We start from the raw sequence: 144179 nt of genomic DNA on the forward strand, positions 1-144179 counted from the left end.
TCTCTCCCCCTCCCTCTCCTCTCCCCCTCCCCCCCGCTCCTCTCCCCTACGCTGTGTCTCTCTTCTCTCTCTCAAATTAAAAAAAAAAAAAAAACACAACTAAATAAAAATTAAAAGGAAAAAATTGGATTGCCAGTTAGATGAATGTAAAAAGTTACATTAGATAAAAGTTTTATTCAGCTTGGGTTTGCATAAAGACCTCTAGAAATCAAGACTCAATTCTTGCTCTCCTTCACCGATCTGCTCCTCCTTCAGATTCATCTGAATCAGTAAATGTCACTACCCTTGGCCAAGTAGCTCTTGGCAAAAACCTGGACCCATCCTTGATATCTTTCCCCTGCACCTCTCATGTCCAATCCCTTCCCCAAATCCTACTGATTCTACTACTATAGTGTATCCAACTGAATCACTGCTTTCCATTTCCACTGTCCCTATTCTAGTATGAATTACTTTATTTCTCATCCAGAGAACTAAATGGTCTCCCAGGTGAACTACCCACTTCTCTTTCACACTCTGTCATTCCATTCTCTTCACAGCAACCAGAGTAAGGTCCTTAAAATACAATCTGATCATATCGCTTCCTTGCTTGTAAGCAAGCTTCAATAGCTTCTTGTCCCACGTAAGATAAAGTCTACAATCTTTAACGTGGTACCAGAAGCCCTGTCTGACATGCCCCTACCAACCTATACCCATTCTGTATTATTGTTTTTTGATTTCAGACAACAGGAACTGGCACTAATTAGTTTCAGGATAAAGATGCTGGAAACTATCGAGGAAACGTTGAGCAACCAAGACTTAGGGAGATAAACCAAGTCCTTCCCCAGGAAACTCCACAGCAGCAGAATTCTCTCTGGACTGCTGACATTAATATGATTAGTCTTGTCTCTGTGCTTCTCTCTTCAGTATTTCAAATTACCAGGGGAAAGAATTTGATTGGCTTGGCTTCTGTTAAATTTTTACCCCTGGATCTATCTATTATCCCCAATTTGATCTATCTCCACAAAGGCTACTCTGTCTTATTTATTACCATACACCTATGCCTGGCATCCAGTAGGTGTTCATTAAACATTGAATTAATGATTACATAATTGAATAAATAATTTGGTCATGGCCAGAAGACAAGGTCAGTTAATATAGACATGGCCAGTGGGAGCTTACTCCAGGTTTTGGAGTTCATTTCCATGGTTGTGAGTGAGGCATCCACTTTAAGAGATAACCTCCACCTGTGCTATTAATCCTCACCTTGTTTCACTCCCCCCCCCCCCCAACTAGGAACCTTTGGCCTCCTTCCATTCCTCCAAGCTGTCAAGCATTTTCCAAAGTCAGAGTCATTGCATGTGCTATTCACTGTGCCAGATATATTCTTCTCCACTGTGCTGGTTATAGATTTATTGCTCCTTAGCTCTAAATTTATGCTTTTTGCCATTTTTATGAAAAATATATGGGCCCTTTAAATGTTTTTTTTTTTTTTTTTGTAAACTGATACAATGTTAAATATTGTCAATAGAGGGAACTAGAGAGACATTGCAGAAAGCACAAGGTCTTCCTGCTTGTAAATTTAATTTAATTTATTTCTTCTCAGTTAATTGGATTTTATCCAATTATATATCAGTGATGAGGACAATGGTACAAATAGATCAATTATTTATTTTAGAAGATATTTTTTGGTAGATTCATGATGACTTACTAATTTCTCTGAAAAGTTTTTTAAATCTAGCATTATATTTTTATTATATTTATGTGAGTTTTTAAAGTAAAAATAACAAACTGTAAAATTGGAGAAAATTACTCACTTTTTTTTAAGGCAGGGTTTCTCTGGCTTTAAGCACTTTCTTCAGTGCCTTTCTTGGTGAGGGCTGGCTGTCTCTGTTTACCATGAGACAGTCTTCTTCAGGTGCTTACTTTGGTATAGTCTTGGACAAATCACAGAATCATGTACTCTAGGGTTTGGAGCAGTTCATAGACAAATTCTGTCCAGTTTCTTCATCTGGATATGAAGGGTTGTACTATGTGCTCTCAAATCCCTTCCAAATCTCTCTGAAGACATGCACACATGACTATCAGTTGAGCAAATAATTTCCAGTTTCAACTATGCTTCCTACTGAAAGTCCATTGTTGTTTAATGAATTACTGAAATTGTAAATTTTATTTAAAATATACACTGAGTAAGGTTTGGCTTTTTTGAGGTGTGAAATGCTTATTAGAGTTTCAATTTTTTTTTTCAAAGCTTATTTATTTTGAGAGAGAGAGAGAGAGAGTTCACATGTGTGTAAGCATGAGAGGTGCAGAGAGAGGAACAGAGAATCCCAAGCAGGCTCCACACTGTCAGCACAGAACCCAAAGTGGGGCTTGAACTCAGACTCATGACCCGTGAGATCATGACCTGAGCCAAAATCAAGAGTTGGACACTTAACCAACTGAGCCACCAAGGTGCCCTTAGAATTTTGATTCTTTAGCCCACATTGGTCATATGATGCAAACTTCCTGGCCTTTAGCTTCCTGATTAGAAAGTAATATAATGAGAAGATAACGTGGGATTTTTGTTTAACTAATAAGCACTTTCTGAATACTTATAATGTGCCAGGCACTATAGAAGGCACTGAGGAAACAAAATTAATACGTGATTCCTGTCTGTCCTCTATATTTAGGGTGACTTGGAGGAAGAAACTGTTGTTATAAAGGTCAGCTGGGAAGCCTTTGTGGTCCATCGCTTATAAATTACAACATACTATTTCCCTATTTTTAATGTTTCCTATTAGATATAAAACTATCTTTCATAAAAAGTAAGATAGGATGGAGATCATTCAAGATGTGCTGTGTCAAACTGAAAAAAACTTGAGTTAAGATTTGATAAGAGGCAAGAATATAGGGAATGCAAAGTAGAAATTAGACTTGTTGACGAAGTACTTTGAAACTCACATGAGAGGGTGAACTTCACACACTATGAGCACTTTGAGGGTGTTGAGGTGTATGGCAATAGAACTTCTTGTAAATGCAAAATTTTGGTACCACTGCACGCGAGATGGTTAAAGTACATTAATACGGGCTAGCCAAAGCAGATCAGAAAGAAATAAAACAAACTCAGGAGCTAAAATTAAGATTTGGAAAAGCGACACTCCAACACCTAGACTAGAAACACACACTAGCGCTGGGAGCCCCCCTCCCAGATGCACAATAACCTCTCCTCTCAAAGACTTAGATGTGCTACAAGGGGGCTGTCAGGCTTTACCATTTCTGACTAGGAGATTATAGTCATTTGATTTTAGGCAACGCTCTCGCTACAAAGGCCAAAATCGGACAGGGGCCAGAAACACAAGAGCAAGGCCAGTCAACCACCACCAGCCAGCAGCTGCCACGCTCTCCTCCCAGCGCCCCCTCAGAGAAAGCTGGCTTCCTATTGGACCAACCTGAGGGTGTGGGCCGCTCCCGATTGGTTTAGAGGAGGGGGCGGGAGAGAGGCGTGCCCTGATGTCATGCCAGCCCCTAAAGTATCCCTACCGCTCAGGATTGTGGGAAGGAGAGGAAGTAACCGGAGACGAAAAAAATATAAACCGCAGCAACCTTTACGGGCCTGGACCGGCCCTGTTGCCGAGCTGGGGTTCCCTCCCACCAACCGGGTGAGCTCCGCCCTTACGCCCCGCCCAAGCCGGGGAATCAGGTGACCGCGGCCCGGCAAAGTCACGTGGCTGGGGCGCGCCCGCCCGTCGTGGCCATGGCGGCCGCAGGTTCCAGTGTGGTAAGGCGAGTGGAAGAGCTCGGGGACCTGGCTCAGGCTCACATACAGCAGCTTAGCGAAGCCGCCGGCGAAGATGGTGAGGGAGCGGAGGAGAGTGGGGCGGGCGGGCTGGCCGTAGTTCATAGCTGGCACTCGACCGCGGTACGGGCTGGAGGCTGCGGCCTGTGCTCGGTGTAGATCCCAGGCCAGAGCTACCGAAGGTGTTGCACTTGTGACCCTCGCTGCACCGTCGATTGTCCACCTCCAGAAACTCACGTTGCCTTAAGCCAAAGCATTTGCGTCTACACTGCGTTTTTCATAACCCATGAAAACCGCTTACATGTCAGTCAAATCAGTGCTGCTCGTCTTTATGCCTATAGCGATTGGGAAAAGAGTAGAATCTGGATAAAAGTACAAAAGTTTAAATGAGTAGTTAAAGCTGACTGATAGTACGCTGATAAGTAATGATTGGGGTGCAGTAAAGATAGCTAGGCATGTGTAACAGTTAAACTTTTTAATTGCTGCCTTATAAATTTTCGTCTTCTGTTTTGGATTCTAAATCCAACTGTAAACAATACAGAAGAGCTTTGCATTCGTATAGTTTGGACGATTCTTTTCTATACATCGCCTCAGTTCTCACCACGGCTCTGTTAGTGTTAGAACACTTGTTTGGAAAGGTCCAAGTGTTTTCCTTAGGAAAGACTGGCTTAGAGAATTACTGCGACTTTTAAGTTTAATTGTCTTATTACATCTCAGCTCCCTATAGGTTCTACATTATTTTATTTTTGAGTTTTGAGCATTTAGTAATACAGATAGGCTTTTAAATTCTGGTGGTCTGACTCATTGTCATCAGACTTATAGGAAAATAGTAGTGGAACATTTTGCCAGATTATTGATTGTTGGTGAATTTATTGAATAGGGTCCACAATGAAATGGCTCAAGTTCAATAAAGATTATTTGCTTGATTATCTTTTTTTAGAGTATGTTTTTCAAAATCCACAGACCACCCTGAAGCTGACTTCTTTTTTGGTTTGTGGTAAGTGAATCCCAGGATTCACATGAATAGTTTATCCACCGTAGTGGCTATTACCTGGAAGTGTATCCAGATTACCTCTAAATAAGCTATGCAGTGATCTTCACCCCACACCAGCTCCACTTAAACCAGACTAAAGAGATCAAAGAGTGTTTTTTATTCACTTATCACTGAGCCCAAAAGTCATTCTCATTTTTCCATGGAAGAGTTCTTTACTCCAGACTAGAATAAGGGGTGGAAGTAAAAGTAAAGTGGTGGGGCACAGAAGTGGCTCAGCTGGTTAATCATCCTACTTTGGCTCAGGTCATGATCTCATGGTTGGTGGCTTCCAGACACCATTGGGCTCTCCACTCTCAGCAAGGGGCCCGCTTCAGATCCTTTGTCTCCCTTTCTCTCTCTGCTCCCTCCCCTGGTCACTCTCTCTCTCTCAAAAATAAATAAACATCAAAAAAATTTAAAAAGTAAAGTGATGTATGTCCTTGTTGAGAGACATTATTTGATTTTTTAATTTTTAAAGATTTTAGTTTTAGGTAATCTCTGCACCCAGCATGGGGCTCAAATTTACAGTCCCAAGATAAAGAGTCATATGCTCCACCCAATAACTAGCCAGGCACCCCTTTTTGGGAGACTTTAAAGTTGTGAAGGTTTACTAAAACTAAAATAATAGTGATCTTCGTTATGAGCTATTAATGAGTATTAATGGCAACATTTTCTTATTTTATGAAGTTAAATTAAAACATGGTTGCAGATGTTTGAACTGAACTTGGCATTCTTTTCCACACAACAAAAATAATATTCACTCAAAATGTGTCCTTTCCTGTAACAGCTACATATTTGTATTACATTATAGGAATTGATAGTTTTCTGTTTTCTACTTCAAATGAGATGAGATACAACTAGACATTATTCTAAGATTGCTCTCCTTTTTATTTCTGGTCAATTTTTGTTCTTTATTTCTCATTGTACAAGCACAATATGTTCAGTATATAGAAATATGCCATGAGAGGGACTTTTTCCAGAGGTTATGTAAGAGTCACTTGTCTTTGCCTTGCCAGTTGTCACTTTGAATGGTTCTAGTAAAAATGTTATATTTTATAAAAGTTTGCTAAAATGTGAGCCATTATCCCCTCTCCCCTGTACTCAGGAATTCATGTGAGATACTCCTTCAGCAATGGTTTAGTGAATTCAGTACAAGTCTTTACATTTAAAATAATCTTGCAAATTAAGAAGAAAATGTCAACTCAGTTTCTAAAGCACATATAGAGTGCCATGTTCCATTCACAGTGGAATTTTTTTTCCCCCCAGGTTGGGAGATGCTACTTCTGGGCTGAGAGATTGGAAAGCAGTGCTAAAGAAGTAGCTTTCAAAGCAAAAAAATAGTGGATCTTAAATCAATCAGAATCTGGTTTAGATACAGGCTAGTCCTCACTTGGAAAAACTTAAGGTCATCGTATGGTTGCCAACAGACATAATGAAGCTGGTGTTGCTTTCACTCCAATACTAAACAACTTACTATTTGTATAAGTGCTAAAGCTGGATCAGATGGGCCTGCACTAAGTTCCACATTTTCTGTCTGTTGGCTAGTGTTGGAAAGGATACATATTTCTGAAGGGAAGCACAGAAAGGGCAAATTCAGGGACTTTGAAGTCTTGATGGTAGGCATGTCTAAATTTGACTACATGAGATGGTGCAGAAGGGTAGATAAATAGCACCTTGGTATGGACACTTGGCAGGTTAGGGAGGAAAAATCTATAAGAAAAAAGTGAAACCATGAAAACAAAGGGAATATGATACTGGAGACAGGGAAGAAATTAGACAACATAGGGGCGCCTGGGTGGCTCAGTTGGTTAAGCATCCGACTCTTGGTTTCCGCTCGGGTCATAATCTCATGGTTTGAGTTCGAGCCCCTCATTGGGCTCCAAGCTGACAGTGTGGAGCCTGCTTGGGATTCTCTGTCTCCCTCTCTCTGCCTCTCCCCCACTTGCGCTATCCCTCTCTCTCAAAATAAATAAGGAAACTTAAAAAAAATTAAAAAAAAAAGAAATTAGATAATGTAGAGGGGAGAGAGGGTGAATTGTTTTTAGAGGGCATATTAGAATACTTTCTTTGAAAGAATTAGGTAATTTGTTCCACTTACAGGTTTTTAAAGGAATAAAATATGCAGATGGATTATGTAATTTTTTAGATTATGTAATTTTGATTATAACAGCTATTTACATACATAAATACATAAACAGGATAAAGTTAAAATTGCTCAGAGCTTACATTTTTGGTGCACTTGATTTAATCAGTCATGTTCTTTTAGGAAATACATTTATGAAATTATAAGTTTTTAGTGGAAGCCCTTTCTGTAGATTTATGTATATTGTTTGTACTATTCGAATACAAGTTTTCAATTATTTAAATATTTTGAGTATGTCAACATCATAAAAGCAGCACTATGAAAATGAACATACAAATTGCATTTAAGAAATGGCAACTGAACCTGGAGAAGTTCAGTCTAGCTATTGAGAATAAATTACTGTGATGAATTTAAGTAGGATTAGGCATTATGATGTACTTCATTGTTTACATAAGATATTACTACCATGCTGCGTCTTCATGCTGTAACATAATATGATTTCAGATACACCATTTTTTTTTGTTTAAAGAACACCTTGAAACTATATGAAATTCATGTTTTTGTCTCTTACAGATCACTTTTTAATTCGGGCTTCTGCAGCTCTAGAAAAATTGAAACTTCTGTGTGGAGAAGACAAAGAATGTTCAAACCCATCAAATCTTCTAGAACTTTACACACAGGTACTGAAACAGATATGGTTTCTGAGATGATATGGAGACAGATTGCCTATATAAGATGATTGACTCTGACCCCAAAGTTTAGGTGTAGTGAAACCAATTTATTCTCTATTTAAAGTGTTTGATTTTGGGGGCGCCTGGCTGGCTCAGTTGGTAGAGCATGCGACCCCTAATCTTGAAGTTGTAAGTTTGAGCCCCACATTGGGTGTACAGATTGCTTAAAAATAAAATCTTAGAAAAAAAAAAAAAAAAGTGTTAGGGCACCTGGGTGGCTTAGTTGGTTAAGGGTACAACTCTTGGTTTCAGCTCAGGTCACGATCTCACATTTTGTGGGATTGAGCCCCACATGGGGCTCTATGCTGACAGTGGGGAGCCTGCCTTGGATTCTCTCTCTGTCCCTCTTTATCTGCCCCACCCCCACTCGCATGCTTATGCTTGCTCGCCCTCACTCTGAAAATTAAATAAACCTAAAAGAAAAAATAAAGTGTTTAATTTTGGTCAGAAAAACCCCTTTATGTATAAAACATATAGACTTGAAACTTTGAAACTATAGAAAGAAGATTTATTATTTAATGTATTGTTAAGGAAAAAAATCTTGTAGATAGCAGAATTGCTTCCCTTTATATTTCATTGAGCAAAACACTAGTACATGCAATTTCCAAGCTTTTGAAAGTTATTCAGAGGGAATAAAGGTCTCTGTAAGGTCCCTGATTATTTTTTTTCCCTGAAATTCATCTTTTTTTGGGATCCTCCACATGACTCTCCTGCTATTGTCATGCAACTGTAAAAAATTTTTCTGCACCCCAGTCTCCCCCCTGCTGCTTTTTTTTTTTTTTTTTTTTACTTTCCTTTCAAATTCAGGTCTCTGTATGGGGAAGACCTAGTTTGGTTTTCTCAAACACTGCTGAGGCAAGTTGACATTAAGAAACATAATTTCATTATAGTAACTAACGTTCTTATAGCTCTTTATGGTTGACAGAGTGCCTTATATGCTTTACTTGATAATGAAGACGAAGTGGTTATGAAGAGTAGAGTAAACATAGTTAAGCTTTCAAAGTACACATGTATAGCATTTAGGGGCCTGGCACTCTACTTCTTATTGGGAGGTACATAAAGCTGGTTTCCGCCTTCAGATATCATGGTTGACTGAACCTATAACAACTACTCATAAAACGCAAAGGGCTGCTGTTACTTGGCAGAGCTCTGCCTGGCTTTCTTTCCCTTTGGAAGACTCCCTGCTTGTTTCATTTCTTTCAGTGAGAGAGTTGTAAACATTTTTTTTCTCTTCAGATTTTTATTTAAATTCTAGTTACTTCACATACAGTGTAATAACTGGTTTCAGGAGTAGAATTCAGTGATTCATCCCTTACAACACCCAGTACTCATCATAACAAGTGACCTCCTGAATACCCATCACCCATCTAGCCCATCCCCCACTCATCTCCCTCCATCAACCCTGTTTGTTCTCTTTCACAGCCTCTTGTGCGTTGTTACCCTTTCTGTTTTCGGTGTTTCCCCACCTCCCCTATGTTCATCTCCTTTGTTTCTTAATTCCACATATGAGTAAAATCATATGGTGTTATTCTTTCTCTGGCTGACCTATTTTGCTTAGCATAATATACTTTAGTTCCATCCATGTTGTTGCAAATAGCAAGATTTCATTCTTTTTGATCACCGAGTAATATTCCATGTACACACACGTGTACACACACACACACACAGACACACACCACATCTTCTTTATCCATTCTCAGTTGATGGACATTTGGGCTCTTTCCATACTTTGGGTATAGTTGATAATGCTGCTATAAATATTGGGGAGCATGTGCCTCTTTGATTCTATATTTTTGAATCCTTTGGGTAAATACCTAGTAGTGCAATTGCTGGATTGTGGGGTAGTTCTAGTTTTAATTTTTTGAGGGACCTCCGAACTGTTTTGCAGAGTGGCTACACCAGTTTGCATTCCTACCAACAGGGTAAGAGGGTTCCCCTTTCTCCGTATCCCTGCCAATACCTGTTGTTTCTTGTATTATTAATTTGGTATCTTATCATGATTTTGATTGATACTTCCCTAATGATGAGTGATGAAGAGCATCTTTTCATGTGTCTGTTAGCCATCTGTATGTCTTCTGTGAAAATATGTTCATGTCTTTTGCCCATTTCTTCACTGGATTATTTGTTTTTTGGGTGTTGAGTTTGATAAGTTCTTTATATATTGTGAGTACTAACCTGTTATCAGATATGCCATTTGCAAATATCTTCTCCTATTATATAGGCTGCCTTTTAGTTTTGTTGACTATTTCCTTTGCTGTGCAGAAGCTTTTTATCTTAATGAACTACTAATTTATTTTTTCTTGTTTTCGTTGCCCTCAGTGATGTGTCTGGTAAGAAATTGCTCCAGCCTAGGTCAGAGAGGTTGCTGCCTGTGTTCTCCTCTAGAATTTTGATGGTTTCCTCTCTCATATTTAGGTCTTTTATAAATTTGAATTTTTGCATATGGTGTCAGAAAGGAGTGCAAATTCAATTTTCTACATGTTGCTGTCCAGTTTTCCCAACATTTTTGTTGAAGAGTCTGCCTTTTTTCCATCAGGTATTCTTTCCTTCTTTGTTGAGGATTACTTGACCATGTAGTTATAGATCCATTTCTGGACTTTCTGTTCTGTTCCATTGATCTGTGTGTCTGTTTTTGTGCCAGTACCATACTGTCTTGATGACTACAGTTTTGTAATATAGCTTAAAGTCCGGAACTATGATGCTTCCAGCTTTGCTTTTCTTTTTTATGATTGCTTTGGCCATTTGGAGTCTTTTGTCGTTCCATACAAATTTTAGGATTGTTCTAGCTCTGTGAAAAATGCTAATGGTATTTTGATAGAGATTGCATTAAATGTGTACATTGCTTTGGGTAGTATGGACATTTTAACAGTGTTCTTCCAATCCATGAACATGGAATATTTTCCTTTTTGCAGTGGGGGGGGGGGGGGGTCCTCTTCAATTTCCTTCGTAAGTGTTACACGGTTTTACTGTTACACAGTTTTACTGGTTAGGTTTGTTCCTAGGTATCTTACGATTTTTGGTGCATTTGTAAATGGGATTGATTCCTTGACTTTTCTTTCTGCTGCTTCGTTATTGGTATATAGAAATGCAACAGATTTCTGTACATTGACTTTATATCCTGAGACTTTGCTGAATTCATGTATTCTAGCAATATTTTGGTGGAATCTTTGGGTTTTCTACATAGAGTAACATGCTGTCTGTAAATAGTGAAAGTTTGACTTCTTCCTTGCTGATTTGGATGCCTTTTATTTCTTTTTGTTGTCTGATTGCTGAGGCTAAGACTTCCAGTATTATGACAAATAGTAATGGTGACAGTGGGCATCTGTCTTGTTCCTGACCATACCGGAAAAGCTCTCAGTTTTCCCCCATTTGAGGATGATATTAGCTGTGAGTCTTTTGTATATGGCCTTTATGATGTTGAGGTATGTTCCATTTATTCCTACTTGTTGAGGGTTTTTATCAAGAATGGATGCTGTATTTTGTCAAATGCTTTTCTGCATCTATTAAGAGGGATCATACAGTTTTTATCCTTTCTTTTATTAATGTGGCGTATCATATTGAATGATTTGCGGATACCAAACAAGCTCTGTAGCCCAGGAATAAATCCCACTTTATTGTGGTGAATAATTCTTTTCATGTACTGTTGAATTCTATTTGCTAGTATCTTATTGAGAATTTTTGCATCCATGCTTATCAGGGATATTGACCTGTAATTTTCCTTTTTATTGGGTCTTTGTCTGGCTTTGGAGTCAAGGTAATGCTAGCTGCATAGAAGGAGTTTGGAACTTTTCCTTCCATTGCTAGTTGTTGGAACAGGTTAAGAAGAATAGGTAGTAACTCTTTAAATATCTGGTACAATTCCTCTGGGAAGCCATCTGGCCCTGTACTTTTATTGGGAGATCCTTCCTTCTTTCCTTCCTTCCTTCCTTCCTTCCTTCCTTCCTTCCTTCCTTCCTTTCGAGAGCATGGATGGTTGACACGGGCAGGGTCGGGGGGAGAGAGAGAGAGAGAGAGGGAGAATCTTAAGCAAGCTTGATGTTCATGATGTTCAGTGTGGAGTCCGACATGGGGCTCAATCCCACAACCCTGGGATCATGACCTGAGGTGAAATCAAGAGTTGGACGCTCAACAGACTGAGCCACCCAGCGCCCCTGTTGGGAGATTTTTTTTTTTTTTAAGTTTATTTATTTATTTTGAGAGAGAGAGCTAGCAGGGGATGGACAGACAGAATCTCACATAGGATCCGCTCTGTCAGCGTGGGGCTTGAACCCACAAACCATGAGATCATGACAGAGCTGAAATCAAGAGTCCGATGCTTAAACAACTGAGCAATCCATGCGCCCCAGGAGATTTTTGATTACTGATCAATTTCTTTGCTGGTTATGGGTTTGTTCAAATTTTCTATTTCTTCCTGTTTCAGTTTTGGTAGTTTTTATGTTTCTAGGAATGTGTCCATTTCTTCCAGATTACCGAGTTGATTGACATAATTTTTCCTAATACTCTCTTACGGTTATTTGTATTTCTGTGGTGTTGGTTATGATCTCTCCTCTTTCATTCCTGATTTTATTTATCTAGGTTCTTTCTCTTTTCTTTTTGATAAGTCTGGCTAGGGGGTTATCAATTTTATTAATACATTCAAAGAATCAGCTCTTAGTTTCGTTGATCTGTTCTGCTGGGTTTTGTTTGTTTGTTTCTACTTCATTTATTTCTGCTCTAGTCTTTATTATTTCTCTTCTTCTGCTGGCTTTAGGCTTTATTTTCTGTTCTTTTTTAGCTTCTTTACATGTAAGGTTAGGTTGTGTCTTTGAGACTTTTCTTGCTTCTTGAGATAGGCCTGTATTGAATATACTTCCCTCTTAGGACTGCCTTTGCTGCGTCCCAAAGGTTTTGGACTGTCATGTTTATATTTTCATTTGCTTCCATGTACTTCTTTATTTCTTCTTTAATTTTCTGATTTACCCATTCATTCTTCAGTAGGATGTTCTTTAACCTCCATGTATCTATGGTCTTTCCAAATATTTTCTTGTGGTTGACTTCAGGTTTCATAGCTTTGTGGTTTGAAAATATGCATGGAATGATCTAGATCTTTTTGTGTTTGTTGAGGGCTGATTTGTGACCCAGTATGTTTGTTGCACTGGTTCTCACTACTTGCCCATGTAGAGATGCATATGCAAGGTGCAGGGGGCAGGGCTTAGTGTAAGCACCCGGTCTCCACTTGGTGGTGCTCTTTAGCTCACTGAGGTTGCTCAGTACTGATGGGCGGCGGGGAGGGGAAGGGGAAGCAAAATGGCTTTGCCTGGCTCTCCCATCCCCAAGGCAGGGAGCTTGTGCCTGCCACTTTTCATGTAGTCCTCACAGAAAATCACTTCTCTTGTGTCCCTGGCTTTCATCAAATCCCTGTCTTCATGCTGTCTGTGTCTGAGCTGTTTTATCTCAGGTGTGTGGCTTGATTTCTAAACTCCGAATTTTAGGGACTTGTACAGTAGGGCCCTGTGCTGATCCTCTGGGGGAGGGTCTCGCCAAGCTGTTGCCCCTTGCCAACTGTCCCAGGAAAATGTTTGCAGGACCGCACAGTGGTTTTGAGTTCATGGCAAAGTGGAGCAGAAAACTGGCGTCAAGACTCGCTGTCCTCAGTCAGTGTCCCTGCTCCTATGCCTGGGAATCGTGTAGCACGTTAGCACCACCCTTTCTTCTGTCCCCTAGAAGGCCTTGCTTCCACTCCCAAGTGCACTCCAAGCAGGGGATCTATTTCTCCCCCAGCAACCAGAGAATCCTCAGACCACACTGTCTTCTGCAGGGTCTCCACCCTCCTTCCCCACGGGAATACTGCTAAGCCAGGCACGACCTTGGTAGTGGTGGACTTCTAAAACTTGTTGCACTCCACTCCTTATAATACTTTGCAGTAGTCTTTTTTTTAGCAGGGCTCCCTCTCCTCTGGAGCACCCTCAGTTCTTATCTCCCCCAAATCAACTCTCTGCAGATTCTACCCTCCACAATTTTACTTGTAGTGTTATTTTTTCAGTCAGTTGATTTCTTGGGTGTTCAGAATGACTGGATATTTATCTAGCTGTGTTCAAGGGAAGAAGGAAGCTTCCCCCATCCCTCCATCTTAATTAACTTCTACCCTCTAGGGGCGCCTGGGTGGCGCAGTCGGTTAAGCGTCCGACTTCAGCCAGGTCACGATCTCGCGGTCCGTGAGTTCGAGCCCCGCGTCGGGCTCTGGGCTGATGGCTCAGAGCCTGGAGCCTGTTTCCGATTCTGTGTCTCCCTCTCTCTCTGCCCCTCCCCCGTTCATGCTCTGTCTCTCTCTGTCCCAAAAATAAATAAACGTTGAAAAAAAAAAAATTTTTTTTTAAAAAAAACTTCTACCCTCTAAACATTTGAATTTATTTCTAAAGATAAGATGAAAGACCTAGAGATACAGATTTGAATTCCCCAGGCCCCCTTAGACCCTAATTATGGTTCTGAATCAAAGTTACTATCCATAGGATAATGATTTGCTCTTCCTGACTTAGGCCTTCAACACAAGAACACTTAGCACTTAAGTAGCCCTGTATAATTAATATTCTGTGTGTTGTACATATGTTAATTCATTCTATCCTCAAAGCAAGGAACTTTGAAAAGCAGTTTCTTTATTTTACCAATAAAATTGACTGTCCTTGGTTAGTTGGGTGATTAGTGGAAGAACTCAGTTTCCTTAGTCTTAGTCCAGTAGATTAAAAAAAAGAGAGAAAAGGTTGTGTAGTTTTAAGGTACTTGAACAGAGCATCTTATATTTAGGAATGCTAGGGATTTAGTGTTTAAATTGCATAATGTTGGCTATATACTGCCTTTATTGGGTGGCAGAATACATATTCCCCAAATGCTAGGTCTGCATTTGAAGAAACAAATAAACTATTTGAAGATTCAATATATAAAACTAGAGGTAGTGATCTTAAATTGATATAGCAGGCATTTAGAAAATGTTCAAGAAGTATGTATGTGTAAATTGCAAGGAACATAATATATTTTTCGTAATTAATGTCATATATGATTAGCTTAAAGTCTTCTTTATTTACTTTTTTTGAGAGAAGCAAGATTATCATTAATTCAATATTTTACTAAAATACCTATGAGGTTTCCTATGAAGCCCATCAGAGACTATGTGTACAGCTAGACATTTTTCCCACTTTTCAAATTTAATTGTCTAATAAAGCATCTGTATATGTAAGGTTAAAATGTAAGTTATTCACACTTCAATCATTAATGGATACTTTTGTTTGTTTTACTGCAGGCCATTTTGGACATGACATATTTTGAGGAGAACAAACTAGTAGATGAAGATTTTCCTGAGGACTCTTCACAGAAAGTAAAAGAGCTGATCAGTTTTCTTTCAGAACCAGAAATTTTAATTAAAGAAAATAATATGCATCCAAAAGTAAGTTTTGTACTCCTGTGAATTATGGTGGAATGCTGTTCCTTCCTCTTTTGCTCTTTAGAGTCTGTCATTTCTTCTTCTGGAATGTGTCTTTGTCTCTGTTTAAAATGAAGATTAAAGGAGGGATGTATGAGACTTTAACACCTCAGACCAACATCACAACTAAAGTATCACATATATGTTTCACAATATTTGCATGATGGAATTGTATTGGAATTACTGGTGCCTGATCATTTTCTAAAGACAGATATTTGCTATTTCTGCTCCCTTTACTTCTGCAGATTGAAGGTCCTGAGGGATCTAATTAACACATCTCTTGTCCTTTTTACAGTCTTTTTCCTCCTGGGCATTTGCTGCTTTTCTTCCTATTGATCACCCCATCCCTCTGAGGCCCTCAGAGCCTGGCTCTTGTTCTTCCCCAAACATCTGCCCTTTCTCCCATCCTGGAAAGATACACCCTCACCAAGGATATCTTAATCCTCTGATTTTCTCTATTCTGTCTGCTTGACAACCTGTTCACATGCTTTTTATTGTCATCTCTATTTAGATGATTCCAAGATTTTTGTCTAGCCCTGGCTATTCTTGCAAGCAAATAATTTATTATCTTTAACTGCCTGCTGGCTCTCTTTACCCAGATTTTTTTTTTTTTTTTCTCTATGTGTTTATCAGGGGATGTTAACTGTGGGAACAAATAATCCCAAGTTTTAAATGATACAACACAGTAAAAGTTTGATATATTAAAACCTTATATATATGTTTTTTCATTATTTTATTCTAACAGTACTACAAGTGTCATCTTGTTTCAAGTAACAGATTTCTAAAAAGTTACCCTTTTTTAACACTTATTTTTTATTGAACTGTTGTTGACATACAATGTTACATTAGTTTCAAGTGTATGGTATAGTGATTCAACAATTTCGTATGTTATGCTATGTTCATAAGTGTAGCTACATCTTCCAAGGCAATTACAATACCATTGTACCCATTTTCCCTGTGATTTACTCATTCCATAACTGGGAGCCTGTATATCCCGCTCTCTCTCCTTCACCTGTTTTGCCCATTCCTCTGGCAACCATCAGTTTGTTCTCTGTATTTATGAGTCTGATTCTGCTTTTTGTTTGTTTATCCATTTGTTTTGTTTTTAGATTTCACACGTAAGTGAAATCACGTGGTATTTGTCTTTCTCTGTCTGATTTATTTTTCCTAGCACGATACCATGTAGGTCTATCTATGTTATCACAAATGGCAAGATCTTTTCTTTTTTATGGCTGAATAATAACCCTTTGTATCTACCACATCTTTTTTATCCATTTATCTATTAATGGACATTTGGGTTATTTCCATATCTTGTCTATTATAAATAATGCTGCAATAAACGTAGGAGTGCATATATTTTTTTAAATTAGTCTTTTTGTTTTGGGTAAATACCCAGTAGCGGAATTACTTGATCATACAGTAATTCTATTTTTAATTGTTGAGGAACATTCATACTGTTTTCTCAGTGGCTGCACCAATTTACATTCCTACCAGTAGCATACAAGGGTTCCTTTTTCTCCACATCCTTACCAACACTTATTATTTCTTGTCCTTTTGATTCTAGCCATTCTGACAGGTGCAAGGTGATATCTCATTGTGATTTTGATTTGCATTTCCCTGATAATTAGTAATGTTGAGCATCTTTTCATGTGTCCGTTGGCCATCTCTATATATCTTCGTTTGAAAAATGTCTATTCACATCCTCTGTTTGCTTTTTGATTGTATTATTTGGGTTTTTTTGGTGTTAAGCTATATAGATTCTTTATATGTTTTGGATATTAACCCCTTATCAGGTATATCATTATGTTATTTGCAAACATCTTCCATTCAGTAGGTTGCATTTTCATTTGTTGATGGTTTCCTTTGCTGTGCAGAAGCTTTTTGTTTTGATGTAGTCTCAGTAGTTTATTTCTTTTGTTTCCTTTGCCTCAAGAAAAATACCTAAAAAAATATTGCTAAGGCCAATATCAAAGAAATTACTGCCTATGTTTTCTTCTAGGCGTTTTGTGGTTTCAAGTCTTACGTTTAGGTCTTTATTTTATTTTGAGTTTATTTTTGTGTATGGTGTAAGAAAGTAATCCAGTTTCATTCTTTTTCATGTAGCTGTCCAGTGTTCCCAGCATGATTTATTGAGTGAAAAGTTATCTTTTTAATCAGATTATGGAATACTTATATTTCAGATATATTAGAAATGGCTACTAAAATACTTAAATATTATTTTCTAAAAAATTGTAAATTGGAGTATTTTCACATAGCAGTAGATTTCTAAACTTATAATTGATTCAAACAAAGTAAGGCATTCGTGAATAATAAGTAGCCAAGTAAAGGGCAAATTTTGTGAAATGAAAGTGTTTTGAATTGCTCAATATTTTGGAATTTAATTTTTATTTTTACAGATGTGAGGTTTCTTTTTTTAGCTAAGTCTTTGTTGTATTTCAGCCCTGCGATTTGCTTGGGGATGAACTTCTGGAATGCCTCTCTTGGAGAAGAGGTGCTCTACTCTATATGTATTGTCATTCTCTGACCAAAAGGAGAGAGTGGCTCACAAGAAAATCCAGTTTGCTTAAAAAGGTAAAAAGGTGTTCCTTATATATTTTAGACTGTTGACTTTACAGGTTTCAAAAAGCTGTCATTGGTGTAGTACGAAGAGTAGTGGAATCAAAGGGTCTGGGTTTGCACTCCAGGTTTCAACTTACTAGCTATGTATTCTTTTTTAAATTTTTTTTTTTTTTAACGTTTATTTATTTTTGAGACAGAGAGAGACAGAGCATGAATGGGGGAGGGGCAGAGAGAGAGGGAGACACAGAATCGGAAGCAGGCTCCAGGCTCTGAGCCATCAGCCCAGAGCCCGACGCGGGGCTCGAACTCACAGACCGCGAGATCGTGACCTGGCTGAAGTCGGACGCTTAACCGACTGCGCCACCCAGGCGCCCCTATGTATTCTTAAGCATATGGGAATTATTGTGAAGATTAAATAAGATAACATGTGAAAGCCTTTGTAAACTGGGAAGTTTACGTGCTGTTTTTAAGTTTGGGATTTTTTTTTTTAAATAGAATATAGACTGTCTGTATTAATTTCTAAGCATATTTATGGCCTGAAGGAAACAAACTTGGCTGTGACCCTCTCTCTGTCAGCAGATAACTCATAAAGAACCTCGTGACCCTACTGTAGAACACTGTAGCCCTCTGATTCGTCTTGACTCTTCTGACCAAATCTGTAAATCCAAAGAACCTGTCTTACGTTGTTTTACTAAGAATTCAAACTTGAGTTGGTTGTATACATAGTTTATGCGGGCCTAGAAATGAGAGGTTACCCTTGATGTAAAATTTTGTTCATAGTATTTCTTAAATTATAACAAGCACATGTTTTAATAAATTGTTTTTGAACAATTAATTGTTTTATCTTTTTCTTCCTCTGTTAACATCTTTGACAAATATATTACTGAGTCATGTGTTCTTGGTTAGTTCTTTCTTTTTTTATCTCCCATACTCTTTTGCTAATTGGAGCATTTGGAAGGTTGTATTTATAAAAGTTTTGGGATGGGGTGGGTCCTTCTACCATTGTGATATAATAACCACAAGATACATTTACAAACTAGTCAATTTTCTCTTAAGTAAAGAATGGGGGGAAATTAACGTTTGAGGTTTCTACAGTTCTTCATATAATACTTATAATTCTTTGGCTTTGATTTTCATTTAGTATCTTATTGATGGAATCAGTTACTTGCTACAGATGCTAAATTACCGGTGTCCTATCCAGTTAAATGAAGGAGTTTCTTTCCAAGACTTAGACACAGCTAAATTACTGAGTGAAGGTAATGTGATCTCTTTTTGCAGTTTCCTGTTTTAAAGGTTTTTTTTTCTTAATTTTTACGTTTACTAGACTTTACTCTGATTTAAATGAATTTCAAGATACATTATATACCAAAAAATAATAAAAGGGCTTTTAAATATCTTCTCATGTAAAAAATAAAAAATACTGCTATTCCCTTTATAGTAACTTTGAAAGAATTATATATCATGCTGCTTTTATTTCATATCCCCAATTAGCCCAATTAGGCACTAGATTTGGCTACTTGAAACAGACTGGAAATAACTTTTTTTAAGTTTATTTATTTTGAGAGAGAGATAGAGAGAGCCATGCATGCAGCTGGGGAGGGGCAGAGAGAATGGGAGAGAGAGAATCCTAAGCAGACTCTGCACTGTCAGCCTAGAGCCCGACTTGGGCCTCGAACTCACAAACCTTGAAATCATGACCTGAGCCTAAATCAAGAGTTGGATCCTATCCGACTGAGCCACCCAGGTGCCCCGGAAGTAACTTCTAAACAAGTAGAAATTTACTGCTCTTTCACATAAAAATGGTCTTACGGGGCACATGGGTGGCTTAGTCAGTTGAACGTCCGACTTCTGCTCAGGTCATGATCTCGCGGTTCCTGGGTTCAAGCCCCATGTCAGGTTCTGTGCTGACAGCTCAACTTGGAGCCTGGAGCCTGCGTCAGATTCTGTGTGTCTCTCTCTCTGTCTCTGCCCTTCCCTCACTCGCACTCTCTCTCAAAAATAAATAAACACTGAGAAAAAAAAAAAACAACAACCAAAACCAGAGCTGATTATGGTGATTCCTATCAGGATCCTACCTTTTTCCTCCATCATCTTCAGAACTACAGCCTTACAGCTTCAGAGGGAGGCATTTATACAGAATACATGTAAATAGTACTTCCCAGAGTTGTGCAACATGCACCTCTGTTGAGGATATTGCATTCTCTGTCTCAACATGCTTCTGGAGGTCTTTTCGTCTCACCTGTGTTTCAGTCTATAGGAATGGCAAAAAGATGTTTCTTTCAGTCAACACTGCTCCTTTGGAATAACCTTCTTAAAAGTTCCTGACACTTAAAACTTCCACCTACATTTCACTGGCAATAATTTAATCACATGGCTTCAGACAGGTACAAGGGAACCTGGGATTACAGTATAGCCCTTCACCTGATACATTGCCATCCCAAGTAAAATTGTCTCTTAACTAAGAAAGAAGGGAAGAATAAATACTAGGTGGCAAATGTTAGTTCCTGTCATATCTATCCACCTGAAAATATTAGGAACTGGATATAGAGCATCATTTGGGTTTTAGACTGAGGTGTGGGAGGGAAGAACCACTTATTTTTGCCATCTCTTTATAAGTGGAGGAACTGATGTCATGATAAGCCAGAAGATGTGTTGAAGGTCACATAGCTGGCAAGTGACATTAGATTATATGTGTAAACTTTCTTTTTACTTCATCTGAAATTTTGGTGGGGAGAAATCAAATACGGAGAAGAAGAAAACTTAGGGAAAATTCTATATTTCAATTTTATAAGTATATTTTAATTATCCTTTTTCTTTGTTAGCTTTTGTAGGTTTTTCCATTTTATTTGAAAACACTGCTTAGAAAAAAGCAGCATGATTTAAACTACTGAAAGTTGTTATTTTCAGTTAATTCAGGCACGTAGCTGTCCTAAAAATTGCAAATACCAAATGCTCCTCCAGTGGGCCTGTTTTGACAAACATGGTGTTTTGGTTTATTTGTAGGAAGTATTTCTTGCGGATAACTAGTAAACTGATTAGCTGCATTGACAGTGGCCTTTCTAAAATCTCCTCACCCACCAATATGGATTGATGTAAAAGAAAAAGTAGGGATGGGCACGAAAGCCTATTTAGAACCAAAGAAAGTAGCAAGAGTCACCAATTTCTCTTATTCTCTCATTTCTAATCATAGGGTAGTATACTCTTACGGCTGGAATTTTCTCTTCAGGATGTTTGTGGTACTAGTGTCTTCTCTTAAATCATAATTTGATTGCATTAGCCCCTAGCTTCCACTACTTCTTCCACAGGAGAATCAAAAGGGACAGATAGGGTCTCTTTTTTCCAGGAAAAAAAAAAAGAAAACAACATCCACTCCATAGCACTTTTGCCACAGGGCTAGGTCCTCTTCTGGTGTTGGCTTCTTGTTCTCATCTAAAGCAGTTTGTTCCTCCCTACTTCATTTCTCTCAAGATGTAGGTTAGGAGCCAGGAAGCCTACCTGGCTGAATTACTCCTGATACCCCATCAGAGAGGTTCTAATTATTTTTTTTTCTTCACTTAAAACATTTATTCAAAAATGAAAACAATGTGTTTTGACATGATAGTTTTTGTATACTTAAATCTGTATATTTTTATACATAGTATGGTTTTGAAAATTAGTTCTTAGTATTCTGTAAGTGTGAAAATTTTATTTTAGATTTAGGAAGGATCTTAGAGAATTTTATTTTATTTATTTTATTTAATTAATTAATTAATTACTTTGTTTATTTTTTCAATATTTATTTATTTTTGGGACAGAGAGAGACAGAGCATGAACGGGGGAGGGGCAGAGAGCGAGGGAGACACAGAATCGGAAACAGGCTCCAGGCTCCGAGCCATCAGCCCAGAGCCTGACACAGGGCTCAAACTCACGGACCGCGAGATCGTGACCTGGCTGAAGTTGAACGCTTAACCGACTGCGCCACCCAGGCTCCCCTATTTATTTATTTTTTTAAATTTTTTAATGTTTGTTTATTTTTGAGACAGAGAGAGACAAAGCACGAGCAGGGTAGGGACAGAGAGAGAGGGAGACACAGAATCCAAAGTGGGCTCCAGGCTCTGAGCTGTTAGCACAGGGCCTGATGCAGGGCTCGAACTCATGGACTGGGAGATCATGATGTGAGCTGAAGTCAGATGCTTAACTGACTAGCCACCCAGGGGCTATTTATTTATTTATTTATTTTAAATAAAAAAAATTTGCATCCAAATTGGTTAGCATATGGTGCAACAGTGATTTCAGGAGTAGATTCCTTAGTGCCCCTTACCCATTTAGCTCATCCCCCCCCTCCCACAACCCCTCCAGTAACCCTCAGTTTGTTCTCCGTATTTATGAGTCTCTTCTGTTTTGTCCCCCTCCCTGTTTTTATATTATTTTTGTTTCCCTTCCCTTATGTTCATCTGTTTTGTCTCTTAAAGTCCTCATATGAGTGAAGTCATATGATTTTTCTTTCTCTGACTAATTTCGCTTAGCATAATACCCTTTAGTTCCATCCATGTAGTTACAATGGCAAGATTTCATTCTTTTTGATTGCTGAGTAATACTCCATTGTATATATATACCACATCTTCTTTATCCATTCATCCATTGATGGACATTTGGGCTCTTTCCATACTTTGGCTATTGTTGATAGTGCTGCTATAATCATGGGGGTGCATGTGTCCCTTCAAAACAGCATACCTGTATCCCTTGGATAAATGCCTAGTAGTGTAATTGCTGGGTCGTAGGGCAGTTCTATTTTTAGTTTTTTGAGGAACCTCCATACTGTTTTCCAGAATGGCTGCACCAGCTTGCATTCCCATCTAATTATTTTTTAATATTTTATTAGCCAATATTAAACATAATTCTGAATAATCCTTAATATTAATTTTAAAAGTTCTACATGAATTCAAAATATTTTTGTGGCCAGATCTTAGTGATAATTTACCCAACTTTAGAACTTAAGAACACAGTGACCTAAATGATTCTTTAAAAAAAAATCTCTGACAAACTGTTTTTTGGGGGGTTGGGAGTGATGGACCTCTTTTATAGGTAAAATAGAGATAGAAATGCCAATTAAATGAGGATTATATTAGTGATCATTTGGCTTTTCTAGTGTAACTGAAATGAGAAGGAAAAACACTTAATGACATAAAAGGAATTTATTAGAGTTTTAATAACCAAGGTTTCTTTTTAAATATTTAAATTCTAATCTCTCAACCTAAATGATTTTCCCAGGAATATTTAGTGACATTCATTTGCTGGCTATGATGTACAGTGGAGAAATGTGTTACTGGGGATTGAAGCATTGTGCAGATCAACAGCCAGAAAATCATGAAGTGGATAGTGGTGTTTCCGGAGCAAGCTACACGACACAGAAAGAACCCTTGGATTTCCGAGAAGTAGGAGAAAAAATTTTGAAAAAGTATGTATCTGTGTGCGAAGGACCCCTGAAAGAACAAGAATGGAATACAGCAAATGCAAAACAAATTTTAAACTTCTTTCAGCATCATACCAACCAGTAAGTTCAGCTATTCTTTTTGAAACAGAAGAACAAAACAACCCGTGAAATGGAAAAAGTTCCAGAAAAGAAGACATATTGACACTGAGCTTAAGAATGTTACACTATGTAAAGATAACCAGCAGGGTTACCTATTTTTAAATGCCATCGCCATCTTTCATTACATATTTTTAAATCTATGAAGGAACAATTCTTTAATTTCTAAGATGGCATGTAATTTTAATTCAGCCATCCTGTAACTAATACTAAGTAGTAATCCAGTTTAGCTTTTTAGAATTTTTTTATTACTTTAGGTTTCTTTTTTTAATATTGTGACATAAAATTGACCACTTTAAATATCTTCAGATTATTTTTAGGTCTATCTTGAAGCTACGCTTCAGCGATTAAAATCAAGTCACCTCATTGCTTTAGATGGATAAAAAATGGGCAAAGTAGAAGATTACAGTATTTAGACTCCCATTTCCAGAATAAGATAAATAATGCAATGCCACAAGAGAATTGTTTGATTTTTTTTCACCATGTATTACTAATAGAATTAAAAATTTTTATGCTATTGGGCATTATATAACCATTTTCAAATGATTTTCCTGTTTTGTTAAAAGAAAATGGATGGCTTATCAAATGAGTAATGAAGGTGAAACCAATTTAGGTTAGTCCATCATTAGCTCATATGTGTTTAGAGCACACCTTTTTGGATGTATTGAAATTTTAATATTTTTGTCTTTAATAATAGAGATGGCCAGAGAACCTAACTTTCTATCTTGCTTACGGTTTTTCTGTCTACCTCAACTCCTCTTGTCATCTTGGGATGATCTGTCTAATACCTTGCTGATATCCTTGACTTCTGTGCCAGTGACTTCATCACATTCCAGGAGCTTACTCCCATGGCTACACCTTGAATGAAAATCACCATCTTGTGTTCTCTTTCTGAAATCTTAAATTGCAGTAACCGATAACAATTCCTATCTTTCCAGCTTTTTCACTTCCTCATTTTTGTTGATTTTTCTTTCCCTGTGTTTCTATTCTTTTTTTTTTTAATTTTTTTTTTAACGTTTATTTATTTGAGAGACAGAGCATGAACGGGGGAGGGGCAGAGAGAGAGGGAGACACAGAATCGGAAGCAGGCTCCAGGCTCTGAGCCATCAGCCCAGAGCCAGACATGGGGCTCGAACCCACGGACCCCGAGATCGTGACCTGAGCTGAAGTCGGATGCTTAACCGACTGAGCCACCCAGGTGCCCCCCTGTATTTCTATTCTATCTCTAGCTTCTTTACAGCCTTCTCCTCTTGACTGTTCCTCTTTCTCCTAAACCATCAGCCTGTTTCAGATTTTCTTCCTTTCCTCCAGCTTCAGCTTTATAAGGGTCACAAGTTGAAGTGCTCTCCACAGCCCCTTCAAGTCCGTTGTCCTCTTGTCCTTCAGTGTAACCATTCTGCACATCTCACCATTGAATTTATCCTGTCACCCACCTTTTCTGGAATGCTGTGTCCCATGTGAAGTTCATGTAACCCTTCAAGGTGTAATCCCTATGAGTGTCTCACCTTCGACTTTAGGAGAGCCCTCAGTATAAGCCTCTTGTTTGTTCCTGCTGTGGCTCCTCTCCTTTTCTCTTGGTGGCTAATCTAAACCTCACTACTTTTTTCATGTCCTCTATCTCCTCCCTTAGCATATGGCGCTTGGTCCGCTCTTACAGAAAATTCAGACTATGAGGAGTTTAATTTCTATTTCCCGGCTTTGCCGTACTCATTTTCCCCATTTTTAGAAGAAAAGAGGTCACCTGCTTCCTGTCTAAAGCTGATCTCCACCTCTCCTCATTTCCCCTGGAGCTTCTTTTTTTTTTCTGCTTGCCCCTTAGATATTGCTCCTCCCTCAAGGTCTGTTTTCTTTTTCCCCTCCCCCCCCTTTCCTTCTCTCCCTCCCTCCCAATCTCACTCTCGCTCTTTTTTTTTTTTTTTTTAACTTTAAATACTCTTAGGTGATGTCATTCATAGCCCTGGCTGCTTGTGACAGCTATAATGTTAGGCTGACTTCTAGACTTGCAACTCAAATCCCAGCTTCTCCTGCTCTCTGAGCCTTCTTTCTAACTGCCTATTAAATATCTTCACTCACACAATTTTGGTAATTCAGTATGTCCAAACAACTAACCCTCATCTTTTGATCTTTTGTTTAAAATCCTTTTTGGTTCATGTTTTTTCTTTCTTTCTTTTTTCTTTTTTCTTTTTTTCTTTTTTTTGGTCTTTCACAGAGCAAGGCAACAAAGAATGCCACAATCTAGTTTCTGTCTACCTCCCCAGTTTTCTCTCTGCAGTGCATCCCATGTTATCATGTTCTAGTTCAGTGTTCCTCAGCATTTACAACCCAGGCTGCTTTTTGATAAACATTCTGATAGAACATCTTGGTATAAGGAAAATCTCTCCCTATCCCTGCCCCTGTCTCCTTGCTTATCCTTACGCAACAGAGATTTTTATTTAATATAGCTTTTTAACCAGTTTTACTACAAAAATACCTTTGTGCTTTCTAAGTATAAAAATTTAGATCATTTTTAGTATGGTTTTAGAACCACACGTCCCCTTACCCCCACCTTTTGGAGCATGATGATCAATTGCAAATACTTCAGTTCCTTTCCCATTGGGCTCCCCTCAGTACTCTGCAGATCTCATTACTTCTGCCGGGAATGCTTTGCCCTTCTTTGTGGCCAGGTGAATACTTGTGCTTTAGGACTCAGCTCCAGTGATACTGGATCCATAAGGTTTTTTCAGCCCTTTTCAGTCAAATGTTCCTTTGCTTCTGCTCCCTTAATGTTCCTTCCCATGTTATCAAACAGGTAACACTGCTTTATAGTTCTTTTCCTTATGTGCTGGTGAACTCCATATTTAAAAAATGTATCTTAATACATTGTGCTTAATGAATGGTAGGCCCTTAGTAATGTTTTTTGGTTTTGTTTTATGGGGTTTTTTGCCTCTTTTTTTTTTTTTAATTAATAAGAGACACGGTTCTTAAGTGCCGAACTCTGCACAAAAGGGTTGCTGCTATTGGATTCCAAACTGCCATGCCCTCTACACCAGTGGTTAATAAGGCAAATAAGAAATTAGTTCTCAGAGAAGTAAAGTATTATGTAGATTTGGAACCTGAGAATACCATAACTTTCTCTTCATAAATGGGAACTTCCATTTCGCCTTTACGACCCTTGGGAGCCACTTGGGTCTCTCACTGGCTGGTGTAGTTATGAGGGTGCTACTGGGTGCTTTTTGTACAACTTTTCCATCCCCCACATAATTGGAGAATGATCTGTAGACCATAACACTTACAGTGCTTTTTACTAGGGTGTATTACAAAACAATGAACAACAGATTTTTGTATGTATGTGTTAAACCTAAGTAAATTTTATTTCATTTAAGTGAAGTATCTTCAAGATAACAAACACTCTACATCAGCAAGGCACTATAATTCCCTCATCAACAATTATTATGTGCCTACTACATGCCAGGTTTCATCTTAGGCATTGATGATATAGCTTTGTAAAACATCATTTTTGGGGGTTTATATTCCAGTGGAGGAAGTTAACACATTTTAAGAAATAAATGTATCGTGTATTAAGTGGTTAGTGCTATGAAGAATAAAGCAGGGTAAAGGGCTTGTGTGACTCTGGAGAGGAGTGCTGTTTTATGTATGGTGGTTGGGAAGGCATGCCTATCTACTTTAGCATTAGCGTCTTCAAATTCTCTCCCTTTGGTTAAATGCCTTGCTGCACATTCAGTACATCCATAAAGTTTCTTTCTTATGGAAGTTCTGATACAGAATTAAGGAACGAGTCAGTCACTACATAAGACCTTTTTCCTTTGATTACATTTAAGACGTTTTCCAGTGTGGGCTTTACTAATGAGTGAGTGAGAACCTAAAGGCCTTGTTGTGTTATTACATGGGGGGTTTCTCTCCATTTTGAGTTCTCTGATTGTTACTAAAACTGTTAAAGGATTTTTTTTTTTTTTTTATAATCCTTAAATTTGTGTGTTTCTTTTGCAGTGTGAATTTTTTTATGTTAAGTAGTTAAGTTTCAAAGTAAGCTTTGAAACTTAAAGGCCTATCTGCTTTGTGGCATTTATTAGGTTCCTGGCTATTATGAATTGTTTGATGCTGATTAAGTTTCAAATCATGACAAGACTTTCCCTCATACCTTTGCATACAGTAGAGTGAAGTGAGTGAGGGTTGTGGCTAAAACTCCACAATAAAATTACATTCCTATCTTTACCCTCCCACTGTGGGTTCTGTGATGTTCTTTGAAGTGGGAACTGTATCTAAACGTATTCTCAGCTTCATTTTAATGGCATTCTTAAAAACACACAACTGGATAACATGCTAGTTTTGGATGGCTTGGCACTTTTCTCTTGCCACCTACGAGGGCTCCTTTTTTGGCTCTAATAAGGATACCTTATCTGCAACAGAATCCAGGATTCTGTAGTTCTCTAGTGTCACTTCCTTGTATTATTTTTAACACAGTATGAGATAACATGTTAGGAAGTATTGTATTAAAATGCATTTACTGTATCCATAAATAAGTATGTGATATGTATTCATGCTGAAGTTCTTTATTGTTTTTTGTTCTCTTACTTGTAGTGAAGATTTCCAAGTAAAATGTTTTGGAGCATATAATTTTTTTTTAATAAAACCATATTCCCATATTTGTATCTTGGTCTTTATTTTCTTTTATATCTGAGTGTTGTATCAGAATGAAAACTTTCATTGTCTCAGTTTACTTTGACATCTGAACATTATTTCTTATGGTTCTAATAAATTTCATACAGTATAGTATACTGGTTAGGAATATGGGCTCTGGAGCCAGAGATCTGAGGTTAAATATTAGCCCTGTTGTGTCCTAGCTTTGTGGCTTCACATAAATTACTTAAACTTTCTGTACCTTAATATCCTATTATTTAACAAAGGAGCACTATTAGTACCTACATCACAGGTTATTAGGGATTAAATGAATTAATGTTCGAAGTTGCTTAGTTTAATGCTTAGCACATCCTAAGAGCTCAAAAGACTAGTTTTTATTATTTTCTTTAGTTTTGTGTATCAGTTCATCATGCTGAAAATATACTTATCAGCCAGGATAATTGAGAGACAAACTCTTGTTCTGGCCAGTGAGCACTCACTCACTGCCTTGTCAGTTCAAGTGGTGCTGACCTTTCTAAATGGAAAGCAAGTTTCAGAGAAGAAATTACTGGCTAGATAGACAAATGTTTGTTTTAGATATGGCTAGAAGGAAACCTACAATTTTCAGAAATTTTTCAGCCCCAGTCTCACAATGTATATATATATCCCTGTATACCAACATCAACATTTACCTATCAGCTTGATTGACTTGGCTTCTAGTACCTTTAGGTCACACTGAACTGACAAGTCAGAGGCATTTAATGAAATACTAGTCATCTAATATCCTTAATATCCTGTTTAAAAAATAGATTAAGCTGGGAAATCCACATGATTGAATGGTATGTAGCTATAAGAAGCAAAAGCAAATATTTCTGTATAATGCTATGGAGTCATCTGAAGTGAAAAACAAGGTGGAAAAGAGTATATAGTACTATTTAAGAAAGGGAAAGTACTATTTAAGAAAGTACTATTTAAGAAATGTGTGTATAACCTTGTTTGCTTATATATATGTATATTATATATATAATATATATACATTATATGTATATATATACATTATATATATACATATATGTATATAATGTATATATACACACATATGTATACATACATATATGTATACATATATATATATACTTTTTTTTTTTAATTTAAAAATTAAAAAAAAAGTACTTCTGGTGGGAGGTATGGAGAGAGGTACCAGATGGAGGGGACCAGGATGGAAGCTAGACTTCTCTGAATATACCTTAAGTTTTGTACATTTGACTTTGGAGCATGTACTACATTTTTACAAAGCAAGATTACATCAAAATTAAAAGCAACTCCTAAAATTCCAAAGCAAAATACAACAAATGAGCTGTATTGTGCTTCAAGTTGGTGGCTTAACTACACAGGAATATTTCAATTATTTTTAAAGAACAATAATTTGCATTCCCCTAGTGGATATCCCCAAGGGCTGTGAAGAAATCAAACTTCCTCAGTAATTATAGTATTAATAACTCTGCTGATATCATTAGAAATGTGGATTTTCAGTGTAAGGGAAAAGAGACTAAATTGGAATCAAAGAAGGTAAGTAAAAATTCTGTAATTCTGAAGTTGAATAGAAATTAACAGCATGAACTCTTATTTTCTCTACATAAAGACCACCAAATAATGTCCAAATACCATTTCCCATTAAAATGAACCAGGGCTCTGGGGCACCTGGGTGGCCCTGTTGGTTAAGCATCTGACTTTTGCTTTCAGCTCAGGTAATGATCTCACAGTTTGTGAGTTTGAGCCCCTTGGGATTCAATCTCTCCCTCTCTCTCTCTCTGCCTCTCCCCCAACCCCATATATAACTAAACTTAAAAAAAAAAAAAAAAAAGAACCACAGCTCCCTGGAGATAAGGCTGAGTCTATATCATGGGCGGGACAATCAAATGGTTGATGAGGGACAACTTTTATTTAATCATCTAATCAAAGAGATCATAAAATTAGAATAGTAATACTTTAAAACTTGTAAACAATAATCATTGATAACTCCTAAATCCTTGAGATGAAAAGCTTATGATGAACTTGATAATAAATGGATCAGAATTTAGAAACCATTGATCAGTTTGAACATTAGAAAATGAGAATGACAATTTGAGTACACAATACCACTTAGAAATATTTTATAAAACCTATCTAAATTTGATCATGCCTTCCAAGAAAGTCCAGAATGTCCTGAAGTCCAGAAAGACCAGCCTAGTTTCTTTTAACAGTTGCCAGGAAAAATAAAGGAGAGGGAACCTATAGAATAAACAAGTTTTAGGAACATGTCTACCAAATGTAACATGTGGATCTTGTTTGGGTCATGATTTAAAAAAGCCAATTGCAAAATATAAATTAAATAAGTATATATATTTGAGGCAGGTGAGGAAGTTAAGCCCTGCCCAAGTATTTGGTGATTTTAAAGAAAGTTAGGTGATAATGGTACAGTGATAATGGTACAATGTTTCTTAAAAGTTACCTTAATTTTTAGAGACATATACTGAGATATTTAGGGATGAAATGATATATCTGGGATTTGCTTAAGAATAATCTCGATTTGGGGATGTGTGCGTTGGGTGGAGACGGTGATGGAGCAAGATAAACTGGTAACTTGAATCAGCTAGTGGACACATGGGATTACATTATTAACTCTAATAATTTTCACAATTAAAAAATTATAACCCATGGGGTGCCTGTGTGGCTCAGTCAGTTGAGCGTCTGGCTTCAGCTCAGGTTATGACCTCACCGTTAATGGGTTCAAGCCCAGGTTATGATCTCACTGTTAGTGGGTTCGAGCCCTGCGTCGGGCTCTGTGCTGACAGCTCAGAGCCTGGGACCTGCTTTGGATTCTGTCTCCCTCTCTCTCTGGTCCTCCCCCACTCGCGCTCTGTCCTAGAGTCTTAAAATTATGTATTTATTACTTTAGATTGAAATAATCCTTTAAGGAACCGAGATCTAGCTTTTGAGCAAAGTATTTTTTGGATTAGATTGAAGTAATCTATTTGAAAATGAATGACACAGTAGTTATTTGTGTCCTTATCAATAGAGACCATAGTCAGTTCAATATAATAGGTTACTCTTGTTGAAAAGAAAACCACAGGCCCCAGATGGAATCTCTTATTTTAAGGGCCCCACTTCAGCAAACCAAAACCATAATACCTAACCTACCTGCAGTTTCAGCCACCTGAGGAACGTAACCTTTAACCAGTCAACAAGGAATCCCTGGTCAGCACTAGGAAATTTACTGATAGACCTCTTCCATTCCCCTTAGGAGGGTGACCTTACAACAGTGTTGTGACTCTACAACAGTGTACTTTTTGCCAATAATTTCCTTTTTTTCCTTTTTTTTTTTTTTTTTGCCTTTAATGATTTTTGTTTATTCTCTACACCCAAGATCGAGGGTCTCATGCTCCACTGACTCAGCCAGCCGGGCACCACCACCGCCCCACTTCTGCCTTTTAAAAACCTTCCTTTTCCTGCAGCTCAAGAGAGCTCCTTTCTTTTTGCTAGATGGGATGCTTCCATATTCATGAATTGGGCAATAAAGACAATTTGATCTTTTAAATCACTCAGTTGAATTTTTGTTGTTTATTACCTTGTAATGTGGCCTATGGCATAGTTTCTTAAAGTCCTTTCAAAGTAAGGCTGGACAAGGTGAGTAAAATGGATAACTGTTTTACAGATAAAAAAAACAACAACACTAGCAGGATTTCAACAGTACTGTATCTGGCTTCTCTTATTCTGGCCCTATGTTGCTGCCCTTTTGTGAGATGCCTACCTTTGGCAATTTTTAAATGTACCTATATTTTTAAGTAGAGAATACAGACTCCTCACCTTGGCATAAGGTCTTTCATGATTAGGCCCCTGGCCACCTCTCTACTCTCATTTCTGCCAATCCCCAAGAACACAAACAGTAAATCGGAGACTGAAAAACAATTAGAAAAAACCTCCACGCCTGGCACGGCAGTGCTGAGAAGGAAGCAACTGGTTATTATGCCTAAAACAGCGGAGGAGGGCAATCTATTGAATAAATGGGGATCACCTAGGCCCAGATGAAGTGTAAACAGGTCCCAGACAGAACGTCTTTGGGTGAAGTAACCAAGTTACAAAGGGCCGAGAGATTTCATGGGACCGAGTGAGGTTAGCAAGGCTGAGATCTGAAGTGAATGGGGCAGTGAGAGGTGCTTCGGGCTCCACTCGAGACGGCACCTCACTGGGCCACATCTCGATTCCCTTCCGGGTGCGGAGGCTGCCCGCGGGGAGACTTGGCAGGGGCGAGACCGGAGGTGCGGGGCGGGTAGCGAGCAGCCCGGAGGAGGACGCGCAGCGCGTGACCCTGCGGCGCGTCACGTGCGGCGTCGGCGGCCATGGAGGGAAGCGAGCCCCGCAGCGGAGGCAGCGCCCCGCCGCCGCACCACAGCGACTGGAGCCGGCTGGAGGCCGCCATCCTCAGCGGCTGGAGGAACTTCTGGCAGTCGGTGGGCAAGGAGAGGGCAGCGCCGAGGGCCTCCCAAGAGGAGGCGGACGAGGAGGCCAGTACCCTGACGCGGCTGCCGGTGAGTGGCGGCCACCGGACGCGGAGGACCGCGGGGCCGGGCCGGGAGGGGCGCCCCGCTCGGGCGGCCTTGGGGGCCTCGCCATGCCCGGGCCTGGGTCTGTCCCGTCCTGCAGCCATTCCGGGCCGTGTCGTCACCAGGGAATAACGGTAGAGCAGAGACGCCGAGGCGTTGACCTTTGGTCCTCCGCCGCGGGACCGATGGTCGCGGCGGAACTCACCGCAGTGGGGGCGCCCCGCTAACCGGCCGGGTCATCCTCACGTCTTCAACCCCCCAAAGCGAGTTTTGGTACTGGAACGCCCTGACGTCATTCAGGAAAAGAGGAGACCACGCCAGACTTTGTGGGTAGCCTGGGGAAGCCTTCAGCGACTGTGTTCTCAGCGGCTCTCACCTCAGGTTCAGGGTCCAGAACCCCTGGGGGACCCCCCCTACCCCCGGAAACATTCGGCTATGACGCTGTGGCTCTTCTCCCACCGCGCGTTTCAAGCACCGACCCTCACACTTCATTGAGAAGAAGTTACAGGCGCCTCGAGGGGCGACAGGCCACAAGAATTATACACCTCATTTATTGTTAAACTCTTCAGGCAGATGGGAAAATGGAGAGACGAAAAATTTCTTCCAAATTATTAAACTCTGTATCTCGGCTGAACTCTTGACACCTGCCTGTGACATCTATCAGAAATTGAAAACTGCAGGCTTAGAATGCCTCCAAGGGTCTCCCTTTTGTAGAGGTTCTTGGAAATAATAGATTTTATGGAGGAACTCAGATGACAGATTTATTCTTTGATTTGCTCTAATGACAAGATCAGAAGTTTTTCAGCTTCATAAAGATTTTATGTTGAAGGCTAGATTATGTAGATTATGTTGAAGGCTAGATTATTGTTCAAGTGAACGGTGTGGCAAAATATCCGTGAGAAATTAAGAATCTGGTTATTTTGCTTGAAAAATGAATGTTTCGGTGTGTCAAAAATTAAGTGTTCAGTTACGTTTCTCTTTTGGTGGCAGGAAATTAACTTCCAAATAGTAGATTTCATTATTAAGAATACTGACACACCGATCTTTGGTTATCTAGTATAATTCTTTACAAGTTTTGTAATTTATCATGATATAATCATTAAAAAGACAAACTCTTTGGTTGACCTTTGGTTTCCTAGTATAATAAAATAAATTTTATAATTTATTATCAGAAAACAATTTTCCAAGATACATGTTTCATGCCTTTTACCTGTTTGCTGTTTCCATTTCAGATTGACGTACAGCTATATATTTTGTCATTTCTTTCACCTCATGATCTGTGTCAGTTGGGAAGTACCAGCCATTATTGGAATGAAACTGTACGAGATCCAATTCTGTGGAGATATTTTCTGCTGCGGGATCTTCCTTCTTGGTCTTCCGTTGACTGGAAGTCTCTTCCAGATCTAGAAATCTTAAAAAAGCCTATATCTGAGGTCACTGATGGTGCATTTTTTGACTACATGGCAGTGTGAGTATCTAGTTTTATGAATTAAAAAGAAGATACTATATTTGACTATATTACAAGTCAGTAGTGTAAATTAGTCTTGGCTCTGCCACTAAATTGAGGATTAAGTTAAATGACTTCCTTCATAGGACCCTTTCGTTTTTCACATGTTGTTATTTGCCTGTGGTCCCTGACTCTAGACTATTTGAATAATTGTAGATAGTTCATATGCCAAGAAGTAAAACACTTGTTAAAATTTTCATTATCTATAGAATACTTGTTATTTTGTTAAATGATAAATACTTTTCTGTGTCCAAAGAAAGAATGATCAGCAATTAGAGACCAGTTCTTTAGCAGGAAAGAACAACATTCTCAAGATTCCGGGAAGTAAGATTTTGTTATCATCCAAAAGCACTGACACTTTTAAATATCATGTAGCTGAGAGAACTAATGTTCTTGAACAATTGTAATGCATTGGATTCTATGAGGGGTGCCCTTTGTATGTTTACTTAACGTGATTTTCACGCAATAAAGAAGGTAGTATCCTTGTGTTACGGATGTGGAATTGAGGTTCAAAATGGTTATGGATTTGCCTAAGGTCATATAGCTTATAAGAGACTGTTCTGGTTGGAATCCTATCATGCTGCATTAAACATATAATGTCATTGGGTCTGGATATAACCTCCTTTATTGAGGGCCCCACATTTAAGGCATGGTAAATAAAATTAAAAGATATTTGTGTTTTAGGTAAAGATTTTACTAGCTATAGTATTTTTTTCATATTTAAGGTATTCATATCTTTCCTTATTCTAATGCAGATGCTAAGTCTTGTGAAGCTACTTGATTAAAATGTATGTGTTATGTTATATATAATTTCAGTAAGTGCTACTGTACTCTCACTAGCTAGTTGTTATTTCTACATTGTCCCACAACCAAGTATATCATGCTGTGGAACCAAATTTTCCCCAAGAATAGTCATAGTAACTACCATTCATGATCATATAAAGTGTTTTTTTTTTATTGAAGTATAATTAACATACAGTGTTATGTTAGTTTTAGGTGTATAATATAATGATTCAACAATTCTATGCACTTTTCAGGGCTCATCTTGATATGTGTACTCTTAACACCTTTTATATCACTCGTCTCCCTACCAACCTCTCATTTGTCAACTACCAGTTTGTTCTCCGTATTTAAGTCTGTTTTTGTTTTTTTTGGTCTCTTTTGTTTTGTTCATTTGTTTTGTTTCTTAAATCTATAAATTAATTTCTGATCCATACAACCCTGGGTTAATTGTTATTGCTTAAATAATGCAGATGAAAAAAACTTAAATTTAGACTATAAGTGGCTTATATAAATAAAGTGGTAATTTGGCTAGATCTGCCTAGCCTCAAAGTAGATTTTTTTTTTCCTTCTTGAATTACAAGGTTCCTAAATAAAGATCATTATCTTGTTAGGTTAGTGACTGTCTCAACCAGCTTGATTTAGTTAAAGGGATTTAGGTTTTATTTTTATTTGGGTACTATGTTTTAATTTTTGCTAACATGTAGAATTGCTAATTTAGAAATTTATAGCTATTGAAAGAAACAGTTGTTTTTTTCACATGATTCTTAGCTGGCTAGGTTATCCATAAGGAACATTTGAGCTTCTGTGTATATGTAACACTTTTTAAACTGTTCCATTAGAGGCTGTTCATAAGAGTACTTAAGAAATTTGGTTAGGGGCACCTGGGTGGCTCAGTTGGTTAAGTGTCTGACTTCGGCTCAAGTTACGATCTTAAGTTTCATGGGTTCAAGCCCCACGTTGGGCTCTGTGCTGACAGCTCAGACCCTGGAGCCTGCTTTGGATTCTGTGTATCCCTCTCTCTCTGCCCTGGGCCACTCATGCTCGCTCTCTCTCTCTCTCTCAAAAATAAGTAAGCATGAAAAAAAAATTAAAAAAAAAGAAATTTGGTTATATTGGTGGACTTAGTGATTTTTTTCTTTTTCTTTTTTCTTTTTTTTTTTTTTTTTTTTTTTTACATCTAGAGACACTTATGCTAACTATCCACGTAGTTCATCTTTAGTGTGCGGTTTTTTCAATCTTGGCACTACTGACATTTCAGACCAGGTGTTTAGACCAGTTGTCCTGTGCACTGTAGGATGTTTAGCAGCATCCTTTACCTCTGTCCACTAGATACCAGTAGCACCACCCGCTGACCCCCAGTTGTAATGACAAAAATGCCTGAGAGTCATAATGACAAAAAAAGGCTGAGAATCACTACTCTATGTAGTGAATTTTTTACAGCTGTAACAAGTGTTAGACCAAGTATTCCATGAGAAAAATCTAAATGAAAGATTAGAAAGTAAGTAACTACTTCCTGGGGAAAACTTTTTCAGCTTCTGGACCACTTCTACTACCAGAGCGCCTTTGTTTTTTCCTGTCTGGCATTCAGCATACATATTATAATGGTATCTGTCCTCCATGTCCCTCCATGAGGATTCTAACTACATAATTATTATATCTCTTGTGTCTAGCAGGTTCTCAATAAACTATATATTGTTGAATGAATAACTGCCTAGATTTTTTTCTGTCCTGATTTTCTAATTGTGACAATTTTATATAGCTATAAAATGTGCTGTCCATATACAAGAAGATCCTTGAAATCTAGCCGTCCTATGTATGGAGCTGTCACGTCATTTTTACACTCCTTGATCATTCAGAATGAACCACGATTTGCTATGTTTGGACCAGGTTTGGAAGAACTGAATACATCTTTGGTGTTGAGCTTGATGTCTTCTCAGGAGCTTTGCCCAACAGCTGGCTTGCCTCAGAGGCAGATTGATGGTAATTTTCATGTTAATCTATAGTATATAATAACTAAAGCACTTTGAACTTGATACTTATGTTGAATAATAAATTAATTTTTAATTAATTACATCTTTGATGTAATGAAATAATAGTAATTTGGTGAATAGGAGCCCCCTCCTTGGTCCCAGTGGGTTGAAAGAATTGATTTACTTTTTTATAAGAGGTGAGCTTTCCTTTATTTTCTCAAGTTTGTGTAATCCAGAATGTAAGATTATATGAAAGTAAGTTATATGTTACCAAGATGTTTGTACAGTATTTACCATATGTTAAAAGAATGTTAACAGCAAAAATCATTCAGCATCTACTGTGTGCAAAGTACTTTGCTATATATTGTAATTTTTAAAAAGACCTCAATTAATACTTTCCTCTTCTTTCTATGAAAACGATAAGTTAGTTGGCATGCAGGAGATATAATAAACATACCTAACAATATAATCTAGCTTATGCTTTCCTCATTCATTTATCGAGAGCACTTATTAGATACTAAAGGTGCAGAGATTTAAAACAAACATCAGCAATCTTTGTCCTGAAGATACTTAGTTTAGGTAAGGGCACAGGCAAGTATGAAGGTGATTCGTGTATGGTATAATTAGCCTCCTGGGTAGAAAGATAAGGGTCAAAGAAGGCTCCATGTTGAACATGATGCCTTATTTGAGTCATTAAGATGAATTAAAAGAGGCCATTAAAATAAGGGTAAAAGTATTATGAGCAGTGAGCACTACATTTCTAAAAGCACAAAATTCTGGATACTGTGACCTTTTGAAGTAGCTCTATGTGTCTACAGTGGGGCTAGGTGAGAAGACACCTGTATGTCATGCTTAAGCATTTGGGAGCTGTCGAAAGATTTTAAGCAGAAGAGCGAGATGATCAAGATTGTATTTAAGAAAGATCTGGCTTCTAAGTGGAAAATTGATTAGAAGAGGCTATAAAGATGTGGAGACTCATTAAGAAACCACTATAATATTGTGAAGAAAGTATGAAGGATACAGTGTTGACTGATTATGTATTGGCAGTATTTCTGATGTGGTTTTCATATTGGATGATGGTGCCATTCACTAGGATAAGGAAACACAGGAGGAGGAGGAGAAACTTTATAGAGATCTGTATAGGGAGAATGACAGCCACTCTTTGGAGTATGCTGACTTTGATAACTCTGGGAGATATAAGTAGAGATGCCCGCTATAAGCAATCCACTTGTGTGGAAGCTGCATTAGGGCAGGCTAGCTTTATTCTTGGCTGTCAGGCATGTAATAGACTGTCAACATGTATATTTGATGAATGAATGAACAAATGACTTTGTGGATTACTCTATGCATCCAGATCTTAAGAGTAAGATCTGGGTTAGAAATCAAGATTGGGAAATCATAGGGTGTCTGTGTAGACTTGAGAGTTTTTGAGTATAGAGAGGAATATTGTGAACCAGGTGCTGAAATCTTCAGTGAATGTTTAGAGGAAGGGGTTGTCAAATGTAATAAATAACATCCTAAATGTCATGGATATCATAAATGATGAGGCTGAGGAAGGGGAGATGGTCCTGCAGCTGAATGGTGTGTCCAAAAAGAGATGAAATTTCAAAGAGAGCTGGTGAGTAATAGGACATGGAAGTGAGGAGTAAAGAGAACATTGACTCCACCTCTTTGTCCTGAGATATGAGAGGATAAGCAATTTTGTTAATTGAGAGTCTTCTGCAAGAAAAGCAGCATTTAAGGGCAGGCCAGTTTCAGATAAGGCTGTGAGGTGGAACACTTTAAGAAGAGGTTGGGGATATGGGGAAATTTGCTGATGATGAAATGTTAATTTTATTCTTCAGACAACAGCAGAAGTGTTTGTTTTGAAAATGCCAATCCAATTATGCCTCAAATGCCACAAGATCAGGGAAGAATAGAGGGATGGGTCATTGGCAAGGTGGTACAGAACAGCATGGAGATCATACTGGGCTGAGGTTAGATGTATTGAGAGGGTAATCTCTGGAAATTAAACTGAGAAAAACAAAAATCAGAGATATAGTAGAATTTGTTTCTTTGATCTCTTTGGGGATCTCTTTGGGGATCTCTTTGGGGAATTTGTGTACCAGACCTGGTGGCCAGGGGACTAGGGTCATGCTTGCAGTCTCAGCCACCAGGGTCTCTACCTATGTGTTGCCTGGAATGGTGACATAGGATGGCATGGCGGGTTTATTTAAGTAACTAGATTGGCTGTAATTCATGGATTGATAATATGAAAGGTGGAGTTGTCCTAAAGAGGTAAGTAAACGTGAGATTATATTAAGTTGTTTTTGAAGAGCGATGGCTTTGAAGGAAAGAGAAATAATTAGATAGGCATTTTCAAGCCATCTCTCCAGTTGCTGTCAGAAGAGTGGACAGTAGGGGACAAAAGTGGATGTAGGAGACTGGTAAAAAGTGATTGCAAAAGTCCAGGTGATAGGTATGATAATTTAGACTAAAAGGAGGGGGTGAGGATGGAGAGAAATAGATCTAAAAGGACATTTACATAGCAAAAAGAAATAGAGCCATAGAAGAAAGAGGAATCTTTTCATAATGCAAGAGGAGAATCAGCTCCTGAGTGTTAACACATCCAAAGAAGGGAAGATGTTAAGAAAGAAGGACAAATGACAATGTTGAATGATTCAGGTAAAGGTAGTAAGAAGCTAGTGTTTAGCTAGGAGTTTTACATATACAGTCTCATTTAATGCTTACAGTATCTCTAGGAAGTATGTATTTCTCTATTTTGATGTCAAAACTTTGGCTTACAAAATATGACAATGTGTGGCAAATGCAGATTATAACCCAAGTCTAATTCCAAATTTCACTATCTGCATATTTCCTCAATTTTCTGAGGTGATACTGGTGAGTCCCCATCAATTTATATGTATATATATATATTTAAAAAAATTTTTTTTTCTTAATGTTTATTTATTTTTGAGAGAGACCGAGACAATGTGAGTGGGTTAGGGGCAGAGAGAGAGGGAGACACAAAATCTGAAGCAGGCTCCAGGCTCTGAGCTGTCAGCAGAGCCTGACGTGGGGCTCAAACTCAGGAGCTGTGAGATCATGACCTGAGCCGAAGTCAGACGCTCAACCAACTGAGCCACCCAGGTGCGCCGACTCCCCATCAATTTAAAAACATTTTCAGAAGGAGAAAAAAGCCATTTCACTGAATGTATACATGGAGTATATGACTAATGAGAAACATAAAAATTGGTAAATGAATCTTGAGGATAGATAGTAGCTGTTATGATGCAGCTGCTACTGATATGATACAGAAGGGAAAGCTCTAAGCCTAGCAGTTCTTTGTTCTTTATCCATAGTTTTATTGCCATATAAATGAAAATTGCATACGGCATCTTTTCTTCAACATAAACATTTCATTTTATTCCAAAGCTGTGTGTAACTTGTCACGGACTTTTTAGTTGCTCATTTTGCTTGCACTGGGTAATTTTTTTCAATCTGATGTTTTTCTATATTTATTAATGACTTGTTTTGATAACTGAAATTTTCTTCTTTAGGTATTGGATCAGGAGTCAGTTTTCAGTTGAGCAACCAACATAAATTCAACATCCTGATATTATATTCCACTACCAGGTAAGGCTGCCTACTTGGTGGCCTACCTGAGGCATCAGGACTTCAATACTTTAGGGGGATGGTGCTTGTTTAGTGTCTGTTTATGTTTTATATTTACATTTTTCTTATAGAAAGGAAAGAGATAGAGCAAGAGAAGAACATACAAGTGCTGTTAACAAGATGTTCAGTCTACAGAATGAAGGAGATGATCAGCAAGGAAGCCGGTATAGTGTAATTCCACAAATTCAGAAGGTGTGTGAAGTTGTTGATGGGTTCATCTATGTTGCAAACGCTGAAGCTCATAAAAGTAAGCATTATCTTATTTTCTTTTTAAGAGCACGTTTCTTTTTTTTCTTTTTTTGCAAAGCAAATAAGACATTTTTAGGCTTTACTGTGACTTTTTAAGAATATGATGGTTAATTTAATAAATGTGATTCTGTGACCATTACTGTTAATAGTGGGCTTTCAAACTTTGATGTGCATTACGATCACTTGGGGAGCTTGTTAAAAACATACCTGCCTGATTCCTACTCTGATGGATTTTAATTCATAGATTTGGGTTGGTTCTTGGGTATCTGTTTTTTTAATGAGCACTTACAGAATTCTGATGCATATCAAAGTTTGATACTATAATTACATAGTATTTCTTTGCTGTGTGCTTCTGCACTTGTTATTGATGTTTTGTCTGCTTCTGGTTCTGTTCAAATAATTTATGCAGATAACTGAAAAATTTTTACCTTTGTTTCAGTTGTCCAGATAGATGTGTGGGGTGGAGTATTTAATTAAGTAGATTAGTTAACACTCACTACATATTCAGAATAATTGCCCTTCACATTGTTATTTAGGCATAAAATCAGAGTATTACTGGGTCACAAGCGAGTATTATAATTTTTCTCCAAAATCTTTTGTGAATAAGTTAGGGCATGAATATATAATACATTGTCCTCACTCAGAACAAGGTAGCAGTAGCCACTCAACTGCCGAAAGAATTTAAAGTTTATGATGCACTGAAGTTAACCACAGCAGCAAAAGCTAAGTCCAGCTCAACTACTGACTGGTTGGACTCAACCACTGCATTAGTCACATAACAGAAGAAGCAGCATGCCCATGTCTGGGAATAGATTTTCTTTACCTCAGTCTCTACTGTTCTTTTACATAAAACATTTAACATTAAATTAAAAATTATAAGACACAAAAAAATAAAAAATGACCCATTGTCCAGAGACAAAGCAATCAGTGGAATCAGACCCAGAGATGACCCAGATGTTGCCACTCTCAGGGACATTGAAATAACTATGATTAATATGTTAAAGGATCTAGTGGAAAAAGTGGAAAATATGTGTGAACAGATAGGGATTTTCAGCAGAGGAGGAGGAAGTTATGAAAACATAAAATGGGAATGCTAAATGTGAATATATAACAGGTGAACGGGAAACAGGTGAACAGTTTCCTTAATAGATTTAAGGAAATAAACCTTTGGTGAACCTGAAGATAAATTAATTGAAATTATCCAAATTAAAACATAGAGAAAAGAGGAGTGGGGGAGCATCTAAGAACTGCAGAAACCCATCAAGGGAAACAACTGAGGGGTCAGCATACTTTTTCTTAAGAGGCCACATAGTAAATATTTTAGGTGTATAATAAGCCATATGATCTCTCACAGTTACTCGGCTCGGCTGTTAAAGTGCAAAAGTAGCCATAGGGAATTTATAGTGAATAGGTATGACTGTTTTAGAAAAAATTTATATTTATAAAAATAGATCCATAGAATGTAGTATTGCCAATCCCTGATCTAACTCATGTGTAACTGATCTTCCCAAAACATGAAGAAATAAAATAAGGAAAAAGAGATTTTTGAACAGATAATGGCCAAATGTATTTCAAAATAACAAAAAGACAACAGACCATAGATCCAAGATACTCAGAGAACTCCAAATAAATAAATAAATAAAATACATAAGTAAAAACTACATCTAGATACATTATAGCCAAACTGATGAAAACCAAAGACTAAGAGATTATCTTGAAGGCAGTGAAAGCAAAAGGAAGCATACATAGAGAGGGCCAAAGATAAAGACACAGAATTCCTGAAAGAATTGCTGAAGGCAGTGAAGGGAAGTCTTTACAGTATTGTAAAGCAGGAAAAATCTTACATCCAGCAAAGGTACCTTTCAAAAATGAAGACAGAATCAAGACTTTCAGACAAAACCTGAGAAAGTTCATTATCTGCAGATTTGCATTACAAGAAATATTAAAGCAAGCTCTTCAAGCAGAAGACTGTGATACCAGATAGAAAATTGGATCTTAAAAAAAAAAAAAGGAGCCCTGGGATGGCTACACTGTTTCTATATATATATATATACATATATCTCCATATGTATATATGTCCATATATATATATATATATATATATCCATATATATACTTTCCCTTAATTTAACTTTTTTATAATTATGTGAAGGAAAAATAATAACAATTATCGTGGGGGCACCTGGGTGGCTCAGTCAGTTGAACGTCCGAATTCGGCTCAGGTCATGATCTCATGACTCGTGAGTTCGAGCTCCACGTCGGGCTCTGTGCTGACAGCTCAGAGCCTGGAGCCTGCTTTGGATTCTGTGTCTCCCTTTCTCTCTGCCCCTCCTCTGCTTGCATGCTGTCTTTCTCTCTCTCAAAAATAAAAAAAAAAAAAAACATTAAAAAAAAAATAATGTATTGTGGCTATATGATATTTTTAAGATATATAATAATACAAACAGCATGGAAGAGAACAAATGGATATTCACCGGTACAAGGTTCTCCTATATGTAAAGTTGTATAATACTAAGTAGACTGTTACAAGTTAAAAATGTACATTGTAAATCCTTGAGCAACCACTAAAAAATGTGTGAGAGAGGTACAATTAAATAAGTCGGTAGTTAAGGTAAAATGGAATCATTACAAAACACAGTCCAAAGAAGGTAGGATAAAGGAACAAAGAACAGATGAGACAAGTAAAAAAATCTAAGAGATCTATGATAGATTTAAATGGACCCTGTTGATAATCACATTATAATGTTCATTCATTTTCTATTAATATATAACAAATTCTCTCCAACCTAGTGGCTTAAAACAACACCTGTTTATTAGCCTATAGTTCTCTATATCAGAAGTTTGCACAGCATGGTTGGGTTCTCAGCTTAGGGTTTTACAGGCTGAAATCAGGGTGAGATGGGTTACATCACTTTCTGGTGGCTCTGGGGAAAAATCTGCTTCCTAACTCACTGAAATTACTGGCTGAATTCCGTTCCTTACTGTTGTAGGACTGAGCTGTTTTCTTACTGACTGTCCGCTGAGGCTGAATCAGCTTTTAGAAGCTATCTTCATTTCTTGCCTTGTGACTCCCTCTTGTCTTCAGATCCAGCCAATACAGAATCTTTCTCACCAAGACAACTTCATCTCTTCTCTTAGGTCAGCTTCACTGAGGATAATCTCTCATTCTTGAAGTCATATTTGTCTTATCATGTAGTCTGCTCAGGGCAGTGATATCCCATCACTGATTCTAGATTCCTCCCACACTTAAAGGATAAGAGATTATACATGAATGTGTACAATGGTGTGAATCATTGGGAGACCTTTTAGAATTTTGACTACCTCACAATGTCAATGATTTATACACTCCAAAGAAAGGCAAAGATTGCTAGTTTTAATAAAGAGCTGGATTCAACTATATGTTTAAATTGTTTAAACTAAGGCCTTTGAAAGAAAGGGTAGTTTTAGCTACAAAATTTGTGAGAGGAAAATATCTATATCAAAGTATTTTTATTTTCAAACTGTAAAGACATCTGAATGGTATTGTGACTATTTTTGCCCTCTAATATTACCAAAATTCCTATCCTTGAAGACTACTTAATGTAATTTTATGATAGATCATAAATGAACAGCTGTAAATAGCAATATAGGCACTTTATTATGTTTGGATCCTGGTAATTTTTTTTTTATTTCCTTGTTTTGTTTATTTTAAAAATCACAAGTAATGCAAATTAAGGGTTTGACTACATTCTCTAGGACATGAATGGCAAGATGAATTTTCTCGTATTATGGCAATGACAGATCCAGCTTTTGGATCTTCAGGAAGACCTATGCTGGTTTTATCTTGTATTTCTCAAGCAGATGTAAAAAGAATGCCTTGTTTTTATTTGGCTCATGAGCTGCGTCTAAATCTTCTGAACCACCCATGGATGGTAAGGTCTTACTTTCTCTGGTGAGAAAAATCTTATTTTTATTTTTCACTATTCTCTATTTGATTTTATTCTTTCCTACTCATTCTCTTTAATGAAATCACATTCTAAAGTTAGTTTTAATAGCTTAATCAGTGGGAGATAGTCAGTTGGTATCACTGTTTCACCTGATCAATTTGTTCTCTACTTGCCTTTCCTACCATAGATACAGTAAATCAGTTGGCCATTTTTTTTTTTGACGTTGGTGTCATGTTTTTTTTAAACATGAATGTAATATGCTCTAACAGTCATCAAAAATACAAGTTCTATCTTACTATTTCTTGCTTTCCAAATTTTATTTTACTCATGGAACACTTTCTTCAATGAAACCTTACATGAAAGCTCCTAGGTAAAATAAAGAAAAATTAAAATTGGAAATACTTATGCTTAAAAAGTTACAGGATTTTCTTCCTTCCTCCCCCTACACCTTCCATGGAGCCCTGAAGACTCTTTGGAACACAGTTCGAAAACAACTGATAAAGGCGTCCCTTCCTGGGTGGTGGGAGTTTTAGTTTACCATTAAGAAGAGTGGCAGTCTTTTAAAAAAAATTTTTTTTAATGTTTATTTATTTTTGAGACATAGAGAGACAGAGCATGAACGGGGAGAGGGTCAGAGAGAGAGAGGGAGACACAGAATCTGAAACAGGCTCCAGGTTCTGAGCTGTCAGCACAGAGCACGACGCGGGGCTTGAACTCACGAACCGCGAGATCATGACCTGAGCCGAAGTCTGACGCCTAACCGACTGAGCCACCCAGGCGCCCCAAGAAGAGTGGCAGTCTCAAAGACACGTTTTTGCAGCTGGATATCACATTTATCATCTGAGTAGCTGGATTCTTTCAAAAATGTTTTAGTTTTCAAAGTGGATATGTTGGAGAATTTTTTTTTTTTTTCTGATACAAACAAGTCATTGAAATGATCGTTCTTCCCATTCCCAAAGCTGAGTTCTAAGATACGTAATAAGCCGTATATTGGTAATAAATTATAGACATAAGAGAAGATCATATTTTTTTTATCTAAGTTACATAGAAGACAAAATTTGAATGACTCACCCAAAGTTTATTGGGATTTTTTAAACTGTATTCTTTTGTTAGTATCTAGAAAAATGTTTCTTTTAATCATAAGATTTTGGACTCAGTTTCTTACAGTGATCTCTCTTATCTGCTCATAGGTCCAGGATACAGAGGCTGAAACTCTAACTGGTTTTTTGAATGGCATTCAGTGGATTCTTGAAGAAGTAGAGTCTAAGCATGCAAGATGATCCTTCTTTTAGACCTTGAGAACTGAAACCATTTGAAACCTGTTACTGAGGTCATGATGTGGATATTTGCTCAGTCAGCTTATTTTGTCCTGCCTTTTTGCAGGTGGGCTTTATGTTGGAACCGCTGTAGCTGCTATGTTTTTTACATAATTTTTACTTTTTACCTTAAATCAATTACAAGAAAAAACTTTCAGTGCTAGTATTTAGCCTTAAAATGAACCCTTTAAGATTTTTTTGATAACTTTTATATTTTTCTTTTTTAAAATATTAAATTCTAGAAAAAACAAGTTTGTACCTCTGTCATTCCTTGTGATTTCTCTTTTCAGTTCAGAGATTGCCCTGGTGGAAAATACCAAATTTGCCAAATTTTCTATAGGTTCTTTTCAAGGGTCCTTAACTGGTTATCAGAAGTTTTTATGTATTCTTAATAAATATATTGCTTATAGGCTGGAATATTCTTTGGAATTGCATTTAATATTATGGTCATACAACCTCTGGGTTTTCTCCTGAGACAGTAGAAATTAACTTGGTATCATATTTAATGCTAATTAAGTGAAAATAACTTTCCTGGAAGTTCTTGCTATTTCAGATAACTTTGAAGGCTCATAAGGTTCTAAAGTCAAATTGTATTCCATCCTCCTAGAGAAAACATTCCATTAAGACATGTTCATAAGACTTCCTCACAAATTGCACTTTGCAGAGGAAATGTTACAGCTTTCCTGTCACATTGGAAGGGAGGAATTTTAAGATTGTAATAAAAAGAGCATAGTATTTGGGTTAGCATTAGGGTTAGTGTTAAAAAAAAAAGTGTAGTAGTATTAGTGGCACTGGACCCAAGATATAGCCTACAACTTATGAGTGGGTGCTACTCCAAAAAAGGTAACTCCTGTGTCTTGGGTACACTCATCCAGAACTTGGTTTCAGCAGCATGGTAATCGGGGGCTGGATGGGAAATGCTAACATCCTGCTCCTGGGAAGATATTTCTCCAACTTAGGTAGTATGGTTTTGCTTCCTTGGCTGCCACAGTCTAGATTGGCGTTTCCATCTTGCTGAGTTAGAGGAGGGAAGGAGGCAGTGAGTCTTGGCTCAAATCCCAGACACTTGATGTTCTTATTGAGTTATAGTGGACTTTTAAAAAATGCTTCTTCATTTACTGTATGCTTTGGGGACCATTTACAGAGTCTTTAAATGGTGTTTGTTTAAAAATAATTTTCTCCAGTTTGTCTAGGGAGATATTCCATGGAATTCCTTATGTTATTATGCCAATATTTCCTTTTATTATTTGTAGTTTGTCACCTCATTGGTTTCTGATATTGGTAACTTATGTCATTTTTCTTCTTGAGCAGTCTGGCTAAAATTTTATTCTCAAACACCTTTTGGTTTTTATTGATTTATTCTGCATTTCATTGATTTATGCTCTAACTTCTCTTTTTATGCTTTACAATTTTTTTGAACTTTCATTTTCTCTTTTCTAGTTCCTTTTTTTCATTTCTATTATTTAAGATAGAAATTTAGGTCATTGATTCTCATTTTTTTTTAATCATTTAAAGCTATCTATTTTCTCCTAAGCCCTCTATAGCAGCATGAACACATTTTGAAATATTTTGTATTTATTATTATGCAGTTAAATGTATTCTAATGCCTTGAGATTACTTTTCAATCCATGGATTATTTAGTAGTATTGTTTTAGTGTTGTTTAATATCTATTACCTATATATTTGGTAATTTGTCAATATTTGCTATTGACATGTAATTAAATCTCTTTTTTCAGAGAGCACACTCTAAAATTTCAATCTTTTTAAATTTGTTGAGTCTTGCTTTGTGGCCCAGCTTTATGGTCTATTCTGGTGAATATGCTACATGAACTTGAAAAGAGTTTATATTCTGTAGTTGTTAGGTAGAATATTTTATAGCTATCTATTAGCTCAAAACCATTGATAATTTTCAGATTCTATATTGGCTACATTGATTTTTCGTAAAGATTTTATGTTTAATCTCTACATGCAACATGGGGCTCAAACCTGCTAAACTGAGATCAGGAGTCACATGCTCCACTGACTGAGCCAACTGGGTGCCCCATATTGATTTGTATATAGTTGTATCAGTTACCAATAGTCATTAAAATTCTTAAGTATGGGGTGGGAGGGAGGGGAGGGTGGGTGATGGGTATTGAGGAGGGCACCTTTTGGGATGAGCACTGGGTGTTGTATGGGAACCAATTTGACAATAAATTTCATATATTGGAAAAAAAATTCTCAAGTATGATTATAGAATTGCCTATTTTTCCTTTTAACTGTCAGCTTTTGCTTACTGAGTTTTGATGATGGTTTAAGGTGCACATACATATATGACTTTTATTTTCCTGATGATTTGATCCTTCTATCATTATTAATAATGGTCTTTTTGCCGATAACACTCATTGGGTTTGAAACCCATTCTCTAATATTAATATAACCCCTTCAGGATTTAAAAAACGAAACGCTGTTCTCATGGTATATCCTTCAACCTAAATCTGTCTTTAAATTTTAAGTGTGTCTCTTGCAGATAGAATATAGCAAATTTTGCTTTTTCTTTTTCCATTCTGGCAATACCTACATTTTAATTAGAATGTTTAGGTCATTTACATCTAATGTAATTATGGATAGGATTGGTTTCAGATCTATCATTTTATTATTTGTTTATCCCCTCTTTACTATTGTGTCTATTCTTTCTGTTTTGGATATTTCAGTATTTTTTAGAAATCAATTTAATTTTTCTGTTAGCTTTTTTTAGCATGTCTCTGAATTTTTTAGAGGTTGCTCTAGTGATTGCAGTGTATTTCCTTAGCTTTTGAAAGTTTTCTTATAGTTAACATTGTTCCAATTTGTATAATATGTAGAAATGGTGTAACTGTGTAAGTTTTATTCTTCTCACCACTCTTTGCTACAGCTGTTAAATGCATTATACCGGCACATGTTATAAATCCCAGAAGACAGTGTTAATAGATTTTGCTAAAACAGTCCATATATATTATAAGGAAATTAAAAGAAGAAACATTTCACAAAATAATGAAAGTGGTCTTATATTTTTTTAAGACATATAAAATACTTGGTTGACATTTTTATTCTTTCAGCCCTCTCAAGATGGTTTTTTGTTCTCTTCTAAGCTTTGTAATTTCTGATAAAAAGTTATTTAATAATTGCATCTTTATTCTCTTGCATGTAATTTACCCCTTTTTTTCTTCTTTCATGTTTACTTTTTATCTTGGCTTCCAGCAGTTTAACTACAGTGTGCCTAGATATGGCCTTGTTTATTATTATCCATCTTGGGAGTTACTAGGCATATTGAATATTGAAATTCATGTCATTCACCAAGTTTGTGAAATTTTTGGTCACTATTTCTTCAAATATATTTTCCTCCCCATTCATTTTTCCTCCTTGGGTCTATATTGTATAACACATGCGTTAACATAATTTGTTATTATTTTAACCTGTTTCTGAGGCTTTGCTCATTGTTTTCAGTGGTGTTTTTTTTCTCTGTTATTCAGTTTGGATAATTTCAATTGATTTATCTTCAGGTTTTCAAACTCTTATTTTTATCTATGTTTTGTTAAATCAATCTTGTGATTGATTATAATTTATTATTTTATTGGTTCTATAGTTTCCTTTTGGTTCTTTTTTTTTTTAATTCTATTTTTCTCAGATTTCCTTTTTTTTTTTTTTTTTTTCATTGAGGGCATATGTTCCTTTACATCAGTGAGAGTGGTTGTAATAGCTCCTTTAAAATCCTGTCTGGGGCACCTGGGTGGCTCAGTCATTAAGCGTCCAACTCTTGGTTTTGGCTCAGGTCATGATGTCATGGTTTGTGAGTTCAAGCCCCGTGTCTGGCTCTCTTTTGACAGCGTGGAGCCTGCTTGGGATTCTCTCTCTCCCTCTTTCCCTCCCCTACTCTCTCTCTCTCAAAATAAATAAATAAACTTAGAAAAATTAAAAAAAAATCTTGTCTGCCAATTCCATATCTGGAAGGGCTGGTTTTAAAGGTTGGTTTTCTTTTATTAAAGGAATGGGTGCCATTTTCATTTCTTTTGTATCTTGCAGAATTTGTATTAATATGAATGATAAGTTGTTGAGACTCTAGCTTCTGCTATTTTTTTCCGGTAAGTGTTATTTCTGTTGTTTAAACAATTAACATGGTTAAACGTAAATTGCAAACTCTGTTTCTTGGGCAACAGTTCCACATTCAGTTTATCTTTTTTCTCCAAATGAGCACCTTAAGTTGGTCTTTCACACAAAGTTTAGCCAAAGATATAGACAGAGAATTTAGTGATTTTTTTTCCCCTGGAGTTTTCTTTTCTGAGATGACTTCTTTCTTGGCCTGAACAAAATCAAGACATTTTTCTGCTTTTCAGATCTGCTCTCTTGTCTTTTCCCAGAATTCCTGTTGAGGGCTCAACAGTTTATTTTCACATTTGGAGTTCTTACATTTGCAATTTGGTATATCAAACATAGTGTCATGAAAAGTGTCAGTGTTGGGAGGTGCTTAGATGGCTCAGTCGGTTGAGCATCGGACTTCAGTTCAGGCCATGATCTGGCAGTTTACGGGTTTGAGCCCCACATTGGGCTTTGTGTTGACAGTGTGGAGCCTGCTTGGGATTCTCTGTCTCCCTCTCTCTCTCCCCCTCCCCCACTTGTGTTTTCTCTCTGTCAAAAATAAACATTTAAAAAAAGTGTCAGTGGTATTTTTCTTATCCAACAAAATTTTTGACAGACCTGCTGTTCCACCCACGCGTACCCAGAATAGGCAGTTGGTCCCATAAAAGCAACAGTTCTTTGAGCACTAAAGAGACCTGTTTTATCTTTGGAATTTATTTAGACTTTTTGTACTTAGTGCTCTTTGATGGCTTAAAGTATAATTTTCATTTTATTCTGTTTTCTTATTGCTGTAACGATCATTTGTGACCTACATTCTATCTGAAAGTAAGCAAAATTCTTAGTGGTTTTTATACTGTCTCTTAAACACCTTATAATTTCTAGATCAGTGTTTATTTGTCAAAAAGTTTCTAGCATTATGTATACACAGTAGCTGGACTATATTGATCATTATTATACATTGAGAAGAGTTCTCATGTCTTATTTCCCCTTGATTTTCTGTATTATTTCATTTTTACTAAAAAGTATGAGGACTTTTTTTTTTTTTCCTATCAAGCAAATTATATTTGCCTTCACATTCTTTGATCCTTGGAAGAAGTCCTCAGCAACTTTTCATAACATTTCAGATCTGACCCTTGCTACAGTCTCAACAAATTAAATATATTTAAATTTAAAATATTACAGTTGATTATTCTTTCTACACAGTTGTATAAGAATGTTAGAAGTAGCATAACTAAGTCATGAAGTGCATAGACCTTAAAACCAGATTGGTCTGAGTTCACACCCTAACTATATTACTGTGTGATCGTGGGCACATTTCTTCTATATGGCTGAGTTTCCCTAATTGTAAAATGAAGATAATACCTACTTCATAAAGTTCTTAAAAGACTTAAATAAATTAATATTTTGAAGCACTAAAGACTGTCAGTTGTACAAAAAAGTGCTCTAAAATAGTTTGTCCAATAAATAAGTTTCGATGTACAGCACAACACCATTATCAAAACGAGTTTTTATTTTTATTTATTTAAAAAATTTTTTAGTGTTTATTTTTGAGAGAGAGAGAGGTAGACACAGAATCTAAAGCAGACTCCAGGTTCTGAGCTGTCAGCACAAAGCCCAATGTGGGGCTCAAACTCAAGAACCGTGAGATCATGACCTGAGCTGAATTGGATGCTTAACCGACTGAGCCACCCAAGGGTCCTTGAGTTTTTATTTTTAGTCTCATAAGAAAAACCTGCTGTAAAAATCCCCATTTACTTAAGAAAGCTTATAAAATGTAACAGATAGATCTAGTAAAATAACTCCAGGAGAATGTAAGGCTCTTGATTTTTTTCCCCACAGAACTATAGAAATTTTAGTTAAAAAGTTGGCAAAGGAATACTTAATTTTTCTGTTTGCCATGATTAGCACTATCAGTTTTACACCAGAGTACATTGAAGGCTATTTTCTGTTTTCTACCTTGTAAAGCACAAAGTCTTAGCTTGTTTGTCAGATGTTGCTATAACAGAAGACTGTTAAATTCTGAAAAATGTGACAGTGCTATCTCTAGATTTCCAGAAGGTGGCACGATTGCCTCATACAGAAAGAATTTGTTCCCTCCCTCTCAAAAACAGCTATTTGAATTTAACTTGTACAATTTTGATTAGATTCGATTTTCAGTAGCATTTTCTAAAGTGTATTCTAAAAGCATAGTAGTTTTCTTGATAACTATACTTCCTTAGTGAGCATTTTGTAATGTACATAATTGTTGAATCACTGGTGTGCATCTGAAACTAATATGTCAACTATACTTCAGTTTAAAAAAAATCAGAAAAGAATCTAAAGATGTTTCTCCAAAAGAATAAACAAATGACCAATAAGCATATGAAAAAATACTCAACATCATTAGCCATCAAAGAAATACAGATCAAAATCACAATGAGATACCGTTTCACACCCACTTGGATGACTGTAATAAAAAAGACAGATACTAACAAGGTTAGGGAGGATGTGTAAAAATAGAAAAACATACCTTTTTGGTTAGCGTAATAACTTTGGAAAATGATTTGGCTGTTTCTCAGTATGTTAAAGATGGTGTTAGTTACTATATGAACCAGCAATTTTAGTCCTAGGTATATACCTAAGAGAAATGAAAATGTGCATACAAAAACTTGTATATAAATGTTCATAGCAACATTATTCATAGTAGTCAAAAAGTGAAAACAATCCAAATACCCATCATCTGATAAATGGATAAAATTCTGTTTATCCATACAATGGAATATTATTTAGCAATAAAAGAGTGCTAATATGGATGGATCTTGAAAACATGGTAAGTGAAAGAAGCCACTCACAAAGGACCACATATTATATGAGTTCATATATATGAAATATTCAGAATAGGCAAGTTTGTAGAGACACAAAATAGATCATTGGTTGCTAAGACTGGGAGAGAGGGTGATGGAACCGTGGGGTGGATGGCAATAAAATTTCAAACATCCATCTAGACTCTTGAATTTTTTTCTTGGATGGTTTCACTACATGTTGCTGAGTGTCGGTAGCCAATTCTGGGGTCATGTGTGCTTTTTTCTTTGATGTGAAAACAACCTGTAATTAAGTAAAAAATCTAGGCTAATTACTAAATGAAATAGAAAGTATAGGAACTACTAATAAATTGTTTGATTCATTATAACTGTATAGGCCAGTATTAATCAGCCTGATTTTTCTAGGTTATTATGAACATTATTTAAGAACCATTTGAGTATTTTTTCTGTGAGCTTTCTGATCATGTCTTTTGCCCATTTTTTATTGGACTTTTTTTCCCCTCAAAATTTTTTTTTCAATGTATGAAATTTATTGTCAGATTGGTTTCCATACAACACCCAGTGCTTTTAAAGGACTCTTCAGATATCAGGATGGTGAATCTTGGATGATACAAATGTTTTTACCCAGTTTATCATTTGTCTTCTGATCTTGTATTTTTCCCGTGCAAAACTTTTTAATGTCTAATTTATTAACACTTTTTTATTTGTATCTACATTTTGTTTCATAGTTAAAAAATGCCTTACCCACAAACAGGTTATGAAGAAATATACCCATATTTCTTCTTGTACTTGTGTTGTTTCACATTTTACATATAAATCTTCTATCTATTTGGAATTTATTCAAGTATATTGTGAAGTGTGAATCCAATTTTATCTTTTTCTAAATTGATATAATTGTTACATAATAATTTATTAAAGTGCCCATATTTTCCTCAGTATTTTGAGCTACCATATTCATTTAACACTAGATTTCTTTACGTTAATTGAGTATGGCCTGTTTTGTTTTTTCAGTCTGCTTCTCTATATGCTCTAATGCCATACTATTAAACTTATAAAGGACTTGTCATGTGTTCTAATATCTGATAGGGCATGGCTTCATCATTTCTCTTTTGAAAGGTTTTCCAAAATATTCTTAAATACTTACTGTTCACATAACCTTTAATATTATCTTTGTTAAACAAACCCCAAAAAACCTTGTATGTTGGGAATGGGATGTATACACACACACACACACACACACACACACACACACACACACACACACGTACATAAACATATGTAATACTTTGGAGAGAAACTACATAGGATGTTGTCTCCTTTCCAAGAAAATAAAATAGATGTGTTTCCATTTATTCAAAACAGGTGTGTTTTTAAATCTTCCCTAGGTACATTTTGCACATTTCTTGTTAAGTTTATTTTTAGTTTTATCTTTATTGTTGCTATTATAACATTATGTCTTCTACATGATTATTTGTATATATGAAAATTGTTGATTTTGTGTATTAAATTGATATCCTTATACTTTATTATTTGACTTAGTTTCTTATTAATAATTCCTTGGATTTTCCAGATTTACAATCATATGATCTGCAAACAGGAAGTTTTACTTTTTTTTACAATGCTTAATCTTCTATTTGCTTTTGCATTGCTAATACTGCCAGTAAATGTTAAATAATACTAAGACAATGGACGTTCTTCCTTACCTTGTTCCTCATCCTGGTGGGAATGCTTCTTGTCAGAAGTTTCCCATTATGTAAGATACTGGCTTTGGGAGTGATGTTTAATAATCATGTTAAGAACATATGCAAAAAATATTATTTTATTAAGTGCTTTTTAAAAATGACGGATAGGTGTCAAATTTTGTCAGAGGCCTTTTTAGTTTCTATGGTGATAATCATATGATTCTTCTTAAATTACTTACAGGGTGAAATGAATTAAATATTGAACCATCCTTACAATTTTGGGATAAATCTCTCTTGCCTCATACTGTGTTATTTCCATATTGTGTTAATATCTTTTGCTAATATTTGTTTAGGATTAGTTTTTTGCTTCAATATTTAGAAATGAATTCATAAGAATTTAAAAAATATATAATATCTTTATTAAATTGATGTATTAGTGTTATACTTGCTTCATAAAAATAATTATAAAATTTTTCTTTTTTCTATTCTCTGAGACAGTTTAGGTAGTATTGAGAGAACATGTGATTTTGATATTTTGGTAGAATTATTCTGTGAAAACATCTGGTTCTGATTCCTTTATTACAGTAAAGTTTTTTTGCTCATGTTCTCTACTTATTCTATGGAAATTGGTTTGTTCAATCTTTCTCTATAGGATTCAGTTTTTCCTAAGAAATTATTTATTTTATCTAGATTTTTTCCAGTTTATTTGCATAGGTATATATAAACTACTGTCTTATGATTTTAAAATAAATCCTGTTTCAAGATAAATTTTTCCTTATCATGCCTTATTTTGTATTTGTATGCTTTCTCCTACCCACCCCCCCCCCGCCTTGAAGAGTTAATACTTTGTATTATTGCTTATTTTTTCAAGAACTAGTATTTTGATATATGCAGCATTTTGTTATCCTTTTTTATACCTCATTAATATCTGCAGTTATTTTTGTTCTTATACTTCAGGTTTATTTTACTGTACTTATTCTAACTTTCTTTGTTGGGAATTTGATTATTTTTATTCTTTCATTCTTTCATTTGATTATTTTCGTTTATTGATTTAAGTGTTTAAGGCTATACATTTTCTTCTGTCACTGCTTTTATTGTATTCCATAGATTCTTTAATGTAGAGATTTTATTATGCTTCTTTAGAAATTTAGAAATTTAGATTTTTATTTCTGTATTTTTAAAGAATTATTTAATAGAAGGTTTAAACATTTTTATTGAAGGGTATTTCATTGAAAAGTCTTTGTTTTCTGTTTTTAATTAATTTCTAGTTATTTTATAATCAGAGAATGTGATATTAATTTCATTTTATGAAATGTACAACAGTTTTTGGTGAGCTTATAGGTGGTCAAATTTACTGAATGCTTTATGTGTATCGAGAAGAAAGTATGTTCTTTTTTTACATGTGTCAGTAAGATCCACTTTATCTTTAATGTTTATTTAAACATTATTAACTTTATTTAATGTTATCTATATTTTAATGTTTTTTATTCTTTTTTTGATCTTTTTTTTTCAGTGAGAGTGAAGTATTAAACCCATTATTATTATAGTTTTGTCTTGTGTTTTCTGTAATTTATACGTTGTTAAGGAAGTTATTGCATTATATGGTGAATATATATTGATAGCCATTGTTTCTTCACTGTGAATTAGATCCTTTAGCATTATGAAGTAAGCTTCTTGTCTTATTTAATATTTTTAAGCCTAAAGTATCCTGTGTGGAATGTCAAGATTTCTTATTCACTTGGATTTATCTGGTCTAGCTTTTCTTTTTTTTTTTTTAATTATTTTTTTTAACATTTATACATTTTTAAGAGGCAGAGAGAGACAGCATGAGCAAGGGAGGGGCAGAGGGAGAGGGAGACACAGAATCCAAAGCAGGCTCCAGGCTCTGAGCTGTCAGCACAGAGCCCGATGTAGGGCTCAAACCCACCAGCCGTGAGATCATGACCTGAGCTAAAGTTGGATGCTCAACTCACTGAGCCACCCAGGTGCCCCTGGTCTAGCTTTTCTGAATCTGTTTGTGTTAAGTGGGTCTGTTTATTTAACCCTTGGGTTTGTTTAGCGGTTGGGTTTTGCTACATAAGCCAATCTGAAAATGCTTTTTATTTAATAGATGAGTTAGTTCATTTTTATTTATTGATTTAATTATTATATATTTAAGTAATATTTACTGTGTGTTATATATTTATTGTATTTCTTTTCTATGTTGTCTATATATTTTTAATGTTCCTTATTTAATACTTTTAATATTATATGTTATATATTAAATATTATGTATTTTACATGTTCTGTGTTTATGTTTTTGTTTCTATGGTCATCTTGGTACTGTTATTTTCATTAATGATCTTTAGATTTCTTTCCCATCTTCTCTATCCTTTTGATCCTTTTTATCTATGTTATTTTGTTTATTTCATTTGTTTTAATTTTTGCTTATGTCCCTTATTACATCCTCAATCTAATCTATATTTCCTGTGATGTCTTCCAATTTGGTCTTTTACTTTATAGGTGATTTTTTCTTTATTTTCAATTTTGTTTCTGAGTTCAGTCAACTCTCATTTTACACCTTCCTGTTTTTATGTTGATTTTTATTTTGAACTTTTAAATAAATATGTTCTTTGAGGTTTTTTTTTTTTTAACAGAAAATGGTTGTTTAAGGGTATTTAATTTAGACTGGCATATTTTGGTTACACTTTTTCTGTTTTGTGGTTGTTTTGGGGAATTATTTTCATCTAAAATGTTTTATTTTCTTTTTTTTTTTTTTTTCTGTTACAATAACCTTTAGTATGGATGATGTCTTCTATTTTCTGTTAATTTTGGAATGTCTTACATTTTCCTAGGCCAGCAAGTTTTAAGTTTGGTGACTTTTTAGATTTGTTAGCACAAGAGTCCCCTCTTCTGTTGGTATGATGAAGTGCAGGTTCTTAAATTAATGTCTACTACATTCTTTTGTGGCCAAAGGAGAGAGGATAATGCTGCCTTCTGATGTTTCTATTTTGTTTTTGCAAAACCTTTACTTTCTACTACTTATTTCCTTCTTTCCCCTATTCCCCAAATCCATGAGAATACAAGGCCATTCCCACTTCCAAGTTGTTCCACTCTTCTTGAGAAGGGGTGCAACTCCCAAGCTGATTGCATCCACTTTCAAGGCCCTCCCTTTCAATTCTCCATAACCAGAACTCTGAACATCCAGATAGCAGATTTATTTTCAGCATTTCTGCCTTGAGGTGGGGCTTCATCTTTTGGAAGATGATTATGTCTGTATTCCACATGTCAAGTGCCTACTTGCTGCTCTACAGGGGACTCCAGAGGTGGTTCTTCTGGCTTCTGAATGTTTACCTTAGTTACATTGAAATTGAAGTATTATTCTGTTTTAGTCATGGTGTAAGCATGGGATATCAGAGGGTGTTGTTTTTTTTTTTTTTTTTGGTTTATTTATTTTGAGAGAGAGTACCTGAGTGCTAGTGGGGGAGGGGCAGAGAGAGGGAGACAGAGAATCCCAAGAAGGCCCTGTACTGACAGTGTGGAGCCCAAAATGGGGCTCAATCCCACGAACTGTGAGGTCATGACAAACTGAGCTGAAATCAAGAACCAGTTGCTTTCCGACTGAGCCACACAGGTGCACTGGGTGATCAGGGGTTTTATTCATTGTCTCTGATCTGTATGGTATTCAGAATACATGTGAATATTCTAGTGGTGGCCCCACTGCCCTGTGGAATTCCAAATCATGTTGTTTTTGAATAAATATAATTGTTGATCAGGTCTTCCTTTTTTGAACTAAAATTTCTTTTAATTTCTACATATCGGTCCTGGTTGTGTCTTTTGAGACAACATAGGGTAAATCAAACTTCTCTCTTATGTTCTAACAAAAGCTGTTCCCCGGCCCATAAAATCCTTCTTCTGAAGTAATAATCAATCAGCTCTTCAACCATTTTTCAGGTGGTGAGGCTTCAAGTCACCCTTCCTCATCTGATCACTTTCTTTATCACAGGTGCAAACTTCTCAGGTTTATAGTTTTCTATAATGTATTTACCAGCATAACCTGAGGATGTTATCCTCACTGGAAGAAGCTAACAATACCAGTTCAAAAGTTCACTCTTAGAATAATCACTTTTCTTTGTCTAATCTAAATACAATGACTTATGTAAGGAAATAAAGGAAAATTGAAAATGGGAACAGAATATGTTTTTGTATTTTGCTTTTGACAAAGGACAGTTATCAATTGGCTTATCCACAAATACAGGAAGTATTTGTTCTGACTGGAAGAACAGTTAATGTGTCTAAATGTTTCTAACCAAATATAGCAAATACAGTGTAGAATAGCCTGAATAAATATGAATACTTATGAAGCTCTTAATTAGGAGTCTAGTGCTGCAAAGTGAATGCTAATGAATTAAGACAGTACTGCTTTGCTTGCTGTCATTTATGTGGCACCAAAAGGTTATGCCTTTTTACGCAATGATGCAAGTAAATCCTGGGGTTGCTAAAAATTTTCAGTATGGAGCACAGCATTCTTACAGGTTTCAAATAGAAAGGTTATAGGAGAATGTGAGGGAAATGGAATGGAGGAGTGAAGTTGAGAAGATAGAGTGAGCACAGGTTTAGTAATTTTCATTGCAACTTTGGTGGTTACCAACCATTGATGAAAACCAGAAGTGGGACTTAATGAAGCAAAATGATACATTTCTTTATGTAATTTTACCACCTGCACTTCCATGTGTTTTCATATCTTTATTAAAGAGCAGAGAATTAAACCTGAAGATTTGGGTACAGAAAAATATAAATTTAAACCTAGAGAGTAGAGTATAAGAAAAAAAAAAAATCAAACCTACTAGTTTGGGACCATAGGAAAAAAATCACCACTAAATATCAATAAATATCAGTACTACTTACTTCACAAAGTCAGGGTAATACTATGGAAGAATCCCTTATATTTGTGCATGGTTTTCTAGTGTATCCACCATGTTCCTCATTTTATCTCATTAAGCCTTTAGAGATACTGTATATACACGGTGCAAGGTTCATCAAGATTAAGTGATTTGTCCGTAGACACCCAGATAGTAAGTGACAGAGCCAGTACTCACTCATGTATTCTATATTCATTGGAACACAGCACACTGAGAAAGTATAATGTAATTCATTGTTAGCCTCAATACCCAAATACTTCCTAGACTTGTCACTTTGTACTTGTCAAACTGGGTTAATAAAAATTTAAGTGTGTGCAACACACACGTGCTTGCATGTAAAAGTATTCACACATACACTTGTGTAAATGCATATGCAGATATCCATACCCGTGCACATGTGATGTAGTATTCCTTAAACATGCATCTTCACTAAAATGTAAGCTCTGAAAGGGTAAGAATTTTAGTTTTCTTTTAGTGATTGTCTTATCTCCAGCACCCAAAACAGTCATTAGTACATGATGGGTGATCAATTAACATTTTTATTTTTGTTTTTTTAAGTTTATTTATTTTGAGAGAGAGCAAGTGGGGGAGGGTCAGAGAGAGGGAGACAGAAAATCCCAGGCAGGCTCTGTACTAACAGTGGACATGGGGCTCGAACTCACAAACCATGAGATCACAACCTGACTGAAGTCAGATGCTTAACCGACTGAGCCACCCAGGTGCCCCTCAATATTTTTAAAATACAAGAATAATCCACTGGTGTGTTAATGATTATAGTTATTTTGATAATCGTGTTTATATTTACTGCACTGTTTAAGAATAGTCTTTCTTAAAACTAAAGCATGTAACTTGTGGGACATGTTAGGCATAAATAAATTAGTGTTTATGTGTACTGAACAAATATAGGGAGGGATGGAAGGAACAAATAGGCACTTGACATTCATGAGGTATGGAATATTCAAGACAGTTATGTCCTTAAATTGGCCATCCATTATTGACATCCAATTTGGCCACAAATATCCTTTGCTGGGGCTGCTACTGACCAGGAATATTTGCTTCTAGATGTCTAAATCAGCAAGTGAGTGCTGGCTCCAGGTACCTTCCATCTGCTGAGTCACTTTTCTCACCTTTAACTCTGGTCCTTATAACTGTATTGTAAGCAGAGAAGGCTGATATAACAAAGAATGAGAGGGGGGTAGCAAGCCAGCAAGTGAGAGGGGAGGGAGGGGAAGAAAGAGAGGTTGGGGGAGGGAGATAATGGCGGGTGGGGGGGGGAGGGGTGAGAAAGACAAAGAGAACATAGGAACATTGTGTAACACAGGATTCAGGTAGCATGGTACCTTTATCCTGCTTGAAGTCTCTTCTAAGTGTATTAACCAACCTCATTTCTTTCCTCTTCTTTTTTTTAATTTAAACATTTTAAATTTTAATTCCAGTGTAGTTAGCATACAGTGTTTTGTTGTTTCAGGTGTACAATATAGTGATTCAGCAGTTCCATATATTACTCAGTGCTCATCAAGATAAGTGTGCTCCTAATCCCCTTCACCTGTTTCACCCATCCTCTCACCCACCTCCCCTCTGGTAACCATCTGTAAGTTCTCTATAATTAAGAGATTGTTTTTGGTTTCTCTCTCTCTTTTTTCCCTTTGTTTGCTGTTTTGTTTCTTAAATTCCATATATGAGTGAAATTATATGGTATTTGTCTTTCTCTGTCTTATTTTGCTAGCATTTATACTCTCCAGTTCCATCCATGTTGTTGTAAATGGCAAGATTTCATTGTTTTTTTTTATGGCTTAATATTCCATTGTACATGTATATACATACACACACACACACACACATACACACCATATCTTCTTTATCCATTATCTATCGATGGATACTTGGGCTGCTTCTAGAGTTTGGCTATTATAAATAATGCTGCAGTAAACGTGGGGGTGCATATATCCCTTCAGATTAGTGTTTTTGTATTCTTTGGGTAAATACCCAGGAGTAGATCATAGGGTCATTTTATTTTTAATTTTTTGAGGAACCTCCATACTATTTTCCACAGTGACTGTTTTCCACCAGTTTGCATTTCCACAAACAATGCCTGAGGATTCCTTTTTCCTCACATCCTCACCAATACTTGTTATTTCTTGTGTTTTTGATTTTAGCCATTCTGAGAGGTGTGAGGTGATATCTCGTTGTTTTGGTTTGCATTTCCCCGATGATGAGTGATGTTGAGCATCTTTTCATGTGTCTGTTGGACATCTGTATGTCTTCTTTGGAGAAATGACTGGCTGTATTTTAATTGGATTATTTGTTTTCTTTGGTGTTGAGTTGTAGAAATTCTTTATATATTTTGGATACTAACACTTTTTGAGATGTGTCATTTGAAAATATCTTCTCTCAATTCAGTAGGTTGTCTTTAACTTTTGTTGATGGTTTCCTTTGCTGTAGAGAAGCTTTTTATTTTGATGTAGCCCCAGTAGTTTATTTTTGCTTTTATTTTTCTTGCCTCAAGTTACTGCCTGTCCTTCCTTTTATGGTTTTTATGGTTTCAGGTCTCACATATAGGTCCTCAATCCACTTCAAGTTTATTTTTTGTATGGTGTAAGAAAATAGTCCAGTTTTATTCTTTTGCATGTAACTGAACAGTTTCCAGAACACCATTTGTTGAAAAGACTTTTTCACATTCTTTATTCTTGCTTTCTATTCTATTCTATTCTATTCTATTCTATTCTATTCTATTCTATTCTATTCTATTCTATTCTATTCTATCCATTGATCTATATGTCTGTTTTTGTGCCAGTACCATACTGTTTTGATCACTACAGCTTTGTAATATAACTTGAAGTCTCGAATTGTGATAACTTCCATTTTGTTTTTCAAGATTGCTTTGGCTATTTGGGGTCCTTTGTGGTTCCACACAAATTCTGGGATTGTTTGTTTTCGTTCTGTGAAAAATGCTGTTGGTATTTTCATAGGGATTGAGTTAAATGTGTAGAGTGCTTTGGGTAGAATAGACATTTTAACAGTATTTGTTCTTCCAATCCATGAGCATAGAATGTCTTTCCATTTCTTTGTGTCGTCTTCAATTTCTTTCTTGTTTTAAGAAATTATAAAACAATTCTTCAGTGTTTTATAGTTTTCAGAGTACAGATCTTTTTCTCCTATTTGGTTAAGTTTATTACTAGATATTTTATTATTTTCTGTGTATTTGTCAATGGGATTGTTTTCTTAATTTCTCTTTCTACTGTTTCATTGTAGTCTATAGGAACACAACAGATTTCTGTACATTGATTTTGTATCCTGCAAACTCAGTGAATTCATTTATTGTTCTAGTCATTTTTTTGGTAGAATCTTTAGGGTTTTCTATATATAGTATCATGTCATCTGCAAATAGTGAAAGTTTTACTTCTTCCTTACCAATTTTGATGACTTTTATTTCATTTTCTTGTCTAATTGCTGTGGCTAGGAGTTCTAGTACTATGTTGAATAAAAGTGATGAGAATAGATATCCTTGTTGCTGATCTTGAGGGAAAAGCTCTCAGTTTTTCACCATTGAGCATGATGTTAGCTGCAGGTTTTTCATATAAGGCCTTTATTATGGTGAGGTGTGTTCCCTCTAAACCTACTTTTTCTTGAGAGTTTTTATCATGAATGGATGTTGTACTTTGTCAAATCATTTTTTTGTATCTATGGAAATGATCATGTAGTTTTTATCATTTCTTCTATTGATGTGATGTATCATGTTGATTGATTTGCAAGTCGAACCACCCTTGCATCCAAAGATTAAATTCCACTTGATCATGGTGAATGATTTTTTTTAATGTATTGTTGGATTCAGTTTGTGAGTATCTTGTTGAGGATTTTTGCATCTATGTTCATCAGAGATATTGTCCTGTAGTTCTCTTTTTTTTGTGGTATCTTTATCTGGTTTTGGTGTCAGGGTAATGCTGGCCTCATAGAATGAATTTGGAAGCTTTCCTTTCTCTTCTCTTTTTTGGGATAGCTTGAGAAGAATAGGTATCAACTCTTCTTTCAATGTTTGGTAGAATTCACCTGTAAAGCCATTTGGTCCTGCAATTTTGTTTGTTGGCAGTTTTTTGATTATTGATTTAATTTCATTGCAGATAATTGGTCTGTTCAAATTTTCTATTTCTTCCTATAATATTCCTGATTCAGATTTGGGAGGTTATATGTTTCCAGGAATTTATCCATTTCTTCTAGGTTGTTCAATTTGTTGGCATATAATTTTTGATAATATTCTCTTAAAATTCTTTTTATTTCTGTGGTTTTGGTTCTTATTTCTTCTCTTTCATTTTTAATTTTGTTTGAGTCCCCTCTCTCTTTTTCTCTCTCTCTTTTTTAAAATGAGTCTGGCTGGGGCGCCTGGGTGGTTAAGTTGGTTGGGTGACCGACTTTGGCTCAGTTCATATTCTTGCAGTTTGTGAGTTCGAGCCCCGTGTTGGGCTCTGTGCTGACAGCTCGGAGCCTGGAGCCTGCTTCAGATTCTACCTCTCTCTATCCCTCCCCTGCTTACATTCTGTGTCTCTCTGTCTCTCAATAATAAATAAACGTTAAAAGAATTAAAAATAAATAAAATTAGTCTGGCTAAAGGTTTATCTATTTGGTTGATCTTTTCAAAGATGTTTTCAAAGTTTCATTGATCTATTGTTTTTTAAAATTTCCATATCACTTATTTCTGCTCTAATCTTTAGTATTTCCTTCTTTCTGCTTGTTTTGGGTTTTGTTTGTTCTTCATTTTCTAGCTCCTTTTGGTGTAAAATTAGGTTTATTTGAGATTTTTCTTGCTTCTTGAGATAGGTCTGTATTGCTTTTAGAACTACTTTTGCTGCATCCCAAAGATTTTGGACCACTGTGTTTTCATATGCTTCCATGTAATTTTTCATTTATTCTTTGATTTATTGGCTGACTCATTCATTGTTTAATAGCATGTTATTTAACTTCCATGTATTTGTGATCTATCTAGATTTTTTTTCTTTTGGTTGTTTCTATTTTTAAAGCATTGTGTTCAGAAAAGAGGCATAGTATGATTTTGGTTTTTTTTCGTTTTTGTTGAGACTTGTTTTGTAGTCTCATATGTGATCTGTTCTGTCCAATGTTTGATGTACACTTGAAAGGAGTGTGTATTGTGCTGTTTTAGGATGGAATGTTTTGAATATATCTCTTAAATCCATCCAATCTAGTATGTCATTCAAATCCTCTGTTTCCTTATTGAATTTCTGTTTGGATGATCTGTTCATTGATGTAAGTGGGGTGTTAAAGTCCCCTACTATTATTGTATTATTATCGATTCGTTCTTTTATGTTTGTTATTAACTGTTTCTTGTATTCAGGCACTCCCATGTTTGGTACATAAATATTTACAATTGTTATATCTTTGTTAGATTGTCCCCTTTATTATTATATAGTGTCCTTCTTTGTCTCTTATTACAGCCTTTGTTTTAAAGTCTGTTTTGTCCCATATAATTATTGCTACCCCAGCTTTCTTTTGACATACATTGGTGTGATGAATGTTTCTTCATTCTCTCACTTTCAATCTGCATGTGTCTTTAGGTCTGAAATGAGTCTCTTATAGGCAGCATATAGATGGGTCTTTTTTTTTTAAATCCATTCTGTCACCTTGTGTCTTTTGATTGGAGTGTCTAGTTCACTTACATTCAGAGTAATAATTGGTAAATATGTATTTATTGCCATGTTTTTTACTTGTTTTGTGGTTGTTTTTGTAGTTCTTCTCTGATTACCTTTTTTCTTGCTAACTTACTCATGGTTTGCTGGCTTTTTTTACTGATATACTTAGATTCCTTTTGTTTAGAGTTGCAATTACTGGTTTTTGATTTGTGTTACCATTAGGTTTGTGTATGACATCTTCTGCATATAGCAGTCTGTATTAAGTTGATGGTCACTTAAGTGTGAACCCATTCTTTACTGCCCATCCCGAACGTTTTTGGTATATGGTGTCATACTTACATCCTTTCATTTTGTGAGTCTCTTGAATGATTTGTAAAGATACGCTTTTTTTAATGCTTTTGCGTTTCCTACTTTTCTTACTCTTACTAATGGTCTTTCCTTTCCACTCAAAGAATCTCCTTTAACATTTCTTATATGGCTGGTTTAGTGGTCTGAACTTCTTTAGCTGTTGTTTGTGTGAGAAACTCTTTATCTCTTCTTCTATTCTGAATGATAGCCTTGCTGGGCAGAGTATTCTTGGCTGCGTATTTTTTCCTTTCAGCAGTTTGAAAATATCCTGCCACTCCCTTCTTACCTTCAAAGTCTCTGTTGAAAAGTCAGCCAAGAGCCTTAGGATTTTTTCTTGTATATAACTGTCTCCTTTTCTCTTGATGCTTTTGAAATTGTCTCTTTATCACTACTTTTTCCATTTATATTACTATGTGTCTTGGTGTAGGGCTCCTTGGGTTGATTTTGTTTGGGGCTTTCTATGCTTCCTGGGTCTGGATATCTGTTTCCTTTTCCAAATTTTGGAAGATTTCAGCAATTATGTCTTCAAATTAATATTCTGCCCCCTTTTCTCTTTTTTTCTTCTTCTGGGATCCCTATAGAATGTTATTACTCTTGATGGTGTTGCTGAGTTTCCTAAACCTATTCTCATTTTGCATAATTTGTTTTTCTCTCACTTGCTTAGCTTACTTTCCATTACTCTGCCCTCCCAAGTTACTAATTTATTCCTCTGCTTCATCTAGCCTGCTATTTATTCATAACATCTAGTGTGTTTTTTAAGTTTTTATTTAAATTCCAGTTAACATACAGTGTAATGTTAATTTCAGGTATACAATATAGTGATTCAGCACTTCCATACAATACCCAATGCTCATCACAAATGCTCTCCTTAATCCCCATCTATATATGTAACCCATCCTCTTACCTACCTTCCCTCTGGCAACCATCAGTTTGTGCCCTGTAGTTAAGAGTTTGTTTCTTGGTTTGCCTCTCCATATCTTTTTTTCCCATTTGCTCCTTTGTTTTGTTTCTTAAATTCCACATATGAGTGAAATCATATGGTATGTATCTTTCTTTGGCTTATTTTGCTTAGCATAATACTCTCTAGCTCCATTCATGTCATTGCAAATGGCAAGATTTCATTCTTTTTATGGCTTAATGATATTCCATTGTTTGTACATTCTACATCTTCATTATCCATTCATCAGTCAGTAGTCCCTTGGGCTATTTTGATAATTTGACTATTGCAGATAATGTGCTATAAACATTGGGGTGCACGTATCCTTTTGAATTAGTACTTTTGTGTCCTTTGGGTAAATAACTAGTAGTGCAATTGCTGGGTTGTAGGGTAGTTCTATTTTTAAATTTTTGGGGAAACTCCATACTGTTTTCCAGAATGGCTGCACCAGTTTGCATTTCCACCAACAGTGCACGAGAGTTCCCCTTTCTTCACATCAGTACCAACATTTGTTGCTTATTGTGTTTTTATTATAGCCATTCTGAGAGGTGTTAGGTGATATCTCATTGTAGTTTTGATTTGTATTTCCCTGATACTGTTGAGCATCTGTTCATGTGTCTGTTGGACATCTGTATGTCTTCTTTGGATAAATGTCTATTCATGTTCTCTGCCCATTTTTTAATTGTATTATTGGGTTCTTTTTTTTTTTTTTTTTTTTTTTGGTGTTGAGTTGTATAAGTTCTTTATATATTTTGGATATTAACCTTTTAGAAGTTATGTCATTTGAAGCTATCTTCTCCCACTCTGTAGCTTGTCTTTTACTTTGTTGATTGTTTCCTTTGCAGTGCAGAAGGTTTTTATTTTGATGATATCCTGATAGCCTGTTTTTACTTTTGTTTCTCTTGTCTCAGGAGACGTATCTAGAAAAGTGTTTGTGGCTGATGTCAAGGACATTACTACCTGTGTTCTTTCTAGGATTTTTTTTGGTTTCAGGTCTCACATTTATGTCTTTAATTCATTTTGATTTTATTTTTGTGTTTGGTGTAAGAAAGTGATCTGGTTTCATTCCTTTGCTTGTTGTTGTCCAGTTTCCCCAGCACCATTTGTTGAAGAGACTGTCTTTTTTCATTGGATATTCTTTCCTACTTTGTCAAAGATTAATTGACCATATAGTTGTGGGTTCATTTCTGGGTTTTCTATTCTGTTACATTGATCTATGTGCCTATTTTCTGTGCTAGTACCATACTGTTTTGATCACTACAGCTTTGTATTATTACTTGAATTCTGGAATTATGATGCCTCCAGCTTTGCTTTTCATTTTCAAGATTGCTTTGGCTATGTGGGTCTTTTGTGGTTCCATGAAAATTGTGGGATTATTTGTTCTAGCTCTGTGAAAAATGCTGTTGGTAGTTTGATAGAAATTGCTTTAAATTTGTCCCATTTACAATTGCACCAAAAACAATAAGATGCTTAGAATAAACCTAACCAAAGAGGTGAAAGACTTAGTCTGAAAACTGATGAAACACTGATGAAACATATTGAAGGTCACACAAAGAATTGGAAAGATTGGAAAGACATTCCATGTTCATGGATTGGAAGAACAAATATTATTAAAATATCTACTACCCAAATCATCTGGTGTATTTTTAATTTCATTCATTATGTTCTACATTTCTGATTGGTTCTTTTTTATGTTTTTTCTTTGTTAAAGTTCTCACTGATATCTCCACTTTTTTTCTTAAGTTCAGTGAATATCTTCATAATCATTACCTTAAGTTCTCCATCAGGCATATTACTTATATCCATTTTGCTTAGGTCTTTTGCTGTGGTTTTGTCTTGTTCTTTCATTTGGGATACATTCCTATGTTTTCTCATTTTGTCTAATTCTCTGTGTCTGTTTCTCTGTGTTAGGGAGTTCAGCTACATTTCCTGGTCTTAAATGTAAAGGCCTTATGAAGAAGAGGTTCTGTAGTGCCCTGCAGTACAATGACCCCTCTTCAGTATAAACTGGCACTTTAGCTAAATCTATGCATGTTGTGTGCACTCAGCTGTTGTGTCCTGGCCACTTTTTATTTCAGTCCAGTTGTCTTCAGAGGCTCTCTTTGCCTGCTATAGTCCCCAGCCAGGGTGGGGTGCACAATTTTAACAAGGTGCACCTTGGGCTTCCACAGGGCCCACTACTACCACCCCTGCCACTGGGACTGAGGGTCTAGAAAATAGGGTGAGGAGAGGAGGTGTTGGCAAGGTTTGCACTGGTCTTCTGGGGGAGGATACCCACAGAGACTGGACTGAGGGAGGCAAGGGTTACTGGGATCTGCCAAAGTGCTGGGTGGGGGGCAGGGCTTGGCATAAGCCATTTAGGTAGTGAATGTGGGCATTGTGCTGATTCCTGCAGGTCCTCATGTGTTTATGCAAGGGGATGGAGAGGGAGATGTCACCTGACAGCTTCTTTGTTCCTGTAGAAGTCCCTCCATGAACTCTGCCCCTCTGGAACATTCTCTGAGATATGTAAATAACTTCCCCTCTTGTTTGCCCCCAGTGTTTTTCAACCTGTTGCTTCTGTGCTGTAATTCTACAGGCTGTTTGTTATGCTAAGGGCAGGACCTCAGCTTTCTATCACCCTCTGGACTCTCCAGAGCTGCACCCTCTGATATTTAAAATTTCAGGCCTTAAGTCTCACTGGTTGTTAGAACTCTAGAAATCTGGCATACATGGCATGTAGTTTTGTAAAACCAAATGTTATAGGGATTCCTCTTCGTCATGTGAGCTCCTTGGTTTGATAGTCTTTTTCTTGCTTGTCTGTACATCCACAACTGCCTCCTCCCACTGTGTGGATGACCACAGTTTCACTCCCCACCATGTATCTGCCCTTCTTACCATCTTTGATGTGGCTTCTTCTCTGCCTTTAGTTGTGGAGTTTGTTCTGCCAGTGTTCAGGGTGTTTTCTGGGTTATTACACTGAGGTGAGTGTTATCTAGTTGTATTTGTGGGATGAGGTGAGCTTAGGGTCCTCTTACTCTGCCAGTTTGCCCCCTCTCCTCTTGCTTCTTGCTGTGTGTTTTCAGTTGATTCATCTAACTGTATGATTCAGTTATCTTAATTTGGTCTGTGAGCCCTTCTATTCTGGTACCTCTGGGAGAGTCTGCCTAGTAGACTACTTGGAGACTACTATACATCAAGTTATTTGCTACTGTGGTGATGATTTACTTTAAAATAAATTTCATAAGATTCAAGTTTAATTCCATCATAAAGTCACTTTATTGCACTTGCCCTCCAGTATTAAGAGAAAGGTGAAGAGAAGAAAATGCCTTGTGTTATGCATGGGAACATCATCCTTCATGTGTCAAAGCTGAATGGAAGTTGAAAACTCTGAACTAGAAAACTAGCATTCCAGATCAAAGGCTCTGAAATCCTAATCTGACACTACCAGCAGGCCAGACTGTCCTCCCAAATGCAGAGGTCAAAGAGAGAATATGGTTAAAAAGTGAGTGATGTGAAGAATTTCAGAGGTACAACATTCAATCAATTTCTTTAATATAGAAGTCAAAGATTATTCAGTTTCTACAAGGGTTTTTTTTTTTTTTTTTTTTTTTTGTCTTCAAATGCTACAGAGGAAAGGATTGCCTGAATTTATCTAAATAATCTCATTTTGGAACTTGATTTTGCTTTAAAAGACCCAAACAGTTGACAGAGACGATATTATACTGTCTGACTTAAAAAAAAAAAAAAAAAAAAAAAAAAAACTATTTAAGGGGATATTTAAAATGTGCCATTCTTCTTCAAAAATGGTTAATGTAAAAATATTTTGAAGAGGGGTCTGCCCACAGCAAGTAAATGGAGGGGCCCAATGGTTTGGAGGCCACTCTGAAGGCAGATGAGGCAGAAGGTGAGGCCGAGGCAAAGAAGTGGCTTCTATGTGTGGACCTCTTTGTGTGGACTTATACGTGTGAACCTCTCTGTGTGGAGTTTGCCTCGGTCATGAGCTGTGACACCACCGTGGCTCAGTGCTATCTGGTGGAGAATGACTGGGAGATGGAGAGAGCGCTGAACTTGTACTTTGAGCTCCTGTGGAGGAGGGCGCTTTGGAAAGCCACACTCAGACCCCAGCCAAGTCAAAGTCCTGTGTTGACCTAATGAATAAAGAAACAACTGATTCCATTAGTTCTAAAACCAGCACATCTGAAGGTATTATGCATTTGATTTTTACAAATGTTTGAAATATTTGATTTTCAAATATTTATAATATTTGATATTTGTACAGGAGGTTATTCCCCCATATTGTAGCTACCTAAAGAAGAGAGCAAGTAGTGATGTGATTATTATGGGTCACGAAGAAGGATATTTCACAGCTATAATGTTGAAGAAATCGAGAGTGAAATTTAAAATCCAAGATATCCCTTTTCCAAATACAAAAATGATGAAAAACGTTTTGTGTGTGTATGCAACTGTGTTGGGAAATGAACTTTGCCTTATGACTTCTCATGTGGAAAGCACCAAAGAGCATGCCAAGGAACAAATGAATCAGTTAAAAATGATTTTAAAGAAAATTCAAGAAACTCCAGAGTCAGCTATAGTTATATTTGCAGTGGATACAAATTTAAGGATCACCAAGTTACCAAATGGGTGCTTTACCCAAAAATAATTTGTCTGGGAGTTTTTGACAAATCTAGGCATTGCCAGTATGCATGGGATACACAAATAAACTCTAATCTTGGAATGTCTGCTACTTGTAAGCTTCATTTTAATCAAATATGTTTCAGAATAGCAGCAGAAAGTGGTCCTATTGTTACCCAAAGTTTGGACTTCCTTGGGTTGGAAAAACTGGACTGTGGTAGATTTCCTAGTGATCACTGGGGTCTTCTGTGCAACTTAGATGTGATATTATGAAATATTTTTCAAATAAGAGTTTTACATTTTCTGGTAATTTCATTCTGGATTTTGCAAATGTAATTTCTACTTATCTGGAAAGGTAGGCTTAATATGGAGGAATTGATATACTGTGTCACTGTAACAGAAGAAAACACTACTGTGATTTTATTTTGTGAACTGTGTCCTCAAATTTCAGAACTAAATATTGATGTTTATTTAAATTAAAGAATACCTAGTGTTCAGTATATGAGACTTCTTCTTAAAAGGCCACCAAGACCGTTGGAGCTTTTAATAATGCTCAGAGCTGCCAGCTGGTTCTCAAGTAGGGCCACATTGTCTCTGGGCTAGCCTTTATATTTTGTTTATTTTTAAAATCAGGCACCAAATAGTTTATATTTTAAGTAAATACTTAAAAATAAGAGATTATTGAGGTTGGGGGATTGGATCTTTTCATTATATTTTAAAAATTCACATAATCTTAAATGAAAAAGCCATGATTATATACATTTAAATAGAGGACAACTATCCTATAGCAGACTTTGTCTTTGTCAGCTAATAGTACATAATTGGTCACCTGTAAGTGAAACCTCCTGATTTTAAATTCTTCAACTTTTCAAAATGCGTATTTGTCAACATGTCACCATTCATGTTGCCAACAGGGGCAAATAGGCTTGATAACGATTAAAGTCAGTTTTATACCTGTACTGGACTTTTTTCCTAAGAGAAAAATAAGTGTGTAAAGAGGAATAATCTTTTAGATTTACTTCTTCTAAAATTGAATTATTTTACAGAGGAGGGATAAAGAGCACTTTTTAATGTGCTTAAAGAAACATTTTAAGGGGTGCTGAGTGGCTCAGTTGGTTAAGTGGCTGACTTCAGCTCGAGTCATGATCTCTTACAGCTCAGAGCCTGCAGCCTGCTTTGGATTCTGTGTCTCCCTCTCTCTCTGCCCACCCCTGCCCCCCACCCCACCACCTGCTCACACTCTGTCTCTCTCTTTCTCTCAAAAATAAAATAAAAAGAAACATAAAAAACTCAATATTCAGTTAAAAAACATTTTTTAAGAGAAGTGTACTTTAAATAAATAATTTTACTTGTTTAAAAAAATTTTTTTGAAGAGTAAATACTTCATGAATGCTGTTAGTATATTTTTTATTATGTGAAATGGAAGCAATAGAAAAATATTTTATCAGAGATGTCATGAATTTTCCTTTTTATTTCATTGGCATGAAACATGTAATATGAGTTTTAAATTAAGATGTTTAGTCATTGGAGCTTTATAACCACTCTTCTCAAAGCAACAACCTCTGAACATAGCACTGAATCATATAATCATAATTCAACATTCACCTCTAGCCAATCCCTCTATTCTGAATTTTCAGTAAAACAATTTAGTTATTTGAACACCAGCTGGTGGCCTATTCTCTATACTGCAAATAATAGAAGGATTTATAAGCTACTCATGTTGCCTCTTTTCAGTGTAACTAGGAAGACAGAATGTTATTTTATATATTAATCACTTCATAATCATTGATTATGTCCAATCTGTTCATCTGAAGTGAAGGATGTCCAAAAGAGGGACATCAAAGATTAATTTCAGTTAATTAAATTCTTAAATTACATTTCCAGCTGAAGGCTAAAGTATAGACATTAATTTAGTATGAAATTGATAGATAATTATATGTGTTGCATATGTTTCTGTTTCTTCACTTGTAGAGAAATTTTAGAGAAAGTAGGCAAGGCTGCCTTACCTAGATGAAAGAAAGTTTGCAAATTTGATACATGTTTGGTATATAAAAGCGTTTTTAGACATCTCATGCTACTCTCCCTCATCAGAGTAGAAAGTAATCACAGGGAATACAGGAACATCTGGTCCTAAAAGTAAGTCATGTCAGAGAAGAATATGAAAATGGACAAGGATGTAGGCAAATAAGGGTGAATATCATACAGTCAATGTCCTTTCATATGACCTTCTTTTTGTGTGTGTGTGCTCCCACTTATGGATGGTTTTGCTTCCTTCACAGTTCATGTTGTATTCTAAATTTGACATCATACAGGAATGAAAAGGATTTTTACTTACTGGGTCTCAGGAAAAAACAGCATTTCAGTCATAATATACAGACTACATAGATCTAGAATATTTTTAAAAGCATGATATAAAGATTTCTGTTTCTAGCCAAGATGGAGGGTAAATTGAGAGCGACAAGATTTGCTTTCCTGTCCAAGCAACAAATAATAAAATATATGAAAGAACAGTTTTTAAGATATTGAACATTAGGCAATGAATGGTAGTGATTCCCTTAACTAATAGATGAGATCTATAATTTTCCCAGGTTATTGGCTGCAGATTTCCCAGGCCACAAGGAAGAGAGAACCCAGAGAAAGCCTGGTGGTCTTCTTGAGTTGAGAGGGTGAAGCAAGGAATCTGGGGAGGTCAAGGAAGCCATAGTTCATAGGGAAAGTGTCACAGAAGAGAGAGTTATGCAGAGAAAGGTAGAAAAATCTCTGGGAATCTGCAGAATCCTCTGTGTGTTTTCAGCTGAGCACTGATCTGTGCATGAGGGTGAGGAAGCTACTTGAGGCTGGAGAAAGAACCACCAAGAAAGAATTAGAGGGAATAATTCCCAGGACTTGCAGAAGACATCAGCCACTGTGGGAAACCCCATAATTCTGGATGATAGGTAGAATTCTCAAAAATGTTTTGCCTCAATAGTGGCAAAATCAACCATAAACTAAATGCTGCTTTGTTCCTCCTAACAACCCTCACAAGCAAGACCTGAATGTATCACACTGGTTCTAAGTAGCTTAATAGCAGTCCAGAATAAGCCTCAACAATATTTATAGAAATGCAAAGATATACTGCATCCAACAAGATAAAATTCATAATGTCTAGGATTCAACAAGAATTATCAGCATGCAAAGAAGCAAGGTATTATCCATAAGGAGGTGAAAAATAATCTATTCAATCAATCCAGATGTGTCACAAAAGAATTCATAAACCAAGACAGTAAACAATTACTATAACTATACTTCCTACGTTCAAGAAACTGGAGTAAATATTGTGTACGTTAGGTACAGCCAGAAGATGTTAAAAAGACCTAAATTGGACTTTCAGGGATTAAAACTACATTTTTTGAAGTGAAAAATATAGTAGGTGGGAGTCTTGATATTGCAGAACTGATCACTGAACTTGAAGACACAGCAATTGAATCTATACAATAAGTAAAGAGAAAAAAATTACTGACTCCCCTCCTCCACAGACCATTAGTATTTAATATTTCTTACAGTGCAAGTCTATGGTAGATAAGATGAATCCTTTCAGTTTTTGCCTGCTTCTAAATGTCTTTATTTTGACTTCAATTCTAATTAATTAAATTAATTTTAAAATTTACATCCAAGTTAGCATATAGTGCAACAATGATTTCAGGTAATTTCTTAATGCCCCTTACCCATTTATCCCATCCCCCTCCCACAACCCTCCAGCAACCCTTTCTTTGTTCTTTATATTTAAGAGCCTCTTATGTTTTTGTGCCCCTCCCTGTTTTTATATTATTTTTGCTTCCCTTCCCTTATGTTCATCTGTTTTGTATCTTAAGTTCTTCATATGAGTGAAGGTATATTTGTCTTTATCTAATTTTGCTTAGCATATTACCCTCAAGTTCCATCCATGTTGTTGCAAATGGCAAGATTTCATTCTTTTTGATTGCCAAGTAATACTCCATTGTGTATATATAACACATCTCTATCCATTCATGCATTGATGGCCATGTGGGCTCTTTCCATAGTTTGGCTATTGTCGATAGCATGGCTATAAACATTGGGGTGCATGTGCCTCTTCCAAACAGCACACCTGTATCCCTTAGATAAATACCTAGTAGTGCAATTGCTGGGTTGTAGGGTAGTTCTATTTTTAATTTTTTGAGGAACTTCCATACTGTTTTCCAGAGTGGATGCACCAGTTTGCATTCCCACCAGCAGTGCAAAAGAGATCCTCTTTCTCTGCATCCTTGCCAACATCTGTTGTTGCCTGAGTTGTTAAAGTTAGCCATTTTAACTGGTGTGAGATGGTATCTCATTGTGGTTTTGATTTGTGTTTCCCTGATGATGAGTGATGTTGAGCATTTTTTCATGTGTTGATTGGTCATCTGGATGTCTTCATTGGAAAAGTGTATTTTTTCACTTCATTTTTATTTTATTTTATTTATTTATTTTTAATATGAAATTTATTGTCAAATTGGTTTCCATACAACACCCAGTGCTCATGCCAACAGGTGCCCTCCTCAATGCCCATCACCCACCCTCCCCTCCCTCCCCTCCCCCCAATCAACTCTCAGTTTATTCTCAGTTTTTAAGAGTCTCTTATGGTTTGGCTCTCTCCCTCTCTAACTTTTCTAACTTTTTTTTCCTTCCCCTTCCCCATGGTCTTCTGTTAAGTTTCTCAGGATCCACATTGACTTCATTTTTAAAGGACATTTTTACAGGGTATAGAATTCTAAGTAAACAGTTTTTCTTTTTTCTCCAAGAACTTTAAGATACCATTACATTGCTCACCCCTTTCATTTTTTTTTCCTGATAACAGGGTAGGCATCATTCTCATCATTGTTCATTGTATGTAATATTTCTTTCCTTCCTCTGATATCAAGATTTTATCTTTATCCTTTAGGTTTCAGCCATATGATTATGATATGCCCAGTTGTGGTTTTCTTTGTATTTACTCTTCTAGGATTTCTCTGAACTTCTTAAGTTGATGTCTTCCATCAATTTTGGAAAATTCTCACTCATTACTTAGGATATTTCTTTTTCTCTGTTGTTGTTTTTGTTCTGGGACTCCAGGTATGCAAATGATAGCCTATATGATAGTGTTTCACAGTTACCGGAGTTTCTGATTCCCCTTTTTAAAAAATGTTTTCTCTTTCTTTTTTAATTTGGATAATTTCAATTATCTTGTAATTCACTGATTCATGTGATGTGTTCAGTATGCTAATAAGCCCATCAAAATAATTCATCTTTTTTTTTTCATTTTTAGGATTATCATCTGGCTCCTTTTTATAGTTTTCATTTTTATGCTATAATTCCCCATCTGTTCACACATTACCCACCTTGTACATGAAATTTCTTTTTTTTTTTTTTAATTTTTTTTTCAATGTTTATTTATTTGTGGGACAGAGAGAAACAGAGCATGAACGGGGGAGGGGCAGAGAGAGAGGGAGACACAGAATCGGAAACAGGCTCCAGGCTCCGAGCCATCAGCCCAGAGCCCGACGCGGGGCTCGAACTCACAGACCGCGAGATGGTGACCTGGCTGAAGTCGGACGCTTAACCGACTGCGCCACCCAGGCGCCCCTGAAATTTCTTAATATATTTATTATTGTTATTTTAAAATCCCTCTGATAATTCTAGTATTGGACCATTGTTGGATAAGGTTTTAATTGACTGTTTTCTCCCTTTAGAACAAGTCACTTTTGTGTGTGTGTGATTGATGGTTTGATACAGAAGCTGAGGAAAATAATAGTTATACCCAGAAAAGGGCACATTCCTTTTGTCAGTCCACTAAAAAGAGCAGGTAAGTTGTGGGGAGATGAGTCAATCTCATCTGTAATTGAATTGAATCTTGGCTTGGCTATTTCTTTAGTTGGATTTATTTCACCACAGACTTCAATAATAATTTGTTCAAGGGATCAGAATTTTCTTTTTACCAGACGTGTGTCTAGAGGATCTGTTTCCATTCTCCTGCTTTGCCTTCAGCCTTCCTCAGGTCCTGGTTGTCTGCATCTCAGAGGGATGTTCTTCAACATTCTTGCCTCTGCCCCCATCCAAAATCAGTCATTGCTTGGTACTCACTGGGAATCCCAAGTACCTAAAGAGTTCAGTTCATTCCTCCTCTGCTGCCTCAAGACTGCAAGAAACTGCCTATGATTACACCTCAGAGGAGAATCCCTTTCATCTTTCTTGCCCCTCTCCCAGTCATAAGTTATCACTGTCTCTAACTCAGTGTTAGGCCCTGAGAACTCATAGAACTTGTCTCCCTTCTCCTTTCCTGTCCTCAGAGTTCATGAGGTCCTTCACACTGTACCTTAGAGGAGCAGATCTTTCTCAGCATTCCTGCCCTTCCACTAAAATTAGGTGCCTGCTGCCTTGTATCAATCATCATAAAACCCTAGTGCTTGAAGGTTTCTTTCAGCATTCCTAACCTAGCCCCAGTATTTCTCATGATCACTCTGTGAAGGCCCATGAGGAAGTATTGAAGGTGGGCATACTCTGTCCTAAGGATTCTAAACTATCAAGGATTCTAAACTACCACACTTGGTCTACAAAATCAAAATTGTTTTAAAAGTTCAGCAGTTTTCTTTTTACCTATTTCTCTGCAGGTTTCTCCTTTTCCATTCCTTCACTTAGGATGAAAGAAAACCGTTGGGTCTCTTCACTCCAGAGAGAGGTTTATAAGTTTCTGGATTTTATTAATTCATTATATATTTCCCCCCATATTTATCTCTCTGATGAATTTTTAATAAACTATGATTTCATTGGTTATCTGGCCTGTTACTGTTAGGGTAGAAATGGCATTCTCTCTCTCTCTCTTTTTTAAAGACTACATGTTAACTCAGTTATTAATGTCCATATAAAAGTCCCACATGAAATATTAGCAGATCACATTAAAAAATATACTATGACCAAATGATAAACATATCCACTAACATCATTGCTATTTTAACCTTGCACTTGAGCTATTAACCAATGCAATTAGAGGGAAGAAAAAAAAAGCAAAATGTTACAACTGGAAATAATAGGTGAAACTATCACCTAATGGTGATATGTGCTCCTAATATTTTATAATCTAATAGAATATTAGCATATATTAATAAACAAAAATCAATATCTTTAAAATATGAAAACCACAAGCAGTTAGAAGACATAATGGAAAATACAATTCCATTTACAATTGATATTAGATGAGCAAATATAGTATGGAATAAACATCATGACTGTGTAAATCAGACGTGAAAAAAATTTAAATATAAATTTTTATTGAAAAATTTATAATTGAACATGTTCTTTTATCAAAAAACTTGATATTAAAAAGATGTTAATTATCTTAAAGTTAATTCAAGCATTATTATAATCCTAATCAAAACAATAATTGTTTTTTATTTTACTTATACTTATTTGTTTATTTTTAATTTATTTTTTAAATTTACATCCAAGTTAGTTAGCATATACTGCAACAATAATTTCAGGAGTAGATTCCTTAATGCCCCTTACCCATGTAGCCCATGCCCTCTCCCACAACCCCTCCAGTAACCTTCTGTTTGTTTTCCATATTTAAGAGTCTCTTTACTGGTTATGAATCTGTTCAAAATTTTCTATTTCTTCCTGTTTCAGTTTTGGTAGTGTATATGTTTCTAGAAATTTGTCCATTTCTTCCATATTGCCCATTTTATTAGCATATAATTGCTCATAATATTTTCTTATTATTTTTATTTCTGCTGTGTTAGTTTTGATCTCTTTCATTCTTGATTTTATTTATTTGGGTCCTTTCCTTTTTCTTTTTGATCAAACTGGCTAGGGGTTTATTAATTTTGTTAATTCTTCAAATAACCAGCTTCCTGTCTTCCGCTGGTTTTGGGTTTTATTTGCTGTTCTTTTTCCAGCTCCTTAAGGCATAAGGTTAGCTTGTGTAGTTGAGATCTTTCTGCCTTCTTTAGGAAGGCCTGGATTGCTATATACTTTCCTCTTATGACTGCCTTTGCTGCATCCCAGAGGTTTGGGGCTGTGGTGTTATCATTTTCATTGGCTTTCATGTACTTTTTAATTTCCTCTTTAACTTCTTGGTTAGCCCATTCATTCTTTAGTAGGATGTTCTTTAGTCTCCAAGTATTTGTTATCTTTCCAAATTTTTTCTTGTGATTGATTTCGAGTTTCATAGTGCTGTGGTCTGAAAATATGCATGGTATGATCTTGATCTTTTTGTACTTGTTGAGGGCTGATTTGTGTCCCAGTATGTGATCGATTCTGGAGAACGTTCCATGTGCACTGGAGAAGAATACATATTCCATTGCTTAGGATGAAATCTTCTGAATATATCTGTTAAGTCCATGTGGTCCAGTGTGTCATTCACAGCCATTGTTTCATTGTTGATTTTGTGCTTAGATGATCTGTCCATTGCTGTAAGTGGAGTGTTGAAGTACCCTACTATTATGGTATTGTTATCAATAAGTTTCTTTATGTTTGTGATTAATTGATTTATATATTTGGGTGCTTTCATATTTGGACTATAAATATTTACAATTGTTAGGTCTTCTTGGTGGATAGACCCCTTAATTATGATATAATGTCCCTCTTCATCTCTTGTTACAGTCTTTATTTTAAAGTCTAGATTGTCTGATATAAGTATAGCTACTCCAGCTTTCTTTTGATGGCCATTAGCACGATAGATGGTTCTCCATCTGCTTACTTTCAATCTGAAGGTGTCTTTAGGTCTAAAGTTGGTCTCTTATAAACAGCATATAGATGGATCTTGTTTTCTTATTCATTCTGTTTCCCTGTATCTTTTGATTGGAGCATTGAGTCCATTGACGTTTAGAGTGAGTACTAAAAGATATGCATTTTTTGCCATTATGTTGCTTGTAGAGTTGGAGTTTCTGGTGGTATTCTCTGGTCCTTTCCAGTCTTTATTGCTTTTGGTCTTTTTTTTTCTGTCTTTTCTCCCTTCAGAGAGTGCCCCTTAAAACTTCTTGCAGGGCGGGTTTAGTTCTCACAAACTCCTTTAGTTTTTGTTTGTCTGGGAAACTTTTTATCTCTCTTTCTATTTTGAATGATAGCCTTGCTGGATAAAATTCTTGGGTGCATATTTTTGTGATTCAGCACATTGAATATATCCTGTCACTCTTTTCTGGTCTGCCAAGTTTCTGTGGATAGGTCTGCTGCAAACCCGTCTGTCTTCCTTTGTAGGTTAAGGACTTTTTTCCCTTGCTGTTTTCATACTTGCCTGAGTATTTTGTGAATTTGATTATGATAGACCTTGTTGATGGTCGGTTTTTGTTGAATCTAATGGGAGTTCTCCATGCTTCCTGGATTTTGATGTCTGTGTCTTTCCCCAGGTTAGGGAAGTTTTTCACTATGATTTGCTTACATAACCCTTCTACCCCCTTTTCTCTCTCTTCATCTTCTGGGACCCCTGTGATTCTGATGTTCTTCCTTTTTAATGAGTCACTGATTTCTCTAATTCTTAAATCATGCCCTTTTGCCTTGGTCTCCCTCTTTTTTTTCTGCTTCGTTATTCTCCATAAGTTTGTTCTCTGTATTGCTGATTCACTGCTCTGCCTCATCCATCCTTGCTGCTGTGGCATCAATTCAAGATTACAGCTCAATTATAGCATTTTTTATTTCATCCTGACTAGATTTTACTTCTTCTATCTCCACAGAAAGGGATTCTAATCTATTTTCAACCTCAGCTAGTATTCTTATTGTGATTCTAAATTCTTGTTCAGACATCTTGCTTGTATTTGTGCTGATTAAGTTCCTGGCTGTTGTTTCTTCCTGCTCTTTCTTTTGGGGTGAATTCCTTCATTTTGTCATTTTGAAGGAAGAAAAGGAATTAATAAGGTAAAAAAAATAAAATTAAAGAATTAAAAACCACACACACACACACACGCAAAAATCAAATAAATGATGCTAGATCCTAGGTGTATTTTGGTCTGGTTGTTGAAAGGAGGTTGATAGATTAGAGAAAAAAGGGAAAAGAGAAAAAAAAAGGAAAATGCTTGAAAATTGGAAAAATGAATACAATGAAATAGAATAAAATGAAATGAAATGAAGGAGGTAAAATAGAAGTTGAAAAATTTACAAAAATGCAAAAAATATAGGAGCAAAAAATTAAAGAAATTGTTTTTAATAAAAATTGAAAATAAAAATACAATTTTCACTTTTTGTATTCAAGAAAAAGAAAATAAACAGAAAAGAAAAAAAATTGAATAGATGGACCAGTGAACAGACTGAAATATGATTGAAATTACATCGTTTTCCCCTAGAAGTCAAATCATGAAGCACTTTATAGTCTGTAAACTAAGCAGGCGGAGAGACTTGTGGTGTTTCTGAAGAGCAAGGTTGGCCCAGTTGGGTGGGGCTTAGTGTAACAGCTCCGTTCTCCACTAGATGGTGCTACTTAGCTTACTGTGGTGGATTGTTGTGGTGCTTGTAGGTGTGGATGTGCATGCATGGGAAGGGTGAAAATGGTGTCACCCAGGTACCCAGTCTCTAGTATCAGAACTCTGTTCTCCCCAGTCAGCAATTGCGCACCTGTCCTTTGTCTCCAGTCTGTCTACTCCCCACTTTTACACTGTCCATGACCTAGCCATCAGGTTGCCAGGTGGCACTTCCCTCCTGAGTTTTTTTTTTTTAATTTTTAATGTTTATTTATTTTTGATAGAGAGAGAGAGAGAGACAGAGCATGAGTATGGGAGGGTCAGAGAGAGAGGGAGACACAAAATCTGAAGCAGGCTCCAGGCTCTGAGCTGTCAGCACAGAGCCCAATGCAGGGCTCAATCTCATGATGGTTCATGAGCTGAAGTCATGGTGACCTGAGCTGAAGTCAGATGCTTAACCGACTGAGCCACCCAGGCACCCCATTTCCCTCCTGAGTTTTATCTCATATGCGGCTGTGTTTCCCAACCCCTCACTTCTGAGGGACTGTGACTTTGACCTGCTCAGATCCTCTGGGGCAGGGTCTCACCAAGCAATGGCCAGGTGCCGGCCGCCCCCAGGAATGTTCGTGGGACATGCTGCTGCCGTTGCCCAGAGACTATGGCTGGCTGCCGGCCCGCCCCAGTAAAAGTTCACATGATTTTGTAGCCACACTGTTTCAAGGATTATGGTAAGTCACAACACACATCTGGCACCAGGCTTCACCCTTAACATCCTTGTTACAGCACCAGTGAATGTGGTTGATCTCTGAGGTCTGCTGGGACCAGGTGTCTTCATAGCCTCTACCAAATGTCCTCCCAGTAGGTGTGTTGCCTCTCCCTGTGTGGCCCGAGGACCCCTGGACTTCACTCTCTGCTCCTGGGGATTCGCCTTTCCCACCAGCACACCACCAGTTATCGAGTGCTGGAGTTTCAGACTCTGTGCTCCTCCTGCTTATAGGGTCTTAATGGAATTTAAACCCTCTCTTTTTTCCTTTCTCCCTTTTTAGTTCAGTCCCTGTGGCTGTTTCCACTTTTCCACTTTCTCTCCAGCTGCTTTTGGCGGGGGTGCTTTTCCTGTACTCTCCCCCCATCTCTGTCCTCTCTCTACAAGCAAAAATAGCTTCCTGCCCTCCGCAGCTTCTCTCTCCCCTAGTTCACCTCTCCCCACCATGTACCTGATGAGTTCTGTGGTTCAGGTTGTGCAGATTGCTGTTAATCCTCAAATAAGTTTTCTAGGTGTGCAGGATGGTTTAATGTTGATCTGGCTGTATTTCATGGACACGAGATGCAAAAAAGCTTCCATGCTGTTCTGCCATCTTGGCCCCTCCAGCAATGGCATTCTCTTATAACTTTCTACATTCTAAGCAGAAGCTGACACCTGGCATTTACATATAAATGATTATTTTCTCTCTCTCTCTCTGTCTCTCTACTCATACACACACACACACACACACACACACACACACATGAATATATATACATACACACACACCTATACACATGTATGTATATGTGTGTGTATGTATATATATATGTATATATATATACATATATATATACATATGTGTGTGTGTGTATATATATACACACACTTTTGAAAAAAGTTATTCTAATTCACAAAAAATTTTTTGGGAATTCTTCTTTCATACTTTCTTAAAGTCATTCATCACAGTCCTTTGAATATCCTTAATGGTAGAAAATCTTTAGTTCCAAAAATCATATTTTCTCTAAAATAAAAATGGCATTCAAAATTAAGTTTGTAAATAATGCTGACAATGAAATTTAGTAATGTTTTATCATGAAAACAATGTAATTATAAAATAGACTGATTTTCTTATATGTCTCTTAAACAACTTTGAAGGCAATTTTATACAAGCAGTTCAAAACTACTTTTGAGTGATAACAGCATAACTGAAATAAAACTATTTCTAATGATGGCTGCTTAATTATAGAATAGTAATTTAAATCAAGTATTGAGGAACATGTAATTTTTAAGTTCATTTTTATTGCTCATATATCTAGTCTTGAAAAATACTTTAAAATATTTCAAATTTTAGGTGCACCTGGGTGGCTCAGTCAGTTAAGCGTCCTACTCTTGATTTTGACTCAGGTCATGGTCTCAAGCCCTGTGTTGGGCTCCATGCTCATAGTGCAGAGCTTTCTTGGGATTCTCTCTGCCCCACCCACCATTCAGGTGCATTCTCTCTCTCTTTCAAAATAAATAAATAAATTCAAAAAAATATTTCAAATTTTGTTCTTCTTGTACTGTTAATAATGCAATTCAACTGTTAATATATAGCTTACCATTTTATGGTTTTCTTTCTAAATGGAAAAATAAGTTAATTTTTTTAGTTTTCTTGAAAACATGTCATAGCACATCTTCACTTTGTTTACAACTAATTTTAAATGATTTGTTTTAAGAGGAAGATAGATACATTTCATTCGTGTAAACAAAAGTGGAAATTTTTGCAAAATTTTTTTGCAAAAATACCACAGAAAAGCACTCATTTATGGGATCAGATGTGGCCAAAGTTCCCAGCAGAGGGCAGCACTCTATGTGAAATAAGAAGTTGCTAGGGAAATGCTTCTGAACTTTTGCCTCATGTGCCAGAGACAGTTATTGAATTTTATCTATTGAATTTTAAACAGTTATGAAATTTTGGAACACTTTCTTTTGAGGCTGAATATTCTTACTAGGTGCTTATTTATTTGATTTTTTCTGTTAAATGGTAAAATTTAAGGACATAAAATAATAATGATTTATTGCAAATGTTCTGCCTTCTGTGTAAGATACAATTTCTTTTAATTGTTGAAAATGACTTCTTTTGAAGTTCACTTGCATCCGCATGTATTAAAAATTGCAGGATTTATTGTATAAAACCATGTTTACAGCATTCTTACTTCTTATGGGTTTATGAGTGTCTTAATGCCCCCATTAAGACATTCAGTTTTTTTGTTCTAAACTGTTTTCTTATGCTTTTTATTCATATGGAAGATTTTTCATCTGTCAATTTCCAACCAACAAATGTATTATTTTTCAGCAATTTTAAGTGTAATCTCCTTTGCAAATGCTTTTTTTGCTGACTTATTTTGTCTCTCTTTTTCTCTCTTGTAGTTCAATTCTTTATGCTCAGATATAGCAAGAAGAGGTTGGTGCCCTCACCAACATCCTGTAATCGTATCTTCTACATTAATGCCTAACCTAACTTTTTCCTTTCCTTTGTTTTCTTTTTTTATTATAAAATATATATACTTACAGAAGAATTTATAAAATATATTTGTACTGTTTAATTAATAATGAAAGAAAACAAACACTAGTATAAGCCAAGTCAAAAAAAGAATGTTGGCAGCATCCAAGCACACCCACTTAGTTCCTGGCTTCCTCTCTAATTATAATCCTATCCCTCCAGCCTGGAGGTATCCACTATTCTGGCTTTGTGATAACCTTACCTTTTTTTTATGCTTTTACAACCTATATATGCATTCTTAAACAATGGTCTGGTTTTGCCTGTTTTGAACTTAATATGAGTGGAATCATACTATTGGAATTTTTTTCATATTTTAAACATTTAATTTGCATATTAAAAATTGTGCATTCCAATAATTAAAATCATCTGAACACAGAAATGGTACTCTGATTAAATTGCCTTTGCAGCTTACAGGACATCTTGTACCAACTTGGTTTTTATTCTAGATTTCACTGTTGTCCCACCTAACTTCTTCCTTCACCAACATACAAGTTCTTTTCCTTCCCTGCCCAGCCAGACGTGCAGATGGAGGAGGCAGCCTCAGTGTTCCTCCTCAGTAGTTCTGATTCTTTGATGAGGAAAGGGGCATCAGTCATTTAAATCTGATCCAACCTCTTTGCACCTTATATTATTAAAGAGCTAAAAGAAGTAAAATAAGAAGGCAACGCTTGTGGAATGTACAGTGCATATTGGTGGCGCACACCTCATTACGATTTGCCCTCTTGCTTCTCCTGTTCAGTTGTTTCTTTTGAAGACAGTGGATTTTTCTCTTGCTTTTCTCCCTTCTTCAATTTTGACTTAATCGAATTTCTCCATCTCAGCCATATGGGGTTTGTCAGACATGGTTGCAAAGGAAGCAGAGCAATGCTTTCCAGCAAGCAGAGTCTGATCTGCACAGTGGCTGCTGCCAAGTGCCCTGCTGGAATTCTTTTTATCCTACTTCTTGTGTTTAATATAGTGTTTGCAATGCCATCCATACTATAGCATTTGGCTATGTCATTTTCTTAGTGCTACACTGTTTCATTGTATTTACATTTCACAACTCATTCATCCTACTGTAAGTAGACATTCAGGTTGTTTGCAGTTTTTGGTTACTGTAAATAAGACTGCTGCTAATCCTCCTACACATGCATGCTGGGGCCTATGTTTATATGCTTTTAGGGTATGTACTGGCATTCTTTAATATTTCCCTGGTGAAAAACCTCTTGGATTTTGGTATCCAAACTTTAGATTATAAATGTTTTTGTAATAACACTTGTCAGCTGATGTTTTTACGAAAAATTTGTATTTATGTTCAAATGCAGTACTAGATTTTAAAGAAAGCTCTCTGTGTGTGGGAGGGGTGGTTGTAGGGGAAGTCTTGAATTATATTCTAAGTAGAATTGTTAAGTGTTAACGTTTTGAAAGGAACAGTTAGAATCAACAAAGGGCATGTGTGATGGTTAATTTTGTGTCAACTTGACTGGGATGGGATACCCAGATATTTGGTTAAACATTATTCTGTGAGGCTGTTTCAGGATAAGATTAACATTCAAATAGAGTGAATTAAACAGATCACCCTCTGCAATATGGGTGAACTTCATCTAATTCACTGATGGTCTGAATATGCAAAAAGGCTTAGTAAAGGAATATTTGTTTTCTTTGCCTATCTTCCAGCTGGAACATTGGTCTTCTCCTGCCTTCAGACTTGGACTTGGACTAGAACTATACCATTGGCTCCTTCCTGGGTCTTCAGCAAATTCCTGGGTCTCGACGGCAGATCTTGGGACTTCTCAGTCTTCATAATCATGTGAGCCAGTTCCTTACAATAAATCGTATCATATATAAATATCCAATCAGTTGGGTTTCTCTAGAGAACCCAGACTAATACAGCATGTTGCTGTTGCTGTATACAAAGTAATTGTTTGAAATAACCATATTGATCATTTAATGAACATTTCAGTCATTTTACATAATAACATGACAGCTTGTCACGTATGTATGTATACATATATACATATATATATGTATTTTACTGTGAATTAGTTATGTTTTAGGAAATTGGTTGAGGTTTTGAGTTAATATATAAAATGTTATAATTTTTCTTATTTAAAATATTGATAAATAGACTCAGTTATTTTTTTAAAAGTCTAATTTATAGAAATAGGTTTCTGATTTTAAGTGGAGAATACCTAAAGTGGGAAATGCTATACCTAAAATGGAAATTCTGGGTCATAGATCATATGTATCTTCAACTTGGTTAGATAATACCAAGTTGTATTGCAAAAGTATGGTACAAATATTCTTACCAGGTGTCTGTTGGAATTCTGTTGCTTACATCCTCACTGAGAGGGTAACCAAATATCCCAATTTTTGAGGAAATGGACTGTTTTACAGAAAATGCTTGTTATAAAACATAGAAGGGAATATAGAATTGGAAAAAAATAATTTCACAGACCCAAATGATATTATAGATTAAGGGAAGTATTATTAATTGCTGTCAAAAATCATTAAGTAAATGGTTGATGGGAAACTTAGTTAATTGCTAAAAGAAAATCTCACACATTACTTTTTTAATAGCAAGGGGAAACCTTATCTGTTCAGTGGAGAGGAAAAATAACTTGGTAGAAGAATCAATCAATTGCAGCATTCCTATTGTTTGTTCATAAAATAATATGTGCCTTTTGATATAATGTCACATGAAGTTACCATTGCCTATTAATTATTCTAGGCAACAATATTTAAGTTGGATTTATTATGCCTCATATAGAATGTGCAATTTACAAGAAATGTTGGATATAGGCAAACAAGTTAAATGGGAGCATAGCAAAGAAACCAGAAAAATTAATGATGTTCTGTAGGAGATAAATTAGGCTGGATTCTTTAAAAAGTTACTATAGTGAAAAAGACATTGTGGTTGATTATGAGAAACCAATGGACATAAAAATCAGATACAACTGACTCTACATTTGATATTTGAATGGACAGACCACCTATATATGATATTTTGGGATCAAATGGGGACTTTTGAAAATAGTCTCAATATCAGAGGAGATAAAATGTACTGAAAGAAAAGTAGAGGTCATTTACTGCAAAAAGTAGGTTGAGGAAAAACATATGCAGTATGATTTTATATTGAGGTGAAACTGCAAAGGAGTGTGTGTGTGTGTGTGTGTGTGTTGTAAAGACCTGGAAATACAGAATTAAGGTAATTAGTAGTGGTGGTCTCTGGTGAGGAAGGATTGATTTCATAATTTTTTTCTAACGTTCTACAATGCATATATGCTGCTTTTGTAATAATTTTTAAAAAATGCAAACTAGATAATAAAAAGTTATTCAATCTAGTATGTCTCCTGGTAAAAATGAAGGTATAGAGACAAGTTTCTGCCTAATAATAATCGTATGCATGACTAGCATCTTATATGCTAGATAATCTTCCTGAAGTAGTGATCACTTTGATTATTATTAAAAAGACCACTCCAGGGGCGCCTAGGTGGCGCAGTCGGTTAAGCGTCCGACTTCAGCCAGGTCACGATCTCGCGGTCCGTGAGTTCGAGCCCCGCGTCAGGCTCTGGGCTGATGGCTCAGAGCCTGGAGCCTGTTTCTGATTCTGTGTCTCCCTCTCTCTCTGCCCCTCCCCCGTTCATGCTCTGTCTCTCTCTGTCCCAAAAATAAATAAACATTGAAAAAAAATTAAAAAAAATAAAAAAAAATAAAAAATAAAAAGACCACTCCATAGGGTCATAAATCATCTAGTGTCCTCTTCTTCCCCCTTGATTATGTGCATTTCATATGGATCTTAAAATAGGTACAACATGTCTTACTCTATTCTTCCAGCATTTATAGTTTTTGTTCCATCATTTTCATTGCTATTGTAGTTTATTAAAGCAGAAATAAATTGATTGAAATAAATTATGAAGAGTTTATGTACAGATCACTATAATTATGAATAATTTTTATGCTCCCATTTACTTCATTGTATGTATATAAATATAATATATATATATATATATATATATATATATATATATATATACACACATGTATGTATTTTTAAAAACACAAACCTTTTCTTTCTCCTACTATCTCTTGGAAGCATGGGTTATAATCTGTCAGTTTTATTGCATCTTTATTTACATGAGAAATTCTTCTGTTGATTGATTTAATTATAAAACAAGGATTAGACAGTACTGATGCATGAATCAGGGAATATGAAAGTGACTAAATAAGGCTCTTTGTCCTCAAGGAAATCCCAATCCAGAAGGGAGAGGAAAAAGACAGGTGCTATATAGATCTGTAAACAAAATAATTTCCAAAGCAATATAATTTCATTCATTTTCTTCAGCAAATATTTATAAGTATTTAGATGCTAGTCTCTGTGCTAGATACTGGGCTTCAGAAAGAAAATGCACTTTCTTCCCGTGAGTTACCAATGATCCAAGATAGACTAATAAACAGAAAAACAGATTAATCACAATCAGTATGATTAGTAGCACTGACTCAGTGGTTTCTCAAATGGGGAGTATTTTGCTCCCCAGAGGACACTTGGCCATGCCTGGAGATATTTTTGATTGTCATGATTGGGGTGTGTGTGCCACTGGTAGCTACCAGGTAGAGGTCCAGGATACTCCTAACATCCTACAATGCACAGGACAGCCCTGCACAACAAAGAGTTATTAGGATAAAAATGTCAATAGTGCTACTGTTGAGAAATCTTATGCTAATCATTGTGTTTTGGGGTTTGTGTAAGAGGTGTATCTAACCCAGTAAAGGTGAGTAGGGGAGAAGAGTCACGGAAGGCTTTCACTGAATCTGGACTGAAATTTGAGGAACAGCTGGACTTAACCAGACAGAGGACACCAGATGTGTTACAGGAGGTATGTGCGGAGTGTTGTGGGCACATGAGGGAAGGAAAGTCTAGTTTCGGGGGATGATGAGGAGTGGGCATGCAAAGACAATTGTCATGGAAGACTGCTCAGGGCTGTTTGAGCTTGTCCAAAAGGATTAGTAGTACGTTGTCAATGGACATAGGTATGTGGGAGACGGTGTTGGAAAAGTTCTTGAATGTCATTTCAAATTGAGGTAACTCTGCCAAGAATCATTTTGAGAAGTGGTGTATTTTTAGTCCTATAAAACAACAAGACTGCGTATGCCAATAGTAATTCATTGTACTGTAGGGGGTCATCATATTTTTTAGAAATCACATATTTAAAAAATGAATTTAACTCAGTTGCAGTGATGACATATGATATATTAATTGCAGCTTTAATTTCCAAATACTGTATTGGAGAATTTTCAGATCTATCCCTTATTAATTTCTAGTTAAATTCTGTTATGGTCAAAAGACATACTTTGTATGATTTCTATTCTTTTAAATTTGGTGAAGTTTATTTTAAGGGCCTCAGTATGGTCTATCTTGTTGAAGATTCCACATACACTTGAAAGAAATGCTTACTCAGATGTTGGATGGAGTGTCTTATAAATGTAAATAATATGACATTATATTAACAGATTCGTTGATAGTGTTGCTTATGTCTCCTGTATCTCTACTGATTTCCTCTCTATTTGTCTTAGCAGTTACTGAGAGGACTGTTGAAGTCTCAGACTGTAATTGTGGATTTATCTATTTCTCCTTTCAGTGCTCTCAGTTTTTGTTTTATGTATTTTGAGGTTATGTTGTTAGGAGTGTACATAGAATCGTTAGCTCTTCTTGGAGAATTGACCCATTCATTATTATCTAATTTTTCTTTTAAATATTGGTAATATTCTTTGTTCTGAAGTAACTGTGTGATAGGATAGCTACTCCAGCTTTCTTTTCTTCGTTTTTGCATGGTCTATCTTTTCTCATCATTTTACTTTTAATCTATCTATGCTTTTATATTAAGGGGGTTTCTTACAAATAGTGTATACTTAAAAAAAAGTCCAGTTTAACAATCTCTGTTTTTAATTAGTGTGTTTAGAACATTCACAATTTATCATTTTTAATAAGGTTAGATTAAAATCTATAATCTTACTTTCTATTTGTTTTATCTGTTCCTCATCTTTTATCCTTTTTCACTGCTCTTTGGTTAATTGAACATTTTTCTTATGATTTAGTTTATCTTCACTATTGGCTGATATATTTATACTTCAAAATTTTTTTAGTAGTTGCCCTAGGATATATCTTCAATTAATCAGAGACTGCCTTCAAATAATATTCTGCTTCATGTACTTTTCATTATATAGTACTGACTTTGAAAGAGTATACAATCACACCTATTACTAATTACATTATTAAAAGTTCTGAAAACTATATACTTTAGTCTGTGTCTAACAAATGCTTAACGACTGCCTCGCAGGACAGAAAGAAAAAAAAAAAGCCCTGCTTTGTAGTGTTTGATGGTTTCTGTGGCCTAACCACTCCAACCATGGCCAATTTCAAGCAACCACTGTGACTTCACTGAATGTGGAGATAAGAAAAAACATGAGCACAGTCATTGCATTGAGTCAGTACAAGCCTGCTCCAGTATGCACTACTTATCCGATTAGGTTCTCTTTTCTTGTTAAGACCTGTCTTTGGTTTTTGGTTACTATTGATTTTTCTAGGACCTGCTACTTTAATTCTAAGGCTTTCCAATGTCCAAGGAATCTGCGGCTACAAGGTTTCACCCTTTTGCAAATTTATATTCTCTTATTGCTAAAGACTTCAGTTTCATTAAAAATTATTATATCCCCCTCAGAGGATTTCTTTCTACTTTCAAAAATACATCCAGAGGCTCCCATACACCAATTTGTATCAACTGTACCCAAAGCAATCTAAACTCAAAACAAGGAGATGCATCAAGCCATTTTGCAATTAAAAGTTGTTTATGACAGCTAGCCAGGAGTCAACTGCCCTAACCTTGGGGCTTAGAGCAAATTTAATTTGGGGAAAGGATCTGGGAGGGTTAAAGAACAGCTTTGGCATTTCTTACCAAGAGAATATGACTCATTGGATTGATATAGGTTAGCTAGAAGGTCTGTGTTTTAAAGATCTAAAAATAGCTGCCTTGGTGCTCACTCATAGCCAGCTACTAACTCTCCCTGGGTGAGTCAAGTGGTGACTGTGGCCTAATAAGATGACATCCTAAGTTGTTATTTACAACAGGGCAGGGGAAATGGAACAAATACTGAACATTTGGAACCTTCTGGGAGAGTCTGTTGTGAAACAGTCTTAAGAGTATTTCAATTCCAGTGTCTCTTTGTAGAACAGAGAGCCTGAACCACTCATGGGAATGCTAAAATAAAGATTTGGGTGGGGGTTATGTGTTGAATAGAAAAATTACAGAAGCTAGTGCTCAAGACTTTTGACTGAGAACTCAAATGCTGAGAGACCAGGAAGGGTCATAAAGAGACTACAGTACATATTCAGGATAATATTTTGAGTAATTGTGGACTTTACTGAGCAAACAGTCTAATAATTTCTTGTGCTATCATTTCTCCATATTCTAGGATGAAAGCAGAAAAAAGGATTGAAAGAATCTTGAAGCTAATTTCTTATTGCTTACTCCCTTTCTTTTAATCTCCCTATGCCATGCCATCACTATTTTATCAACATTCTTCTAAAGGAGAAATGGGGGAGGCGCCTGGCTGGCTCAGTCCGAAGAGCATGTGACTCTTGGTCTTGGAGTCGTGAGTTCAAGGCCCACATGGGGTGTAGAGGTTACTAAAAATAAATTAAAAAAAAGGAGAAATTGAAACATAAAACACATCATTATGATAAATAAAAGCATGAAGGCAGGAGTTGTAAATCATTTAGATTTTCTTAGGAATAGTGATTCCAAAGCATTCCTTAGTTAACTACTATTGCTATCAATCATCTTGACAGCCAAGAAATTCAGATTTGGGTTTTTTTCCCCCTAAATGTATACTTTTATCATCCTATGAATTAAAGAATACCTGCTTAGATTTATCCCAATAATAGCACCTTAAACACACAAGAATGATTTTAAGTTACATTATAGCTACTTCCACATTGTCTTGTTTCTTTTAAGCCATGTATTTTTTCTAAGATAAAAGAAATTTGGGGTTCCTGGATGGCTCAGTTGGTTAGGCATTCAATTCTTGATTTCAGCTCAGGTCATGATCTCACAATTCATGAGATCAAGCCCTACACTGGCTCTGTGCTGGTGGTGCAGAGTCAGCTTGGGATTCTCTTTCTCCCTCTCTCTCTGCCTCTCCCTGCACTCATGCACCTGTGCTGTCTCTCTTTCAAAATAAATAACTAAACTAAACTAAGAGGAATGCATACTCATTATCTAAAAAATTGGAAAATACAGATAACACTTGTAAATAAAACAGAAAAATCAACCATTACTCTAACACTGAGAGAGAACTACTGTTAACATTAATGGTATTTTATCTGCATCGCCTTATGCATATAATTTTTTTTTAGGTTTATTTATTTTGAGAGAGAGAGGGAGCATGTGTGCGCAAGTGGGGTAGGGGCAGAGAGAGAGAGGGAGAGAGAGAATCCTAAGCAGACCCCACACTGTCAGTGCAGAGCCTGACGTGGGGCTCAAAACTAACAACTGTGAGATCATGACCTGAGCCAAAATCAAGAGTCCCTTAACCAACTGAGCCACCCAAGTGCCCCTGCGCATAAATACTTTTAAAACTTGGAGTTATACTGTATATATACAATTTCAAACACTAACATTTCTACCAATTCTATATAAAAGACATGTTCCTTGTCCTATAGAATGTTTAGACTCTAGTTTTATTTGCTAAGTTGTATTCTGCCATACGGATGCTTCATAATGTAATGATGCTTCAAATATTCCATCAGTAGAGTTCCCTTTTCTGTAATTTTAAAATTCCTTATCTCTAGTCCTTTATCTCTAATTTCAAAATCCAAACAGCTGTGAAAATAAAAGTGTTTTTGGAATTCATCTGAGAGCACCTGGGCTCAGATCTAACTTGGTGACAAGACTCACCAAAACTGATGTGAGGCTACTGACTATCTGCGTTTATTCCATTAAAAAAATTTTTTTTAATGTTTATTTATTTTTGAGACAGAGAGAGACAGAGCATGAATGGGGGTGGGTCAGAGAGAGAGGGAGACACAGAATCCAAAACAGGCTCCAGGCCCTGAGCTGTCAGCACAGAGCCCGACACGGGGCTCGAACCCATGAACCGTGAGATTGTGACCTGAGCCGAAGTCAGATGCTTAACTGACTTAGCCACCCAGGTGCCCCTGTGTTTATTCCATTTAAAGGGAGATATTTCCAGGAATAAATATTGATAGATTATGGGGTGTTGCCCTAAAGCTGCATGGGCTTAGTCTATGCATTATGAAGTCCAAAAAAAAAAATGATGAATGCCCCAAAAATTCCTCTCTAAGGGTTTCAGATAAGAGATCATGAATTTGTTTTAGATATTTTTGTTTTCATGAATAATATTGCAATGAACATTTCTGTGCTTACATTTTTTTATGCACTTAGTATAATTTCCACAGGGCTATGCTTTACTGATAAAAAAGAAGTGTTGAACATTATCAAGTCTCAAGTTTTTTTACTTATTCCCAGAAATAAGCAATATAAAAGATGGCTCAATCTATGACATTCTTACTTGGCTTAGTAATTAAAAATTGGACTTATTCAGTAGGCATCCCCAAGTTTCACTGCTAATTTAATTTATATGTCTTTGATGAATAGCAAACTTAAAATTTATTTATATTAAAAAATTATATTCTCTGAGTAATAGTCCTTTGCTCATTTTTCTATTGGATTGCTAGTGTTTTTCATAATAATTTATATTTTTGACAAAATTAATTCCCTTTCTGTATTATTTATGTTAGACATTATTCTAATTTTTCTACTAATTTTGTTTTTGATATTTCATGTAGTTAAATATATTGATTTTGCAATTATGTATTTTATTTTAAAAGCATAATATTTGCAATATACAATATACTCTGTATTATCTATAAAACATAAAATAATCTAAATCAATATGTAATTAACATCCTTAGTAGCTCGGTTTTTGCCTACTACATTTGCTGAAATTCAAAGGAGGGTATATTAGAGACTTCTAATGCTACCATCTGTGTCGATTTTTAAAGTGTATTGTAGTTTTGGGGAGCCTGGGTGACTTAGTGGGTTAAGCATCTGACTTCAACTCAGGTCATGATCTCACAGTTTGTGAGTTTGAGTCCCCGGGCTCTGTGCTGACAGCTCAGAGTCTGGAATCTGCATCAAATTCTGTGTCTCCCTCTCTCTTGGCCCCTCTCCTGCTCACACTCTGTCTCTCTCTCTCTCAAAACTAAATAAACATTAAAGTGTATTATAGTTTTTATATTTGTTATTATATGAGAAAATTGTCCATTACAGGAACATTCTTAATAATAGACATGACTTTATTATGAATTGAAATATTTATCAATTTATTTATTTATTTTTATTTATATTTATAATGTATTTACTTGAGTTTTCCTTTGTTCAATTTTACTATCATTACCTGTCTTTCTTTGTATTTACCTTATTTTATATATCTTGACCTATCACTTTTCTTTTTAGCTTATTTGTGCCATTTTGTTTAATATTCTTTAAAATAATTTTACAGTGCTGAATTTAAGCTATTTAGATTTACTGTTGCAATAGGTATATCTGTTCTGTTGCGTTTTCTGATTCTTTTATTAATTCCTTGGCATTTCTCTCTTTTATGCCTTTTTAAATATGTCATGTGTTTACCCAGTATTTGTGATGGTCCTATTTTAAAATTTCACTAGTATTATATTTAAATTAAAAATATTTATTTTATATCTAATTGTCTGATTCCATAATTGCATGTTGTTATTTGAGTTCCCATGACGTAAATACCATAACTTAACTCACTTTCTTTCCCTTCTCTCTATCATTGTTAATATAATTTAATATGTTATTTTCCTAATATAACCTAACAGGAGAGAGGTACTAAATAAAAAAATTAGAAAATATTGAGATTGCCATCCATTGTGATTCTCAGACTTATCCATGGGACTTGCAATAGATTCTAAGAATACGTTGTTCATCAGTTTTGTTCTCAGTGTTGTTGTGATATTATGTTTTTTTGTTTTTGTATTTTACTTGGGAAATGGAAGAAACAATTTGAAAATAAAAATCTGATAATGTTATCCAGACACAAAGTGGGAGCTTTTATTTTTATTATAATTATTTTTTATTATAATTATTTTTTAATGTTTATTTTTGAGAGAGAGAGTAAGTGGGGGAGGGACAGAGAGAGAGGGAGACACAGAATCTAAAGCAAGCTCCAGGCTCCAACCAGTCAGCACAGAGCCCCAGGCCCCCAGGACTTGAATCCACAAACTGTGAGATCATGACTTGTCAAAGTTGGCTGCTTACGGTGGGATGAGAGCAGTCCCCAATCCTTAAGATAGTTTGGAGAGGATTTTAGAGCATGTTTAGGTTGTTAAAACACCCTAATTTAATTTGAGATGACTTTCTAGTCCTATGTCTATTTCTCTTACTTCTTGGCTCCACTGTTTGGCATAACCACCCAAAGCAAAGTTTACTATATTTTTGACTAAGAACAAAAAAAAGCTATTGACTGTAGGATTGCTTTCATTTGGGGGATGTATGTGGGGGGTGGGGGAAGAGAGGGAAAGGAAGATATAAAAACAAGGAAGGACTGAATCATTTTAAGATAATTTACTTGAGTTATTTAAGGACAAATGTAGCCTTCTATTCATTTTCTTCCATTCTGAAATAAAATTGAGCTTTAATGAGCTTAGGTCCAGGGAACAAAATGTGATGCTACCACTTATATTCATGTATCAAACTCATGAGGTGCTTCAGTGGAATGATTCTCAGAATTGTGTTTGGGATGTTTGTATGAACTTTTTGAATTTCAGTCTTTTTACTCAAGTGTTAACTCTAGGCAAGATAGTCCACAGACACAAAATTATAATGTTATTAGCTCTCAGAAAACATAACAACACAAAAGTGCAAACATGTTCTAAGGTTTGTGAGTTCTTAAATACTTCTGTTGTTGATTTTTTTCATATAACAGAATAATACAGCTTTGGGTAGAAAAATAATAAAATTGTAATATTTATGTAAATTTTGATTTACTTCCTATTTTCATTGCCTTTTGCCTTAAAATGGAAATGCTACTGTCATCCTGATATTTATAGAAAACAAAATGTCCTCCAATTTGAATCCATTTAGGTTTAATCCCTGAGTTCAGTTTCATGCAATGAAATGCTACATTCTCTCTAACTGGAAAAAAGAAACAAATAACTTATAGAGGTTTGTTTATGAATACACTGTAATCTAAGAATGAGCAGTGTTTTTATGGAAAAAAAACAGACCTTTATGATTGTAATCCAAATGAGAGGCAATTAGGCTTGTTTTTATTAGAGATTAGTATGTCATGTTAGTTTAGTTTAGAAAGACTTAAAAAAAATAAAATGGGAACCATAAATATCAGCTCCATCACTGCTTAAACAAAGCAGCCATCACTGCTGTCAACCTTACGTCTTTGTTCATGACACATCACATCTTTGAATTATCAATGTTGACCTGACCTGGTGGACCTAGAAATTGAATAATTATTTCAAAGGATTTTATTAAATGTCTGTCTATTCATGTTCACATATATTCAGTTTTTGTTGGAAGGTCCTCAAATTTCTGAGTTCAGTTTAGGCACTGAACTACTATAGAAATGAAAAACTATACAGAGGTGTAAATAAACTTGTGAGGGCTATTAGTGTAGAGAAATGGCCTTAAACCTTTCTGACATTTATACAAGCTTGAATGTCATTTCATTATGTTTTTGCAGCATCTATGGATTACAAGCTATGGTATATGTTAAGGATATGCAATGTTCAAGTAAATTAATGAAATACTTGCTTATGTGTAATTTTATCCTTTCTGTATAATGAAATGAATCACATTTCTGTTAGCGGGTTTTCATGAACTATCGTGTAGCTCCCTTTCACTTCTCCTGGGTCTGTTAGAAGATTAGCCTCTTTCATAGGTCACATCATGGGAAAACACTATGAGAAGGGGAGAAGAGAAGTTAGGGAACATGTTGTGTGTTAGCTTATCCTATAGTGTAGCTAAATACCATCTCTGCATATTCATTTGGCATCAAGTCCTTCAGGATATGGGAGAAGGGGGTGGAGTAGAGAAACAGTGACAGCAGATGTGCAGGAAGATGTAAGTCATGTGAACTTTTTCCTTTCTTTCTTCTCCATCTCATTTAATTGCCATTTATCTTTCCCATGGCTCAGACCAAAAGTCTTGGAGACAACAAACTTTCTTTATCTCACCCCTACTACTGATTTCTTAGAAATCAGTTGGCTCTAGTTTTAAAATTTATTTATCCAACAGAGAAACAACAACAAGAGATCTGAACAACAAAATTAATAACTGAGCTATGTAGAACACAGAACCAACAATGACAGAATTTATCTTCCTTTTAATGCCCATGAATGTTTAGCAAAATTGACCATATGATGAATTATAAAGCAAGGTGCACAAGTTTCAAAGGATGGGAATCTTTCAGTGTATTCTCAGATTACAGTAGAATTAAGTTAAATGATTTAAGAAAGAAAAAAATGAAACTATTATGATACTAACATTAAGCGTCATACGAGTGAACCTAATGAATCTCATTCACACTAAAGACTTCAGTTTGCATTAGCAGGGCTCCTTGTACCTTAATTAGTTATTATTATCGGCTATCCTTAATAAGAAATGCTGATGTAAAAGTAGATTCAGATGTCACCAAGTCAAGAAATAGCTCAAGAGGTTGATGTCTGTGTAAATAAACACATTAGATATGGTTAATGTAATTAAACTTGGAGTGGTATTTTAAAGTCAAAATAGCTATTAATTTACAACTTAGCTCAGAACTTAGCCATCTAAATTTGCTTAAGACCTTAGCAAGTTGTTGTAGAGACAAATGGAAAGATATTAGGTTGCTAAGTGATTACTGTAATTTTGATAATTTTCTTTAAAGCTCTGTTTGTGTACATTAAAATATGTTTACCTTGGAGTCTTATTGCAACCTGATCCAATTAAACAATATCAATATCAGAGTGCACACCCAATTAAAACAAGAGGAGTCAGGTGTTATTTCTTTATTGAATTTTTTGAATTACTCTAGTCAGAGATGCCTACTCAGTAATGATTTACTAATTGAAGAAGCATCTCTTCAAACTATCTCCCTGTTGCTCCCTGTGTCAGCACCTGCTTTTCATTCATCCTAGCTTAAACATTCTACCTTTGATTCAGACCTAAGATTACTACTAAAATGCTCATACTCAGGAAACATGTCTATTAGCTATGTAACTCCTTGGTCTCGCCAATATAGGCTTTAACATCAGTTTCTCCAAAACCAGGGGAGAGGAAACATGGCAGGTACAGAATGTGTATGTCTGGCGTGTGCATACTGGCTCTAGAAGGACCTAGTAGTTACAGTAGTTATGTCTAAAGTGGGATTTAGATGTGGGTTAGCATCTTCCTTTACTTGGTGCAAAAATGCCATCATCATAAAAATGCACTTACAATTTTAAGATATGACTAAGTAGTTTTAAATACTACACAGTTAAGTGGCCAATTTCAATGATCCTCCCTTGATCTTACCACTTTTTTTATAACTGCATTTTTAAAATTCTGCATGTCCCATATACCAAATCTGATTGTTAAAATCTTGGAATAAAACCTAAACTGCCTGGTTTAGGGTCGTAAGGGAATTTAGACAAATATCATTCATTAAATCACTCAAAAGATATTTCACTGTAGTGAGCAATTTGACAGACAGTGGGTATATATAGAATAAAGAATTTAAAATCACTGCTTTATGAAACTTACAATGTAGTGCAGAGGAGGGTGTTCATCAAAGTCAAACAAATGTAAAAGAATAAAATGATGACTACTATGAGGAAGTCTTGGTGGTGGGAATTTCTGTGAGAAAATTGTGTTTGAGCTGAGATCTGAAAAATAGGAGCTAATCAGGGAACTCTCTCAATATTTGACTAATTTTCCAGGAATAGTACCAGTTACTCAAAGCCTTTATTATTACAGTTTTAGTTATCATTACTTTGAAAAGGTATTGTAGATAGTTATCTTTTTTTTAATGATTATTCTGAGTTGAGATAATATCATTTTAATGCTATTTTCATTGGGCCATCGAAAGAGCAACACAAGGGAAAAATAAGGAAAATATGTGAATGGTTATTTTTCATTTTCTTGGCTCTTGGGCTCATTAATTTTAATGTTACACCAGGCAATTTCTTTAACATTTCATAAAAGGAGTAGGGATCATCATGTCTCTACTCCTCACTACCAAGGAACATGTAGTTTCTGTCCCCACTGAATATCCTTCCTTTTTTTAAAAAAAAAGTTTATTTATTTATTTTGAGAGAGAGAGAGAGAGACAGTGTGAGGGAGGAGGGGCAAAGAGGGTGGGAGAGAGAGAATCCCAAGCAGGCTTCATGCTGTCATGACAGAGCCCGATGTGAGGCTCAAACCCACGAAACCATGAGATCATGACCTGAGCCGAAACCAGGAGTCGGACACTTAACCAACTGAGCCACCCAGGCACCCCACTATCCTTCCCCTTTGAAGTGTACATTTATATTGTCTTTTCTCATCTTCATCATCATGAACTCTGTCCCACCACATCTCCAGCACAAAATTCAAATTCTTTGGATTGACTAAATAGGTTAGTCAAAAAGTAGCTCTCTGCTTCATCATCATCCTGGGTGAGTTAACATTTTAGTTAATGTGCCTTCTAATATCTCACCCTTACAATTCCTCAGCCCCTACTAAACCACTGACTTTTAGCTCTACATAAGCCTCCCATAATGACACCCTGGAGCTTAGCTTCACTATAGCTATTCTCCAGTATTTTATAACCATAGACTTTGTAACTCTGACCACAACATACTTACTATCTACCAACTCCTTTCTGCCTACAGAAGTGGCAGTTTAGTTACTAACCCTTTATGTTCTCCTAATTACCTGATTGCTTTCTGTTAAAGCTTGAGCCTACTCTTAGCATAGGATTAGGTTGATGATACCCCCCTAGACTTCCCAGTCTTTTCCCTCCTTGACAGTCTTCGGGGCTCTCCTTCCAAAAGTTCAGGTCTGATTAGCTTACCCAAAAATACATCTTTTAGTTGCTCCTCTGGGCTCCTGAACATTGGTTGAGAAATTACTAAACCATGCTGATTGGTCTCTTCAGATTCCTGCTATTCAAACTCAAATGGGTTTTCATAGCTATTTGACAATTCCTGTTTTCTAGTTATTCTAAAGCTTTTTGCTCTCCCCTGAATTCCTTAACTTCAACCCTAGCGCTGCCTTCATACTCTTAGCAGGTGACTTTATCTCCTAATTTATAGTTTTTAAGAACATACATTGTTTGATGTTCCTCAGTTTTTAAAAAATAGTCTATATACCTTTACTTTCCATTTTCTCTTAGGAAGAAATATCCCTCCTCCTATATAATAAATAAAAGACTGTTTCATTTAGATTTTTCTCTAGTTATTTATGTACTGTTGGAACATAGTACACAGTTGGTTTATTTAAACTAATATTAGATTTAGCAGTCAGTCCTATCCCTACCTGTGAAATGAAAGTATAAATAGTCTTTGTTTATGTGGGTTTCATGAGTAATGATGGTTTATAAACTTTTAGTGGGTCTGAGAACTTAGGGTCTGAAGTCAAGGGTCTGCTCTTTCTCTATTAGAACTCTTGAACCCAGCCTATCTTTTACCTTTACCTTCCATTCTTAAAAGGAAACTTGAGGACAGCGGAAGAGTCAGAATAGTGTCTTCTACTCAATGCTGTGATCCTGGAGCAAACATTTCTCAGCCCTGTTGCTATGAAAAGGAAGCATTGGTGGGGCTCTTTGGAGCCAGGCTTGGTCTCGGGGAAAAAACTCTTTTCTTGGTAAGATAGCCAATTAGAAAGTTTACATGAAGGAATTCATTACAATGGCAGCTTGATTTACTGGGAAAATGTTTTCAGATTTGAACTGAAAGTGTGTTGGGGTTGTTTTTTCTTTCTTGTTTCTTTGTTTTTAATTGACTGGGACTCTTGAAGAGCCTTCATCAAATAAATGGAATGGAAAATTCCAAATAGTCCATCAAATAATCTAGTGGAAAATTGCTTAAGGTGAGGTCTTTTCAGCAAGAGGCGTTTTCTATTCTTTCTGCTGCCAGATTTGAAGACTTCCAGTTATATCATTCTATCAGCTACTAAATTTTTAGTGTGTTGATTTTTAAAAAGCAAATGCATTCTTCAACTCTGAATCATGTCATTTTAGGTGAACACAATAAAATCTAGAGAAGAAAATTATAATCACACTATAAACACTATTTTATAACCTGTTTTTTAAATGGAAAAACACATTGTGAAAATTTTTAATGGATTTAAAATTCATTAAATACTTAAGTGGATTTAAGTATTATTTAATAGCATTATCTTTGTTTTCTTTTTTTTTTATATGGAACGCTTCACGAATTTGCATGTCATCCTTGTGCAGGGGCCATGCTAATCTTCTCTGTATCGTTCCAATCTTAGTATATGTGCTGCCAAAGTGAGCACTAATAGCATTGTCTTTAAAGATGAATGATTGGTTGGTTGTATCCTATGTTTTTAGTTTATTAGCTTACATATCGAAACAAGATAGTGGCAAACTCAACCATAGCCTTAGTTGAAAGAGCAAACTGCTGAAAAAGTAATTTGTGCTAATGGCTCTAAACTGGTATCATTTGTTTCTATATTACCAGAAACTGGTGCAAAGCCTGGTATATACTAGGCATGTAGTAAATGTTGAATTTAATTTTTGCACACATTTTTATTATTATTAAATATGGGTTCTAAGTAAAAGAAACTCTCAGTGTTTAGTCTCATTCTTTTGTTTGCTTTACTTACAGATGATTTATGAATAGAGTTTGATATTGCAGTTCATTGCCATGGTAACAATCATAATATCACAAACTCCAGACTTTTTAAATGACACTTAATAAGTGGGAAAAGGGATGAATAAGTGTTTCATTTGTATAGTGACATCATGATGGCTAGCAGTGATAGAAAAAGAAATAACATAGGTATTCAGATAAAAATTTGTAAGTTTGACTACTTTTTGAGCCATGGGAGAGTTTTTTGAAGTTATTGGATTTCAGAGATGGATATATTTGGCTTATCTATAGTTTATAAAACATTATCAATAAAAAAGTTACAAGATTTATAGGATTTGGAATCAAGAGAGCTGGATTTTAGGTTCTCCTCTGTGAGGAGTTAATGCCATCATATAATATTTCTGAGTTTTAATTTATAAAGTGTGGACAATATTCCACTGACAACAGCACAGGGTTGCATCAGCAGTACCAAGTGAAGTTATACATGTGAACACATATTTTAAAGCATGATGCAAATTACAGATATAAGATGTTACTGTCCTTCATATGGAAGCTGATTTACCGTGATTTTCTATGACCTAAACATGATGGAGAGTGGATCCTTGGTTTGCAATATGTGTCACTCCATCTCAGAATGGGGTTTCTTTTTGGGATATGAAAATGTTTTAAATTTGATTCTGGAGATCATTGTGTAGTTTTGTGAATATAATAAAAACCACCAAATCTTAACACTTTATTTAATTTTTTAAATTTTAGTGTAGTTCACACAATGTTACATTAGTTTCAGGAGTACAACATAGTGATTTGACAAGTTCATACATTGTTCTGTATTCATGACAAGTATAACTACCATCTGTCCCATTACATCACTATTACAGTATCATTGACTGTATTCCTTATGCTGTGTCTTTTATTCTTGTGACTTATTCATTCCACAACTGGGGGCTTGTATTTCCTACTCCCCTTTACCCATTTTTCCCTCCCTCCCCACCCTTCTTTCCTCTGGCAGCCATAAGTTTGTTCTCTGTATTTATAGGTCTGATTCTGCTTTTTTGTTTATTCGTTTTTTTTCTTCTCCTCCTCCTGCCCCTCCCTCTCCCCTCCACTCCCCTTCCTCCTCCTCCTCCTCCTCCTGCTGCTGCTGCTGCTGCTGCTTCTTCTTCTTCTTCTTCTTCTTCTTCTTCTTCTTCTTCTATTCCACATATGAGTGGAATCATATGGCATTTGCCTTTCTCAGTCTGGCTTATTTCATTTAGCATAATATCCTCTAGGTCCATCTACGTTGTCTCAAATGATATGATTTCATCCTTTTTTATGTTTGTGTATAGTCCACTGTGTGTGTGTGTGTGGGGGGGCTGCCTTTGTATCCTGCCTATTTTGAATAATGCTGTAATAAACATAGTGGTGCATATATATTTTTAAATTAGTGTTTTTGTTTTCTTTGGGAAATACCCAGTAGTGGAATTATTGGATCATATGGTATTTCTATTTTTAGTTTTTTGAGGACCCTTCATACTCACAGTGGCTGTACCAGTTTACATTCCTACCACCAGTGTATAAGGGTTCCTTTTTCTTTATATCCTTGCCAATACTTGTTACTTTTTGTCTTTTTGTAAATCACACACTTTAAGTGGATGAACTGAATGGTATATTCATTAAATTTCAGTAAAATTGTTCTTTTTTAAAATCTCGTCAGTCATACCTGCCACTAAATAATTTTGACTGGGTATCTTTTCACGTGGAACTCAATAGTCTGGCCATATTAGTGGGTTTCTGTTCTTACACTTCCTCTCTACTGTCTCTCAAAAAAAATCAGGCCCTCTGACTTGATAAAACAAGATTCTGCTTCCTTTAACCCCTAAGGAGGCAATCTCATGTACTGGTTAGGGGCCAGGCTGCTAGAGCACATGTTCAAGTGTAAGCTTTGCCACTTTCAAGCTGTTTAATGACGATGCTCTGGTTATCCTCTATGGTGAGAGTATGGAAGAGTTGTCTTATGTGCTTTCAGTGAGGCATTGTAGTACAGGACTTAGGGCATTGCCTGCCACATTTAAGAGTGGCTCTTACTGTGATGATCTGAATCTGAACTGTGGCCCTACTTGTTATATCTCCAAACTTATTAAAGTTTTCTGATAAATAAAGAGCTTACCCTTGATGACTGTATAATTTACCAGTAGAAAACATGGATAGAAACTTCAAATGAAAGCATTTTCCTTAATGATTGCCCAACTCAGATATTTATTCAAGGATTTTTTTCCCTGATATGATTAATACCCTTAGAAGGCAGAAACAGCTATAGTCCTTTAGATACTTTGCTTTTGTGTATGTGTGATGGGAGAACATGTGTATGTTAAATAGCATTTTTATCTTCTTGATATATGTGTGATACAATATATATCCCAGTATAGCCTTTGTGTGACCCAGTGAATGTACCTGGAACATGGTAATGTTCAATAAATACTTAAAAATAAATGGATCAGTGGGCTCAGATAATACGAGTTTATTCCAGTTTCAGTGAACTCATGCCTTGGTGCTTAATAGCAAACCTGCTATGATGTTATCACCATCACCTTGTGTTTATACATTGCATTTTGTTTTTCAAAGAACATTTACATCTTATTTTTATAACAGCATGATATGGGTAAGATATGTATGTTATGATTTCAATTATGAATGTCATAATTGCATATGCTTTTATATATGCTTTTATAATGCATCATTTTCATAAGTTGTATATTAAACTAATTTCATCCTTAGAAGAATTTTATGAGATAGATTGGACAGTTAATACAGTTATTCTTTTCAAAGGACAAGAAAAAATTACCACAACTTTAAGGAACTTAAATAATGATAGAATTAGACAAATTTTGGAGTTGAGCCAAGAACAGACTTAACCTTTCATTTTGTCTTGGGTTACATGCTCATCCTGATACCAACCTTTGTGTCCTGAAGGAGGCAGTGATAGATCTATCTAGCTAGCTAGCTAGCTAGCTAGTAGCTATTTATAGTTTATTTATTTTGAGAGAGAGAGAGAGAGAGAGCACATGCATGAGTAGGGGAGGGGCAGAGAAAGAGGGAGAGGGAGAGGGAGAGGAAGAGAGAGAGAGAGAGAGAGAGAGAGAGAATCTCAAGCAGGCTCCACATTGTCTGTGCAGAGAGGCAGTGCTTGAATTGGCCAGACCTGGCACATAGGCTCTTCTTAGAGCCTTCGAACTACATGGACTGTGAGTGAAGGAGGGAGAACTCTTCAAGTGAAAATATGATACTGTTTTCAGAAGAGGGATTGGATGCTGGGTTGGCAAAAACAATAGCTGAGCATTTTGCCATCTATCTAGCCTTTACCACATTGCTTGTGATTTGGCTTTCTGTATTTCTGTAAATACCTGTTTGTGAAATGGTCATTTCCAAGTTGTTTTATCACCTATTCCTTTCCTCTAATGCCCCTAACAAATTATACCCAGACCATACAAAACATTCTTATAGATTTGGAGCAGTCATGCTTGCTGAAGCCCTATTTTAGTTGAAGAATTTTATTTTAATATCTTTGGAAAATTTAAATTCACAATCAGGAAACATTGCCTTTAAGTAATAGACAAAAGAAAAAACAAACAAAAAACCACGTGTAAGAACAAATGGATAATTTTTTTAGAAGTAAATAAACTAGAAGTACAATGACTTTGAGAAGTAAAGAAAATTTGAAGTCTTTTTCAGAGGGTTAAAAATTTCAAAAAAGAGCTAAAAGTTTGAAAATAATATATATAATAGTGAACTGAATAATCAACAAAATAGCAGAAATTATTGAATATATAGGACTTATAAAAGTCACACATATATGTTTAAATATCATTAGGACTGGAAAAAATGTTGCTATAATGTAAATTCTTATGTATATGCAAGAAACTGTATTATGATGTAAACACTTAAGCCACACAGCAGTTACTTTATATGAAATAATATGAAACATACTATAATCTAAACAGCTTTTGCATGTTTGCTCTTTATTATGTTTCATATTAAAATGTACACTATGTATTTTATAACAGTGTAAGTTAAATTTATATATATATTACTTTGGATAATTTAAGAGATTTTCAAGGTATATTTTGGAGATGTATATATTTTACTACATAGAAATTGACTTTAGATTCTAAACATCTTGTAACCTGTAAAGAGCTGAAACTGACTTGTATTAAAATTACTTAAAAGCATTGTCTATACCCCAAGATTGTAAATTTGGAAACTCCTCAGGGGCAGAAATCTATATTAATTTTTCTATTTCTTAAATAGAAAAATACCACATTTCTTAAATGCAGTATTCAAAATAATCCATAGATAGGTGTTACACCTGAGAAAATTTTCATATTGCAAACACTCATAGATTAAGTGAGTCCCCAGTCACTTGGTTTATCTATCAAGCTTTCATAGGTGGGTGGTGCAAATGGTTCTAATGCAACATTCGTTTTCACCTGGAGCTAACGAACATGTATTTTAGATGGCCTAACTCATTAGACACTAATACTATTGCAAAACTATATAGTATTTTATCTTTTTGCACTTAAACAGTGAGTCCACTGGTTGAATGGAATCAACACACAGTAGACTAATCTCAAATATTTCTAGAACTGGGTGGTGATAGGAGCCTACTCTCTGGTGAGTATTTACACATGAAACGAAATCCACACAAGACAGTTTTCCATTTCTAGCCATTTGCCTGTATTTGGTACCATGAGAAACTTAATAATTTGAAGTTGCCATGGAGAAGAGAAAGAACAACCAGAAGGAAAGGAAAAGAATGAATAATGGACTTGAGAAGAATCACATGGAGATGATTCTCACTAGAGAACAATGAGACATTGTGGCATTGAATTAAATTATTGCTAAGACATTTAGAATTCCAAAAATCCGGAGTCTACTGGGTGCTGTGTGAATAATAAGAAATTGGTCACATTTTGGCTAAGGGATAATTTTAGTTGATGATGCAACAAAGTCAATAGGTCATGGGAGTTCCATTATCTTTCATTTAGCTGACCTCTTTTAATGAAGAGCAAAGTATTGACACAGGCCTATCAAAGATGCATAACTGATCCTTGTTTGGAGATTTTAGAGACTAGACATACTAGCTTGGTTTCTTTCTGTTTTCCCTCCTGATCCCAGAGGAGACAAGTCTGTAATTAGAGCTGCAAGAATAAATTTGGGCAGATGGTTTAAAAATCTTTTCAGGGGATTTGTTTTGATAATTCAGTGTTGTCAGGGTTGGATCCCTTTCCAGACCTCTGGGCCCCAGTTATTTGTCCTGATTTCTTCCAATCTCTTAATGCTACTGACTGTGACCCCTACTCTGCTGTGCCCTGGGACTTTGTGCTTTGTATCTATAGATGTGTCTAAGTTTAACAGTCTTCTAGGAATGGTCCTTATGACATTGCTTTGTTGTAGAGGGTCTCTTTTAGTCCTTCTATCCAAAAGAGCCCTGTATGAATTTCATTACTTAAACATTGATATTGTTATATTTTTTCTAAAAAAATTCTCCACAGAATCTGTGCTCAACTTTCTAATGTGTGGTACTCAGACTTTTTGCTTTTAGCACTTTAAGCTTTCTAATTATGTTATAATGGCTACAGAACTAAGCTGATTGCCATTCCAACACTGTTCCAGATGGATGGGAGATCTTGAACTTATTATACATATCATGTCCTAGGTCAGGTTTTCTTTCCTTCCTGTACCACTATCATTTACTCAGAGCTCTACCCTTTCTTTCAAGGAGATATAAGGGTCCATAACCGTTGAAAGGGAAATTATTCTATATAAGGTAGGTAGGATGGGAGTTAAGCAAGTTTTGAAAGCACATATGCATCATTCTTGATGGACTCCCACAGAGTCTATCATCAGTGAGAAGGACAACTAAGGCAGTGCTTCAGAGCAGGTGTTATGCAGTTCTCAGTATATGCAGACTAAAATGTCTCTAAGCACCTAAAACATGATACAACCACTGACTCTCCTCCCAGCCGCTCCCTGTTTCTCACTAGTCTGTGTGATATTGTATGACACAAAGAACTGCCCAGGCAGGTTGTTTAGTGTCTACAATCCAATTCCAGTACTCCAATCATTTTCCCTGTCTCTATACTCTACCCTGTGGAATCTTTACCTAGTTTGGGAATCTGTGTATGTGTGTTGGGAAGGGGACTTGAATCTTCTAAATATTTTCTGCCCCTTTTTCGTACTGTTGATTTGCAACTTGAAAGTCAAGGATTTGTTACCTTTGTTCTCTGATTTCGAACTGCCAAGGCTAGGCGTTCAAGTGACTGAATCATAGTGGACTGACTGGAGCTCAATGGTTAACACTTCAAAATGGTAACACCTTCCTCTTTATCTTCTGGCTTTATTTTTTTCTCCAAATTTTTATTTAAATACTATTTGGTTAACATATAGTGTAATATTGATTTCAGGATTAGAATTCAGTGATTCATATAACATATAACACCCAAGGCTCATCATAACAAGTGCCCTCCTTAATACCCATCACCCATTTAGCCCATCTCCCACACACCTCCCTCCCTGAACCCTCAGTTTGTTGTCTGTTGTTAAGAATCTCTTATGGTTTGCTTCCCTCTCTCTTCCCCTCACTTCCCCTACATTCATATGTTTTGTTCCTTAAACTCCACATATGAATGAAATAATATGGTATTTGTCTTTCTCTGACTGACTTATTTCACTTAACATAATATACTCTAGCTCCATCCATGTCATAGCAAATAGCAAGATTTCATTATTTTTGAGAGATGAGATGTGGTACACATATATATATATACACACCACATATTCTTTTTATATATAAATATATATATTCTTTATATATATAAATATATATTCTTTATATATATAAATATATATATTCTTTATATATATAAATATATATATTCTTTATATATATACTATATATATACACACACCACATATTCTTTATATGTATATAATATATATATTCTTTATATATATATACTATATATAGTATACACACACCCCACATATTCTTTATCCATTCTTCAGTCAGTAGACACTTGGGTTCTTTCTGTAGTTTGGCTGTTGTTGATAATGCTGCTATAAACATTGGGGTGCATGTACCCCTTTGACTCTGTATTTTTGTATCCTGTGGGTAAATACCTAGTAGTGTAATTGCTAGATCATAGGGTAGTTCTATTTGTAGCTTTTTGAGGAAACTCCATACTGTTTTTAAGAATGGCTGCACCAGTTTACATTCCCACCAACTGTGTAAGAGGGTTTTCCCCTTTCTCTGCATCCTTGCCAACATCTGTTGTTTCCTGTGTTGTTAATTTTAGCCATAATGACAGGTGTGAGGTGGTATTTCATCATGGTTTTGATTTATATTTCCCTGATGATGAGTAATGTAGAGAATCTTTTCATGTGTCTGTTAGCCATCTAGATTAGGATATCTTCTTTGGAAAAAATGTCTATTAATGTCTTCTGACCATTTCTTAACTGGATTATTTGTTTTTTGAGTGTTGAGTTTGATATGTTCTTTTTTTCCCTGAGAGAGAGAAAGAGAGCACACAAGCAAGGGAGAGGCAGAGAGAGAGAGAGAGAGAGAGAGAGAGAATCCTAAGCTGGCTTTGCACTGTCAGCACAGAGCCCAATGCAGGGCTCACTTCCACAGATAAATGTCAGGTCAGGGATCATGACCCGAGCGGAAATTAAGAGTCAGATGCTTAACCAGCTTAGCCACTCAGGTGCCCTGAGTTTGATAAGTTCTTTATAGGTTTTGGATACTAACCCTTTAACAGATATGTCTTTAGCAAATATCTTTCCCTGTTCCATTAGCTGCTTTTTAGGTTTGTTGATTGTTTCCTTTACTGTGCAGAAGTTTTGTTTTGTTTTGTTTTTTGTTTTTTTTGTGTGTGTGTTTTGTTTTTTTTTTTTAAATCTTGATGAAGTCCCAATAGTTAATGTTTGCATTTGTTTCTCTTACCTCTGGCAACATGTCTAGTAAGAAGTGGCTCCAGCTGAGGTCAAAGAGGCTGCTGGTGTGTTCTCCTCTAGGATTTTCTTGGTTTCCTGTCTCACATTTAAGTCTTTCATCCAATTTTGAACTTATTTTTGTGTATGATGTAAGAAAGTGGTTCAATTTCATTCTTCTGCGTATTGTTGTGAGGCTCCCCAACACCATTTGGTAAAGAGATTGTCTTTTTTCCATTGGGTATTCTTTCCTGCTTCATTGAAGATTAGTTGACCATATAGTTGTGGGTCCATTTCTAGGTTTTCAATTCTGTTCCATTGATATATGTGTCTGTTTTTGTGCCAATACCATATTGTCTTGATGACTACAGCTTGTAATATAGCTTGAAGTTGGAATTGTGAGGTCTCCTGCTTTGCTTTTCATTTTCAGGATTACTTTGGCTATTTGGGGTCTTTTATGGTTCCATACGAATTTTAGATTCTATGTTCTAAAAAACATGTGAAAAATGTGGGTGGTATTTTGATAGGGATTGCATTAAATATATAGATTTCTTTGAAGAGTATAGACATTTTAGCAATATTTGTTCTGCCAATCCATCAGCATATAATGTTTTTTCCATTTCTTTGTGTCCTTTTCAATTTCCTTTATAAGTGTTACATAGTTTTCAGAGTACAGATCTTAACCTCTTTGGTTAGGTTTATTCCTAGGCATCTTATGGTTTTTGGTGCAATTGTAAATGGGATTGATTCCTTTATTTCTTTTTCTGCTGCTTCATTATTGGTGTATAGAAATGCAACCAATTTCTGTACATTGATTTCATATCCTGTGACTTTGCTGAATTCATGTATTAATTCTGGCAGTTTTTTGGTGAAGTCTTTCAGGTTTTCTACATAAAGTATCATGCTATCTATAAATAGTGAAAGTTTGACTTCTTCCTTGCTGATTTGAATGCCTTTTATTTCTTTTTGTTGTCTGATTGCTGAGGCTAAGACTTCCAGTACTATGTTAAATAGTAATGGTGAGAGTGGACATCCATGTCTTGATCCTAATCATAGAGGAAAAGCTCTCTGTTTTTCTCCATTGAGGATGATATTAGCTGTGGGTTTTTTTTTTTTGTATATGGCTTTTATGATGTTGAGGTATGAGGGTTTTTATCAAGAATGATGCTGTATTTTGTCAAATGCTTTTTCTTCATCTATTGAGGGTATCATATGGTTCTTATCCTTTCTTTTCTTAAATGTGGTGTATCACATTGATTGATTTTCAGATATTGAACCAGCCCTGTAGCCCAGGAATAAATACCACTTTATTATGGTGAATAATTCTTTTAATATACTGTTGGATTCTATTTGTTAGTATCTTATTGAGAATTTTTGCATCGATGTTCATAAGGAATATTGGCCTATAATTCTCTTATGTGGTGGGGTCTTTGGTTTTGGAATCAAGGTGATGCTGGCCTCATGGAATGAATTTGGAAGTTTTCCTTCCATTTATGTTTTTTGGAACAGATTGAAAAGGAAAGGTATTAACTTTGCTTTAAATATCTGGTAGAATTTTCCAGGGAAGCCACCTGGAGAGAGTTTTGTTTATTGGGAGATTTTTGATCATTGATTCAATTTCTTTCCTGGTTATAAGTGTGTTCAAATTTTTGATTTCTTCCTGTGAGTTTCTAGGAATTTGTCCATTTCTTTCAGATTGTCCAGTTTGTTGGCATATGATTTTTCATGGTATTCTCTTACAATGGTGGTGTTGGTTGTGATCTCTCCTCTTTCCACCATGATTTTATCTATTTGGGTCCTTTCTCTTTTCTTTCTGGTAAGTCTGGCTAGGGGCTTATCAATTTTATTAATTCTTACAGAGAACCATCTCTCCGTTTTGTTGATGTGTTCTAATTGTTTTTTGTTTGTTTCTTTCTGTATTGTTTATTTCTGCTCTAATCTTCATTATTTCCCTCCTGCTAGCTTTAGGCTTCATTTGTTGTTCTTTTTCTGTCTCCTTAAGGTGTAAGGTTAGGTTGTGTATTTGAGACTTGTCTTGCTTCTTAATGTGGGGCTGATCTGCAATATACTTCCCTCTTAGTACTGCCTTTGCTGCATCTCAAAAGTTTTGGACTTTTGTGTTTTCATTTTCATTGGCTTCCATGTATTTTTTTCTTCTTTAATTTCCTGGTTAACCCATTCATTCTTTAGTAGGATGTTCTTTAATCTCCATGTATTTATGGTACTTCTGAATTTTTTCTTGTGGTTAACTTCAAGTTTCATAGTGTTGTGGTCTGAAAATATGCATGGTATGGTCTCAGTCTCTGTACTTAGGGTGCCTGGATGGCCCAGTCAGTTGGGCATCTGAGTGTTGATTTCAGTTCAGGTCATGATCCAAGGATTGTGGGACCAAGCCCCGCCTAAGGCTCTGTGCTGAGCCTGCAGCCTGCTTAAGATTCTCTCTGTCTCTCTCTCTCCTCTCCTCTCTCTCTCTCTGCCCCCTCCCCCACTTGCACATGATCTCTATACCAAATACAAAAATAAAAAGTAAAAAATAAAATCTAGTTTACCTGATATAAGTATGGCTCCACCAGCTTTCTTTTGGCATCCATTAGCATGTTAGATGGTTCTCCATTTCCTCACTTTCAGTCTGCAGATGCTTTTAAGTATAAAATGAGTCTCCTCTAGCCAGCATATTGATGGGTCTCTCTCTCTCTCTCTCTCTCTCTCTCTCTCTCTCTCTCTCTCTCTCTTTTTAATCCATTCTGATACCCTAGCATGTCTTTTGATTGGAGCATTTAGTCCATTTATATTTAGAGTGATTATTGAAAGGTATGAATTTAGTGCCATTCTGTTAGCTGTAAAGTTGGTGTTTCTGATGATGTTCTCTGTTCCTTTCTAGTCTTTGTTGCTTTTGGTCTTTTTTTTTTTTCCACTCAAAAGTCCCCTTTAATATTTCTTGCAGTGCTGGTTTGGTGGTCACAAATTCCTTTAGTTTTGGTTTTTTTTTTGTTTTTTTTTTTGGTCTGGGGAACTCTTTATCTCTCCTTCTATTCTGAATGACAGCTTTACTGAATAAAGTATTCTTGGCTGCATATTTTTCCCATTCAGCACATTGAATATATCCTGCCACTCCTTTCTGGCCTGCCAAGTTTCTGCAGACAGTCTTCTGTGAACCTAAGCTGTCTTCCCTTTTAGGTTAAGGACTCCCCTCCCACCCCCCACCCTGCTGTTTTCAGGATTCATTCCTTGTCTGTGTATTTTGTGAATTTGACTATGATATGTCTTGGTGATGGCCCACTTTTGTTGAATTTAAGGGGAGTTCTCTGTGCTTCCTCGGTTTCAATGTCTGTGTCCTTCCCCACATTATGGGAAGTTTTCAGCTATAATTTGCTCAAATAAACCTTATGCTCCCTTTTTTTTCTACTTCTGGGACTCCTATTGTATGAATGTTATTATACTTTATGGAGTCACTGAGTTCCCTAAGTCTATCTTCATGATACCTTTCTTTCCGTCTTTTTTTCAGCTTTATTATTTTCCATAGTTTTGTCTTATGTATTAGTGATTCTTTTCTCTGCTTCATCATCCTCATTGTCATTACATTCATTTGGTTTTGCATGTCGGTTATAGCATTTTTTATTTTGGCCTGACTAGTTTTTGTTCTTTTATCTCTGCAGTGAGGTGTTCTCTAGTGTCTTCTGTGTTTTTCTGAAGCCCAGCTTGTGTCCTTATCATTATTGTTTTAAATTCTGATTCAGACGTCTTACTTATATCTGTATTGATTAAATCCCTGGCTATGACTTCTTCCTGATCTTCCTTTTGGAGTGAATTCCTCCATCTTGTCATTTTGTCTGGGTCACTGTGTTTTTTGTGTGTGATTACTAGGAAAGTCTATTGTATTCATGTTCCTGGGAGTAATGGCTGTATTAAGAAGAGGTTTAAGAAAAAAAAAAAAAAAGGAAGCTAGATCCTCAGTGTGTTTTGGTCGCTTATTAAAAGAAGCTAGATCAAAAAAAAAGGAAGCTTGATCTTATTTTCTCTAGAGGTGAAGCTTAGCAGCACTCTATGACCAGTAGACTTGGTGTGTGCAAGGAGTTTGTGCTGGTGTTCTCAGGGACGGGCCTGCTGCTGTGATTCTCCAGCTGACTTGCCTGAGTGGAGATGCATCTGCAGGAAGCAGGGATATAGGGCTTGGTGTAAGTGGCTGGGGCCTCCACTTGTTGGTGCTGTTTGCTCCCTGAAGTTGGTGAGTGCTAATGGGCAGGGAGGGAAATGGTTTCACCCTGCTCTCGCCTCCCCAGCATGGGAAGCCTGTACCCTTCATTCTTCAGGAAGCCCTCACAAAAGAGCAAATAAGTACCTGTCTTATGTCTCTGGCTTCTGTTAGATCCCCACTTTCACCCTGCCTGTGTCCAGGCTGTCCACCTGCCAGGCAGCAAAGCACTCCTTTGTTTGACCTCAAGTGCTACTGGGTATCACAACTCCAAATTTTAGAGATCTATGTGGTGCAGACCCCTGCTGATTCTCTGGGGGGTGAGGGGAGGAGGGTCTGGCTGTGCTGTGGCCAGGGCCAGCTTTTCCCAGAAATCAGTTGCTCCACTGGGCAACAATTCCAAGTTTATGGTAAAGTGCAGCTAAAAGCTGGCACTGAGGTTTGCTGCCCTCAGCTGGTGTCTTTGTTCCAATGCTAAGGAATAGGGCACCATGCTGGCACTGCCAGTTCTTTTGCTCCCTGAGAGGATGTGCTGCCACTCCCAAATGCACTCCAAGCAGGGGAACTATTTCTGTCCCTGCAATCCAGGAGCTCCTCAGACCACACTGCCTGCTCCTGAGTCTCTGCCTTCCTTCCCCACGGGAACACCACCAAGCCTGCCAGGCACAACCATGGCAATGGCACAGACCTCTGAAACTTCACACTCTGCACTGAGCTGCTTATAAAAACTTGTGGTATTCAGCCCCTCTCCCTTTCCCCAGTCAATTGTTTTGGAGAAGAATTTTTCTTGTGCAGTTCCCTTAATATGCTTTCATTCTTTCTGTCTTGCTTCTCTCTCTCTGATCATGGCTCCCTCCCCTTTGTGGTGCCTGCAGCTCTTCTCTCCCCCAAATCAACTGTCTGCAACTCCTGTCTTCCACTATCTGGTCGTTTTTTTCTATGTCTAGTTGTGCAATTTTGTTCTTTCAGTTCTCAGATCGATTTCTTGGGTGTTCATAATAATTTGATATTTATCAAATATGTGTTCAAAGGATGAGGCAAGCCTAGCTTCCCCTTACTCCTCCATCATCTTAACTTTTCCTTGAAACATTGATCTATCTTCTGACTTTAAATAAAAGGGCTACTTGTGGAAAGTGTTAGGCATGTAGACCCTAATTCAGAATGTAGAACCTATGCTGCATTATCACTGTGTTAACACTCATGGGACTATTAAATACTTGCTTGTTTATCAGTCTTTTCCCCACGCCAGGCTAAATTATTTAATTAAAATAAAAATTTTTTAAATTTTGCTAAAACACACATAACATTCACATTATAGTGCTATTATCACCACCACCCTCCAGAGAACTCTCCATCTTCCCAAATTGAAGCCCAAGATCCATTAAACAATAACTCCCTACTGCCCACTTCTCCCTCCTTCCATTCCCTGGCAACAATCATTCTTTCCATGTCTATGAATTTGACTACTCTTTGGTATTTTATATAAGTGAGGTAATGCAATATTTGCCCCTTTGTGCCTAGTTTATTTCACTTAATATGATATCTTTAAGTTTCATACATTTTGTTGTATATTAGAATTTCCTTCTTTTTTAGACTGATTAATATTCCACTGTATGTTTATACCACATTTTTTTTATCCCTTCATCTGTTGATGGACACTTGGGTTGCTTCTACCTTTTGGCTATTGTGAAAATGCTGCTATGAATACAGGCATATAAATTTCTGTTCAAGTCCCTGTTTCAATTTACTTGGGTATATATACAGAAGAGGAGTTGGCTGGACTATTATAGTAAGTAATTTTTAATTATTTGTGGAACTGGCCATACTGTTTTCCATAGTGATTGTACCATTATATGTCTCTGCCAGCAATGCAAAAGGCTTCAAATTTTTCCACATCCTTGTCAAACACTCATTACTTTCTTCTTAATTTTTGTAATAATAGCCATTCTCATGGGTGTAACAAAATGAGTCTTGATGACTGGAACAATATCTTCATCCTCAAAGTCCCATCATCTGGCACATGTGCCTGGATCATATAGATATTTAATAAATATTTATTGAACTACTATAGATGATTCTAATTGATATTCATTATAATAAACTATATTACTCATGGATTTAGGTTAAGTCTACGGAAGAATTTCCTAATAAGCTGCACTGGCACATTCTTGCCTCTTACTTAGGTTCCATTCCTAGGTAGGGTATATGCAACAAAGGAGACCTTTAAGAATTATTTTTTAATTAAAGAATTGACCATGTCAAATTTCTTAATGGTTTCTTTTACTTGTGGGTGGACGTTCTTTGTTTTGAGAACAATTACTGAATATGCCAAGCTCAAAATAAGTTGAGGGAAATTCAGGAAGGTGAGTAAATTTACATAGGAGTCAAGTAGACCACAGGAGGACATGTATGGAGACAATAGATTGCTTTTTCCTTGAAGCTCAATATTATTAGAATATTTGATGGGTTTAAGGACTCTAACTAAGAGCAAATATCAAGAATTAGACACAGGTTCTCCAAGGGGTCTGGGACACAACTCCAGGGCCTATGATGTCCAGGGAGAAGGCTGGAAACCCGGCTGTATAGATGCCTCTTGAGTGTGTGTGTGTGTGTGTGTGTGTGTGTGTGTGTACTGAAAGATCTGTGTCACTCAAGAGGTGTAACATTGGATACCCTGACTAGATGCAGGGGCATACTCTGAGAAATGTATTTTTCCAGTGAGAGCAGAGAGGAGAATCTTTTTTTAAATGTTTATTTATTTATTTTCAGAGAAAGAGAGAAAGAAAGAGAGAAAGAGAGAGAGAGAGAGGCAGAGAAAGAATCCCAGGCAGGGTCTGTGCTGTGAGTGTGGAGCCCAATGTGGAGCTTGTACTCATGAACTGTGAGATAATGACCTGAGCCAAAACCAAGAGTCAGATGTTTATCTGACTAAGCCACCCAGGTGTCCCAGGAATCTTTTATTAGGCACCATCTTTATTGAGTTGGGAGCCACATAGGCCCTGGGACCCTAGATTTTGGTGGCAGTGAGTGCCCTAGTCATTATGAATTTGGGCAGCAAACCAGGAATGGGTTTCTACTGTGCTTTGGGGGTCAGACAAGCCTTAGATCACCACTGAACTCCCAGCAGGGAGCAAGGATTGTGACAGGTTGCTATACTTCTTGTTCCCAATACATCACCAGGTACCACAACTGTCCATGAGGATAGAGGCAGCAGAGTACAAGAGACAAGGAAGGATAAGGTCTCTGAATCTAGACAGGTTGTGTGTAACTCCTGGCTCTGGGCTTTGGTAACTTCATAAGCAAAATGGGTGTGATGATACCTCCTTCTCATGTTTTTTGTGAAGATTATATGCACAAATACATGTGAAAACTTAAAATGGTACCTGTTATAAAGCAGTACTCAGTAATGTTATGTAGGAGAAGCAAAGAACAGAAATCCTATAGGGAATTGACTAAATTTTCTACTTTTTCTCCATAAGTATCTAGAATCACATATGAGACTGAGTGGGTTATTATGGGATTAAAGATTGTAGTTGGGGAGAGAAGATTATGTAGACTTTGATTCAAATATTAAAAGGAACATGAATGTCACTTTTTACCCTAATTTTGTGATGTTGAACATATATCTGTTCATGTTTCCACATAGGTGTTCTTATCAGTTTATCCAAAGTACATCTCAAATTATCTTGTTGGCTGATATTTCTATCAAATGATAACCATTCTCAAACCACCCAAGCTAAAAAGTGGAATCTTTGCTTTTTTTTTAATCATTGGCATCCACATCCAGTCACTCACCAAACAATTTTTCCTTCATAATGATCCTTGAATCTATCCTTTCCTCTCTATTCTTACCTTTATTCTCACCTCTAGTCCAGACAAATTCCCAATAAGCGACATCTGCTCAAGTGCCACAGGACAGAAATAGATTTTATGAGCTTGTGCTGAGTTGGGAGCAAACAGGGCTGTTCCCTGGCAAAACTTGAAGTAGGTAAAGTTTAGCTTTGGCACCTTGCTTCTTGCCAGCTTTTCCCCAGAGATGAAAAAAGTTAATGTGGCTTCTGGCCAGGACTGCACATCAGCAAGGAAATTCTCTATGAATTCAATACTTGCCAATGACATCCCACTCAGCTGCAGAAAGAGTCTGAGATTGGTTTATAAGCTTTCCTACATGTAAGACCATTTGCTCCATGAAGACAGAATATGTAACCATCTTTTTACCGCTGTAGCCTATACATATTGTAGGATAACCAGATGGAATTACAAAAAAGACAAAAATATCAAGACTGTCAATGTCTGTAGAAGGATAGAAATTTAACTCAGTTGAGGCAAGTGGGATTTCAATCCTCAGGAAAAAACATTCAGTGAAGAAGCTTCCACACATCACCCTCACCCTTCTGTATTCTCATCTCTTCATGCTTAGGCCTGGAAGTTTTGATTTGTTCATTATGATTTTTAAATTCTGGAGAGAATCAAACTTATGTCTCTCTCTAGCTTCTGACTCTACATATGTTGACATTTCCTTTATCTATGAATATAACAGATGGGAATAATTTCCAGAAATTTGTCCTATAAAATATATTTATGAAATGTGAATATAAAATAATCTGTAATGTTCAATATGCTTTTAAAAATCCACCCTTTAACACTACATATTTTGACATACATCTGTAATTGAGAACAATTTCTTTAAAGCAATAGGTATTTTAGGTTAAGTATGTGTCCTCATGAACCAGATAAGTCTGAATTTAAATCTCAGTTCCACTATTTGCTAACTCTAGAGTTCCCTCAGCATTTTATTTAACCTTTCTGCATCTTAATTTTCTCCCCTACTTTACTAGCTTTTTTTTTAGTTTTTGTGTTTAAATAAGTAACATATGTAAAATCCTTACCTTAATGGTTGAGGCATAGAGAGTACCCAAAAAAGATAGTTCAATTTTTTAGCTAAAAGAGATCATAGGTATCAGTTCACCCAAGCCTGCTCTTTTCCAGATCAGGAACAGGAGGTTTGAGACTACAATCCAAGTCTCATGAGTTCTTAAAAGCTAGTTGGTATCCATTAGAAAGCATGGGTTTTGGAACCTGATGAATCTGACTTATTCTGGATTTGCTAATTACTTCATAAACTTTTCTTAGCCCTAGTTTTTTTTCATGCATAAATTAAGGAATATCTGCCTCTGATATATTATATACAAACACTGAGACAATTCTTCCACAATGTGAACATACAAAATGTCTTCATTTCCCCTAGTGACATACCAAGGATGGGATAGTAGTCATGATCAGCTCCAAGTACAGGCAGTTGGGGGGAGGGGAGCATTATCTGTAGAGAATTTAGAAATAGGAATAAAACTGACTAAAAATGGCCTTATTTTTATTATCACCATGCACAGCAACAGTAAACAATGTCACAGACTTAGTAATAAATATTCCTTTCTGAAAAAGTCTTTTGTTGGCCTAAATTCTTTTTTTTTTATAGTTTTTTTTTTTTTTAACGTTTATTTATTTTTGAGACAGAGAGAGACAGAGCGTGAATGGGGGAGGGTCAGAGAGAGGGAGACACAGAACCTGAAACAGGCTCCAGGCTCCGAGCTGTCAGCACAGAGCCCTACGCGGGGCTGGAACTCACGGACCGCGAGATCGTGACCTGAGCCGAAGTCGGCCGCTTAACCGACTGAGCCACCCAGGCGCCCCAAGTTGGCCTAAATTCTAAGTAATTTTGGGGAATACTGTTGAGATTAATTGTGTGTATGTATGTTGGTGGGGGAAGACTTAAAACTGGCATATTTTCATCACTTTTCCTTTAAAAAATTATATTGGACATGGAAGTTAATCCAGAGAAGAGTTGGCCCTTGGCACATATAGATGACGTCACAGTTGTTCATTTTGAGAGTGATTTTGTAGTAAAAAATACATAAAAGCCTTTGCCTTTTTCTCTGTACTCACATCAACCCATGTCTTCAGGCTGGTGATGCTCACAATTTATCAGATATACCTATATTTGTCTAAATCCAAGCTCAGTTTCCGTAAGAATCTCTTTTATCTAAGCATGAATGTACTAATATGGCACTCTCCTAATGCCAATTCTACTTTAGTCAGAGGCTGGAAAGAAGATTCTGACCTTGACTCTTTCTACTCTGACAGAATAATGGTCAGAGGGAATTTGATTAATCTGATATTGCTAAGGGAAAAAGTATGCCATGGAAACATGAGCACTAAAAGTGTGCTTTTGGAAATAACAGGAGAATGGAGAGTCTGATCTCATGAGATTATGTTTTGAAGCAAGTGACTGAAAACGTCTCAAGTGTGATAAACTATTTGGAATGTGGTGACCACCTAGTATTTATGTTAGAAACAGAAGCTGAGACTTGCCCTCAAAGTGATGGCACAAAAGAAAGCCAAGCAAGTTAAAAGGGACTGGCTGGGATGTACTCAATGAATCAGGAAAAACATTAAAAGTGTTTGGATAGAAATATTAAGTCCTATAAGGGAAAACTGATATCAACTTGGATAAGCACAAAGGAAAAATAGGAAAAAATCAAACGTATTAATTAATTAAAAGAAAAATAGAGCAGTGAAACAGGATAGTGTTTGTTTTTAATCTATTAGCCATTCCCAATTCCTTTTCTCCAGCTCCCTCCCGCCCCCCCCCCACCATCCCCCTTCCCATTTTTATGCCCGCCTGCAGCTAGAGCTGAAAAAAGAGATACTCACTTTCTTAAAGTCTCTTGCAGCCAGAAGTAGCATATAACCCGGTTCTGAGCAATGAGATACAAAGAGAAATCTATTGGGAATTCTGCAAAAGATAATCCTTTCTGATAGAAAGAGATCTAGGAGGAAAGCTCTATTTCCCTCCATCTTTATCTTTTCTTCCTGGGATGCTGTTAATAGAATTGCATGATGCTTGGAACTTTAACAGTCATGCTGCAACCATGAGAAGAGACATAACCGCAGCACAAGGGTAACAGAATAGAAAACTTAAAGGTCTAGATCCTTCTTGGCATAATCAAACCACAAACCAACCTTGCAATCACCTATATAGTTACTTACTTCTTTTTTATAATTTTACATAAATAATATTTTTATTTTCTTTTATTAGTGATACAGAAACATTGTATTCTCACTAACATATTAAGATGTTATTAATATATAATATTTTGAGAAATAAAAATTGAACATGCAACTTTTAAAAAGTTCTTTTTAAAACATTTTCTAATACACAATTAATGGTCTATTTGTAAAATCAGATTATTTTAATATTTTGTTGTAATGGTTAATATTTGAAAAAAGATCACAAGGGAAGAAATAAATGTATGTTTGGATCTGGTTACTAAATCATGACACTCATTTAAAAATTCTATCTACCGGTAGTGTAAACATTTTCTTTTTTTTATACAACCCTCTTTGTTGGAATAAAGGTCTTTACATTTCTATAATGTTGGTCTGTTACTTGCAGCCAAAAACATTAAATTGCTAAAGAGAGTGATATGAAATTAAAGCAGAAAACTAATTAAGCAGCATTATTTAGATAGTGTTTCAAATGATATTACTCATTTTCTCTACACTTCAGGCAATAGACTGTACAAAGGAAAATGTGCCTTTTATTTCTAGTTCACACTGGGAGACACAAAGAGAGTGATTTAGGATCTTCCCATTCACCAAATAAAGAACCGATTTATTCTGCCTTATTTATGTCCATTAGAGACTGAGAACAGCTATGCCATGTATGTCTAACGGAAATCTGAAGCAATGGCCTGAGAAGAACGCAGTTTGTCATTGTATCTTCTATCAGACATAGGGCCTCAGGTCATGCAATTCTTAAAAATATGTAAATGGCTTCAGGGCAGGCATTGGATGCTAGAAATCAGGCATGGAAAAATAAAAATACAAATAAGTACAAAAATAATGATAAAATAATAACAATTTAAACTCAATAGTGTATTAAGGGAATAACTTGAAAGCATAGAAATAAAATATTAGTAAAACTCTTGATGCAATTACTTGAACAGTTAAGAGGAGGAAAATTATGTGATTATCTCAATAGTTAGCCCCCAAATTGTTTATTATTTCCAGTTTCTGTCCTTTCAAAGTGTAGCAGGAATTTATTTATTTTTTTTTTATTTTTTAAAGTGTATTTATTTATTTTGAGAGAGACAGAGACAGCACGAGTGGGGGAGGAACAAAGAGAGGGAGAGAGGGAGAATCCCAAGCTGGCTTTGTGCCACCATCGCAGAGCCCAATGTGGGGCTCATACCCAGGGAGCATGAGATCGTGACCTGAGTGGAAACCGAGTCAGAGGCTTAACTGACAGAGCCACCCAGGCATCCCTAAAGTGTAGCAAGAATTTAAAAAAATTTACCAAGCAAAAGGAGTACAGGAGTCTTCTATATTTTTATAGTGTTTTCCCAAGCATTTAAGGTCTTGTCCAGTTCTAAATCAATAGATTGTTATTAAGTGAATGTTCCTTTATTAAGTTTTTCCAAAGCAATGAATTCATTTTACATCAATGTTTTGTAATGTTGATCAAATTGCACAATTACAATAACAAAACAAAGAGATCAACCATATTTCATAACAATGCAACTTCATCCTTGTAAATATAAAACTCAACTGGCAGGAAAAATGCTATTGTTAGTGCTACCAAAGGGTAGCTTCCTAGCTGCAAATATTTACTTTTTGTCAGTCAGTTTGGTGAACAGAGAGAATGGAAAGTTTTGGTTAATCTGGTTAATTTATATCTGTGCTATCTAGTACCATAGCTATTAGCTACACTTGACTATTAAGTGCTTGAAATGAGATTAGTTTAACAGAACTGAATTTTTTAAAATTTAATATAAATTAATTTAAAGTTAAATTAAAAAACTAATAATTCAATAATTGAAAAGCTTTTAAATATATTTAGAGCAACTTTGATATGTAAATCTATTTTTACAACTATGTATATGTGAAATTTAAATATAAATCAAATATTACTTATAAAAATTTAGCATCTGCACTAAGATATACAGCAAGTGTAAAATACACACTAGATTTTGAAGATAAAAAGAATGTGAAATATCTCTTTAATAACTTTTTATATTGGTTACATGCTGAAATTATAATCTTTTGGGCATAATGGGTTAAATAAAATATATGCTGAAGAATATTAATTTTATCTTTTCTTTTTTCTTTCTGTGGCTACTAAAAATTTAAATTACGGGGCGCCTGGGTGGCGCAGTCGGTTAAGCGTCCGACTTCAGCCAGGTCACGATCTCGCGGTCCGTGAGTTCGAGCCCCGCGTCAGACTCTGGGCTGATGGCTCAGAGCCTGGAGCCTGCTTCCGATTCTGTGTCTCCCTCTCTCTCTGCCCCTCCCCTGTTCATGCTCTGTCTCTCTCTGTCCCAAAAATAAATAAACGTTGAAAAAAAAATTTAAAAAAAAATTTAAATTACATATTTGGATTGCATTATATTTTATTGGACAGCACTGATCTAGAAGTTCCAATGGGAAAGTTTCTACTATATCTTTTAAAATGTATAATGCACCTATCATTTGACTAGAGAATTGAATCCTACAGAAACACTTATTTGTATGCCTTTACAAATACAACATAAAGGGTGTTCATTTTACTAATGTGACAGCAAATGATAGGAAACAATTTCAATGATTTTTCAATAGGGTTAAAAAACTGTTGTTTTTATTATTGAGAGACAGAGAGACACAGAATGTGAGCAGGGAAGGGGTAGAGAGAGGGGGAGACATAGAAACTGAAGCAGGCTCCAGGCTCTGAGCTGTCAGCACAGAGCCTGACACAGGGCTCGAACTCACAAACTGCAAGATCATGACCTGAGCCCAAGTCAGTCGCTTAACCAACAAGCCACCCAGGCGCCCCAGCCAACTTATTCTTGATTGCAGCTTTGTGAGATCCTAAGCAGTAGACCACCAAAGTCAAGATGGATATAGTATTAGGCTACTAAATTTGTGATAAATTTGTTATAGAGCAATAGAAAACTAATACACCTTCCTTAGGTAAAATGTACCTCACCTACACTCTCTGCCTCTTTCTCTGATTTTTTAAAAAGTACCTATCTGCAGTTTATATTCTAAATAAGTTATTGTGTATGTGTTTTCATTCTCAGTTTCTCCCGCTGTAGTTTAAGTATAGGTATGTTGATCTCACGTGCTTACTCCCCGCCCCCTCTCCCACCCCCAGTATTTAGAAGAGAACCTGGAACATAATAAACAATATGTGTTTGTTCAATGAATGAAGAAAGCTGTTCTTCTGATTTCTTTGTTCCCCCTTTCACTCAGCTGACTTTCATATTTCTAAATTTCCCAAAGCAGAACTTTTATCTCTTCAATGTCTATTTTAGGGGAACTTTATCTGTCAGCAAAGGAGAAAAATATGGTAGCTTTACAAACAATAATTAAGGTTCACAAACAATCTTACCTCCCAAAGGACAGGAAGTAAGAATGAGATTGTCAGATTAATTGCCATCTATGGCTCAGAATAATTATCAAAGAAAAGAATCAGAGTTTCACTTTTTTGTGTTTTTCCCAAAATGAACAAAAGACATAAAATCTCTTTACACATCTACACACACACATCACACTCACTACATACACACATGTGTGATCACTGATCTAGAAATATCTAGATATTATATCTAATATCTAATCAAGATAATAATGAAATAATAATATAATAATAATTATAATTAAATAATAATTAATAATATAATTATATATGTAATATATATTATTTATATAATATATAATATATGTAATATATATTATATATGTAATATATAATATATAATATAATAATAATATAATTAAAATAATAATATAGTCTTAATCCTGTCTGAAGCAAGTTCCACCACTGAGTTAGTTAAAATAATTTCTCAGTTTCCCATTTTAGTTGGGAATAAAAATAATTGTAGAAAGTGCTGCTGTGCTATACCTACAAACTCTTTTTTTTTTTAATTTTTTTTAACGTTTTATTTATTTTTGAGACAGAGAGAGACAGAGCATGAACGGGGGAGGGTCAGAGAGAGAGGGAGACCCAGAATCTGAAACAGGCCCCGGGCTCTGAGCTGTCAGCACAGAGCCCGACGCGGGGCTCAAACTCACAGAGTGTGAGATCATGATCTGAGCTGAAGTCAGACGCTCAACCGACTGAGCCACCCAGGCGCCCCCAAACTCTGTTTTCAACTGAGTTTGCTTACTGTTGTCTGAATATGTACATGCATTTTTTTGCTCTGAATTTTTGCTTAGGTTGTGAGTTTATAGGTTCCTCAAATTTATTGGAAAAATGCATAAGCTGTTTATCTAAATTGTATTAATAATTTGTGTCCCAGGTAAAGTCCTTTCTCCCTAGCCTTCTCTGATAGTGTAAATAGCCTTCCTCTGAACACTGCATTTATTTTCTGTGCCACTAAGTAGACATCTAATCCAATATTGCTTTGTCATACTTCTTGAATTATAGTTTTGTATTGTCATTTAATTTGTGTGTGTATCTCCACAATTCATTTATAAACTCACTGAGGAAAGATGATATATGCTATACTTCTCTATTTAATTCTCAAAGGTCACCATAATGATAGTCACATCGTAAGAACTTGATGAATATTTTTTGTCTGCATGATGGAATGAACTGGAAACAGGACCATAAAACAAATAAATATAAATGGAGGCTTTGGGATGAGAGCCAGATCTATGAAATAATCAAGTCCTTCTTAGTATAATGATAGTACTTCATTTTTTTTGGTAGAATTTTTAAAAATAAGTGTAGTTAACATTCAGGGTTATGTTAGTTTCAGGTGTACAATATAGTGATTAACAATTCTATACATTACTCAGTGCTCATGATAAATGCACTCTTAATCCCTTTCACCTATTTCACCCATCTGCCTACCTACCTCCTCTGGTAACCATCCAGTTTGTTCTCTATAGTTAATAGTCTGTTCTTTCATTTGTCTCTTTTTTTCTTTTTTAATTTGTTTTGTTTCTTAAATTCCATATATGAATGAAATCATATGGTATTCGTCTTTCTCTAACTTATTTCACTTAGCATTATACCGTCTAGATCCATCCGTGTTGTTGCAAATGGCAAGATTTCATTCTTTTTATGGCTGAGTAATATTCCATTCTATATGTGTAGCACATCTTCTTTATCCAGTCATCTATCAATAGGCACTTGTGTTGTTTCCATAATTTGGTTACTGTAAAAATGCTGCAATAAACATAGGTGGGCATATATCTTTCCAAATTAGTGTTTTCATATTATTTGGTTAAATATCCAGTAGTGGAATTACTGGATCATATGGTAAATCTATTTTTAAGTTTTTGGGAAACCTCCATACTATTTTCCACAGTGGCTGTACCAATTTGCATTCCCACCAACAATGCTTTTCTCTTTGTCCACATACTTACAATACTTGTTGTTTCTTGTGTTTTTTATTTTAGCCATTCTGATGGGTGTGAGGTGTTATCTCATTGTGGTTTTTATTTGCATTTCTCTCATGATGAGTGATGTTGAGTATCTTTTCATGTGTCTGTTGACCCTCTGGGTGTCTTTTTTGGAGAAATGCCTGTTCATGTCTTATCCCCATTTTTAATTGGATTAGTGTGTGTGTGTGGGGTGGGTGGGTGTGGTATAAGTTCTTTATATATTTTGGTTATTAACCATTTGTCAGATATGTCATTTGCAAATATCTTCTCTCATTCATTAGGTTGTCTTTTAGTTTTGTTGGTTGTTTCCTTTGCTGTACAGAAGCTTTTAATTTTGATGTAGTCTCAATAGTTTATTTTTACTTTTGTTTTTCTTGTCTTAGGAGACATACCTAGAAAAATGTTGCCAGGGCCAGTGTCTGAGAATTTACTGCCTCTGCACTCTTCTAGGGTTTTTATGGCTTCAGGTCTCATATTTAGGTCTTTAATCCATTTTAAGTTTATTTTTCTGTATGGCATAAGAGCATGGTCTGGTTTCATTCTTTTGCAAATAGTTGTCCAGTTTTCACATCATTTGTTGAAGAAACTGTCTTTCCCTTGGCATATTCTTGTCTCCTTTGTCTAAGATTAATTGACCATACAATTGTGAGTTTATTTCTGGGCTCTCTATTCTGTTCCATTGATCAATGTGTCTGTTTTTGTGCCAGTACCATACTGTTTTGATTACTATAGATTTATAGTATAACTAGAAATCTGGGATTGTGATATCTCCAGCTTTGTTCTTTTTCAAGATTGCTTTGGCTATTTGGGGGCCTTTCATGGTTCCATATACATTTTAGGATTATTTGTTCTAGTTCCGTGAAAAATGCTGTTGGTATTTTCATAGGGATTGCATTAAATGTGTAGATTGCTTTGGGTAGTGTAGACATTTTAATGATATTCTCCCAATCCATGAGCATGGAATATCTTTCCATTTGTTTGTGTCATCTTCAGTTTCTTTCATCAATGTTTATAGTTTTCAGAGTACAGATCTTTCATCTCCTTGGTTAAGTTTATTCCTAAGTATTTTATTATTTTTGGTGTATTTGTAAATGGGACTGTTTTCATATTTTCTCTTTCTGCTGATTCATTATTAGTTCATAGAAATGAAGTATATTTCTGTACATTGATTTTGCATTCTGTGAACTCACTAAATTCCTTTATCAGTTCTAGTAGTTTTTTGGTGGAGTCTTTAGGGTTTTCTATATATAGTATCATATTATCTGCAAATAGTGAAAGTTTTACTTCTTTCTTTCCAATCTGGGTGGCTTTTATTTCTTCGTCTCGTCTGGTTTCTCTAGCTAGGACTTCCAGTGAAAACAAAAGTGGTGAGAATGGACATCCTTGTCTTGTTACTGATCTTAGGGAAAAGCTCTGTTGTTTCCCCATTGAGTATGATGTTAGCTATGGGTTTATTATGTTAAGTATTTAACATGATACCTTATTTTGTTAAGGTATGTTTTCTCTAAAGCTACTTTCTTGAGAGCTTTTATCATGAATGGATGTTATTTTGTCAAATACATTCTCTGCATCTATTGAAAGGATCATATGGTTTTTTTTTTTTTTTTTTTTTTTTTTTTTTTATATATGAAATTTATTGTCAAATTGGTTTCCATACAACACCCAGTGCTCATCCCAAAAGGTGCCCTCCTCAATACCCATCACCCACCCTCTCCTCCCTCCCACCCCCCATCAACCCTTAGTTTGTTCTCAGTTCTCAACAGTCTCTTATGCTTTGGCTCTCTCCCACTCTAACCTCTTTTTTTTTTTTTTTTTGTTCCCCTCCCCCATGGGTTTCTCTTAAGTTTCTCAGGATCCACATAAGAGTGAAACCATATGGTATCTGTCTTTCTCTGTATGGCTTATTTCACTTAGCATCACACTCTCCAGTTCCATCCACGTTGCTACAAAAGGCCATATTTCATTTTTTCTCATTGCCACGTAGTACTCCATTGTGTATATAAACCACAATTTCTTTATCCATTCATCAGTTGATGGACATTTAGGCTCTTTCCATAATTTGGCTATTGTTGAGAGTGCTGCTATGAACATTGGGGTACAAGTGCCCCTATGCATCAGTACTCCTGTGTCCCTTGGATAAATTCCTAGCAGTGCTATTGCTGGGTCATAGGGTAGGTCTATTTTTAATTTTCTGAGGAACCTCCACACTGCTTTCCAGAGCGGCTGCACCAATTTGCATTCCCACCAACAGTGCAAGAGGGTTCCCGTTTCTCCACATCCTCTCCAGCATCTATAGTCTCCTGATTTGTTCATTTTGGCCACTCTGACTGGCGTGAGGTGATATCTGAGTGTGGTTTTGATTTGTATTTCCCTGATAAGGAGCGACGCTGAACATCTTTTCATGTGCCTGTTGGCCATCCGGATATCTTCTTTAGAGAAGTGTCTATTCATGTTTTCTGCCCATTTCTTCACTGGGTTATTTGCTTTTCGGGTGTGGAGTTTGGTGAGCTCTTTATAGATTTTGGATACTAGCCCTTTGTCCGATATGTCATTTGCAAAGATCTTTTCCCATTCCGTTGGTTGCCTTTTAGTTTTGTTGGTTGTTTCCTTTGCTGTGCAGAAGCTTTTTATCTTCATAAGGTCCCAGTAATTCACTTTTGCTTTTAATTCCCTTGCCTTTGGGGATGTGTCGAGTAAGAGATTGCTACGGCTGAGGTCAGAGAGGTCTTTTCCTGCTTTCTCCTCTAAGGTTTTGATGGTTTCCTGTCTCACATTCAGGTCCTTTATCCATTTTGAGTTTATTTTTGTGAATGGTGTGAGAAAGTGGTCTAGTTTCAACCTTCTGCATGTTGCTGTCCAGTTCTCCCAGCACCATTTGTTAAAGAGACTGTCTTTTTTCCATTGGATGTTCTTTCCTGCTTTGTCAAAGATGAGTTGGCCGTACGTTTGTGGGTCTAGTTCCGGGGTTTCTATTCTATTCCATTGGTCTATGTGTCTGTTTTGGTGCCAATACCATGCTGTCTTGATGATGACAGCTTTGTAGTAGAGGCTAAAGTCTGGGATTGTGATGCCTCCTGCTTTGGTCTTCTTCTTCAAAATTACTCTGGCTATTCGGGGCCTTTTGTGGTTCCATATGAATTTTAGGATTGCTTGTTCTAGTTTCGAGAAGAATGCTGGTGCAATTTTGATTGGGATTGCATTGAATGTGTAGATAGCTTTGGGTAGTATTGACATTTTGACAATATTTATTCTTCCAATCCATGAGCAGGGAATGTCTTTCCATTTCTTTAAATCTTCTTCAATTACCTTCATAAGCTTTCTATAGTTTTCAGCATACAGATCCTTTACATCTTTGGTTAGATTGATTCCTAGGTATTTTATGCTTCTTGGTGCAATTGTGAATGGGATCAGTTTCTTTATTTGTCTTTCTGTTGCTTCATTGTTAGTGTATAAGAATGCAACTGATTTCTGTACATTGATTTTGTATCCTGCAACTTTGCTGAATTCATGTATCAGTTCTAGCAGACTTTTGGTGGAGTCTATCGGATTTTCCATGTATAATATCATGTCATCTGCAAAGAGCGAAAGCTTGACTTCATCTTTGCCAATTTTGATGCCTTTGATTTCCTTTTGTTGTCTGATTGCTGATGCTAGAACTTCCAGCACTATGTTAAACAACAGCGGTGAGAGTGGGCATCCCTGTCGTGTTCCTGATCTCAGGGAAAAAGCTCTCAGTTTTTCCCCGTTGAGGATGATGTTAGCTGTGGGCTTTTCATAAATGGCTTTTATGATCTTTAAGTATGTTCCTTCTATCCCGACTTTCTCAAGAGTTTTTATTAAGAAAGGGTGCTGGATTTTGTCAAAGGCCTTTTCTGCATCGATTGACAGGATCATATGGTTCTTCTCTTTTTTTTTGTTAATGTGATGTATCACGTTGATTGATTTGCGAATGTTGAACCAGCCCTGCATCCCAGGAATGAATCCCACTTGATCATGGTGAATAATTCTTTTTATATGCCGTTGAATTCGATTTGCTAGTATCTTATTGAGAATTTTTGCATCCATATTCATCAGGGATATTGGCCTGTAGTTCTCTTTTTTTACTGGGTCTCTGTCTGGTTTAGGAATCAAAGTAATCCTGGCTTCATAGAATGAGTCTGGAAGTTTTCCTTCCCTTTCTATTTCTTGGAATAGCTTGAGAAGGATAGGTATTATCTCTGCTTTAAACGTCTGGTAGAACTCCCCTGGGAAGCCATCTGGTCCTGGACTCTTATTTGTTGGGAGATTTTTGATAACCGATTCAATTTCTTCGCTGGTTATGGGTCTGTTCAAGCTTTCTATTTCCTCCTGATTGAGTTTTGGAAGAGTGTGGGTGTTCAGGAATTTGTCCATTTCTTCTAGGTTGTCCAATTTGTTGGCATATAATTTTTCATAGTATTCCCTGATAATTGTTTGTATCTCTGAGGGATTGGTTGTAATAATTCCATTTTCATTCATGATTTTATCTATTTGGGTCATCTCCCTTTTCTTTTTGAGAAGCCTGGCTAGAGGTTTGTCAATTTTGTTTATTTTTTCAAAAAACCAACTCTTGGTTTCATTGATCTGCTCTACAGTTTTTTTAGATTCTATATTGTTTATTTCTGCTCTGATCTTTATTATTTCTCTTCTTCTGCTGGGTTTAGGCTGCCTTTGCTGTTCTGCTTCTATTTCCTTTAGGTGTGCTGTTAGATTTTGTATTTGGGATTTTTCTTGTTTCTTGAGATAGGCCTGGATTGCAATGTATTTTCCTCTCAGGACTGCCTTTGCTGCGTCCCAAAGCGTTTGGATTGTTGTATTTTCATTTTCGTTTGTTTCCATATATTTTTTAATTTCTTCTCTAATTGCCTGGTTGACCCACTCATTCGTTAGTAGGGTGTTCTTTAACCTCCATGCTTTTGGAGGTTTTCCAGACTTTTTTCTGTGGTTGATTTCAAGCTTCATAGCGTTGTGGTCTGAAAGTATGCATGGTATGATTTCAATTCTTGTAAACTTATGAAGGGCTGTTTTGTGACCCAGTATATGATCTATCTTGGAGAATGTTCCATGTGCACTCGAGAAGAAAGTATATTCTGTTGCTTTGGGATGCAGAGTTCTAAATATATCTGTCAAGTCCATCTGATCCAATGTCTCATTCAGGGCCCTTGTTTCTTTATTGATCGTGTGTCTAGATGATCTATCCATTTCTGTAAGTGGGGTGTTAAAGTCCCCTGCAATTACCACATTCTTATCAATAAGGTTGCTTGTGTTTATGAGTAATTGTTTTATATATTTGGGCGCTCCGGTATTCGGCGCATAGACATTTATAATTGTTAGCTCTTCCTGATGGATAGACCCTGTCACTATTATATAATGTCCTTCTTCATCTCTTGTTACAACCTTTAATTTAAAGTCTAGTTTGTCTGATATAAGTATGGCTACTCCAGCTTTCTTTTGGCTTCCAGTAGCATGATAAATAGTTCTCCATCCCCTCACTCTCAATCTAAAGGTGTCCTCAGGTCTAAAATGAGTCTCTTGTAGACAGCAAATAGATGGGTCTTGTTTTTTTATCCATTCTGATACCCTATGTCTTTTGGTTGGCGCATTTAATCCATTTACATTCAGTGTTATTATAGAAAGATATGGGTTTAGAGTCATTGTGATGTCTGTATGTTTTATGCTTGTAGTGATGTCTCTGGTACTTTGTCTCACAGGGTCCCCCTTAGGATCTCTTGGAGGGCTGGTTTAGTGGTGAGAAATTCCTTCAGTTTTTGTTTGTTTGGGAAGACCTTTATCTCTCCTTCTATTCTAAATGACAGACTTGCTGGATAAAGGATTCTCGGCTGCATATTTTTTCTGTCTAGCACACTGAAAATCTCATGCCAATTCTTTCTGGCCTGCCAAGTTTCAAAAGAGAGATCAGTCACGAGTCTTATAGGTCTCCCTTTATATGTGAGGGCACGTTTACCCCTTGCTGCTTTCAGAATTTTCTCTTTATCCTTGTATTTTGCCAGTTTCACTATGATATGTCGTGCAGAAGATCGATTCAAGTTACGTCTGAAGGGAGTTCTCTGTGCCTCTTGGATTTCAATGCCTTTTTCCTTCCCCAGTTCAGGGAAGTTCTCAGCTATTATTTCTTCAAGTACCCCTTCAGCACCTTTCCCTCTCTCTTCCTCCTCTGGGATACCAATGATGCGTATATTATTTCTTTTTAGTGTATCACTTAGTTCTCTAATTTTCCCCTCATATTCCTGGATTTTTTTATCCCTCTTTTTCTCAGCTTCCTCTTTTTCCATAACTTTATCTTCTAGTTCACCTATTCTCTCCTCTGCCTCTTCAATCCGAGCCGTGGTGGTTTCCATTTTGTTATGCATTTCGTTTAAAGCGTTTTTCAGCTCCTCGTGACTGTTCCTTAGTCCCTTGATCTCTGTAGCAAGAGATTCTCTGCTGTCAGCTATACTGTTTTCAAGCCCAGCGATTAATTTTATGACTATTATTCTAAATTCACTTTCTGTTATATTATTTAAATCCTTTTTGATCAGCTCATTAGCTGTTGTTATTTCCTGGAGATTCTTCTGAGGGGAATTCTTCCGCTTGGTCATTTTGGATAGTCCCTGGCGTGGTGAGGACCTGCAGGGCACTTCCCCTGTGCTGTGGTGTATAACTGGAGTTGGTGGGCGGAGCCGCAGTCAGACCTGATGTCTGCTCCCAGCCCACCGCTGGGGCCACAGTCAGACTGGTGCGTGCCTTCTCTTCCCCTCTCCTAGGGGCGGGATTCACTGTGGGGTGGGTGGTCCGTCTGGGCTACTTGCACACTGCCAGGCTTGTGATGCTGGGGATCTGGCGTCTTAGCTGGGGTGGGTAGGCAAGGTGCACAGGGGCAGGAGGGGCAGGCTTAGCTTGCTTCTCCTTAGGTGATCCACTTCAGGAGGGGCCCTGTGGCAGCAGGAGGGAGTCAGATCCGCTGCCGGAGGTTTGGCTCCGCAGAAGCGCAGAGTTGGGTGTTTGCGCGGAGCGAGCAAGTTCCCTGGCAGGAACTGGTTCTCTTTGGGATTTTGGCTGGGGGATGGGCGGGGAAGATGGCGCTGGTGAGCGCCTTTGTTCCCCACCAAACTGAGCTCTGTCGTCCGGGGGCTCAGCAGCTCTCCTTCCCTTTGTCCTCCAGCCTTCCCGCTTTCTGAGCAGAGCTGTTAACTTATGACCTCCCAGACGCTAAGTCGCGCTTGCTGTCGGAACACAGTCCGTCAGGCCCCTCCGCTTTTTGCAAGCCAGACTCGGGGGCTCTGCTTGGCCGGCGAGCCGCCCCTCCGCCCCGGCTCCCTCCCGCCAGTCCGTGGAGCGCGCACCGCCTCGCCGCCCTTCCTACCCTCTTCCGTGGGCCTCTCGTCTGCGCTTGGCTCCGGCGACTCCGTTCTGCTAATCCTCTGGTGGTTTTCTGGGTTATTTAGGCAGGTGTAGGTGGAATCTAAGTGATCAGCAGGACGCGCGGTGAGCCCAGCGTCCTCCTACGCCGCCATCTTCAACAAAGCTCCCAGGATCATATGGTTTTTATGCTTCCTCTTGTTGATGTGATGTATCAGTCACACTGATTGATTTGTGAATATTGAACCACCTTGCGTCTGAGGAATAAATCCCACTTGATTATGGTAAATGATTTTTTTAATGTACTGTTGGATTTGATTTGCTAATATTTTGTTGAGTATTTTTGCATCTATGTTCATCGGAGATATTGGCTTGTAGTTCTCTTTTTTTGTGTTGTCTTTATCTGGTTTTAGTATCAGGGTAGTGCTGGACTCAGAGAATGAATTTGGAAGCTTTCCTTCCTCTTCTGGTTTTTGAAATAGTTTGAGAAGAATAGGTATTAACTCTTCTTTAAATGTTTGGTAGAATTCACCTGTGAAACCATTTGGTCCTGGACTTGTGGTTTTTGGCAGTTCTTTGATTACTGATTTAATTTCATTGCAGGTATTGGTTTGTTCAAATTTTCTATTTCTTCCTGATTTAGTTTTGGGAGGTTATATGTTTATAGGAATTTATCCATTTCTTCTAGGTTTTCCAATTTGCTGGCATGTAACTTTTGATACTATTCTTTTATAATCCTTTGTTTCTGTGGTGCCAGTTCTTCTTTCTCCTCTTTCATTTGTGATTTTGTTGATTTGAATTCTCTTTCTCTTATTCTCTCTTTTTAATGAGTCTGACTAGAGGTTTATTAATTTTTTAAAAATCTTTTTAAACAACGAGCTCCTGGTTTCATTGGTCGGTTCTATTGTTTTTATTTTTGTTTTTTTTTTTTTCATTTATTTCAGCTGTAATCTTTATTATTTTCTTCCTTCTGCTGGTTTTATATTTTGTTTGTTCTTCTTTTTCTAGCCCCTTTAGGTGTAAGACTAGATTGTTTATTTGAGATTTTCTTGCTTCTTGAGGTAGGTCTATATTGCAATAAACTTCCCTCTCTGAATGGCTTTTGCTGCATCCCAATGATTTTGGACCATTGTGTTTTCGTTTTCATTCATCTCCATGTATTTTTTATGTCCTCTTTGAGGTTTTGGTTGACCTATTCATTGTTTAGTAGAATTTCATTTATCCTCCATGTATTTGTGTTTTACAGATTATTTTCATGTGCTATTTTCATAGCATTGTGATTGGAAAAGATGCATGGTATGCATTTAATCTTTAAATGTGTTGAGACTTGTTTTGTGACCTAATATGTGATCTATTCTGGAGAATGTTCCATGTGCACTTGAAAAGAATGTGTATGTGCTGTTTTAGGATGATATGTTCTGAATATATCTGTTAGATTCATCTGGGTCAATGTGTCATTCAAAGCCACTGTTTCTTTTTTTATTTTCTGTTTGGATGATCTATCTATGTATGTGGGGTGTTAAAGTCCTCTACTACTATTGTATTACTATTGATTACTTCCTTTATGTTTATTATTATTATTATTGTTATTTTAAGTTTATTGAGAGAGAGAGAGAGAGAGAGAGAGAGAGAGAGAGAGAGAGAGAGGAGGCAGAGAAGAGAGGGAGAAAGAGAATCCCAAACAGGCTGTGCATTGCCTTGAACTCACAAACCATGAGATAATGACCTAAGCCAAAATCACAAGTTGGACACTTAACCAGCTGAGCCACCCAGGCACCCCTGTCTTTGTTTTCATTGGTGTGCAGGGCTTGTAGTCAGACCAGATGTCTGCCCACAGCCCACTGCTGGGGCCACAGTCAAACTGGTGTGTGTGGTTTTCTTCCCCTCTGGGTTTGTGCTGGCCCCTGACAAAGCTGCTTGCACAACGCTACCTTTGTGGTGCCCCTTTGGATGGACTCCTGCTAAGAGTGTGTTGGAAGGAGCGGATCCAAAAGAGGTCATGGGGGTAAGGTGCACAGTATCAGTTAGGTCTGAAGAAGTCTACTGCCAATAGTGCTTCATTTTCATTTTGCTTATGTTTTGAGAAGGTATGCAGGGGCAAAGGATTAGAAAGAGTTGTGTCTACAGGAGAGATAGCATATTAGAATATGATATTAGTCTGTTACTGAAAAGTAATGCTTTGGTGAGGGGTCATTAAACTATGCTTGCCTATCTCCTGTTTTAATAAATAAAATTTTATTAGAATATAGTACAAAGATCATACAGTCTGCAAAGACGAAGTGTTTACTGTGCAGCCCTTTAAAGAAAAATGGTATGCTGACTCATGTCTTAGATAAATGTGCCTATTTCTTAACTAAAATATGGAGAAAACCAGCCACAACTAATCATGGGAAAATGAACTGAAATTTAAGTATTCACCAACAGCCTTTGGGGAGCCTCTGTTTGCATCTAGCCCCGACATAAGGCAACCAGGTTCTTATACGGCAAAAGGGCTCTGGGAGGGGTCAAACAGCCTTCTTTGGTGGGGCAAGTTGGAATGTCTGTAGGAGGGGGGTGAAATACTGGACTAGAGAACACAAAAAAAGATTGGACATGTTAAACAGAAGATAGATATGAGCAAGAAAACATAAGATACAGGATGGTCATCTATTCCCTTCTATTGCAAGTAAAGCTATATATTTTTTTCTTTCTTTCCATAATTCTTTTTGAGAGCAACCTAAGCCTTGAGTAAATAATTTATTCTGGGGCGCCTGAGTGGCTCAGTCAGACTTCGGCTCAGGTCATGATCTCACGGTTTGTGAGTTTGAGTCCCATGTTGGGCTCTGTGCTGACAGCTCGGAGCCTGGAGCCTGCTTCAGATTCTGTGTCTCCCTCTCTTTCTGCCCCTCCCCTGCTCATGCTCTGGGTCTGTGTCTCAAAAATAAATAAAACATTTAAAAAATTAAAAAAAATAATTTCTTCTTTCCAATGTAGTCTGACATGTCTTGGGTCTGGAGAATATTTGGGAGGAAGAGGGTCTAAAGAAAGGCTACACTCCTCAGCCATCAGGGGTTTATGCAGGCTGTGAAGAAGCAACCACACTGCGTTCTGCAGCTGCAAGGATCTGAATCCTGCTGACTTGGAAGTGTTCTGAACTTGAAGAGGACCCCTAGTCTTAGATGAGAACCTAGCGTTAGCCAACTTGTTTTTTATTTTTTTATTTTTTTAAATGTTTATTAATTATTGAGAGACAGAGAGACACATAGTGTGAGCAGGGAAGGGGTAGAGAGAGGGGGAGACATAGAAACTGAAGCAGGCTCTAGGCTCTGAGCTGTCAGCACAAAGCCTGACACAGGGCTCAAACTCACAAACTGCAAGATCATGACCTGAGCCTAAGTCAGTCGCTTAACCAACGAGCCACCCAGGCGCCCCAGCCAACTTATTCTTGATTGCAGCTTTGTGAGATCCTAAGCAGTAGACCACCAAAGTCAAGATGGATATAGTATTAGGCTACTAAATTTGTGATAAATTTGTTATAGAGCAATAGAAAACTAATACACCTTCCTTAGGTAAAATGTACCTCACCTACACTCTCTGCCTCTTTCTCTGATTTTTAAAAAAAGTACCTATCTGCAGTTTATATTCTAAATAAGTTATTGTGTATGTGTTTTCATTCTCAGTTTCTCCCGCTGTAGTTTAAGTATAGGTATGTTGATCTCACGTGCTTACTCCCCGCCCCCTCTCCCACCCCCAGTATTTAGAAGAGAACCTGGAACATAATAAACAATATGTGTTTGTTCAATGAATGAAGAAAGCTGTTCTTCTGATTTCTTTGTTCCCCCTTTCACTCAGCTGACTTTCATATTTCTAAATTTCCCAAAGCAGAACTTTTATCTCTTCAATGTCTATTTTAGGGGAACTTTATCTGTCAGCAAAGGAGAAAAATATGGTAGCTTTACAAACAATAATTAAGGTTCACAAACAATCTTACCTCCCAAAGGACAGGAAGTAAGAATGAGATTGTCAGATTAATTGCCATCTATGGCTCAGAATAATTATCAAAGAAAAGAATCAGAGTTTCACTTTTTTGTGTTTTTCCCAAAATGAACAAAAGACATAAAATCTCTTTACACATCTATACACACACATCACACTCATTACATACACACATGTGTGATCACTGATCTAGAAATATCTAGAGTTTGTAGATTGAGACACAATTTCTGAGGCCTATAGAATGAATCCGAAGTCTCTTACCTAGAACTCCCATTTGCTCTAATCATGAGTGAACACTGATGGCCCAAGCTTGACTAAGGCCACTTCAGTAAAGAATATTCTCATTTGGTTCCTCAGCCAAGGACAGGGCTTGTATAGAGACTCAAGGCTATGAACATAAACTGTTAGATTTGAACCATTGATCTAATTGAGACTTGTCTTGAGCTTGCAGGAAGAAAAGAAGCAAATGGGTGAGCAGTCCTCTCCTGCCCTTCTCAGGGTGGGCATCAAGTAGATTTGCTAAATCTCTTTGGTGTTTCACTTTTTTGATTGTGCAATATAGAAAAGAGTGCAGGCAAATTAGAGAGAGCAGGCAAGTATTTCAGGAATCAAGTTGCCAGGAACAAGAGGCTTTTGTTTCCATATGAAAGCATAGACTCAAAAAAAGAATTATAACATTTCAGCATGTTGCTTTCTTATGTTCTCAAGTCCTTCCAGTGGAGGAAACAAATGGGAGGGTTATGGACATGACCATCTTGTGGGCAGTGTCCCAACTGCCCTGGACAAGTGTAGTTTTTTATTTTTTTATTGTTATTTATTTGTTTTTATTTATTGTTAACGTTTATTTATTTTTGGTACAGAGAGAGACAGAGCATGAATGGGGGAGGGGGGGGGGTCAGAGAGAAGGAGACACAGAATCTGAAACAGGCTCCAGACTACGAGCTGTCGCACAGAGCCTTGATACAGGGCTCGAACTCACGGACTGTGAGATCATGACCTGAGCCGAAGTCGGCCACTTAACCGACTGAGCCACCCAGGCACCCCCAGGTGTAGTTTTTTAAATTAACTAGTCAAACCACAACCCAAACCTATGGGACACAGCACAGGCAGTCATAACAGGAAAGTATATAGCAATCCAGACCTTCCTAAAGAAGGAAGAAAGATGTCAGATACACAACCTAACCTTATGCCTTAAGGAGCTGGAAAAAGAACAGCAAATAAAACCCAAAACCAGCAGCAGACAGGAAAAAATAAAGATTAGAACAGAAATTAATGCTATCAAAACAAAAAAAAAAACCCAAAAAACAAAAACAAACAGTAGAACAGATCAATGAAACCAGAAGCTGGTTCTTTGAAAGAATTAATGAAATTGATCAACCACTAGCCAGTTTGATCAAAAAGAAAAAGGAAAGGACCCAAATAAATAAAATCAAGAATGAAAGAGGAGAGGTCACAATCAACACAACAGAAATAAAAACAATAATAAGAGAATATTATGAGCAATTATATGCCAATAAAATGGGCAATCTGGAATAAATGGACAAATTCCTAGAAACATACGCTACCAAAACTGAAACAGGAAGAAATAGAAAATATGAACAGACCCATAGCCAGTAAAGAAATCGAATTAGTAATCAAAAACCTGCCAAAAAACAAGAATCCAGGGCCAGATGGCTTTCCAGGGGAATTCTGCCAAATATTTAAGGAAGAGTTAACACCTATTCTCTTGAAACTGTTCCAAAAAATAGAAATGGAAGGAAAAATTCCAAACTCTTTCTATGAAGCCAGCATTACCTTGATTCCAAAACCAGACAAAGACCACACTAAAAAGGAGAACTATAGACCAATTTCCCTGATGAACATGGATGAAAAATCCTCAACAAGATATTAGCCAACCGTATCCAACAATACATGAAAAAAATTATTCACTACGACCAAGCGGGATTTATACCTGTGATGCAGGGCTGGTTCAATATCCACAAAACAATGTGATTCATCACATCAATAAAAGAAAGGACAAGAACCATGTGATCTTCTCAATAGATGCAGAGAAAGCATTTGACAAAAACCAGCATCCTTTCTTGATAGAAACCCTCAAGAAAGTAGAGATAGAAGGAGCATACCTCGAGATCATAAAAGCCATATATGAATGACCCAACGCTAATATGATCTTCAATGGGGAAAAAATGAGAGCTTTCCCCTAAGGTCAGGAAGAAGACAGGGATGTCCACTCTCGCCACTGTTATTCAACATAGTATTGAAAGTCTTAGCCTCTGCAATCAGACAACACAAAGATATAAAAGGCATCCAAATCGGCCAGGAGGAGGTCAAACTTTCACTCCCCGCAGATGACATGATACTCTATTTGGAAAACCCAAAAGATTCCACCAAAAAACTGCTAGAATGGATTCATGAATTCAGCCAAGTTGCAGGATATAAAATCAATGCACAGAAATTAGTTGCATGCCTATATACCAACAATTAAGCGACAGAAAGAGAAATCAAGGACTTGATCCCATTTACAGTTGCACAAAAAAACCATAAAATACCTTGGAATAAATCTAACCAAAGGGGTGAAAAATCTATACACTGAAAATTATAGAAAGCTTATGAAAGAAATGGAAGAAGACACAAAAAAATGGAAAAAGATTCCATGCTCCTGGATAGGAAGAACAAATATTGTTAAAATGTCGACACCACCCAAAGCAATCTACATACTCAATGCAATGCCTATCAAAGTAACACCAGCATTCTTCACAGAGGTAGAACAAATAATCTTAAAATTTGTGTGGAACCAGAAAAGACCCTGAATAGCCAAAGCAATCTTTAAAAAGAAAACCAAAGCAGGAGGCATCACAATCCCAGACTTCAAGCTATACTACAAAGTTGTAATCATCAAGACAGTATGGTACTGGCATAAGAACAGACACTCAGATCAATGGAACAGAATAGAGAACCCAGAAACGGACCCACAAACATATGGCCAACTCATCTTTGACAAAGCAGGAAAGAATATCCAATGTAATAAAGACAGTCTCTTCAGCAAGTGGTGCTGGGATAACTGGACAGCGAGATGCAGAAGAATGAACCTGGACCACTTGCTTACACCATACACAAAAATAAACCCAAAATGGATGAAATACCTCAATGTAAGACAGAAGGCCATCAAAATCCTCGAGGAGAAAGCAGGCAAAAACCTCTTTGATCTTGCCCACAGCAACTTCTTACTCAACATGTCTCCAGAGGCAAGGGAAACAAAAGCAAAAATGAACTACTGGGACCTCATCAAAATAAAAAGCTTCTGCACAGTGAAGGAAACAATCAGCAAAACTAAAAGGCAACTGACAGAATGGGAGAAGATATTTGCAAATGACATATCAGATAAAGGGCTAGTATCCAAAATCTATAAAGAACTTATCAAACTCAACACCCAAAAAACAACTAATCCAGTGAAGAAATGGGCAAAAGACATGAATAGACACTTCTCCAAGGAAGACATCCAGATGGCCAACCGACACATGAAAAAATTCTCAACATCACTCATCATCAGGAAAACACAAATCAAAACCACACTGAGATACCACCTTACACCTGTCAGAATGGCTAACATTAACAACTCAGGCAACAACAGATGTTGGTGAGGATGGAGAGAAAGAGGATCTCTTTTGCATTGTTGGTGGCAATGCAAGCTGGTGCAACCACTCTGGAAAACAGTATGGAGGTTCCTCAAAAAACTAAAAATAGAACTATCCTATGACCCAGCAATTGCACTACTAGGTATTTATCCAAGGAATATAGGTATGCTGTTTCGAAGGGACACATGCACCCCCATGTTTATAGCAGCACTATCAACAATAGCCAAAGTATGGAAAGAGCCCAAATGTCCATTGATGGATGGATAGATAAAGAAGAAGTGGTATATATATACAATGGAGTATTACTCGACAATCAAAAAGAATGAAATCTTTGCCATTTGCAACTATGTGGATGAAACCAGATGGCATTATGTTAAGTGAAATTAGTCAGAGAAAGACAAAAATCATATGACTTCACTCATATGAGGACTTTAGGAGACAAAACAGATGAACATAAGGGAAGGGAAACAAAAATAATATAAAAACAGGGAGGTGGACAAAACAGTAGAGACTCGTAAATATGGAGAACAAACTGAGGGTTACTGGAGGGGTTGTGGGTGGGGGGATGGGCCAAATGGGTTAGGGGCATCAAGGAATCTACTTCTGAAATCATTGTTGCACTGTATGCTAACTAATTTTGATGTAAAATTTAAAAAATAAAAAAATAAAAATAAAAAATAAAATAAAATAGCCATGGGGACAAAAAATAAATTAACTAGTCAAGGTGCCCCTGGGTAGCTCAGTTGGCTGAGCGTCTTGACTTCAGCTCAGGTCATGATCTCACGGTTTGTGAAGTCGAGCCCCATTTCTGGCTCTGTGCTGACAGCTCAGAGCCTGGTGCTTGCTTTGGATTCTGTGTCTCCCTCTCTGTCTGTGCCCCTCTCCCACTCATGCTCTGTCTCTGTCTCTCTGTCTCAAAAATAAACATTAAAAAAATTTTTTTAAAAATTAACTAGTCAAGTCCAAGGACAAAAACTTTAGTTAGCACTTGAATAAAATAGCATTTGAGTTATGTATATTTTCCTATTTTTGAGAAAGTTCAAAGACGGGAAGAGGCCATCAATGGAAATAAACTGTGACACTTATAAATGACATAAGTATGATTACAAAGATGAAGTCTATTTCTCTTTATTACTCTTTTAGGCTACTATTGCACTCCTGGTATCTGTTAGTTCCCACAAAATATGCATTATAAATGGGCCACGTATAATTCATGATACCTACACAAAAGCATTTCACAAATATGAAAATCCACCTCTAACTTTCCTGCAAATCAATTGGTTACCTGCTAGCCTTCCATCCATCCTTTCTTTTATTGCATTTACTGTCAACTTCATTGAAGTTAGACCAGCTACTTTTTTCTGGACATGGCTAGTAGTTGTACTTGGTAATAGGGATTTTGACACAGTCTCTGAATATGAGCTTAACCTTGTTCTTCCCAGGTAAATGAAGACTGGCTGACTCCAATTTGGGGTGAGAATTGGCCTTGCCAGTCTTCAAAGATTCACATTTCATCTTACGTATAAATGTTAAACTTAGTTTGGAAATATGTAGTTTCTCCAGTCAGTATTTTTACTTATTCTTTTAGGTAAAAACAAATAATATCCTTCCAAGTCATTCCAACTATGAAAATGGTGTCATATTCATTTCTGAGAGGAATGATTCCACTGCACGTTGTGAATAAATTATGCTTAAGTGATTTATTTTATTTACCAAGACAATGCCATTTTAATATCTTTTTTAAAAATGTTTTTATTTATTTTTGAAGGAGAGAGAGACAGAGCATGAGCCAGGAGGAGCAGAGAGAGAGGGAGACATAGAATTTGAAGCAGGCTCCAGGCTCTAAGCTGCCAGCACGGAGCCCAACACGGGGCTCGAACTCACGAACCGTGAGATCATGACCTGAGCCGAAGTCAGACGCTTAACCGACTGAGCCACCCAGGAGCCCCAACAATGCCATTTTAAAAATTATAATTTTTTAAATTATAAACTTTTGTGTATAGAAGCCAGTCTTGAATTTCCCAAGAAAAAAAGTAAAATAAACTAATTACTTCTTTCAAATAATTAAAAATATATTTGCTGGTAAATAAATTTTGAAAGGTTAGGGGCACCTGGGTGGCTCAGTTGGTTAAGCGTCCGACTTCGGCTCAGGTCATGATCTCGCAGTTTGTGAGTTGAAGCCCCTTGTTGGGCTCTCTGCTGATAGCTTGGAGCCTGGAGCCTGCTTTGGATTATGTGTCTCC

General features: G+C 36.4%; 2 protein-coding genes, 1 non-coding gene and 2 pseudogenes across 10 annotated transcripts; 3 read left to right on the top strand and 2 right to left on the bottom strand.

Moving 5' to 3' along the window:
* The first annotated feature begins 3375 nt into the window (after window positions 1–3375).
* Window positions 3376–27825, top strand: RIMOC1 (RAB7A interacting MON1-CCZ1 complex subunit 1). 2 transcript variants are annotated; one of them, XM_086677977.1, is made up of 7 exons: window positions 3376–3812; window positions 7444–7550; window positions 14875–15018; window positions 17494–17625; window positions 18755–18869; window positions 22864–23146; window positions 23492–27825. In XM_086677977.1, the coding sequence occupies exons 1-7, from the start codon at window positions 3713–3715 to the stop codon at window positions 23511–23513; spliced, it is 903 nt and encodes a 300-aa protein (XP_086534103.1). In that variant the 5' UTR covers window positions 3376–3712; the 3' UTR covers window positions 23514–27825. The 2 variants fall into 2 exon arrangements, with proteins under 2 accessions (XP_086534103.1, XP_025780744.1); XM_025924959.2 differs by having other exon boundaries at window positions 3384–3812; window positions 22864–27825.
* Window positions 27826–31912: 4087 nt separating this feature from the next.
* FBXO4 (F-box protein 4) lies at window positions 31913–86359 on the top strand. Of its 7 annotated transcripts, XR_015241021.1 has the most exons (8): window positions 32037–32367; window positions 33615–33850; window positions 36432–36652; window positions 40182–40257; window positions 40368–40543; window positions 44281–44456; window positions 45662–45854; window positions 49829–51403. XR_015241021.1 is itself a non-coding variant. In XM_086678027.1 (7 exons), exons 1-7 carry the CDS (start codon window positions 32179–32181, stop codon window positions 44285–44287), a joined length of 1053 nt encoding a protein of 350 aa, XP_086534153.1. In that variant the 5' UTR covers window positions 31915–32178; the 3' UTR covers window positions 44288–44422. The 7 variants fall into 7 exon arrangements, 6 of the variants coding, with proteins under 6 accessions (XP_086534133.1, XP_086534153.1, XP_086534158.1 ...); XM_086678027.1 differs by lacking the exons at window positions 45662–45854; window positions 49829–51403 and adding an exon at window positions 43536–43683 and having other exon boundaries at window positions 31915–32367; window positions 44281–44422; XM_086678013.1 differs by lacking the exon at window positions 49829–51403 and having other exon boundaries at window positions 31923–32367; window positions 44383–44456; window positions 45662–46204.
* On the top strand, window positions 69471–71304 carry LOC112861514 (tyrosyl-DNA phosphodiesterase 2 pseudogene; annotated as a pseudogene).
* LOC112861050 (thymosin beta-4, Y-chromosomal-like) lies at window positions 85060–85331 on the bottom strand (annotated as a pseudogene).
* A 15577-nt stretch (window positions 86360–101936) lies between the features above and the next one.
* LOC112861763 (U6 spliceosomal RNA) lies at window positions 101937–102043 on the bottom strand. The gene has a single exon (XR_003223665.1). It is a non-coding gene; the product is annotated as a U6 spliceosomal RNA (small nuclear RNA).
* Between the last annotated feature and the right edge of the window lie 42136 nt (window positions 102044–144179).

The sequence above is a fragment of the Puma concolor genome, chromosome A1 (genome assembly GCF_028749965.1).
Source record: "Puma concolor isolate L17-30 chromosome A1, mPumCon1.1.hap2, whole genome shotgun sequence".
Taxonomy (NCBI): Eukaryota; Metazoa; Chordata; class Mammalia; order Carnivora; family Felidae; genus Puma; species Puma concolor.

What these genes read in the sequence shown, in the direction of transcription:
- RIMOC1 (XM_086677977.1), top strand. Translation starts at nt 3,713, where the DNA reads ATGGCGGCCGCAGGTTCCAGTGTGGTAAGGCGAGTGGAAGAGCTCGGG. An exon ending in CGAAGCCGCCGGCGAAGATG is followed by an intron (nt 3,813 to 7,443) that starts GTGAGGGAGCGG and finishes TGTCTCTTACAG; the next exon opens with ATCACTTTTTAATTCGGGCT. An exon ending in TTCTAGAACTTTACACACAG is followed by an intron (nt 7,551 to 14,874) that starts GTACTGAAACAG and finishes GTTTTACTGCAG; the next exon opens with GCCATTTTGGACATGACATA.
- FBXO4 (XM_025924334.2), top strand. Translation starts at nt 32,179, where the DNA reads ATGGAGGGAAGCGAGCCCCGCAGCGGAGGCAGCGCCCCGCCGCCGCAC. An exon ending in TTTTTTGACTACATGGCAGT is followed by an intron (nt 33,851 to 36,431) that starts GTGAGTATCTAG and finishes AATTTTATATAG; the next exon opens with CTATAAAATGTGCTGTCCAT. An exon ending in ATATTATATTCCACTACCAG is followed by an intron (nt 40,258 to 40,367) that starts GTAAGGCTGCCT and finishes TTTTTCTTATAG; the next exon opens with AAAGGAAAGAGATAGAGCAA.